Source organism: Leucoraja erinacea, chromosome 9 (assembly GCF_028641065.1).
Source record: "Leucoraja erinacea ecotype New England chromosome 9, Leri_hhj_1, whole genome shotgun sequence".
In the NCBI taxonomy this organism is placed as follows: domain Eukaryota; kingdom Metazoa; phylum Chordata; class Chondrichthyes; order Rajiformes; family Rajidae; genus Leucoraja; species Leucoraja erinaceus.
Window position 1 is genome coordinate 66855883 of NC_073385.1, and position 144179 is coordinate 67000061.

Here is a 144179-nt window from a genome sequence, read left to right on the forward strand (position 1 = left end):
TAATCCTACTTCACTCAAAGAAGATCACAACATGCTGGAGTAATGGATGATCAGCCATGATCACAATGAATGGCGTTGCTGGCTTGAAGGGCTGAATGGCCTCCTCCTGCACCTATTGTCTATTGCCTATTGTCTATAACTCAGCGGGTCAGGTAGCACCTCTGGAAACATTGAAAATAGGTGCAGGAGGAGGCCATTCAGCCCTTCGAGCCAGCACCGCCATTCATTGTGATCATGGCTGATCGTCCCCAATCAATAACCCGTGCCTGCCTTCTCCCCACATCCCTTGACTCCACTAGCCCCTAGAGCTCTATCTAACTCTCTCTTAAATCCATCCAGTGAATTGGCCTCCACTGCCCTCTGTGGCAGGGAATTCCACCAATTCACAACTCTCTGGGTGAAAACGTTTTTTCTCACTTCAGTCTTAAATGACCTCCCCTTTATTCTAAGACTGTGGCCCCTGGTTCTGGACTCGCCCAACATTGGGAACATTTTTCCTGCATCCAGCTTGTCCAGTCCTTTTATAATTTTATTGTAAAATAAAACAAATAAAAGGAGAACAAGGATAGGTGACGTTTCGGGTTGCGAACCTTCCTCACACTGCAATCTATTTCCGTTTCCAATATTGATGATTTCCAGGTCTATTATCCTGAGATTGTGCCTCCACAGTTCTCGATTTTCCCGCTGGAGACTATTTGCCTGTCAATACCTTTAGACGCTCCTCCCAAACAGTTCACTCCCCATCTTTGCGAACTCAGGTATGTACAGGCCAATCTCACTCGATCCATAATATCAGGATACACTTTACTGAATCTATTCTCTGATGCTGTCAGATTATCACAGAGTTTAGAATCATGGTGATTTACAACACAAAGCAGGCTCAACACCCCATGCTGACCTAGATGCCCCCATCTACAGTAATTTAGTTCCATTCACCCACGTTTGACCCATATCCCTCTACGTATCTAAGTCATTCGTATCCATGTAACTGTCCAAGTGTCTTTTAAATGTTTAGGAAGGAACTGCAGATGCCGGTTTAAACTGAAGATAGACACAAAATGGTGGAGTCCAGAACAAGTCCAGAACAAGGCAGCCCTCAGTGGGATAGGTAGCATCTCAAGAGTCAAGAGTCAATTTAATTGTCATTTGGACCCCTAGAGGTCCAAACGAAATGCCGTTTCTGCAGCCATACATTACACACAAATAGACCCAGACACAACATAATTACATTTTACATAAACATCCATCACATAGCTGTGATGGAAGGCCAAAAAAACTTATCTCTCCACTGCACTCTCTCCCCCCCGATGTCAGAGTCAAAGTCAAAGCCCCCGGCTGGCGATGGCGATTGTCCCGCGGCCATTAAAGCCACGCCGGGTGGTGCGAGGTCGCACACCGGGTCTTGGTGTTGGAGCCTCCGGTGTGCGCTCGTAAAGTCCCGCGGCCGTTCCAGCCGCGCGGGGCAATGGTGTTAGGCCCCGCTCCAGGAGCTCTTCGACCCCGCAACTCGGGCGGGAGAATTCGCCGTTGCAGGAGCCCCGAAAAGCGGTCTCTCTCTAGGGATCCGCGGGCTCCCGGCGCCGCTGTCCGCAGACCCGCAGCAGCAGCCTCCGACTCAGCAGCAGCCTCCGACTCAGCAGAAGCAGCAGCAGCAGCGGCAGCAGCAGCAGCAGCAGCAGCAGCAGCAGCAGCGCTCCTCCACCCGCTCCAACCGCTCCGGACTCGGCCAGCCCCGCGACGGCGACGGTGAGTAGCACCTGAGTCCCCGGCTTCCCCCTGTTGGAGGCCGCTCCTCGTTGCGGCCTCAACGACAACGGAAACCCGACGAGAGAAGGTCGGGTCTCCAGTGCAGGGAGAGATTTAAAAAGTTTCCCCCCCCCTCCCACCCCACACACACACCCCAACAAAAAAAATAACAAAAACTACATTAAAACACAGACAGAAAATAATAAAAACGCGGACAGACTGCAGAGGCCGCTGCTGGCCAGAGCCGCGCCGCCTACCGGAACGGAATGGTTGGGAAGTCCGGGAAGGGCCTCAACCCAAAACATCACCCATTCCATCTCTCCAGAGATGCTGCCTGTCCCGATGATTTGCTCCAGCATTGTGTGTCTATCTTCTTAAGTCAAGTCAAGTCACTTTTATTTCTATAGCACATTTAAAAATCAACTCTCGTTGGCCAAAGTGCTTTGCATTGGTGGAGATACTAACATTATACAACATTGGTTCATAGGTTAAGTACATACATAACTACATACATATAACCCTCCCTCAGAGGACGTCAAGAAAGGCCTGAGAGTAAAGATGAGTTTTAAGTCTCAACTTAAAGGAGTCGATGGAGGGGGCAGTTCTGATGGGAAGGGGGTGATGCTGCTGTTCCACAGTCTAGGAGCTGCAACCGCAAAGGTGCGGTCGCCCCTGAGCTTAAGCCTAGACCGCGGGATGTTCAGTAACCTTGCGGGATGTTCTGTCATTTAAATCATCACTTCCGGCTCTCTGCCCTCCACAGCCTCCAACCTTATCGTTCCCCAGCCCCGCATAGCCCCGTTTTATCTTCTCCCCAAACTGCACAAACGGAACTGTTTCTGCTTGTTGCTAGCCCACTGAATTTGTTTCCACGTGCCTCAACTCCATCCTATCCCCCCTGGTCCAATCCCTCCCCTACCCACGTCCAAGACACCTCACGTGTCCTTTGTCTCTTCAATTACTTCCGTTTTCTAGGCCCCCACTACCTGATCTTTACTGTGGATGTTCAGTCACTCTACACCTCCATCCCTCACCAGGAAGGTCTTAAAGGTTCTTCCTCAAGCTCCGAACCAGCCAATTTCCCTCTAGCAACACTCTCCTCCGCCTAGCAGAGCTGGTCCTTACCCTCAACAACTCCTTTGAATCTCCCCACTTCCCCCAAATCCAAGTCGTAGCTATGGGCACTCGCAAGGCCCTGCCTCTTTGTAGGGTACGTCGAAAAATCCCTGTTCCAGGCATACACTGGTCCTATCCCCGAACTCTACCTCCGCTACATTGACAACTGCATTGGTGCCACCTCCTGCACCCATGCAGAACTGACTGACTTCATCATCATCACTACTAATTTCCATCCTGCACTCAAATTCACCCGGACCATCTCCGACATCTCCCTGCCGTTTCTAGATCTCACCGTCTTCATCCCAGGAGACGGGCTATTGACCGACATCTACTGCAAACCTACTGACTCCCATAGCTATCTAGACTACACTTCTTCCCAGCCTGCTTCCTGTAAAGACTCTATCCCCTGCTCCCAATTCCTCCATCTACGCCGCATCTGCGCCCAGGATGAAGTTTTCTCTACCAGTATATCCGAGATGTCCTCATTCTTTGGGGAACGGGAGTTCCCCTCTTCCATCATAGATGAGGCCCTCACTAGGGTCTCCTCGATATCCTGCAGCTCCACTCTTGCTCCCTATCCCCCCAGTGGTAACAGGGACAGAGTCCCCCTTGTCCTCACCTTCCACCCCATCAGCTATCGCATACAGCACATAATCCTCCAACATTTTCGCTACCTCCAACGGGATCCCACCACTAGCCACGTCTTCCCATCTCCACCCTTTTCCGCAGAGACCATTCCCTCCGCAACTCCAAGGTCAACTCGTCCCTTTCCACCCAAACCACCCCCTACCCAGGTACTTTCCCCAGCAACCGCAGAAGATGCAACACCTGTCACTATACCTCCTCCCTCGGCTCCTTTAGTCTTTTCAGGCGAGGCAGAGCTTCACATGCACCTCCTCTAACCTCATCTACTGTATCCGCTTGTTCCAGGCGTGGACTCATGTATATCAGCGAGACCAAGCGTAGGCTCGGCGATCGTTTTGCTGAACATCTCCGCTCAGTCCGCCTGAACCTGCCTGATCTCCCGGTTGCTGGACACTTTAATAACTCCCCCTCCTAATTCCACACTGACTTTTCTGTCCTGGGCCTCCTCCATTGTCAGAGAGAGGCCCAGCGCAAATTGGAAGAACAGCACCTCATATTTCGCTTGGGCAGCTTACACCCCAGCGGTATGAACATGGACTTATCTAACTTCAAGTATCCCTTGCTTTCCCTCTCTCTCCATCCCTCCCCCTTCCCAGTTCTCCGACCAGTCTTACTTTCCCCGTCTACATTTCATCTCCGTTAGCTTTGTTGTTACCTTCTCCCAGCTAACAATGATCTAGTCTAAATTTTACTTGGATCTCCATTCTCTTTGCCCTGTTTTCACACTTCACTTATCTCTCTATCTCCCTCCCCCCTGACATCAATCTGAAGAAGGGTCTCTACCCAAAACGTTACCCATTTCTTCTCTCCAGAGATGCTGCCTGTCCCTCCGAGTTACTCCAGCATTTTGTGTCAATCTTCGGGTTAAACCAGCATCTGCAGTTCCTTCCGACACATTCTGTCTTTTAAATGTTGTTGTGGTGCCTGCCTCAGCTACCTCCTCCGGCAGCTCATTCCATATACCCACCTCGGATAAAGAGTCCAAAAGTCTACAAAATATATATATTTATATCTATTACTTGATTATAGTATAATAACTGGGAAAAAATTAATATTAAAATTTTGGAAAAGTCCACCAACCCCCACAATTAAAGTGGATTATGGAGATGTCGGAGACCTTACATCAGGAAAGAACTAGACTTGTGTTAACTGACAAACAAGAATTATTTGCTGGAATATGGTCTCCATTTATTGACTTTCTGAAAGGGTAAATTGATCCGGCACAGAAGCCTGACTGGAACCCAGGATTAGATGAATAGTTACGTATTATAATCTACGGACCTATCTCCAAAATTGTATTATTGGTAATTTATTCTTTTTTTTTTAATCGTTTATTTTTTTCCTATCTATTAAAAAAAAAAAAACAAATAGAAGCAATTAATAAATGAGGATCCCAACTATATTGATAGCTGGGATCCCAACTATTAACAATATGTAATTGATATGTATATGTTTCTAATAAAAATATTAAAAAATGTATATATATTTTGTGTGGTCTTACCAAAATTCTAACAGCAGTGAGAATTGCCTATTCCAGCACTGGATACGGTTGCAATAAAGGCCAACAAAACGAACAAAGTAACTCCCAAGAATCGCAACATCATTCCATTCGATACATTGTAGTCATTGAGAATTAATTACGGTTACACAAAAAAGCTGGAGAAACTCAGCGGGTGCAGCAGCATCTATGGAGCGAAGGAAATAGGCGACGTTTCGGGCCGAAACCCTTCTTCACACTGATCGGGGGCGGGGGTGGGCGGGGACAAGAAAGGGAAAAGGAGGAGGAGCCCGAAGGTTGGGGGATGGGAGGAGACAGCAGGGGGGCTGAGGAAGGGGAGGAGACAGCAAGGACTAACAAAATTGGGAGAATTCGATGTTCATGCCCCCAGGATGCAGACTCTCCAAACGGAATGTGAGGTGCTGTTCCTCCAATTTCCAGTGCTGCTCGCTGTGGCCATGGAGGAGACCCAGGACAGAGAGGTCGGAGACGGAGTGGGAGGGGGAGAATTAATTACGTTTAGTTTAGTTTAGAGCCGGGCCTTCGGCCCATCGAGTCTGCGATGGCTGGCGATCCCCGCACACTTACACTACCCTGCACACGAGGGACAATTTACATTTATATAAAGCTACTTAACCTACAAACCTGTACGCCTTTGGAATGTGGGAGGAAATCAGAGATCCCGGAGAAACTCCACGCAGGTCACGGGGAGAACATACAAACTCTGCACAGGCACTGGTTGTCAGTATCGAACCTGGGTCTCTGGCGCTCACTGTAAAGCAGCAACTCTACCGCTGCACCACCATGCCGCACATTCAATCATTTAGACAACCTGCCCATGCTACTCGTGTCAGATCTGGCTACATGGAGCTGAACAGCACGGAAACAGGACTTGCCGCCTATCCTGTCCATGTCAACCAGGTTGGCAATACTGGGCGAGTCCCACTTGCCTGCATCTGGTCCATATCCCTCTTCAACCTTCCTATCCACATCTCTGTGCAAATGTATTTTAATTGTATCCAATTCTATAGCATCCTCTGGCACTCGTTCCAGACACGGACTATCCTCTGATTGAAAACAAAGAAAGAAGTCTCAGTGTATCCAATATCTCCCTGTAACTCAAGCCCATAGGCCATGGTTTAGTTTAGAAATACAGCGCGGAAACAGGCCCTTCGGCCCACCGGGTCCGTGCCGACCAGCGATCCCCGCACATTAATACCACCCTACACACACTAGGGACAATGTTTACATTTACCAAGCCAGTACACATACAAACCATTGGAGTGTGGGAGGAAGCCGAAGATCTCGGAGAAAGCACACGCAGGTCACGGGGAGAACGTACAAATTCCATACAGACAGCACCCGTAGTCGGGATCGAATCCGGGTCTCCGGCACTGCATTCGCTGTAAGGCAGCAACTCTACCGCTGCGCCACCATGGCAGCCCTAGGTAACATCCTGGAGAATCTCTTCCGCACTCTTTCCAACTTAATGCCATCCTTCCCGTTGCTGGGCACCAGTTTCCCTCTCTCCACAGATGCTGTGATCTGTAGAAGCTGGAAATTTCCCCCTTGCTTCACATTTCAGTAAATTCCATGTCTGGTGCCTTACACTCCCAGCATGTTTTTTTAAAGTTTTCCGTGAACTGCCTTCACTCATGTATGCTCAAATTGACCCCAGAAACATTCCATCAGCTGGCCCTCAATGGACATTTTTCTCCCCACATCTCTGGCGTAGAACACACAAAAGGACACAAAGTGCTGGAGTAACTCAGCGGGTCCGGCAGCATCTCTGAAGAACATGAATAGGCGACGTTTCAGGTCGGGAGCCTTCTTCAGACATTTGACTCAGTCCGCCTGGCTGGACCTACCCGATCTCCCGGTTGCTAAACACTTTAAACTCCCTCTCCCATTCCCACACTGACCTTTCTGTCCTGGGCCTCCACCACTGTCAGAGTAACCAGTCAGAGTAAACACCCAGCGCAAATTGGAGGATGGGCACCTCATGTTTTGCATGGTGGTATGAATATTAATTTCTTTAACTTCAAGTAACCCTTGCACCCGTCTCTTCTACCCCTCCCCCACCCAAATCATACCAGCTTCAAAGAAGTCTTGTTGAGTCTCATTGTCTGTCTCATATTTTCACCTGACAAACAGCTAACAATGTTTTGTTCATCATCGTTACTTTTTTTGCACATCTTTTATTCATTTGTTCTATATCTCTCTACATCATCGTCTATATCTCTCGAATCTCAGCTTGAAGAAGAGTCTCGACCCGAAACGTCACCTATTCCTTTTCTCCAGAGATGCTGCCTGTCCCGCTGAGTTACTCCAGTATTTTGTGTCTATCTTCTGACTTTCCCACTTCTATTGGAGAGATATTTGATTTGAGATGATTGTGCATCATTTCACCTGCTCAGGAGAATTTATCCTGTGCCTTTTATCACACGATACAGCAATCCAACACTGTAACACAAGGCACCAACCTGACCCGACCATCCAACATAGTGCTATCATAAATGCCGCTGTTTCCGTGCTGCAGCCTGTGGTGCAACTAAATAAAGTCATAAAGAGTTACACAGCACAAAAACAGGCCCTTCAGCCCAAATCATCCAAGCTGCCCCATCTACACCAGTCCCACCTGCCCATATCCCTCCAAACATATCCAATCCATGTACCTGTTACAGTACCTGCCTCAACTACCTCCTCTGTTCTATATGCCCACCACCCCCTGGCGTGAAGATGTTGCCCCTTAGGTTCCTATTAAATCTTTCCACTCTCACCTTAAAACTGTGTTGCCCTAAATAACCATCCTCACCCCCTACAATACCACCCACATTGGAGTCATCTGCAAATGTACCAATCATGCCTGCCTGGTACATTCTCATCCAAGTCTTTGAGATAAACAAGGATGTGGTTGCACACCCTTAGACACAGCTTGTCCCCTGGGTGGGGGGCTCTGTGTGTACACACCCCTGGACACAGCTTGTCCCCTGGGTGGGGGGCTCTGCGTGTACACACCCTTAGACACAGCTTGTCCCCTGGGTGGGGGGCTCTGTGTGTACACACCCCTAGACACAGCTTGTCCCCTGGGTGGGGGGCTCTGTGTGTACACACCCCTAGACACAGCTTGTCCCCTGGGTGGGGGGCTCTGTGTGTACACACACCTAGGACACAGCTTGTCCCCTGGGTGGGGGGCTCTGTGTGTACACACACCCGGACACAGCTTGTCCCCTGGGTGGGTCCCCTGACACAGCTTGTCCCCTGGGTGGGGGCTCTGTGTGTGTGTGTACACACCCCTAGGCACACAGCTTGTCCCCTGGGTGGGGTCTGTGTACACACCCCCCTGGACACAGCTTGTCCCCTGGGTGGGAGGCTCTGTGTGTGTGTGTACACACCCCTAGACACAGCTTGTCCCCTGGGTGGGGTCTGTCTGTGTACACACACCTGTGACACAGCTTGTCCCCTGGGTGGGGGATCTGTGTGTGTGTGTACACACCCCTGGACAACAGCTTGTCCCCTGGGTGGGGGTCTGTCCGTGTACACACACCCTTGACACAGCTTGTCCCCTGGATGGGGTCTGTATACACACCCCCCCCCCCCCCCCCGGACAATGCCCGCCCCCCCCTCTGTCACCCTTTGTGTCACTGTCGCTGCCGGGGCCAATCCTGGGCCGGACGCGTGCGCGCTCCCGACAAGTCCCGGGCCTGACGTGTGCGCGCCCGCCAGTGTCGGGAGCGAGTGCGCGCCCCCGCCGCTGACAGCCAGCCGGGCGGGTCTCGGTGTCGGTGTCGGGCCCCGGGAAGGCGGAGACAAGCTGCGGCCACCCGTCACCCGCGCCCGGGACAGGGACCAGGGGCAGTCCCACTGCCCGCACCCCCCCGCGTCAGCCCCCCAGACCCAGACCCAGCTCCAGCTCCAGCTCCAGTGCTGCCGCACAATGGCCCCAGACCCGGCCCGCCAGCAACATGAGCGACAGGAACAGTTGGGGTGAGTGCGGGCGGGCGGGGGGCTGACAAAGGATGAGGGTCCCCTCTCCTCCCGGGGACAGGGAGATGGAGAGCGGGGGATGGAGGGAGGGAGAGAGGAGATGAGGGAGGGAGGGAGGGAGGAGGGTAGGAGGTGGGATGAAGGAGAGAGGTGTGGGATGAAGGAAAGGGAGGGTGGGATGAATGGGAGAGGGGGAGGGAGAGGAGAGGGAGGGAGGGAGAGAGAGGGAGGGAGAGAGGGGAGAGGGAGGTTCTTTGGGGACTTGGTCCTCCAAAAATCCAATATTCCAAACGGAATTTAAGGGCTGGAGTGTGGAGGGAGGGACTTAAACCAGAAAGGGTTAGGTGAGAGAGGAGAGAAGGGGGGGGAGTGGGAGGGGGAGGATGAGAGAGGGAGAGGTGAGGGAGATGGTATGGGGGGGAAGGAAAGAGGGGTGGGATGGAGGGAAAAGTACGGGGGAGGTCTTGGAGGAGCCAGGGAGGGAGGGAGAGATGCAGGAGCGGGGGGAAAGGTTATACATTAGAGGGAGCAGAGGAGAGGAGAGGGCAGAAGAGGAGGGGAGGGTGGGATGAGGGAGAGGGACAATGAGAGTGGGAGTGATTTTGAGAATATTCCAAACGGAATTTAGGGGGGGGTGGTGGAGAGGCAGGAGGACTTAAACCCGGTAGGGAAGGAAGGGGGGAGGCGTGCCTTAAAGCGGCGGAGGTGGTGGAGATGGGGGGAGGGGTTGAGGAGAGTGGGGGGGCCCGGGGCAGAAGGGAGGCGGGAGGGGGAAGGGAGAGGGATAGGGTGAGTTTACCTCTCAAAGATACAGGGCGTCCAACACAGCTGGGGACGGACGTGGGGATCGGCCCTCCGGGGGGAGTTGAAGCACCGGGAGCCGACCGAGCTCGAGCTCGGCAGAGATGCAATCCCCTCTCCCCACCCCACCGCCCCTCTCCGGACCTCGACCTCACTCCCCAAAGAGCTAGAGGAGGAGCGGGCAGGGGCCCCCCTCCCTTGGAACGGATGAAGGGGGCGCATAGGGACAGACCTCCCCCCCGTGCGCCCTGAAGTGACGGAAACCCCCCGCCCCGCTCCCTCTCCCCACCCTTCCACCCCCCCAATCGCGGGGGAGGGGTGTGGCGGGGGGAGGGGTCTCCCCGAGGGCGATCTCCACCCTGCTGAGGCTGGGAATTGAGCCCTCAGGCTCTGAAAGCCTCCTCCCTCGAGGGCCCCCGCCCGACTCCTCCCCCCTCCCCTGCGGCCCCCTCCCCGTCTCCCTCCGGGGACGGGGGATGGCCCTCCCCTCGGACCCTCGCGGTCACCACCCCATCGTGCGGCACCCCGCCTCGTCCCCCCCACCCCTCCGGACACTGGCCAACGCCAAGGCGGATCGAGCGAACCCCCGCTCTCCCCACACCGGTACCTCCACTCTAGACGACGAACCTGCAGGCACACCTCTCAACCCCCCTCGCCCAGCACCAGTGCTCCCCAAAACTTGTAGGGACCCTCCAAAACCCCAACGCAGCCGGTGACCCGGACCCTCCCCCTGGGGGGCCTCACCCCCCCCACCGCCCCCCCTCCACCCACGTCCCTCTCTCCCCAACCCACACCGCCACCCAGGCCCCCCTCCACCCCACTCCCCACTGCTCCCCTCACCCGGCCCCCTCACCCCACCCAAGATTAAGCCTCCAAGAGGGAGGGGGGAAAATTACATTGCCTCCTCCCCCCCCCCAAAAAGGGGGCTCATATGCTTGTTCCAACGTGATGCCACCCCCATTGTAAGATCCCTTCCATTCCCATCTACACCTCTTAAAGGTGGGGGGTACTCCCCTCCCACCTCCCCAAAACCTCCCTGCTCTCACCCCCTCTTCCCCTCCCTCTCCCCTCCCAGAATGCAAGCCTGTCCTCGATTACTCCTGCACGCCGATCCCATCACCCCACCCGGACCCACGAGGGGAAGACTCCCGGCCCTCACCTCCACCCCACCAAGTCCCCCCATGCACTATGGTTTCCCCTCTCCGCTTCCCCAGTTCCCTACCGGACATCCGACCCCATCCTCCCTCGCTTTCCCTCCCTCACCTCTCTGCCTCATGGACCTCCTCCCTCTCCTCTCCCTCCCTCTCAACACCCAGTCCTCCCTCCCGCCCAAATTCCCAGTCCCACCTCCAGATGCCTCATTTCCCGCCCCCTCCCTCTCCTCACCCCCAACACATCCCATCTCCCCACTTCCCCCACCCCCTCCCCTCTCCACGCCCTCCCCCCTCCCTCTCCCCTCCCTCTCACCCCCTCACCTGACATCTTGCCCTCACCTCACCCCGTCGCTCCCCTCCTCCCTCTCACCCACGACTCTCATCCCCCCTCTAAGGAACAAGATCCCCCCCTTCCTCCCTCTCTCCTCCTCCCTCCTCCCCCCACTCCTCAGCCCCCTCTGCTTGCCACCGCCCCCTCTCCCCCCATCTCCCCCCTCCAGGACTCTCCCCCCCTCCCCCTCTCTCCCCCCCTCTCCCCTATCTCCCCCCTCTCCCCTCACCCCCCACCCCTCTCCACCCCTCCTCTCTCTCCCCTCCCTCTCTCTCCCCCCCTCTCCTCACCCCTCTCTCAAGTCCAGGGTCACCTCTCTCAACACCCCTCCTCACCCTCCCATCCCCTCTCTCACCCCCCCCCTCACCTGCCCCCTCTCTCCCCACTGCCCTCTCTCCCCCCCCCTCACCTGCCCTCCTCTCCCCCGGCTGCCCACAAAAACACACCAGGCCAGGCTCGCAGCCGTGAACCCCACCAATAGTGTAGTTCTCCCAACCAAGCCAGTTAATGGAAGGCCATCATTGCACTATTTATTTTGTAATTGACATTGCTAAATTATTATGGGAGCATCATCCAGAGTGACCCATAGATCATAGGATAGCACGGGATGTCTGTGCCAAACGTGATGCCAAGTTAAACTGATCTTATCTGCTTGTACATGATCCATATCCCTCCATTCTCCGCACTTCCACATGCCTATCTAAAAGCCTCTTAAACACCACTATGGTATCTGCCTCCACCACCACCCCTGGCGGTGCATTCTAGACCCCCACCACCCTCCGTGTAAAAAAACCTGCCCCGCACGTCTCCTTTACCCTTTGCCCTCTCACCAATCCCATCACCTCTCTCCAGAGATGCTGCCTGTCCTGCTGAGTTACTCCAGCATTTTGTGTCTATCTTCGATGTAAACCAGCATCTGCAGTTTCTTCCGACACAATCCAAGGAAGGGGCCCGACTCAAAACGTCACCTTTCCATGTACTTCAGAGCTGCTGCCCAACCCACTTAAGTTCGTTTCTCCAGCACTTTGTGTTTCGCTCAATATACCAGCATCTGCAGTCCCTTCTGTCTCAGCCAACTAGCTGGCTGCTTCATGGTCATGTTGCAGTTACTGTCTATTTATTCCAGATTATTTAATGAATTTTAATCTCCCCATTGCTCAGTGGGAGCAGAGTCCTGATGTGCATGAATGAACGGTACTTTATTATCAGATCATTAGGTTGGGCCTTGTATACTAATCCAGTGGAACAAATTCCCATGTGTAAGAAAGAACTGCAGATGCCGGTTTAAACCGAAGACAGACACAAAATGCTGGAGTAACTCAGCGGGACAGGCAGCATCTCTGGAGGGAAGGAATGGGTGACGTTTCCGGTCGAGACCCTTCTTCAGACTGTAAAGGTGGGCAGGGAGAGGAAAGCTGGAAAAAGGGAAGGGACAGGACATAGAATGGCAGAGTCATTAATAAAGTCAACAAGAGGCGAGGGAGTTTCTCATCGGCAGATTCTTGCAGCAAAGTACAGAGATAAGAACAGAAGGTGTGCGTCAGGTTTGCAGAGGTGTGGATTGTGAATGGGAGTGGGAGGGAAGTAGCAGGTGGGGGTTGGAGGGGGAGATTCTCATGCTAGCTTATGCCCCTGTCCCACTTAAGAAACCTGAACGGAAACCTCTGGAGACTTTGCGCCCCACCCAAGGTTTCCGTGCGGTTCCCGGAGGTTGCAGGTGGTTGCCGGAGGTTGCAGGTGGTTGCCGGAGGTTGCAGGTAGTGGAAGTAGGTAGGGAGACTGACAAAAACCTCCGGGATACCGCACGGAAACCTTGGGTGGGGCGCAAAGTCTCCAGAGGTTTCTGTTCAGGTTTCCTAAGTGGGACAGGGGCATTAGACATAGAAGACATAGACATAGAAAATAGGTGCAGGAGGAGGCCATTCGGCCCTTCGAGCCAGCACCGCCATTCATTGTGATCATGGCTGATCATCCACAATCAGTAACCCGTGCCTGCCTTCTCCCCTATATCCCTTGATTCCACTAGCCCCTAGACCTCTATCTAACTCTCTCTTAAATTCACCCACTGAATTGGCCTCCACTGCCCTCTGAGGCAGGGAATTCCACAAATTCACAACTCTCTGGGTGAAAAAGTTATTTCTCATCTCAGTTCGAAATGGCCTCCCCTTTATTCTTAGACAATGGCCCCTGGTTCTGGACCCCCCCCCCATCAATGGGAACATTTTTTCTGCCCAGTCCTTTTATAATTTTATACGTTTTTATGGTCTTTTTATAATTTTATACGTTCCCATGCTAGCTTCTGACCTACGTTTCTTGTACAGAAAGACCGTGTGTTTATGTGCACAGATTCTCTGGGCTAACTCTCCAGCGATGCACACTCATTAAGTACAATGCTGAGGTCACGTCCATTGGAGGTTAAAGGTCACGTTCACCTCCGATAATGCAGGAGGTTGCCGTGGTAACTAGGATAGAATGCTCCTTCTCTGTATGCACTAAAAACACATTAGGTTTGTGGAACCTGCTTGTGCAGAACACCAGCCAATTATGCCTCAGCTACAGTCTTTGAACTTCAAAATACTTTGAAGCATTAGTTAAGTTGGGACGGGTGCAATAGGGATTCACCAGGATGTTACCTGGGCCTGGGTTCTAACATCAAGAACCGTAGCAGGGCCTTACATCGCCCGGCGCGGACTTTAATGGCCGCGGGACTTGCCATCGCCCACCGGGGGCTTTAACTTTGACTTTGACATTGGGAGAAGAATGGAGAGCAGGGGAGAGACATGACTTTGCCTTCCATCGCAGTGAGGTGGAGATTCACTGTGATGGATGTTTGTGTGAATTATGTTGGTGTGTGTCTTGGTTCTTTTCTTGTTGTATGACTGCAGAAACCAAATTTCGTTTTGAACTTCATTTGAGGTTCAAATGACAAATAAACGGTATTGTATTGTTACAGGGAGAGGTTGGATAGGCTGGGACTTGCTTTGGAATGGAGGAGGCCGAGGGGTGACCTTATTCCTCTGCCAGAGAACGTGGTTGAGGCAGGGAGAATATCAACATTTAAAAGACATTCGGACGGGTTACAGGATTGAGGAGAGGTTTGGAGGGGATGGGCCCCCATGCAGGCAAATGGAACTGGTTTAGATGGGGCACCTTGGTCAGCACGGATGAGTTGGGCTGAAGGGCCTGTGTCGGTGCTGTGTGACTAAATGGCAATATTGCTTTGGGATGGATCAACCTGGTTAGCATGCAACAAAATCTTTTCACTGTCCCCACCGAAGGTACAATAAACTAAACTGAAAGATTGTAAATATTTTCTCCTGAAGTATATGTAGTAGGTCAGCAGTTTAAAAATGTTAAAGCATTTGACATCAGTCTCAAGAAGGGTCACCTGTCCATTTTCTCCACTGATCCGCTGAGTTACTCCAGTACTTTGTGTCTTTTTTTTGTTAGCCAGCATCTACAGTTCCTTGTGTCTACATTTCCACCCCCTTTTGTGTTGATGATAATTCAATAAGGACCGTTGGAAAACATTAGGAAATGCTGGTTAGAACAAGTCAATAAACCTGTGGGTGTGGACCTTTCCTCTCTGGGAAGTGTTCGTACCAGAGATGTATTCCCAGTGAAGGTCCCAGCCACTGGATCCCAGCGATGGCCCCAGACACTGGATCCCAGAGATGGTCCAAGTCATCTGATCCCAGCTGCTGTTGTGAGCTGCTTCTGGGTAGCTTTTAACAAGTCACCGATGGAAGCCATTGAAGATTCAAAACGTAAATATATTTCTCTTTTGAAATTAACGCTTTTATATTCCACGCCAACTTTGAATTATTTGTGCAGGCGGGTGATATTACTTTAACTTGGCATCATGTTGGGCACAGACATTGTGGGCCGAAGGGCCTGTTCCTGTGCTGTACTGTTCTATGCTCTGAATGCCATAGAGGGAGTACAGAGAAGGTTCACCAGACTGATTCCTGGGATGTCAGGACTTTCACATGAAGGAAGACTGGATAGACTCGGCTTGTACTCGCTAGAATTTAGAAGATTGAGGGGGGATCTTATAGAAACCTTCTTAAGGGGTTGGACAGGCTAGATGCAAGAAGATTGTTCCCGATGTTTGGGAAGTCCAGAACAAGGGGTCACAGTTTAAGGCTAAGGTTGAAATCTTTTAGGACTGAGATGAGAACATTTTTTTTCACACAGAGAGTGGTGAATCTGTGGAATTCTCTGCCACAGAAGGTAGTCGAGGCCAGTTCATTGGCTGTATTTAGAGGGAGTTAGATGTGGCCCTTGTGGCTAAAGGGATCGGGGGTATGGAGAGAAGGCAGATACAGGATACTGAGTTGGATGATCAGCCATGATCATATTGAATGGCGGTGCAGGCTCGAAGGGCCGAATGGCCGACTCCTGCACCTATTGTTTATGTTTCTATGTTTCGTTCAGATAGGAGGGCACTTGCAGGTCAGAGCAGATTATCCACCCAAACATCAGCTGGAGGTCGTTGGCCATGGTGGCCTCAGTTGTTTGAACTGCTGTTCTCCATGGGTGATGAAAGGCCGGTCCTTAGCTCTCTCATCTACTGGGCAATGTGCCCCCCTTGTCCCATCTCCAAATCGTCAGTCTGGTTCCCCCCCCTCCCCAATAGATGGCCATCTTACCTTCCCTGCTTCATCATCTTCTGTCCAAAGACTCCTCCAACTTCGAGCCTCTCTCCCTCTCAGTCCCCACAACGGCTGGCGATCCGAGGAAAGACAATAGACAATGGGTGCAGGAGTAGGTCATTCGGCCCTTCGAGCCAGCACCGCCATTCAATGTGATCGTGGCTGATCATCCCCAATCAGTTCCCCGTTCCTGCCTTCTCCCCATATCCCCTAACTCTGCTATCTTTAAGAGCCCTATCCAGCTCAAGACAAAACGCTGGAGTGACTCAGCGGGACGGGCAGCATCTGTGGAGAGAAGGAATGGGTGATGTTTTTCGGGTCGAGACCCTTCTTCAGACTGAGAGTCAGGGGAGAGGGAGATATAGAGATATGGAAGGGTCTGGTGTGAAAACGAGAGATCAAAGCAGAAAATGGTCAAAGAAGTGTAGATGGTTTATTGTTGGCTGAGGGGAAGGTGACAACGAGGCACACAAACAGTAAAATTAATTAGGAGGACAGTGGGGGAGGGATGGAGAGAGAGGGAAAGCAAGGGATACTTGAAGTTAGAGAAGTCAATGTTCATACCGCTGGGGTGTAAGCTGCCCAAGTGAAATATGAGGTGTTGTTCTTCCAATTTGCGCTGGGCCTCTCTCTGACAATGGAGGAGGCCCAGGACAGAAAAGTCAGTGTGGAAATAGGAGGGGGAGAGTTAAAGTGTCCAGCAACCGGGAGATCGGGTAGGTTCAGGCGGACTGAGCGGAGATGTTCAGTAAAACGATCGCCGAGCCTACGCTTGGTCTCGCTGATATACACGAGTCCACGCCTGGAACAAGCGGATACAGTAGATGAGGTTGGAGGAGGTGCATGTGATGAGGGGAAAGGCTGGGTTGATGTATTGAGGTGTGGCTCACTCTGACTGCTGCCACACAAACCTGCGCATTAACCTTGGGGTAATGTTTGGACAGCTTTGTTTTAATATAAATATCTGGAGTTAGGGCACAGACTTGCCTTCAAAAGGCAGGATCACATTGTAAGGCATTAGGAAACTGGGGAAGAGGTGGTCAGGCAGCTAATGAAGAACGTTCCAGCAGATCTCCCTGCCTCATCTCTGTAACACAAGGTCTATAAGATTTCCGACAATCTTAAAAACAACAATCAGTGTTTAAGAAGGAACTGCAGTCTGAAGAAGGGTTTCGTTACCCGAAACGTTGCCTATTTCCTTCGCTCCATAGATGCTGCTGCACCCGCTGAGTTTCTCCAACATTTTTGTCTACCAATAACTATTCAGTGATGGTTCTCCTCTTAGTGAAGACGTTACTCTGACCTCCAAATGTCCCACCAGTCTGACTGTGCTCCCTAAGTCCTGGACTATTAGTGTCATTGGGTCACACAGTACAGCAACAGGCCCTTCGGCCCCACTCGTCCATGCTACCTAGATTCCCCATCTACACTCGTCCCACCTGCCTGCGTTTGGCCTCTATCCCTCTCCAAACCTTTTCTATGCGTGTTTAGTTTAGTTAATGTCAGTGAAAAGCTTTTGTTGCGTGCTATCCAGTCAGCGGAAAGACAAAAAAACACATGGTTACAAGCGTGCAGATAGATACCTGTACATGATAAGGGAATAACGTTTAGTGCAAGATAAAGCCAGTAAACTCTGATGAAAGATAGTCCGAGGGACTCCAATGAGGTAGATAGTAGTTCAGGACTGTTCTCTATCTGCAGTAGGATGGTTCAGTTGCCTGATATAAGCTGGGAAGAAACTGTCCCTGAATCTGGAGGTGTGCGTTTTCACACTTCTGTACCTTTTGTCCGATGGGAGAGGGGAGAAGAGGGAGTGGCCGGGGTGCGACTGGTCCTTGATTAGGCTGCTGGCCTTGCCGAGGCAGCGTGAGGTGTAGATAGAAGGGAGGTTGGTTTGTGTGATGGTCTGGGCTGCGTCCACAATTTGCTGCAATTTCATGCGGTCTTGGATGGAGCCGTTCCCAAACCCAGCTGTGATGCATCCTGATAAAATGCTTTCTACGGTGCATCTGTAGAGGTTGGTGAGAGTTGTTGCGGACATGCCGAACTTCCTAAGCCTTCGAAGGAAGTCGAGGCGTGGTGTGCTAATACAATGAACCCACGCAGGTCACGGGGAGAACGTACAAACTCCGTACAGACAGCACCCGTAGTCGGGATCAAACCCGGGTCTCTGGTGCTGTAAGGCAGCAACTCTACTGCTGCGCCACCCTGTCTTAATATCATTTAAATGTAATTTTCGAGTTTATTCTGGGTCTAGCTCCCATCATAAGTCTGTAACTTGATCAAATATGCTGCGTTGCTGGGTGTATGGAATGAGCTGCCAGAGGAGGTAGTTGAGACGGGTACCACAGCAGTACTTAAAAGTCACTTGGACAGGTACATGAATAGAAACACAGAAAATAGGTGCAGGGAGAGGCCATTCGGCCCTTCGAGTCAGCACCACCATTCATTGTGATGATGGCTGATCATCCCCAATCAATAACCCGTGCCTGCCTTCTCCCCATATCCCTTGATTCCACTAGCTCCTAGAGCTCTATTCAACTCTCTCTTAAATCCATCCAGTGGTTAGACCTCCACAGCCCTCTGTGGCAGGGAATTCCACAAATTCACAAGTCTCTGGGTGAAAAAGGTTTTTCTCACCTCAGTCTTCAATGGCCTCCCCTTTATTCTAAGACTGTGGCCCCTGGTTCTGGACTCGCCCAGCATTGGGAACATTTTTCCTGCATCTGGCTTGTCCAGTCCTTTTATAATTTTATATGTTTCTATACGATATCCCCTCATCCTTCTAAACTCCAGTGAATACAAGCCTAGTCTTTTCAATCTTTCCTCATATGACAGTCCCGCCATCCCAGGGATCAATCTCATGAACCTACGCTGCACTGCCTCAATCACACGGATGTCCTTCCTCAAATTTTAAACGGAAACATTTAGAGGGCTATGGACCAAACGCAGGCAAGTGGGACTGGTGTAGATGGGAAATGTTGGTCGGTGTGGGCATGTTGAGCCAAAGGGCCCATTTCCGTGACTATATCTTAATTGAGAAAATGGAATACAGGAACTTTAATCTGCAGAAATAGTAAAGAGAAAGTTTTAAATCCCATTTAATTTGGGGCCAGAGCTGACTCTGTGTGGAGTTGAGGTACAGCACACAACGCATGGTCCTGACTGTACAGAGCCACCACAACCAGAGAGCTCTCCTGAACTACCATCTACCTCATGGGAGACCATCAGACTATCCTTGATCTGACTTTACCTTGCACTAAACGTTATTCCCTTATCATGTATCTATCTATACGCTGCAAATGGGTTAATTGTGATCATGTATTGTCTTTCTGCTGACTGGTTAGCACGCAACAATAGCTTTTCACTGTACCTCGGTACACGTGACAATAAACTGAACTGGAACTGAGAACCAGCAGTCCGCTTTGGCCCATAGCTCGCTGATCAGTCTGGAGAGCTGTTGGCACCCGGCAGGGGGAAAAGGGGGTCACAGTACGGAATCTTCTAGAAGCATCCCAGCCAAAGTGACCAGCGTAGAACATGCGTCCCAGCATAGCAGAACGAGCCTTACCAATGTCTGCAAATTGGTAATCCGACCTAATGTCATTCCTTCTCATTGCAAAAGCATAAAAGAAGTCAAAACTGTAATTTTTGAACCCAAACATCTACAATTAGGGAGAAATCATCGGTGTGTTCAAAGATGTTTCTGCAATAGGTTCTGACATACAGAAATGGAGTCCAAGAGCTGTACAGCATGGCAACAGGTCCTTTGGCCCATCATGTCCATACTGACCAGAATGCCTGCATTTAGCCCATATCCCCCTAATCCCTTCCTATCCATATATTCTTCCAAATATCTTTTACATTTGCAGTTGTATCCACTTCTATATCTTCCTCTGGCAGCTTGTTCCAGATACAGACTAATCTGAATAAAAAAAAAGTTGCTCCTGAGATCCCTCTTAAATCTCTCTGCTCTCATCTTCTCTTCTCTCATCAGGAGCAGGGAGGTTCTACTGCAGTTGTACAGGGTCTTGGTGGGACCACACCTGGAGTATTGCGTACAGTTTTGGTCTCCAAATCTGAGGAAGGACATTATTGCCATAGAGGGAGTGCAGAAGAAGGTTCACCAGACTGATTCCTGGGATGTCAGGACTGTCTTATGAAGAAAGACTGGATAGACTTGGTTTATACTCTATAGAATTTAGGAGATTGAGAGGGGATCTTATAGAAACTTACAAAATTCTTAAGGGGTTGGACAGGCTAGATGCAGGAAGATTGTTCCCGATGTTGGGGAAGTCCAGGACAAGGGGTCACAGCTTAAGGATAAGGGGGAAATCCTTTAAAACCGAGATGAGAAGAAATTTTTTCACACAGAGAGTGGTGAATCTCTGGAACTCTCTGCCACAGAGGGTAGTTGAGGCCAGTTCATTGGCTATATTTAAGAGGGAATTAGATGTGGCCCTTGTGGCTAAGGTGATCAGGGGGTATGGAGAGAAGGTAGGTCCGGGATACTGAGTTGGATGATCAGCCATGATCATACTGAATGGCAGTGCAGGCTCGAAGGGCCGAATGGCCTACTCCTGCACCTAATTTCTATGTTTCTATGTTTCTATCTTAAGATTCAAGAGAGTTTATTGTCATGTGTCCCTGATAGGACAATGAAATTCTTGCTTTGCTTCAGCACAACAGAACATAGTAGGCATCAACTACAAAACAGATCAGTGTGTCCATATACCATGATATAAATATATACACACATTAATTTATTTATTCATGTGTGTATATATATTTATATAATGGTATACACTGATAAAGTGCAAATAACAGATAATGGGCTATTAATGTTCAGAGTATTTATACACTGTTTTAAGCCCTCTAGTTGTAGTATACCCTTCCCCACTAAATGCAGAGAAAGACAAATTAACTTACTAAATGCATTAACTCCTCAACCAATTCCTTGACTAACGATATAGTCATAAATTTATAAATGCGGTTTGGTGTGGTAGACGCTGTAATTGTCTCCCAGAAATAACGGTGAGTTTTCAATAGACAATAGATGCAGGAGTGGGCCATTCGGCCCTTTGAGCCGCTCATTGTGATCATGGTACTGACTGTTTTGCGTCTGTTAACCGGGTGAGCCCGTGACTGATGTATGGCATGGTTGGTCCCAGGGGGATTGTCGGAGGGCAGCTTCAGCTGGACGCCGGAAGACGAGACTGACCAGCGGCCCAGGCCGGTGCAGATCCTCCTCATCAACGACGACCACACCTTCCAGCTGGACGAAGAGGCTCTGAACAGAATCCTGCTCTCCGAGGAGGTGCGGGACCGAGAGGTGGTGGCCCTGTCTGTGGCCGGGGCCTTCCGCAAAGGGAAATCATTTCTCATGGACTTCATGCTGAGATACATGTACAGCAAGGTAACGCAAGCGGGGCGGAGGTCTCATTAATCTGTTGTTCATGCTGTAGAGCTGCATAGCACGGGAACAGGCCCTTCGGCCCACCTTGCCCATGCTGACCAAGTTGTCACACTAGGGTGGTCCCACCTGCCTGCATTTGGCCCATATCCCTCTAAACCAGGGGGTGGGGAACCTTTCCATGTTGGAATGCCGCATTAAGTTAGCTGTAATCTAATAAGGCCGCATCCAAGAAACTTCAATTAGATATACTTTACCACATTTATCTTGAAAGTTGTTGAAGAAATCTATTCCTCTTGTTCTACCCGTAAGAGTGCCCAAAGCGAGTAGATCTTCATGGCAATAAAACCGCCCTCAGAACTTACTAATGTTTTAATTGTGGTTGTCAGTCGGGGAGGATTATTTAGTTGAATCTTCTTTTACTCTTTGGTATTTTAAATACGTTCATTTTAAGATTAAAGTAAAAAATAATGAAAGACGAACAAAAACATATTAATAAAAATAAAAAGATTTGTTCGACAGAATTTGGATCCATTCAAAAGGCCGCACTTCATGGCCTAGAAGGCCGCATGAGGCCTTAAGGCCGCAGGTTCCCCAGCCCTGGTCTAAACCATCCTATCCATATATTTATCCAAATGCCTTTTGAAAGTCATAATCTTATCTCCTTCCTCAGCGGCTCATTCCAGATACAGTCTACCCTCTGAGTGGAAAAGGTTGCCCCTGAGGTCCCTCTAAATCTCTCCTCTTCCCACCTTAAGTCTGTGTCCTCAGAATCCTCTACCCCGGGGTAAAGACTGTGAGCGTTCACTTTATCCATGTCCCTCAAGATCTTGTGCACCTCAATAAGGCCAGCCCTCGGCCTCCTACACTCTAAAGGAAACAGTCCCAGCCTACCTACCCTCTCCCTGTAACTCAAGCCTGCAAGCCCAGGTAGCATCCTGGTGAATCCCTTCTGCACCGCTCCCAACGTGCTTGGGGTGAGTTGCTGCCTTTGAGGCGAGTGTGATACCCTGCACGCGTTTGTGTAAGTTCTCCACTGCCGATCGCAGGGCACACGTTCCCCAGTTGATCCGTAACCCTCTGAGTTTGGGAGGATTCCATCTGAGGAAGTAAAGCTGACCTCCCGATGTTTAGTTTAGTTTAGAGACACACACACACACACACACACACACACACACACACACACACACACACACACACACACACACACACACACACACACACACACACACACACACACACACACACACACACACACACACACACACACACACACACACACACACACACACACACACACACACACCCCGATTTTTACATTTACCAAGCCAATTAGCCGACAAACCTGTATGTCTTTGGAGTGTGGGAGGAAACTGTACCGCTGTGCCACCGTGACCGCCCATGACACTGCCGATTATTCCTGCAGTGACCAGGGGTTCAGCAGAGCAGGGCGTCACGGTGGCTCAGCGGTAGAGTTGCTGTCTTGCAGCGCCAGAGACCCAGGTTTGATCCTGACTACGGGTGCTGTCTGTATGGAGCTTGTACGTTCTCCCCGTGACCTGTGTGGGTTTTCTCCGAATTCTTCGCTTTCCTCCCACACTCCAAAGGCGTATAGGTTTGCAGGTTAATTGACTTGATGTAAATGTAAAATTGTCCCGAGTGTGTGTGGGATAGTGTCAGTGTGCGGGGATCGCTGGTCGGCACGGACTCGGTGGGCCGAAGGGCCTGTTTCCGCGCTGTATCTCGAAAACTAAACTGAGGACTAAAAACTGAACACAGAGGAAAGATGAATGTAAGAAATGTAATCAAACATTTCAAAAACATTCCGCAAGAGTTCTAGCAATGCAAGGCATGTACTTTGAACGCAGAACAAAGAGAAGTGAGCAGCACAGTGCCTCTTAATTTTTTTATGATCCAAGACCAAGAATCTTAACTATGAAAAAAATGCAAACCATTTTACCAACAAGTTGCTGAGTGCAGTCTGTGCCTGAACCACAGACTTTGTCCCTTTGAAATGTACTTTGGATCATCAGGGTGACATCATGTCTACTAATTCCTTCCCCTCCATTTACGGAGTTATTTTTGTCAAGTCATGTCTCAGATTCTGGTCTTTACGGCCAAGGTGATGTACTGATTTTGCTTGAATTATTCAACAAATCAAACGTGGACTTTTATCCAGAACCGACGGCTCTTGCTGGGATGAGCTTCTAGGGTTTTTATTCTCACACAGGTAGAGTCGCTGCCGTACAGTGCCAGAGACCCGGGTTCCACCCTGACTGTGGGGGGTGCTGTCTGTACGGAGTTTGTACGTTCTCCCCGTGACCTGCGTCGGTTTATCTCCGGATGCTCCGGTTTCCTCCCACATTCCAAAGACGTACAGATTTCTGGGTTAATTGGCTTCAGTAAAATGATATATTGTCGCAAGTGTTTAGGATATTGGTGGTGTAGCAAATGATCGGTGGTTGGCTGAAGGGCCTCTTTCCCCTGCTGTATCCAAAGTAAAGTCTAAAGTGTACCGAACTGAAGTGCAAAGCTTTTTTATGGCATACTCCCCAAACAGACCAGATATACTCTGCACAGATACAATCAGTTCAAACTCAAGTACAATAGATGGAGCAAAGGGGGAACATAGAAACATAGGTGCAGGGGTAGGCCATTCGGCCCTTCCAGCCAGCACTGCCATCCAATATGATCATGGCTGATCATCTAAAATCATACCCCGTTCCTGCTTTTTCCCCATATCCCCTGATTCCGTTAGCCCAAAGCTAAATCGAACTCTCTCTTGAAAACATCCAGTGAATCGGCCTCCACTGCCTTCTGTGGCAGAGAATTCCACAGATTCACAACTCTCTGGGTGAAGAAGTTTTTCTTCATCTCAGTCCTAAATGGCCTAATCCTTATTCTTAAACTGTGACCCCTGGTTCTGGACTTCCCCAACATCGGGAACATTGTTCCTGCATCTAGCCTGTCCAATAGTTTCGTTTAGTTTGGTTTAGAGATACAGCGTGGAAACAGGCCCTTCGGCCCATCGGATCCGTGCCTTCCAGCGATCCCCGCACATTAACACCATCCTACACCCACTAGGGACAATTTTTACTTTTACCAAGCCAATTAACCTACAAACCTGTACGTCTTTGGAGTGTGGGAGGAAACTGAAGATCCCGGAGAAAACCCACACAGGTCACGGGGAGAACGTACAAACTCCGTACAGACAGCGCCCGTGGCTGGGATCGAACCCGGGTCTCCGGCGCTGCACTCACTGTAAGGCAGCAACTCTACCGCTGCACCACCGTGACTTTAAGAATTTTATATGTTTCTATAAGATCCCCTCTCATCCATCTAAATTCCAGTGAATACAAGGTCAGTTGACCCATTCTTTCATCATATGACAGTCCTGCCATCCCGGGAATTAACCTGGTGAACCTAAGCTGCACTCCCTCAATAGCAAGAATGTCCTTCCTCAAATTAGGAGAGCAAAATTGCACACAATACTCCAGGTCTCCTTCTTCTTGCGTATGGCGTGCACAGCCTAAAGTTGTAGGACAACTTGTTCTATTTGATCTTATTTGATTGTGCACACCAGGTTGATTGCATTCGTCGAAACAGGGCGGACCACGTGAAGGTTGCAATCTCCCACACAATACTCCAGGTGCGGTCTCACCAGGGCCCTGTACAATTGCAGTAGGACCTCCTTGCTCCTAAACTCAAATCCTCTCGCAATGAAGGCCAACATGCCATTAGCTTTCTTCAATGCCTGCTGTACCTGCATGTTTACCTTCACTGATCACTGATATACATACGGCGGCACAGCGGTAGAGTTGCTGCCTTACAGTTCGCAGCGCCGGAGACCCGGGTTTGATCCTGACTACGGGTGCTGTCTGTACAGAGTTTGTACGTTCTCCCCGTGACCTGAGTGGGTTTTCTCCGAGATCTTCGCTTTCCTCCCACACTCCAAAGACGGGCAGGTTTTGTACGTTAATTGGCTTGGTAAAAGTAAAAATTGTACCTAGTGGGTGTAGGGTAGTGTTAATGTGTGGGGATCGCTGGTCGGCGCGGACCCGGTGGGCCGAAGGGCCTGTTTCTGTGCTGAATCTCTAAACTAAACTAAAACCTAGGTCTCGTTGCACCTCCCCTTTTCCTAATCTGACAACATTCGGATACAGAGTGCAGAATGTAGTTCTCAGCATTGTAGAGTATCAGTTCCACAAAGTCCAATATCCGCAGTGGGGTAGAAGTGAATCGGACATGTACTCTAGCTTATAGAAGAACCGCTCAGAAGCCTGATAACAGAGGGGAAGAAGTTGCTCCTGCGTCTGGTGGTGCGAGCTTTCAAGCTTCTGCACCTCCCGCCTGATGGAAATGGGGAGAAGCAGGAATGACCGGGGTGGGACAAGGCTTTGATTGTGTCGGCTGCTTTCCTGAGGCAGTGTGAAGTGTAGATGGAGGGGATGGTGGGAGGAGAGTGTGCGGTGGACTGGGCTACATCTACAACTCTCTGTGATCTCTGGTGCTGGTGAGCAGCTGTGGGCATCTTGCCCAATTCTGATCCCCTGCGTCTGTCTTGTTACCGTGCTGCTGCAGGGAGACCCACTGGGCCGTGGACAGATGCACTTGCTGTTGGAGGCTCCGGACAGCAGTCACATAGTAGTGTCTGTGCACTGACCAGACTAGGGACGTGGAACCTATCCCCACGCCAGTCGCTCCCTACCCTCTCACTGCACGGGTTATAATAAAATTAATTATTTCTAGATGGATTTGTACGAGAAAATAGTTTCTTTGGAGCAAGAGGCCTTGGCGGCAGGTTCAACACAAGGCAATGAGCAGGGTTGTGTAATCTTGGTATTTGCAGCTTTGTTTACCTCCACGTTCCATTCGTGGAGCCACTTGGAAGATAGTTCCTGAACCAGTAAACTAGGGGGTGTCAGAGTCACAGAACTGGACAGCATGGAAACAGGCCCTTCGGCCCACCTTGTCTGTGCCGTCCACGTTGACAAACTGGACTGATCCCACCAGCCTGCATTTGGCCCATCTACCTCTAAATCAGGGGTTGGCAACATTGTTCTGCATAGGGGCCAGGACCAGGACCCACGTCTGTGAGTGGATGGCGGGCCACATCTATCGCCATCGTTAATAAATGGAATGACCAAACAAATGAAATCTCTCCCCTCTCACCTTAGACTGTGCCCTCTAGTTTTAGACACCTCTACCCTAAGGAAAAGACTGTGAGCGTTGACTTTATCCATTTCCCTTGTGATCTTGCACACCTTAATAAGGTCACCCCTCGGCTTCCTACACTCCAAAGAAGAAAGTCCCAACCTGTCCAACCTCTCCCTGTAACTCAAGTCCGCAAACCCGGGTAACACCCTGGTGAATCTCTTCAGAACCCGTCCCAATTTAATGATGATCCACAGTGGGATGTGGTTGTTTGGGCTTTAGAGATACAGCACGGAAACAGGCCCTTTGGCCCGCCGAGTCTGCGCCGATCAGCGATCAGCCCGTACACTAGCGTTATCCTACACACTAGGGACAATTTACGACTTTTAACTGAAATTAATTCAGAAACATAGAAACATAGAAATTGGATGCAGGAGTAGGCCATTCGACCCTACGAGCATGCACCGCCATTCAATATGATCATGGCTGATCATCAACTCAGGGAGAGGTACAGGCCCGTACCCCTTCTCTCCATAGAGTGTGTCCCTTAGCCACAAGGCTGTAATCTAACTCCCTCTTACAAAATCACACAATTGTAACTTGACTTGAGATTAGACGTGGGTGCAATTTGTGTGTAAATTGCTGGACACCGTCATGTCAAGTTGATACTGTGTGAAGGTTTGACATTTTGTGTACAACATCTCTGAACAAAACAAAACAAGATCGTGATAAGAAAGTAAAAATCAATGATTTGGATCCCTTTAATACGTCAGCTCATTCACTACACTTGTAACTCTGCTTTAAGAAAAGCTCCATGCTTTTTGCCTACATGAGTTTTGGCCTCGTTGGGGCAAAGGGCCGGTCTGCTGTATGACTATTGTCCCCCAACTAATGAATACAAAACCCTGCGGTCTATGGGAGAAGGCACTTTTTAGGCAATTGACATTTCTGCGAAGAGTGATCTCACATTTATGAGCTGTAATTTTAGGCATAAAAATCTAACAAAATTCATTTATTTGTAGGAAGGACATCCTTGTGAATTTGAGTGTAGTGCAGCGTAGGTGTCACGAGATTGATCCCTGGGATGGCGGGACTGTCATATGAGGAAAGATTGAAAAGACTAGGCTTGTATTCACTGGAGGTTAGAAGGATGAGGGGATATCTTACAGAAACATATAAATTTATAAAAGGACTGGACAAGCTAAATGCAGGAAAAATGTTCCCAATGTTGGGCGAGTCCAGAACGAGGGGGCCACAGTCTTAGAATGAAGGGGAGGGCAACTAAGACTGAGGTGAGAAAAAACTTTTTCACCCAGAGAGTTGTGAATTTGTGGAATTCCCTGCCACAGAGGGCAGTGGATGGATTTAAGAGAGAGTTAGATAGAGCTCTAGGGGCTAGTGGAGTCAAGGGATATGGGGAGAAGGCAGGCATGGGTTATTGATTGGGGACGATCAGTCATGATCACAATGAATGGCGGTGCTGGCTCGAAGGGCCGAATGGCCTCCTCCTGCACCTATTTTCTATTTTTCTATTTAATTGTTTCATCGATGTTGATGAAACCCTTGGTGGTGGCAACATTCTCCTAGATCTTCCCTGACCAAAACTGATCTTCCCTGGCCTCACTGTTGCCTTGTAAACGTGCATGTTGCTTTGCAAATTGCCTAGTTTTACTTCTTTTACTTTTAGGTCATGTTTGTCAAAACATTCTCTGCGCAGTTTCCTAAATTATCAGAAGCACATTGGGGATTCAGCTCCAAATTAACCTTGCGTTGTGTCATCTGCCGCACTAAATCTGGTCTCTATGTGAGGGAGCCCAGGTAGGAATCCACATCATCTGTTTTGACCTAGAATTATCCAGTGTCAGTCGTAGAGAGTCGTACAGCACGGAAACAGCTCCTTCGGCCTACTCATTATTTATGAGGATGTTTCCAGGAATCGAGGGTCTGAGCTATGTGAAGGCACGGGTTTATGGCATGTTGACGATCATTCAAAAGGATTTGAGTATAGGAGCAGGGCTGGTTCTACTGCAGTTGTAAGGGTCTCCTCCTGACCACCTAGTATTGCGTACAGTTTCTGGTTCCTAATTGAGGATCGACATTATTGCCATAGAAGTACCCTTGGGTGGTCACAGACATTCTTCCTAGTCAGGACTGTCCCTGACCAAAGACTGATCTTCCTTGGTTTATACTCTGTTGAATTTAGCAAACGTGAGAGGGGGCTTTGCAAATTGTACAAAACTTCTTAAGGGGTTGGTCAGGTTAGTCAGGAAGATTCTCTCCGCGATTTGGGGAATTATCAGGACAGGGGTCACAGCTTGGGGATTCAGCTCCAAATTTTACCTTGCGTTGTGAAGAACTGCCGCACACAAATCTGGTGAATCTCTGGAACTCTCTGCCCAGGGGTAGTCGAGGCCACATCATCTATATTTGACCTAGAGATTATCCAGTGTGGCTAAAGGGATCAGGGGGTAGAGAGAAGTACAGCACGGGGATACTGAGCTCCTTCAGCCCACTCATTATTTATGAGGGTGTTTCCAGGAATCGAGGGTCTGAGCTATAGGGAGAGGTTGAGCAGGCTGGGACTCCATTCCTTGGAGCACAGCAGAATGAGGGGTGATCTTATAGAGATGTATAATGGAAAGGGATGAAAGGAATAGATCGGGTAGACGCACAGAGTAGGGGAATCTTGCCCAGAGTAGGGGAATCGAGAACCAGAGGACATATGTTTAAGTTAGGGGTAACTTTTTAAAACAAAGGGTAGTAGGTGAATGGAACAAGCTGCAAGAGGAGGTAGTTGAGGCAAGGACTATCCTGACATTTAAGAAACATTTAGACAGGTACATGGATAGGTCAGGTTTGGAGGGATATGGACCAAGCGCAGGCAGGTGGGACTAGTGTAGCTGGGACACGTTGGCTGGTGTGGGCGAGTTGGGCTGAAGGGCCTGTTTTCCACACTGTGTCACTCTAAAGGGCCTGTCCCACCAGCGGCGAGCGCGACCAAACGTGGTGGCTCGCGGGGCCGGTCCCACTTCCAACCGCGGAGCCGTCTGGAGCTGGTCCCGACATCATACTCACCAATCAGCTGGGCAGGAGGTGGGCCGACTGAATTTGGACGCCGCACAGCGTCAGGCGGTTATGTCATCACTCAACGGCGCGCCGGGCGGTGACGTCATCGCGCAACGCCACACACCAGGCGTACGCCGTCAAGACGCTGCTTACGGCGTCCAAACGCTGCGTACGGCCTCAATGCGGCTTCGGGTCGGCAGGCCGTTGCTGCGTGGAATTTTTGGACAGTGTCAGTTTTTCGGAGCCCCGCGCAATGTCGGGACCAGCCCCGCACAACTCCATACGGCTCCGGCGATCGAAGTGGGAACGGCCCCGCGAGGCCGTACGGCTCAAGCGACCACGTTAGGTCGCGCTTGCCTCATGCAGTCGCATGCTGGTGGGACAGGCCCTTAAGACTCATCCTTGCCGACCAAGATGCCCCACTTACACACGTCTGCTTCTTCTTGCATATGGCGTGCACAGCCTAAAGTTGTAGGACAACTTGTTCTATTTGATCTTGTTTGATTGTGCATGCTGGGTTGATTGCATTCATTGAAACAGGATGGACCACGTGAAGGTTGCAATCTCCCACCCCTAGAGCCTGCTAGTTGCTGGGAAGAAGCTGCTGCTGAACCTGGATGTCACAGTTTTCAGACTTGGGTACCTTGCCATGCAAACTATTCGAAGAATTGAGGGATGAATTAGGAACTATGAACTCTTAGTTAAAACAACATTTTAAGACACTGTCGACATACATTTCAAGAATAATGGATTTACCAGATCAATTCACTACATTACAATATCATAATACTTTATTAGCCAAGTATGTTTTGCAACATACAAGGAATTTCATTTGCCAAGTCAGTCATACAAATAAAAATCCAGAGAACACACAAAACACATTTTTAACATAAACATCCACCACATTGACTCCTCCACATTCCTCACTTGTTTCCTTTGAAGGGAAAATGATTGGAATGTTATCTTGTCCAGAGTCCTCCTGCTTATAATATTGTTCCAGTTAATTTGTGTTAGACTACACTGGCCGATGTTGGCTGCTGCTTGTGTGGAGAAAATATTTCTCCAATCTTTTGGGCGGCACAGTGGTGCAGCGGTAGAGTTGCTGCCTCACAGCACCAGAGACCGTGGTTGCATCCTGACTATGGGTGATGCCTGTACGGAGTTTGCACGTTCTCCCTGCGACCGTGTGGGTTTTCTCTCGGTGTTCATGAGTAAGTTCAGAAGTCATAGGAGCAGAAGTGGGCCATTCGCCCCATTGCGTCTACCCTGCCATTCAACCATGCCTGATTTACCTTTCCCAGGTGCTCCGGGTTCCTCCCACATCCCAAAGACGTACGGGTTTGTCGGCTAAGTGGTTTTTGTAAATTGCCCCTGGAGTGTGTAGGGCAGAGCTAATGTACGGGTGATTGCTGGTCTGTGCAGACTCGGTGGGCTGAAGGGCCTATTTCCATACTGTATCTCTAAACTAAACAAAACTAAACGGTGCTTCCTTCCTTCTCTCCTGTTGGTCTGACCATCCATTGATGCAGTACAAGTTGTTTCGGATCGATTCTTTTTCTCCAGAGATACTGCCTGACCTGCTGAGTTACTCCAGCATTATGTGCCCATCTTCAGTTTAAACCAAAGATCCTCTAGCGGAGCAAGATAGACCACTCCTTCTAAATGCAATGGGCTGACGTGTAGTACGCAACGGAGCGCAATGTGGGCCTTTTTTTCATCCATTTCAGTAACCCGACCCGACCCGACTTGCAGTGTAATCAACGTTGCGGGGGAACAGTTTGTGTTAATAAATTATGATTCTGAAAATGAGGAGAAGATTTTTACCAAAGAACTTTTATTTTTACGAGGATGTTTCCGTAACCGGCTTCCGTCTCCGCACTAGTATCTTTGCTCCGCTACGGGATCTTTGGTGCGGAGACGGAAGCCGGTTACGGAAATGGGGCCGAAAATTACCCATGAATCTGCCCATGACCGTACTACGTCTATTTCGTCGAGTGATCTATCTTGCTCCCTATAGGATCTTTGGTTTAAGCCAGCATCTGCAGTTCCTTCCTACACATTTCTCACCCTGTTGATGAGCTGGGTTTCCAGATGAGGTCGGTGTTTGGTTAGCGGAGGCAGGACCTGACGTTTTACACACGGCCCCCCCCCCCCCCCCGACAACTGTGAACCAAACAAACCTGTTTGTGCAGCAGGATCCCCAGGAAGGTCCACATTTCTCACAAGCCCTTTGGCAAATTATTCATCGTATTCAATCTCTCACTTGAAGTCATGCATCAAAAACAAAGGCAATGATGTGAAGCACTTACCTGTCAGGGAAGAGGTCGTGGTCAGGAGGCCATTCTCTCGTGACGAGCCTACCCCCTTGCCCCTGCCCCGTCCCCAAACACGGGAAACCGCACTGCAAGATTTGTCGCCATGGGCAACAGTTTATAGTGCGTCATTCCTTGGAGGGCAGGAGGCTGAGGGGTGATCTTATAGAGGTGTATAAAATCATGAGGGGAATAGACAGGGTGGATGCACAGTCTCTTGCCCAGAGTAGGGGAATCGAGAACCAGAGGACACAGGTTTAAGCTGAGAGGGGAACCTGAGGAACAACTTTTTCACACAAAGGTATTAAACTCGACTTGTACTCGCTAGAATTTAGGAGATTGAGGGGGGATCTTATAGAAACTTACAAAATTCTTAAGGGGTTGGACAGGCTAGATGCAGGAAGATTGTTCCCGATGTTGGGCAAGTCCAGAACAAGGGGGTCACAGTTTAAGGATAAGGGGGAAATCCTTTAGGACCGAGATGAGAAAAACATTTTGCACACAGAGAGTGGTGAATCTCTGGAACTCTCTGCCACAGAAGGTAGTTGAGGCCAGTTCATTTGGCTATATTTAAGAGGGAGTTAGATGTGGCCCTTGTGGCTAAAGGGATCTGGGGGTATGGAGAGAAGGCAGATACAGGATACTGAGTTGGATGATCAGCCATGATCATATTGAATGGCGGTGCAGGCTCGAAGGGCCGAATGGCCTACTCCTGCACCTATTTTCTATGTTTCTATACAAGCTAACAGAGGAGGTAGTTGAGGCAGGGTCTATCCCAACGTTTTAGAAACATTTGTGCAGGTACATGGATAGGACAGGTTTAGAGGGATATGGGCCAAACACCAGCAGGTGGGACTAGTATAGATGGGGCAAGAGGGACCAAAGGGCCTATTACAGTATTATATGATTCTAGTGGTAACAGTTAATGAATTTTTTAATTGTTTGTAATATTATCCATTACCAGCGTGTTATTGCATTTACTGGCGTTGAGCTGTAAGAATTAAGAACTCCGTGTGGGTACATATGACAATTAAACGCTCGTGACGATAATAACGCTGACAATGTCTTTGAAGGAAAGGAATTACTCATCAGGCAGCTTAGTGTTTACGACTTTTTGCTGTCGTGCCTTTTCATTCATTGCGTGTATCTTAGATTTATGAACCTATTAATATAATGATGATCTGTGGACGCCCAGCACCCAGGTGAATACACTGCACCTACTCACTCCGCCTTTAAAACCTACTGCATTTTACAAAACACCTTTGTAAATTGTGGACTTTTAATTTAGTTTAGAGATACAGCGCGGAAACAGGCCCTTCGGCCCACCGAGTCCGCACCGACCAGCGATCCACGCACACTTTAACTCTATCCTACACACACTTGGGACAATTTACACCTACACCAAGCCAATTGACCTACAAACCTGTACGTCTTTGGAGTGTGGGAGGAAACCGAAGATCCCGGAGAAAACCCACGCAGGTCACGGGGACAACGTCCAATTCTCTCTGAAGATAGACTCCAAATGCTGGAGTAACTCAGCGGGACAGGCAGCATCTCAGGATAGCTGGAATGGGTGACGTTTCGGGTCGAGACCCTTCTTCACCCTTTCTTACAGAGAGTTGTGAGTGTGTGGAATTCTCTGCCTCAGAGGGTGGTGGAGGCAGGTTCCCTGGATGGGTTTAAGAGAGAGCTAGATAGGGCTCTTAAAGATAGCGGAGTCAGGGGATATTGGGGAGAAGGCAGGAACGGGGTACTGATTGGGGATGATCAGCCATGATCACATTGAATGGCGGTGCTGGCTCGAAGGCCCGAATGGCCTACTCCTGCACCTATTGTCTATTCAGACTAATTGTCACTGGCACGACCAATTCTAGAACATTCCTGCTCTTACTGTGTTGTCTAAGTCATTAATAATTCTGTCATTCATCATTCAAACATGAGTGTTGGCTTCAGAGTTGTTACATTAATGTTAGATTAAAACTCCAGGATCAAAATGGCAGGCAGGCAAAATTGGGAGAATAATTTAGCCACAGTTGTTCACACATAGTGCCGTGGTGAAAGGGAAGTTAGTTTATCGTCCCGTCTACCGAGATACAGTGAAAAGTTTTTAAACCTGTTTTAGCTAGAACATTTTCTCCTGTATTTATTTCTCAGCAGAAACTCATTCTCGTCCTCATTCTTTTGGACTACAGACTACCAAGTTTTGGGGGACAGAGGGAGATGTTTTGATAAATAAATGGTTTAATTGCCTGATTGGTTTGATTAGTTCTTTGACTAATTAAGAGCAGGTGCAAAAAACAGTGCCACATCATGTTTTGTTCAAACAACCTCTACAGGTCACAACATGCAAGAGTGTAGTGGTTACACCAGCCTGACGCTGGTTATAATGGGGTTGTTAAAGTGTCGCCCAAAGCCTTCCCCTGTGTATTGTTTAGTGATCCAGGCCCACCGAGTCCGCACCGACCAGCGATCCCCGCACACGAACACTGTCCTACACACACCAGGGACAATTTACATTTATACCAAGCCAATTAACCTACAAACCTGTACGTCTTTAGAGTGTGGGAGGAAACCTTCTTCTTCTTATCGAGTCCACACAATAGATTAGAAGGTAGACAAAAGAGCTGGAGAAACTCGGCGGGTGCAGCAGCATCTATGGAGCGAAGGAAAGAGGCAACGTTTCGGGCCGAAGTCCCTCTTCAGACGCTGCTGCACCCGCTGAGTTTCTCCAGCATTTTTGTCTACGTTCGATTTTCCAGCATCTGTAGTTCCTTCTTAAACACTAGATTAGAAGTTGTTCAGCCCGGAGTTGAACACACTTCTCGGCATCTGCATACAATGCTGTCTGTCTTGTTGCTTCTTGTGCTACTTGTGGGGGAAAGATTGGTGGAAACGGGGCCCCGCGACGTGACCCCTGGGAGGAAACCGAAGATCTTGGCGATCGCATTGTACTGAATTCTATCTCCCATACTAATCCCGGCAATCCCTTCAAATTAACCCGTTCACACTAGTTCTATGTTATCCTACATTTCCATTCACTCCCCTACACATGAGGATGCAATTTTCTGCCGCCGATTAGCCTACAAACACGCACATCTTTATTTAGTTGAGTTTATGATTGTCATGTGTACTGAGGTACAATGAAAAAAACTATTATTTGCGTGCTATCCAGTCAAAGAAAAGACAGTACATTGTTTGGGATGTGGAAGGAACCGGGTCACCCGGAGGAAACCCACGTGGTCCCACAGGGAGAAAGTGCAACAGTCCTCAGACAGCACACAGACAGCGCCCGAGGTTAGGATCGAACCAGGGTTTCTGGCGCTGTGAGGCAGCAGCTCTACCAGTGCAATATTGTACCACCCTGAATGACTTGGTGATAGGCCGTTCAGAAGCCTGAAAACAGGTGGGAAGAAGCTGTTCTTGAGTCTGGTGGTGCGCGCTTTCAAGCAGGAATGACAGGGGTAGGACAGGACTTTGATTATGTTGGCTCCTTTTCCGAGGCAGGTCAAGACGTCAACAAATAAATGAGGGCGACTGGAGGTCACAAAATGTTCTCACTGAACAAATGCTGGAGAAACTCAGCGGGTGAGGCAGCATCTATGGAGGGAAGGAATTGACGACGTTTCGGGTCGAGACCCTTCTTCAGACCATTTGGGTTTCTCCAGCATTTTTTTGCCTACCTTCGATTTTTCCAGCATTTGCAGTTCTTTCGTACACATTCTCACTGAGACTGATTGTGCTCTTGCCAACTAAATACCGAACAAGGTTATTTGTAATTTACCTGGTATGTCAGCAACGCCATTACTCTACCTAGGTTCCTGCACTAGAAATAAAGGTCACACACTGTTTGTGGTGGGTGAGGTTGTCCCGTGTTATAAGGTCATAAGTGATAGGAGAAGAATTAGGCCATTCAGCCCATCAAATGTACTCCGCCATTCAATCGTGGCTGATCTGTCTCCCTCCTAACCCCATTCTCCTGCCTTCTCCCCGCAGCCCCTGACACCCGTAATAATCAAGAATCTATCTATCTCTATCCATTGACGTGGTCTCCACTGCCTTCTGTGGCAAAGAATTCCACAGATTCACCACCTCCTGACTAAAGAAATTCCTCCTCATCTCCTTCCTAAAGGAACATCATTGAATTCTGAAGCTATGGCCTCTAGTCCCAGACTCTCCCACTAGTGGAAACATCCTCTCCACATCCACTCTATCCAAGCCATTCACTATTCGATAAACGTTTCAATGAGGTCCCCACTTATCTTTCTAAACTGCAGCGAGTACGGGCCCAGTGGAGACAAACGTTCATCATATGTTAACCCACTCATTCCTGGAATCATTCCTGTAAACCTCCTCTGGACCCTCTCCAGAGCCGGCACATCCTTCCTCAGATATGGTGCCCAAAATTGTTCACAATATTCCAAATGCGGCCTGACCAGTGCCTTATAGAGCCTCAACATTACATCCCTGTTTTTGTATTCTAGTCCTCTTGAAATAAATGCTAGGCATTGTGTTTGCCTTCCTTACTACCGATTCGACTTGTGGATTAACTTTTTGGGAATCCTGCACCAGCACTCCCAAGTCCCTTTGCCCATCTGATTTCTGAATTCTCTCCTCATTTAGAAAACAGTCTAAGTGCATAGTCTAAATGGTTTGAGTTGTTTGGAATGGTTGTGGTGCCCATGGTGACCGACCCTCTTTGTCTCCTCCCTGCCCAGGATCGCAGTGAGTGGCTGGGCCACACTGAAGAGCCGCTGACGGGATTTTCCTGGCGTGGTGGGTCGGAGCGGGAGACGACCGGGATCCAGATCTGGAGCGAGGTGTTCCTGGTGGACAAGCCGGACGGGCAGAAGGTGAGAAACCACGGGAAGAGGCACCGCACCACGCCACGCCAGGCCTAGTGGCCGAGAATTTGTCCAACTGCACAAGATCGGCACAGTGCTGGAGTAACTCAGCTGGTCAGTCAGCAGCTCTGGAGAACTGGTGACGTTTTGGGTCAGAAACCTTCCTCAGACATGACCAGCATCTGCAGGTCCTTCCTGCACAAGTGAACAAGAGTTTATTTTTTATGAATAGTGGGCGATTGAAAGCTGCTGGTGGTCGGGGGAAACTGGGTACATCAATCCCAGTAAACCATCTTGCAGTCACAGATGAAGGTGAAGCATTTGTTGGCCTGCACGCTAGGAGGATTTGAATGGAAGGTTAAAAGCAGCATTCCTGCGGCTTATGTGGGAAGTGGTGAGATTGTAGCTGGAATATTGCGTTCCGTCTGGTCTCCGGAGCAAAGGAATGGCATAACGGTAAAACCAGGAACTGCAGATGCTGGTTCACATCACAAGATAACTATGGATAGAGAAGTGGTTGTCATGGATAGAGAAGTGGTTGGCAGACAGGAAACAAAGAGTAGGGATTAACGGGTCCCTTTCAGAATGACAGGCAGTGACTAGTGGGGTACCGCAAGGCTCGGTGCTGGGACCGCAGCTATTTATAATATACATCAGTGATTTGGATGAAGGGATTCAAAGTAACATTAGCAAATTTGCAGATGACACAAAGCTGGTTGGCAGTGTGAACTGTGAGGAGGATGTTATGAGAATGCAGGGTGACTTGGACAGACTGGGGGAGTGGGCAGATGCATGGCAGATGAAGTTTAATGCGGATAAATGTGAGGTTATCCACTTTGGTAGCAAAAACAGGAAGGCAGATTACTATCTAAATGGCGTCAAGTTGGGAAAAGGGGAAGTACAACAGGATCTGGGGGTCATTGTACTTCAGTCTATGAAAGTAAGTAGGTACACAAAATTGCTGGAGAAACTCAGCGGGTGCAGCAGCATCTATGGAGCGAAGAAAATAGGCGACGTTTCGGGCCGAAACCCTTGGTACAGCAGGCAGTGAAGAAAGCGAATGGCATGTTGGCCTTTATAACAAGAGGAATCAAATATTGGAGCAAAGAGGTCCTTCTGCAGTTGTACAGAACCCTAGTGAGACCACACCTGGAGTATTGTGTGCAGTTTTGGTCCCCTAATTTGAGGAAGGTCATTCTTGCTATTGAGGGAGTACAGTGTAGGTTTACAAGGTTAATTCCCAGGATGGCGGGACTGTCATATGCTGAGAGAATGGAGCAGCTGGGCTTGTACACTCTGGAGTTTAGAAGGATGAGTGGTGATCTCATTGAACCATATAAGAATGTTAAGGGCTTGGACACGCTAGAGGCAGGAAACATGTTCCCGATGTTGGGGGAGTCCAGAACCAGGGGCCACAGTTTAAGAATAAGGAGTAAGCCATTTAGAACGGAGACGAGGAAACACTTTTTCTCACAGAGAGTTGTGAATCTGTGGAATTCTCTGCCTCAGGAGGTGGGTTCTCTGGATACTTTCAAGAGAGAGCTAGATAGGGCTCTTAAAAATAGTGGAGTCAGAGGATATGTGGAGAAGGCAGGAACGGGGCACTGATTGGGGATGATCAGCCATGATCACATTGAACGGCGGTGCTGGTTTGAAGGGCCGAATGGCCTACTCCTGCACCTATTGTCTATTGTCTATTGTCTAAGACACAATTGGGCAGCCTTGGACCAAGATGCATCACGGCCTGAAACGTTCCTTGTCCCTGTTCTCCTGTGATACGGCCTGACCTTATAGGTCAGGTCGGGGGGAGCCCCCCCCCCCCCCCACCACGGGTACCATGTAATCCCGTGCTACCTGCTCCATGGTGGGATAGTCGGCGACTGGTTTGCCAGGTGAGGAGGGGGCTGTGGACCCCCAGCAGGACCAAAAACAAGAGCAGTCAAAGGGCGGATGAGCTCCTAGCGAGCCAACAGCCATCCACACTTCAGTAGAAGTTGCGATCGCTGTCGTACACAGCATTGTAAGGCACCGTGCCCGTTGATGTTTGCAACAATGATGATGATGATACGGGGTTACTCCAGCACCTTGTGTCCTGTTTTGGAGATGTTTGCCAGATGAATTCTTGGATGTGCTGCAATGATATGTCGATGGAGTTTGGAAGAATGAGCGGGGAGCTCCCTGAACAGCTGATGGAGTCACAGGGATAACCGATAGACAGCTGAATCCTTGCACCCCCTCTCTCTCCATCCTTCCCCCACCCAAGTTGTTGTACTAGTTTTACTGTCGTCCTGGTGAGTCTCATTGTCTGTAACTCATAGAAACATAGAAACATAGAAATTAGGTGCAGGAGTAGGCCATTCGGCCCTTCGAGCCTGCACCGCCATTCAATATGATCATGGCTGATCATCCAACTCAGTATCCCGTACCTGCCTTCTCTCCATACCCCCTGATCCCCTTAGCCACAAGGGCCACATCTAACTCCCTCTTAAATATAGCCAACGAACTGGCCTCAACTACCCTCTGTGGCAGAGAGTTCCAAAGATTCACCACTCTCTGCGTGAAAAAAGTTCTTCTCATCTCGGTTTTAAAGGATTTCCCCTTTATCCTTAAGCTGTGACCCCTTGTCCTGGACTTCCCTAACATCGGGAACAATCTTCCTGCATCTAGCCTGTCCAACCCCTTAAGAATTTTGTAAGTTTCTATAAGATCCCCTCTCAATCTTCTAAATTCTAGAGAGTATAAACCAAGTCTATCCAGTCTTTCTTCATAAGACAGTCCTGACATCCCAGGAATCAGTCTGGTGAACCGTCTCTGCACTCCCTCTATGGCAATAATGTCCTTCCTCAGATTTGGAGACCAAAACTGTACGCAATACTCCAGGTGTGGTCTCACCAAGACCCTGTGCAACTGCAGTAGAACCTCTCTGCTCCTATACTCAAATCCTTTTGCAATGAAAGCTAACATACCATTCGCTTTCCTTACTGCCTGCTGCACCTGCATGCCTACCTTCAATGACTGGTGTACCATGACACCCAGGTCTCGCTGCATCTCCCCCTTTCCCAATCGGCCACCATTTAGATAATACTCATTTTCACCCGGCCCACAGCCAACAATGTTGCCTTTCTCATCGTTACGTTTTTGCATATCCTTCATTCCTTTGTTCTATATCTCTCTACATCACCGTCTATCTCTCTCGTTTCCCTTTCCCTGACTCTCAGTCTGAGGAAGGGTCTCGACCCTCCAGAGATGCTGTCTGACCCACTGAGTTACTCCAGCTTTTTGTGTCTAACTTCAATCATTTTAACACATTGCTACTTGCTCCTGAATCATGCTGGAATCTGGAGCAAAACACAAAGTGCTGGAGGAACTCAGTGGGTTGGGCAGCATCTGTGGAGGGAATGGTCAGACAGCGTTTTTGGTCAGGCCCCTTCCCTAGACTGGGGAAGACTCCCAATCCAAAACGTCGTCTGTCCATTCCCTACATCGATGCTGTCCCGATCCACTGAGTTCCTTCAGATCTGTGGCTTTATCCCTTTGAGACTGACCCGGTCAGTAATGACCAAGGTGCAATGACCCCCTTTGCTGAGTTTTATAATTCAGTCAGTAATGGTCAAGGTCATAGAATCATAGAGTGATACAGTGTGGAAACAGGCCCTTCGGCCCAACTCGCCCACACTGGCCAACAATGTCCCAGCTACTCTAGTCCCACCTGCCTGCGCTTGTTCCGTATCCCTCCAAACCTGCCCTATCCATGTACCTGTCCAACTGTTTCTTAAACAATGGGATAGTCCCAGCCTCAACTACCTCCTCTGGCAGCTTGTTCCATACACCCACCACCCTCTGTGTGAAAAAGTTACCCCTCAGATTCCTATTAAATCTTTTCCCCTTCATCTTGAACCCATGTCCTCTGGTCCTCGATTCCCCAACTCTGTGCAAAAGACTCCACCCGATCTATTCCTCTCATGATTTTGTAAATCATAGAAACATAGAAATTAGGTGCAGGAGTAGGCCATTCGGCCCTTCGAGCCTGCACCGCCATTCAATATGATCATGGCTGATCATCCAACTCAGTATTCCGTACCTGCCTTCTCTCCATACCCCCTGATCCCCTTAGCCACAAGGGCCACATCTAACTCCCTCTTAAATATAGCCAATGAACTGGCCTCAACTCCAGAGATTCACCACCCTCTGCGTGAAAAAAGTTCTTCTCATCTCGGTTTTAAAGGTTTCCCCTTTATCCTTAAGCTGTGACCCCTTGTCCTGGACTTCCCCAACATCGGGAACAATCTTCCTGCATCTAGCCTGTCCAACCCCTTAAGAATTTTGTAAGTTTCTATAAGATCCCCTCTCAATCTTCTAAATTCTAGAGAGTATAAACCAAGTCTATCCAGTCTTTCTTCATAAGACAGTCCTGACATCCCAGGAATCAGTCTGGTGAACCGTCTCTGCACTCCCTCTATGGCAATAATGTCCTTCCTCAGATTTGGAGACCAAAACTGTACGCAATACTCCAGGTGTGGTCTCACCAAGACCCTGTACAACTGCAGTAGAACCTCTCTGCTCCTATACTCAAATCCTTTTGCAATGAAAGCTAACATACCATTCGCTTTCTTTACTGCCTGCTGCACCTGCATGCCTACCTTCAATGATTGGTGTACCATGACACCCAGGTCTCGCTGCATCTCCCCTTTTCCCAATCGGCCACCATTTAGATAATACAGGTGTGAAATCAAGGTGTGATGAGCCTTTCTCTGACTTGGTCTGTAATGGACGATGAGTGACAAGGCTTTGCTAAGTGCTCTATCTTGTTCAGTTATGGTCAAGCAGTAATGAGTCTTTACCCGACTCGGTCAGGAATGGTCAAGGTGTCACGGCCCTTTACTAAGCCGTCTATCTCGGTCAGGAATGGTCAAGGTGTGACGATGACCCCTTTGCTGAGATCTCAGTTTGTCCACAGGTGGCCGTGTTGCTGATGGACACACAGGGAACATTCGACAGCCAGTCAACTCTCCGAGACTCTGCCACCGTGTTTGCCCTCAGCACCATGATCAGCTCCATGCAGGTACCACCCTCCCCTCTTCTCTCCTCCCCTAATCCTCCCCTCCCCTCTCCTCTCCTCTCCACCCCTCCCCTCTCCTCTCCTCTCCTCCCCTCTCCTCTCCTCTCCTCTCCCTCCCCTCCTCACCTCTCCTCTCCTCCCCTCCCCTCTCCTCTCCTCTCCCCTCCCCTCTCCTCTCCTCTCCTCTCCTCTCCTCCCCTCCCCTCCCCTCTCCTCCTCCCTCCCCTCTCCTCCCCTCTCCTCCCCCTCCCCTCTCCTCTCCTCCCCTCTCCTCTCCTCTCCTCTCCTCTCCCCTCTCCTCCCCTCCCCCCCCTCCCCCCCCCTCCCCCCCCTCCCCTCCCCCCCCCCCCCCTCTCCTCTCCTCTCCTCTCCTCTCCTCTCCTCCCCTCTCCTCCCCTCCTCTCCTCTCCTCTCCTCTCCTCCCCTCTCCTCTCTCCTCTCCTCTCCTCCCCTCTCCTCCCCTCCCCTCCCCCCTCTCCTCTCCTCCTCTCTCCTCCTCTCCTCCCCTCTCCTCTCCCCTCTCCTCTCCTCTCTTCTCCCCTCCCCTCCCCTCTCCTCTCCTCTCCTCTCCTCTCCTCTCCCCTCCTCCCCCTCCCCTCCTCCCTATCTCCTCTCCTCTCCTCCCCTCCCCTCCCCCTCCTCCCCTCCCCTCCCCTCCCCTCTCCTCTCCTACCCTCTCCTCCCCTCCCCTCTCCTCTCCTCTCCTCTCCTCCCCTCTCCTCCCCTCTCCTCTCCTCACCTCTCCTCCCCTCCTCCCCTCTCCTCCTCTCCCCCTCCCCTCCCCTCCCCTCTCCTCTCCTCTCAATCCCTCCTCACTCCTCTCCTCCCCCCTCCCCTTCCCCTCCCTCCCCTTCCCCTCCCCAACCCTCCCCTACCCTCCCCACCCCTCCCTTCCCCACCTGCTGCAATCAATTTGAGCGAGTTTCTGTCTAATACCTTCAAAGTTGACCTTGTTCTAATTTATAATTTTAACTCGTGGGCCCAAACTGACTATCCATACCTATCTTAAACCTAATAGTACGGTGGTCACTGGTCCCAAAACACTCATCCATAAGGTCATAAGTGATAGGAGCTGAATTAGGCCATTCGGCCCATTACAGAAATGTTAGGTGTTGCATTTTGGGACGTCTAACAAGGGCAGGACCTACACAGTGAATGGGAGGCTTCTGGGGAATGTTGTAGAGCAGAGGGATCTAGGAGTACAGGTGCGTGGTTCCTTGAAGGTCAAGTCACAGGTAGATAAGGTGGTCAAAAATGCTTTTGGCACATTGACCTTCATCAGTCAGAGTATTGAGTATAGAAGTTGGGAGGTCATGTTGCAGTTGTACAAGATGTTGGTGAGACCACGTTTAGAATATTGTGTTCAGTTCTGGGCACCATGTTATAGGGAATGTGTTGTCAAGCTGGAAAGGGTACAGAGAAGATTTAGGAGGATGTTGCCAGGATTCGAGGGTCTGAGCTGTAGGGGAAGGTTGAGTAGGCTGAGACTATTTCTTGGAGCGCAGGAGGATGTGGGATGGTCTTATAAAGGTGTATAAAATTATGAGAGGAATAGATCGGGTAGATGCACGGTCTTTTGCCCAGACTAAGGGAATTGAAAACCGGAAGACATAGGATTAAGGTGAGGGGGAAAGATTTAATGGGAACTTTAGAGGTAACTATTTCACACAATGGGTGTGGGTGTATGGAACAAGCTGCCAAACAAGGTAGTTGAGGCTGGGACTATTGTAACGTTTAAGAAGCATTTAAACAGAAGCATGGATTGGACAGGTTCGGAGGGATATGGGCCAAACACATGCGGGTAGGATTAGAGTAGATGGTGCATGTTGGTTGGCATGGGCTAGTTGGGCCGAAGGGCCTGTTCCTGTACAGTATGACTCAATCTTGGATCAATTTAGCTGCACATCACTTGACGTGTGAACAAACCTGTTCTTTAACTCTTTAAACCCCAGTAACACTGACATTCTCAGGGTAGAGGAATGTTTTGCATGCTGTCCACACGGATCAGATATATCGTACATGGGTTCCATCAGTTCAAACTGAACCTCAGGGGCAACTTTTTCACTCGGAGGGTTAGTCTATAGCTGGAATGAGCAGCCAGAGGAAGTGGATACAATTACAACTATTAAAGGATATATGGATATGAAGATAGGGTGTGAAGAAGGGTTTCGGCCCGAAACGTTGCCTATTTCCTTCGCTCCATAGATGCTGCTGCACCCGCTGAGTTTCTCCAGCTTTTTTGTGTAACCTCCTCCCCAGAGATGCTGCCTGTCCCGCGGAGTTATCCAGCATTTTGTGTCCGTCTTTTTATGGATAGGAAGGGTTACGATACAGGCAGTTGTGTTTAAGAAGGAACTGCAGATGCTGGAAAATCGAAGGTAGACAAAAGGGCTGGAGAAACTCAGCGGGTGCAGCAGCCTTACGATACAGGCAAATGGGGCTAGCACATTCTGCCAACCTGATCAGCATGGGCAGGATGGGCGGAAGGGCCTGTTTCCGTGCGGTACAGCTCGGTGAGTCTGCCTGACTGACGCTCCGAGTCCCTCCAGCACGATGTTGCGAGGTGGTTGCTCCCAGAGGCCACACAGCTGCTTCCCCCGCTCGCAGGGAGAGAGAGAGCAAACAAGCAGAGTCAATATCCCAGCCTGGCGCTGGCTACAGACAGAGCGAGCGAGCGAGGGGTGACCTTCCCCGCAGCTGTTGGCGCCACGGTGTCCAGTCCAGGGGCCGCAGCGAGGAACGGTGGCTGTGGAGACTGTGGAGCGAGCCAGCGAGCTCACACCCCTTGCAACCTGTAGCTGTCACCTGTCTGACCTACAGTGTCTCCCAGTGTGGGTCAGGCACAGTGCTGACCATGTCAGATGCAGAGCACGGCTGTCACTGTGTGGGACACACTGTATCAGGTCAAGTCAAGTTTATTCGCCACATACACATACGAGATGTGTAGTGAAATGAAAAGTGGCAATGCTCGCAGACTTTGTGCAAAAAGACAAACAAACAAACAAACTACAAACAGAATGGAACAGATATTCTTTTACATATTACCTATTGTGGTAGGAAGGAAAAAGGAAAAAAACAACAATTTAAAAAAAACAGTAGACTGGTCCCTGGTGAGGTAGGAGTTTACAGTCCTAATGGCCTCTGGGAAGAAACTCCTTCTCAACCTTAGGAGATTGAGGGGGGATCTTATAGAAACTTACAAAATTCTTAAGGGGTTGGACAGGCTAGATGCAGGAAGATTGTTCCCGATGTTGGGGAAGTCCAGGACAAGGGGTCACAGCTTAAGGATAAGGGGGAAATCCTTTAAAACCGAGATGAGGAGAACTTTTTTCACACAGAGAGTGGTGAATCTCTGGAACTCTCTGCCACAGAGGGTAGTTGAGGCCAGTTCATTGGCTATATTTAAGAGGGAGTTAGATGTGGCCCTTGTGGCCAAGGGGATCAGAGGGTATGGAGAGAAGGCAGGTACGGGGGTACTGAGTTGGATGATCAGCCATGATCATATTAAATGGCGGTGCAGGCTCGAAGGGCCGAATGGCCTACTCCTGCACCTAATTTCTATGTTTCTATGTTAACCTCTCCGTATCAGTAACAATGCCCACTCCGTGTCCCTGTGTACACTATATCTCAAGTGAACGGCTGGTCATTGATTCACTGCACATGTCTCCGGTGCTGGCACTTAATGTGCCTTCGTCTCATCAACCTTCTTCAATCACTTCCACACAGTCATCATTTTTTATCATGACCGTACACCGTGTGGAGTTGTTACAGTGTGCAGAAGGCCGTTTGGCCCATCGAGTCTGTGCTGGGTTTAGTTTGTGGTCACGTGTACCGAGGTACAGTGAAAAGCTTTTGTTGCGTGCTAACCAGTCAGGGGAAAGACAACACATGATTAAGTGGAGAAATCCTGGCAGCTCGTTCCACAGAGTCCTTTCATTGAACCTCTCTCCATCCAAGTCAAGTTTAGTTTTTAGTTTAGAGATACAGCGCGGAAACAGGCCCTTCGGCCCACCAAGTCCACACCGACCAGCGATCCCCGCACACTAACACTATCCTACACACGCTGGGGACAATTTACATTTATACCAAGCCAATTAACCTACAAACCTGCACGTCTTTGCTGTGTGGGAGGGAACCGAAGATCTCAGAGAAAACCCACGTGGTCACTTGGAGAACGTGCAAACTCCGTACAGACAGCACCCGTGGTCAGGATCGAACCCGGGTCTCTGGCGCTGTGAGGCAGCAGCTCTACTGCTGTGTCACCGTGCTAAAGTCCAATGGAACATGGACCGTGTTTTCCCGCCCCTCCCATATTCTCGCATGTGCATCATTCCCAGTCCTCATGATGTTATTCCTTGCCTTTTCCCAACGAGCTGATCACGGTTTTGCTTTTATCTCAACTGCCTGTCCTCCCTTTTCTGTCCTTTTTCTCAACAGCCAGCGCAACCCCACAAGCCGACGATACTGTGTTATGGCAACCTGCATTAGAAGTAGGGAGAGGAGAGGACACTGTCGAGAGATGTTGGCAATGAGCAGAAGGATGTTTATCAAAGGTCGTTAGTGTACACCAGGGACTGACTTTGAGAAGCTCCGTATATCAGAATATGATGAAGTAACATTGTGGATTGCTACTAATTGGCATTGTGGAAAGATACTGTGTGCTTTTGTAACTTCCACTCTGAAGGGATACCATGAAGTTATGGATTCTGGGCAACAGTTCGATTCACTTCTACCCCATTGCGGACATTAGACTTTGTTTAGTTTAGGTTTAGCTTAGAGATACAGTGTGGAAACGGGCCCTTCGGCCCACCGAGTCCGTACCGTCCATCGCACACTAACCGCACGGACCAGCATTCCCCGCACACTAACCGCACGGACCAGCATTCCCCGCACACTAACGCTACCCTACATGCACTGGGGACACTTTAACATTTATACCAAGACAATGAACCTACAAACCTGCATGTCTTTGGAGTGTGGGGGGAATCCGAAGATCTTGGTGGAAACCCACGCAGGTCACGGGGAGAACATACAAACTCTGTACAGACAGCACCCGTAGTCAGGATCGAACCAGGCTCTCTGGCGCTGTAAGGCAGCAACTCTAACGCTGCGCCATTGTAACGCCCGCCGTATCTCTGGAACTGATGCGCTACAATGCTTAGGACTATATTCTGCATTCTGTATTGTCCCCTTTGCTCTACCTATTGTCCTTGAGTTTGCCGTGATCTGTTTGGATAGCATGCGAATCACTGTACCTCGGTAAACCAGAATGGCAACAAATCCGCATTGTGCAACTTCTAAATGACACCGATTGTAGTGTCTTAAATGTAACAGTCTGCATTCACTTTCCCCAGGTGTACAACTTGTCTCAAAATATTCAGGAAGATGACCTCCAGCATTTACAGGTAAATGGAGCTGTGTTTTATACCCACCAGACCCGCAGTTGGCTGTTTCCAGGGTCGATCAGAGATAGACACAAAATGCTGGAGTAACCCTGGAGTCTGAGGAAGGGTCTCAACTAGGGTCGCCAACATTCTCACTCCCAAATAAGCGACAAAAGGTCAAAATACGGGACAAATTCCCCACGGCAATTCGTTGACCGACTCGGCCGTGTCTGGGTGAATGATGAGTTGTCCCGGGTGCTGGACTGCACACAAAGCCCAGCCGGCGGGCCAGCTGAGGAGTTTTGGCCCGGGGCCCCGTCCAACTCATGAACCGATGATCGGCCGTGAGAAGGAGGGGCGGTGGTGTCGGCGGTAAGCGAAGGTCCGAAGGTCGGACAGCTGGCCGGGCTGCACTACCACGGGCGAGGTGCTGCTGCTGCACTCCATGGGCTGCACTACGTCGGGACGGGTGAGGCGGGGCCAGACACGGCGCTCTGACCCGACAGTCCCCTCGACCCGAGTAGTAGCGGTCAAATACGGGACAAGGGCGGTCCCGTACAGGACAAACCAAGTTAGCCCGATATACGGGATGTCCCGGCTAATACGGGATTGTTGGCAACCCTAGTCTCAACCCGAAACGTCACCCATTCCTTCTCTCCAGAGATGCTGCCAGTCCCGTTGAGTTACTCCAGCATTTTGTGTCTACGGTGTAAACTAGCATCTGCAGTTCCTCCCCACTCAACAGGGCCAATCATTTACACCCTCTCCTTGTTCCATCTGCAGCTTTTCACAGAATATGGACGTCTTGCGATGGAAGAAACGTCTCAGAAACCCTTTCAGGTGAGCAAGGCTCAGTGTCTTACACTGCAACGTGAAAGAATGTTAATTCATTGAATTAGACGGTGATGTGCAGTCTACATTTCAAGTTACGTAATGCATTTGCTGTTGTGCTATTTTGGTATTTTTATTTTCTTGCGCTCTTAACACCAGGCAGCTGCTGCCAGATTGTTTTTGTGTCAGTTTGGTTGAAGCTACAACTGTAGAAGAGTACAGCACAAGAACAGGCCCTTCGGCCCACAGTGTCTGTGCCAAGCATGATGCCGATACCTGCATGTTATCCATACCCCATCATTCCCTGCTATTTTTAAGAGCCCTATCTAGCTCTCTCTTGAAAGCAGGAGAGTTTGTGTGAAGGCCTGGGCTTGAAACATATAAGATTGTTAAGGGTTTGGACACGCTAGAGGCAGGAAACATGTTCCCGATGTTGGGGGAGTCCAGAACCAGGGGCCACAGTTTAAGAATAAGGAGTAAGCCATTTAGAACGGAGACGAGGAAACACTTTATCTCACAGAGAGTGGTGAGTCTGTGGAATTCTCTGCCTCAGGGGGCGGTGGAGGCCGGTTCTCTGGATGCTTTCAAGAGAGAGCTATAACCATATAACCATATAACAATTACAGCACGGAAACAGGCCATCTCGACCCTTCTAGTCCATGCCGAACACATAATCTCCCCTAGTCCCATATACCTGCGTTCAGACCATAACCCTCCATTCCCTTCCCATCCATATAACTATCCAATTTATTTTTAAATGATAAAAACTAACCTGCCTCCACCACCTTCACTGGAAGATAGGGCTCTTAATGATAGCGGAGTCGGAGGATATGGGGAGAAGGCAGGAACGGGGTACTGATTGGGGATGATCAGCCATGATCACATTGAATGGCAGTGCTGGCTCGAAGGGCCGAATGGCCTACTCCTGCACCTATTGTCTATTGTCCACAATTGCCTGCACTTTCAAGTGGTGTCGGATGGAGCTTCCCCCCCAAACCATGCTGTGATGCATCGCAATAAAATGCTTTGGGGACACATCAAACTTCCTAAGCCTTCTACGGAAGTCGAGGGGTTGGTTGGTGTGCTTTCATGGCCATGGCTTCAATGTGGGTGGTCCAGGACAAGTCCTATGAATTTGAAGCTCTCAACCATCTGTGCCGTCAATGCAGACTGGGGTCTGGGCACCACTTTTCCACCAGCTCAGCCCGAAGACCATCCACTGTTGAATCTTCATTTCTCAGCTCCGAGCTGCTCCCTTAGAGGGATATGGATTATGTGGAGACAGATAAGAGATGGTGAAGGGTCCCGACCCCGAAACGTCACTCTATTCCTTTTCTCCAGACACGCTGCCGGACCCGCTGAGTTACTCCACTCTTATCTTTGGTTTAAACCAGCATCTGCAGTTCCTTCCTGCGCAGATGAGAGATGGCCTTGGCATTATGTTTGGCACCAACGTCTGTTCCTGCTCTGTACTGTTGTGTGTTTTATGTACATCAACTACCAGTGTGTTTGCAAGTGAAACCCCTTCTCCCCCAATGTGGCTGGTTGACTAAAGATGCTTTTCTCTTCTTGCAGTCTCTGATATTTCTCGTCCGTGATTGGAGTTTCCCGTATGAGTTCAACTACGGTCTGGACGGAGGTATCAAGTTCCTGGAGAAACGTCTGAAGGTTTGTGTGGATCGGTTCCAGTTAATTGAGAATAACCCCAAGGCTGCTGCAGTTCTGGGTGCACCAGCTAAAAGTAGATACAGAGGCACAAAGATACTGGAGAGTGTCTGAAGAAGGGTCTCGAACCGAAACGTCACCTATTCCTTTTCTCCAGAGATGCTGCCTGGCCTGCTGAGTTATGCCCCTGTCCCACTTAGGAAACCTGAATGGAAACCTCTGGAGACTTTGTGCCCCACCCAAGGTTTCCGTGCGGTTCCTGGAGGTTTTTGTCAGTCTCCCTACCTGCTTCCACTACCTGCAACCTCCGGCAACCACCTGCAACCTCCGGGAAACGCACGGAAACCTTGGGTGGGGCGCAAAGTCTCCAGAGGTTTCCGTTCAGGTTTCCTAAGTGGGACAGGGGCATTACTCCAGCTTTTTGTGTCCACCTGCAGATACTGGATTCTGGGTGCTGGAGGAACTCATGGAGTCGGGCAGCATCTGCGGAGGGAATGGACAGAAGACGTTCCAGGCCCGACAGAGGGAAACATCACCTGTCCATTCCCCCCACGGATGCTGCCTGACCTGTTGAGTTCCTCCAGCACTTTGTGTTTTACCAAAAGCTAATGGCGCCTGGTGCTCAGGTGTGGCCATGATGGTGTTAATGACCACAGGTGAAGTTCTGGTGGCTAATGTTGTGTTATTATTTGACAAGCCAGAGAATTACAGGTAGAATCTGAGAATCAAGGGAGATGGAGACTAGAGATATGTGGAAGGGTAAGGTGTGAAAATGACAAATCAAAGCAGACGATGATCAAGGAAATGTTGAATGGTTGGTAGACAAAAGTGCTGGAGAAACTCAGTGGGTGCAGCAGCATCTATGGAGCGAAGGAAATAGGCAACGTTTCGGGCCGAAACCCTTCTTCAGACTGATGCAGGGTGGGTGGGGAGGGGGGAGGAAGAAAGGGGAAAGGAAGAGGAGGAGCCAGAGGGCTGAGGGAGAGCTGATAATGGGAGGAGACAGCAAAGGCTACCGGAAATTGGAGAATTCAATGTTCATGCCGCTAGGGTGCAGACTGCCCAAACGGAATACGAGGTGCTGCTCCTCCAATTTCCGGTGGTGCTCACTCTGGCCATGGAGGAGGCCCAGGACAGAGAGGTCGGATTCGGAATGGGAGGGGGAATGACAGCCTGGTGAGCCTGATGTCAATGGTGGGAGAGATGTTGGCGGGGGTTCTGAGGGACAAGATCTACCAGTCTGAAGAAGGGTCTCGACCCAAAACTTCGCCTATTCCTTCGTTGCATAGATGCTGCCTCACCCGCTGAGATTCTCCAGCATTTTTGTCTACCAGTATTCGCATCGGCATGGACTGATGAGGATCTTTCAGCATGGCTTTGTGAACCACTTTCGTGTTTAGTTTAGACAAAAATGCTGGAGAAACTCAGCGTTTATCCAGGGTTGCAACCTTTCTCACTCCCAAGTAAGGGACAAGAGGTCAAAATACGGGACAAATTCCCGACGGCAATTCATTGACCGACTGGGCCGTGGCTGGGTGAATGATGAGTTGGCCCGGGTGCTGGACTGCACACAAAGCCCAGCCGGCGGGCCAGCTGAGGAGTTTTGGCCCGGGGGCCAGCGCGACATCGTGCGCAAAGTCCGGTGCCCCGTCCAACTCGTGAACCGATGATCGGCCGTGAGAAGGAGGGGTGGTGGTGTCGGAGGTAAGCGAAGGTCCGAAGGTTGGACAGCTGGCCGGGCTGCCGACCGACGGGGCCACGGGCGAGGCGCTGCTGCTGCTGCTGCTGCACTCCACGGGCTGCACTACGTCGGGACGGGTGAGGCGGGGCCGGACGCGGCACTCCGACCCGACTGTCCCCTCGACCCGAGTAGTAGCAGTCAAATACAGGACAAGGGTGGTCCCGTACGGGACAAACCAATGTAGCCCAATATACGGGATGTCCCGGCTAATACGGGACAGTTGGCAACCCTAGGTTTAATCCACACCCCTTGACAAGGCCCGGGCACTGTGTGGAATTGTTGATGCTGGCAAGGTGCTGTGTGCTACATCTGATTTTCTCTCCCCCACCCCATCCTACCCTTTCCACATGCCTTGCAGATCTCAGAAAACCAGCATGAAGAGCTACAGAACGTCAGGAAGCACATTTATTCCTGTTTCACAGACATATCCTGCTTCCTCATGCCTCACCCGGGCTTGAAAGTGGCCACTAATCCCAACTTCGATGGACGGCTGAAAGGTAACGATTCGGCAGCAACTGCAACAGTTCAGGGGTTTTCAAATAGAGTTATTCAACTATTTACAATGCGATTTACAATACTAAACTATTCAAAACAAACGCACCATCATAATACAACTAAAACAAATATTCTTCAATAACTATTTCCCCATCCTTATGAAGGATGCATTCCACGCCCCGCGGTGCCCAGCGGTCCCCGAAATCCCCCATGGTGCCCGTGGACAGCGCGTAGTCCCGCGCTAGTGTCATCCGGGTGCGGACGTAACCCCAGAAAAGGGGCAGGCAGCCGGCCCGGGCAGAGCCCTCTTCAGCCTGGCGCCGTGACCCACGGTGGCCAGCTTGGCCAGGCCCAGGCAACAATGCAGGGGCGTGTTTCTGCAACAGTGCAGGGATGTGTTTCAGCAACAGTGCAGGGATGTGTTTCAGCAACAGTGCATGGATGTGTTTCAACAACAGTGCAGGGATGTGTTTCAGCAACAGTGCAGGGATGTGTTTCAGCAACAGTGCTGGGATGTGTTTCAGCAACAGTGCATGGGTGTGTTTCAGCAACAGTGCAGGGATGTGTTTCTGCAACAGTGCATGGCCGTGTTTCAGCAACAGTGCTGGGATGTGTTTCAGCAACAGTGCATGGGTGTGCTTCAACAACAGTGCAGGGATGTGTTTCAGCAACAGTGCATGGGTGTGTTTCAACAACAGTGCAGGGATGTGTTTCAGCAACAGTGCTGGGATGTGTTTCAGCAACAGTGCATGGGTGTGTTTCAACAACCGTGCAAGGATGTGTTTCAGCAACAGTGCAGGGATGTGTTTCAGCAACAGTGCAGGGATGTGTTTCAGCAACAGTGCTGGGATGTGTTTCAGCAACAGTGGATGGGTGTGTTTCAGCAACAGTGCAGGGATGTGTTTCTGCAACAGTGCATGGCCGTGTTTCAGCAACAGTGCATGGCCGTGTTTCAGCAACAGTGCAAGGATGTGTTTCAGCAACAGTGCAGGGATGTGTTTCAGCAACAGTGCAGGGATGTGTTTCTGCAACAGTGCATGGATGTGTTTCTGCAACAGTGCATAGATGTGTTTCTGCAACAGTGCATGGATGTGTTTCAGATACTTGGACTTCACTGATGTTTAAACAATCTGTAAATGTTTTAGTCGACTGGATTACACATCAGTGGAAATGTACTTTGTTGAAGCAGGAAACTATAAACTGAAATCTATGTTGTGTGTTGCCAGAGATCGATGACGAGTTTGTAAAATACCTGAAGGTTCTGGTCTGCTGGCTTCTCAGCCCCGAAAACCTGGAGTTGAAAGAAATTAATGGAAATAACATCACTGGTCGTGGACTTGTGGAATATTTCAAGGTAACGATATCCTGTCTTAAGCTGGTAACACTATGAAAATGCTCATGTTGTCTGAATCATAGTTCTCTCAAACTCCCATCAATAATGATTTATTTTAGTTTAGCTTAGAGATACAGCGCGGAAACAGGCCCTTCAGCCCACCGAGTCCGTGCCGACCAGCGATCCCCGCATATTAACACTACCCTACACGCTCAAGGAACAGTTTACATTTATACCAAGTATACAGACCCAAGCCAATTCACCTACAAGCCCGTACGTCTTTGGAGTGTGACAGGAAACTGACGATCCTGGAGAAAACCCACGCAGGTCACGAGGAGAACGTGCAAACTCCGTACAGACAGCACCCGTAGTCAGGATCGAACCCCGGTCTCTGGTGCTGGATGGCAGCAACTCTACCGCTGTGCCACCCATCATCTTTACATTTTTGCATGACTTTCATTCATATATGTTCATAGATGTTCTACATCTCTCTACGTCTATATCTCTCGTTTCCCACTCCCCTGACACTCAGTCTGAAGAAGGGTCTCGACCGAAACGTCACCCATTCCTTCTCTCCACAGATGCTGCCTGTCCCACTGAGTTACTCCAGCATTTAGTGTTTGTCTTTGTTGTAAACCAGCATCTGCAGTTCCCTCGTTCACCTCCCGTCCATATATCTGTCCAAACAGCTTTATAAAAATGGTGATTGTATCCGTTTCCAAAGCTTCCTCTGGCTTCTCTCTGAAGGTGGTGCCTGCTCATGTTTTGTTGTTATTCATTGAGTTGTGAAGTATCCCCACTTGTGAATGTCGTGCGGGGACACTGGAGATGTTCTAAGTTATATGTGGCATGCCAAGTGAGGGCCACGGTGGCGCAGCGGTAGAGTTGCTGCCTTACAGCGCCAGAGACCCGGGTTCCATCCTGATTACGGGTGCTGTCTGTACGGCGTTTGTACGTTCTCCCCGTGACCTGCGTGGGTTTTCTCCGAGATCTTTGGTTTCCCACACACTCCAAAGACGTACAGGTTTGTTGTAAATGTAAAATTGTCCCTAGTGGGTGTAGGATAGTGTTAGTGTGCGGGGATCGCTGGTCGGCACGGACTCGGTGGGCCGAAGGGCCTGTTTCCGCGCTGTATCTCTAAGCTCGTGGGACTTGTGTCTATTATGTTAAGGAAATTGTGCATCTATTATGGATCTATTCCAGGGCTATTGTGCAACCCCGGAAGTGGCGGCACTGTTAACAGCTGCGGCTCGCCTGCAGTCCGTCTGTCTTTACTTTTTACTGGTGTTTTTTTTGTCTTGTTTTGGTTAAGTTTTAGTTTGTTGGGTTGTGATAGAGGGGTGAAACATGTTCTCTGTCTCTTCCTTCGGGGGAATGCGACTTTTTCGTGTCGTATCCCCCTTCTCTGCCTCTGTCTGCGCTGAGGCCTAATGGCGGAGCTGGTGGCCTCCAGCCTGCGACTGACCCCGAGGCTCCGGAGGCAGAGCCAGCCAGGACTCACCAACGAGAGGCTGGCCGTCTTCGGGGCTGAGGCAGCGGTGGCCCGACTTGCTGGTGCGGCGTTCTGGCTTTCGGCGGCTGCCTGGAGCTGATGCAGCGGGGCTCGGAGCTGATGCAGCGGGGCTCGGAGCTGATGCAGCGGGGCTCGGAGCTGAGACTGCAGGACCCGGAGCGGAGACTGTGGGACCTGGAGCTGGGGCGGTGGCCCGGAGCTGATGCTGTGGTGGGCTGTCTCGGAGCGGAGACGGCGTTCCGGCTTTCGGCGGCGGCGACATCACCACGGCGGTCCGCTGGACTGGAGGGCGGCATCTTCGGCCTGGATCGCCTCAGCACAGAGGGAGAACAAGGAGGGAAGAGACGGAGACTAAGACTTTGCCTTCATCACAGTGAGGATGTGCTTGGTGAACTCACTGTGGTGGATGTTTAATTTGTGTTTATTGTATATGTTTTGTTATTATTGATTCTGTGTTTGACTGCAGGCAACATAATTTCGTTCAGACCGAAAGGTCTGAATGACAATAAAGGAATCTAATTCTAATTCTAATTCTAATGTTTGAATAGATTTGCTTACAATTAAAACACAAAGTATACACTTGTGCTATAAGACTAGGATCAGCGTACAACCAAGCAAACCAAGCCCAAAGCCAAAGTCGTATCTGAACTGTGTAGGAAGGAACTGCAGATGCTGGTTTACACTGAAGATAGACACAGAATGCTGGAGTAACTCAGCGGGTCAGGCAGCATCTCTAGAGGGAAGGAATGGGTGACGTTTCGGGTCAAGATCATCTCAACCCGAAACGTCTCCCATTCCTTCTCCAGAGATGCTGTCTGTCTCGCTGAGTTACTCCAGCATTCTGTGTAGTATCTAAACTCTTTATACCAACTTATGCTAAGGACAATAACTGACTCCATATGCAATAGTAAACTATCTACATATTAACAAGCATGTAAAAACTGATGGTGTAGATGCAAGTATATCATTGAGGTTTACTGGGGCCCTTCTGCAGTTGTACAGAGCCCTAGTGAGGCCACACCTGGAGTATTGTGTGCAGTTTTGGTCCCCTAATTTGAGGAAGGACATTCTTGCTATTGAGGTAGTGCAGCATAGGTTTACAAGGTTAATTCCCGGGATGGCGGGACTGTCATATGCTGAGAGAATGGAGCGGCTGGGCTTGTACACTCTGGAGTTTAGAAGGATGAGAGGGTATCTCATTAAAACATATAATATTGTTAAGGGCTTGGACACGCTAGAGGCAGGAAACATGTTCCCGATGTTGGGGGAAGCCCAGAACCAGGGGCCACACAGTTTAAGAATAAGGAGTAAGCCATTTAGAACGGAGACGAGGAAACACTTTTTCTCACAGAGAGTGGTGAGTCTGTGGAATTCTCTGCCTCAGGTGGAAGCAGGTTCTCTGGATACTTTCAAGAGAGAGCTAGATAGGGCTCTTAAAAGTAGCGGAGTCAGGGGATATGGGGAGAAGGCAGGAACGGGGTACTGATTGGGGATGATCAGCCATGATCACATTGAGTGGCGGTGCTGGCTCGAAGGGCCGAATGACCTCCTCCTGTACCTATTGTCTATTGTTTATTGTTATCAAGTGGGCACCTCCCTTCACTGGTGTTTCGTTGTTAGGCCCACAACACCTCGGGAAGACTCAACAGTTAATTCTGGTGCCCCAGAACCAACCCCCTCACTACCTGCTCTCACCACCTATGCTGCCAATATCTACTAAATAAAGGAAACTACAGGTGATTAATTCACTCAAACAAAGGCCACACACTCGCATCCTGTTTTACACTTGTCCTAACCCATCATTAAACAGTCGTAGCAGCACAAATATCACCCTCACATTGTTGGCTGCTGTAAGAGGCAACAGTGCTGGGTGGGATGGTTACTTGGAGACGCTCCCAAGATCACAGGCGTTCAGCGTGATCACTCACTTGTCTCTGCATCGCATCCGTGGAAATTAGTCATAAGATCATAAGTGATAGGAGCAGAATTAGGCCGTTCGGCCCATCGAGTCTACTCCACCATTCAATCATGGCTGATCTACTATTTATTTCATTCCCCTTACATGTTTTTCCTCTACCTGCTAAATTTTTGTAAGGTGTCCTTGAGACTCTTGAAAGGCACCCATAAATAAAAAAAATTATTATTATTATTATTATTATCTATCTCGCCCTCCTAACCCCATTCTCCTGCCTTCTCCCCATAACCCCTGACACCCGTACTAATCAAGAATCTATCTTCTCCGCCTTAGAAATTTCTACTGACTTGTGGCCTCCACAGCCTCCTGTGGCAAAGAATTCCCCAGATTCACCACCCTCTGACTAAAGAAATTCCTCCTCATCTCCTTCTTAAAGGAACATCCTTTAATCCTGAGGCTATGACCTCTAGTCCTAGACTCTCCCACGAGTGGAAACATCCTCCCCACATCCACTCTATCCAGGCTTTTCATTATTCGATACGTTTCAGTGAGGTCCCCCCTCAACCTTCTAAACTCCAGCGAGTAAAGGCCCAGTGCTGTCAAACACTCATCATATGCTAACCCACTCATTCCTGGGATCATTCTTGTAAACCTCCTCTGGACCCTCTCCAGAGCAAGCACATCCTTCCTCAGATTTGGGGCCCAAAATTACTTGCACTACTCCAAATGCGGCCTGATAGAGCCACAACCCTATTGGTACTCGTGAAAACGTCATTCGGCAAGCTGGGCCGAAGGGCCAGTGCCATGTGACTCAACGTCATTATCCTTGTGTCAGAGTGATACAGCGTGGAAACAGGCCCTTCAGCCCAACTTGCCCAGACCGGCCAACATGTCCCAGCTACACTAGTCCCACCTTGGTCCTTATCCCTCCAAACTGTCCTATCCATGTACCTGTCTAACTGTTTCTTAAACCTTGGGATAGTCCCAGCCTCAACTACCTCCTCTGGCAGCTTGTTCCATACACTCACTAACCTTTGTGTGAAAAAGTTACCCCTCAGATTCCTATTAAATCTTTTCCGCTTCACCTTAAACCTATGTCCTCTGGTTCTCGATTCCCCTACTCTGGGCACGAAACTCTGTGCAATTCCCCGATCTATTCCTCTCATGATTTTATACACCTCTATCAGAGCAGAGTCATAACACTTAGTTTGGAACAGACGTGTACTCATGCTGAACTTGACATTTTGTTTGCTTGTTATCACAGGCCTACATTAAGATCTACCAAGGGGAGGAGCTGCCACATCCCAAGTCAATGTTGCAGGTAGAGTAACTTGTTACTGCCATTCTCACTCACTCCACATTATCCGTGCCTGAGACTCTGCCCTTCTGCATACCGACGGCCGACAGCTCCAGAATACATTCAGATGCCTTGTAGCCCTTGAATAAGGAACTGACTCTTCATGGAGCTGAGGTCTGTGTGGCCGAGATGCGAGTTACGACATTCCCACTGGTTGCAAAGGTGCAGTTTCAATCACGGGACCCAGTACTCCAGAGAGTACCAGAGGGAAGGGCCAGCATTGCGTAGTCAGAGGGGCAGAACGGTCTCTGAGATCAGTTGGCCCAGAGACCCAGACTCCACCTCCACTGCAGCTGGGATTATGTCCTGGACTAGAACGAGGAGAGGTTTGCCTTGTACATGTGATTTCAGTGCAGACTGCTGGGCGCCAGAGACCTGGGTTCGATCCTGTCATCGGTTCATGAGTTGGACGGGGCGCCGGGCTTTACGGCAACGTCGTGCCCCCCCCCCCGGGGCCAAAACTCCTCATCTGGCCCCGCCGGCTGGGCTTTGTGTGCAGTCCAGCACCCGGGACAACTCATCATTCACCCAGCCACGGCCCAGTCGGTCAACGAATTGCCGTCGGGAATTTGTCCCGTAGTTTGACCGTTTGTCCCTTATCTGGGAGAGAGAAAGTTGGCAACCCTACTAGTGTGTGTCGGACAGTGTTAGTGTGCAGGGATCACTGGCCGGTACGGACTCGGTGGGCCGAAGGGCCTGTTTCCATGCTGTATATCTAAAGTCTAATGTTTGAACAAATTAATAGAATTTGAGACATTCAACGAACTGACGAAAGGAGGTATTTTTCCTGTTGGTTTGGGGAAGGGCTGCAGTGTCCTGTGGTCACTGGTTTAGTCCACGCTGTGTATCTCCCAGACTCGGACACCATCAGTGGCCGTGAAGCGTGGCTTGAATCTGGACCCTGCCCTCACTTACACAGTATCACAACAAGTGGTTGTTTGATGTATCCTTATATTATTCAATGTTGAATTGCATTACATTGGCTGCAACTGTAGAAAACAAATGTGTAGATATCGCAATTATAAATTTAGTGATACAGCGTGGAAACAGGCCCTTCGGCCCGCATAGTCCACACCAACCCCCGCACGTTAACCCTGTCCAACGCACACAAGGGAACAATTTTACATTTATAACCAAGCCAATTAAGCTACAAACCTGTACATCTTCGGAGTGTGGGAGGAAAACAAAGATCCCGGAGAAAACCCACGGGGAGAATGTACAAACGCCGTACAGACAAGTACCCATAGTCGGGATCGAACCCGGGTCTCTGGCGCTGTGAGGCAGCAACTCCACCGCTGCGCCACCGTGTGGCCCAAAAGTGAACTGTTTGTTAGACCAACAGGTTTAGCGAAAGGCACGGCAGCCATGTTGGCGGATCAAAGATGGTCCTTTGGATAGCTGTGAGGTTCTGTGCAGTTGATGGTGGATCTGGGGATGAGGGGACGGGTAACTCCCGCTGATTGTACTCTCACATGTACAGTGGATCCCACCCACTCTGCCACTGATCCACGACTAGTCCTCCACCGGGAGTTTAACGACACAAGCGGTCCAGCCTCACAGTGTCCATCATCCTCTCACTCTCCGGCATTGTGATGGGCTGACATAGCAAAACTGAGGAGATTCACACTTTTTTTTTTAAACAAATACTTTATTCCAAAAACAAAATCAACATACAAAGTAGTATAGCGTTCGTATCAAAAGCTGCCTGTACCGGCAGTTTACAGACAAAACAAAACGTCAAATTAAAATCCCGCCATCTTTGTCTATAATACAATCGACCTCCCGTGGCGACCAGCGTTGACGGAAGGCCTCCAGAGTCCCCTTGGACACCGCGTGTGTGCCCCCTCTCTAGGGACTCGCGGGCACGGTAGAGTTGCTGCCTTATTATGCCCCTGTCCCACTTAGGAGGTTTTTATCAGTCTTCCTACCTGCTTCCACTACCTGCAACCTCCGGGAACCGCACGGAAACCTTGGGTGGGGCGCAAAGTCTCCAGAGGTTTCCGTTCAGGTTTCCTAAGTGGGACAGGGGCATTTACAGTGAATGCAGCGCCGGAGACCCGGGTTCAATCCCGACTACGGGTGCTGTCTGCACTGAGTTTGTACGTTTTCCCCGTGACCTGTGTGGGTTTTCTCCGAGATCTTCGGTTTCCTCCCACACTCCAAAGACGTACAGGTTTGTAGGTTAATTGGCTTGGTAAATGTTTAAAAAAATTGTTCCCAGTGTGTGTAGGATAGTGTTAATGTGCGGGGATCGCTGGTCGGCGCGGACCCAGTGGGCCGAAGGGCCTGTTTCCGCGCTGTATCTCTAAACTAAACTACAGTAACATCATCGAGGCAGCAAAACAGAAAAACCCCAATTTCAGTTATTGCACTGGTTTATCATAGCCGATCTTGTTCACAGGGCATGTGTATGTTATCCCAAGGGATTTCAACCAATTCTTGATTTCATTAGACATTTATTCATCCATGCCATCTATAGTCCGGTACACATTGTCAAACCTTTGTTATTTGATCTAACCAGTCTTTCTCTCTTTTCATACTGTTAAGGCCACAGCCGAGGCCAACAACTTAGCAGCGGTGGCAGCAGCCAAGGATCTGTACAGCAGAAAGATGGAGGAGGTGAGGAAGCTATGTTACTCTCATGGGACTGCAGTCTATTTGTGTCCTTCAAACGCTGAAACTGGAGTCAACAGGTGCAGGAGTAGGCCATTCGGCCCTTCGAGCCAGCACCACCATTCAATGTGATCATGGCTGATCATCCCCAATCAGTAGCCCGTTCCTGCCTTCTCCCCATATCCCCCGCTATCTCCAACACCCCTGCCTCTAGCGTGTCCAAACCCTTAACCATCTTATATGTTTCAATGGTGGGGCTGTCATCAGCTGGGCTTGTATACTCTGGAGTTTAGAAGGATGAGAGGATATCTTATTGAAACATATAAGATTATTAAGGGTTTGGACACGCTAGAGGCAGGAAACATGTTCCCGATGTTGGGGGAGTCCAGAACCAGGGGCCACAGTTTAAGAATAAGTGGTAGGCCATTTAGCAAGGAGATGAGGAAAAACCTTTTCACCCAGAGAGTTGTGATTCTGTGGAATTCTCTGCCTCAGAGGGCGGTGGAGGCAGGTTCTCTGGATGCTTTCAAGAGAGAGTTAGACAGAGGTCTTAAAGATAGCGGAGTCAGGGGATTTGAGGGAGAAGGCAGGAACGGGGTACTGATTGGGGATGATCAGCCATGATCACATTGAATGGCGGTGCTGGCTCGAAGGGCCGAATGGCCTATTGTCTATTGTCGATTGACATGCTGGTCTTATCTTGAGATGAACACGGGTGAGGTTGTGGGAATGGGAGAGAGCATTCCTTGTCCACTGCTCCTGTCGTACCCACAGAAGGGCCTCCCCTGGCCCACGTTTATCTGGAGGGTCTCCTCCTGGGCCACTGTGGTCTCTGATCTCTACTTCCCTTGGGCAAGGCCATGAAGAAACATCATCTGTCTCCACAGTGCAGCAAGGGTACCCTGCCGCTGCTCACCGGCGCCACCTCTCGCCGACACTCCGCCACTGCAGACCAGCACAGCAGCCGCAGAAATCTGTCACTCAGCCCACCTAGACCTACCTGATCTCCCGGTTGCTGGACACTTTAACTCCCCCTCCCATTCCCACACTGGCCTTTCTGCCCTGGGCCTCCTCCATTGTCAGAGAGAGGCCCAGCACAAATTGGAGGAACAGCACCTCATATTTCGCTTGGGCAGCTTACACCCCAGCGGTATGAACATTGACTTCTCTAACTTCAAGTAGCCCTTGCTGTCCTCTCTCTCCATCCCTCCCCCTTGCTACTTTTCCGACCAGTCTGACTTTCTTCTTAATTATATTTTATCTCTGTTTGCTTTGTTGTCACCTTCCCTTAGCGAACAATGATCTATTCTACATTGTCCTTGTTCCTTCATCTCCTTTGATGTGTTCTTTTCACACCTTACCCTTCCATATTTCTGTGTCTCCCTCTCCCCTGATTCTCAGTCTGAAGGCGGGTCTCGACCTGAAACGTCACCCATTCCTTCTCTCCAGAGATGCTGCCCGTCCCGCTGAGTTACTCCAGCATTTTGTGTCTGTCTTCGATGTTACAAGCAAGCCAGCAGCTCTAGCCCTCGTCGCCAGCTAATCCCACGCTATCAATGCCAGTGTTCTCCTTCACAGCTGCACAGCTGGTGGAGTCAAGGGATATGGGGAGAAGGCAGGCACGGGTTATTGATTGGGGACGATCAGCCATGATCACGGTGCTGGCTCGAAGGGCCGAGTGGCCCCCTCCTGCACCTATTATCTATGTTTCTATGATTCTAATACTCCACCAGATCCTGCTATTTCTCACACCAGGCTGGGTTTTAAATGAACTCGAGGTATGGGGAAAGATTTGATCTGAGATAGACACAAGGAACTGTGCAGATGCTGGAATCTTGAGCAGAACGCTGATCTGTGGAGGGGGAAATCTGTCCACTCCCTCCACAGATGCTGCCTGACTTGCTGAGTTCCTCGAACACTTTGAATTTTGCTGATGTTTAATAGGGAGCTGAGGGGAGGCATTTTCACACAGAGGGTGGTGGGTATATGGAGCAGGTTGCCAGAGAAGATAGGTGAGGCAGGGAACTATAACTGCATTGGCCAAGTCCATGGATAGGAAAGGTCTAGACCAGGGATGGGGAACCTGCGACCTTAAGGCCTCATGTGGTCTTTTAGGCCATAAAGTGCGGCCTTTAGAATGAATCCCAAAATGTTTAATTTTTTAAAAATAATTGTATTTATTAGAAGTACAGTACATTACAATAGTACAAGACAAATATATCTTATTACATTTATTGTACCACTTCATTTTTTAAACTTTAAAAAGAGAGAGAAATAAAGAAAGTAAAGAAAGTGTCAGAAGGTCGTGATATTGTGAAAGAGTGATCAAAAAGAAAGACCCATTAAGCAAAGAGTTAGGGAAAAGAGTTAAGAAATAGGCCATAGAAAAGAAAAAAAGAAAAAGAAACAAACGCTCAATTTGAAGACCGCGCAAAAAGGGATATACCAACTTCGTATTTTTCATCCCCTCCTTACCAGAACCTGACACCATTTATTTTTAAAGTCCTGTTGCACCTTATACTTGTAGTAGGTCGACAAAATGGTGGCATGAATCCAAATTTTGTAGAACAAATCCTTTTATTTTTATTCATATGTTTTTATTCATCTTTTGTTATTTTCATTTTAATCTTTCAATGAATGTATTTAAAATACCCAAGAGTAAAAGAAGATTCTACGAAATAGTCTTATATCTAATTGAAGTTTCTTGGATGCGGCCTTATTAGATTACAGCTAACTTAATGCGGCCTTCCAACATGAAAAGGTTCCCCATCCCCTGGTCTAGAGGAATATTTAGAGGGCCAAATGCATCAGGTGGGACTAGTGTAGATGGGACCAGTGTAGATGGGACCGTGGATGGTGTGGGTATGTTGGTTCTGCAGGGCCTGTCTCTGTGCTGTATGACTGAGGAAATACATTCTTGCCACAGAGGGAGTACAGAGAAGGTTCACCAGACTGATTCCTGGGATGGCAGTACAGTACTTTCATATGAAGAAAGACTGGATAGACTCGGCTTGTACTCGCTAGAATTTAGAAGATTGAGGGGGGATCTTTTAGAAACTTACAAAATTCTTAAGGGGTTGGACAGGCTAGATGCAGGAAGATAGTTTCTGATGTTGGGGAAGTCCAGAACAAGGGTCACAGTTTAAGGATAAGGGGGAAGTCTTTTAGGACCGAGATGAGAAAAACATTTTTCACACAGAGAGTGGTGAATCTCTGTAATTTTCTGCCTCAGAAGGTAGTTGAGGCCAGTTCATTGGCTATATTTAAGAGGGAGTTAAATGTGGCCCTTGTGGCTAAAGGGATCAGGGGGTATGGAGAGAAGGCAGGTACGGGATACTGAGTTGGATGATCAGCCATGATCATATTGAATGGCGGTGCAGGCTGGAAGGGCCGAATGGCCTACTCCTGCACCTATTGTCTATGTTTCTATGTCTCACTCCCCGGGTCTCTGCTCCCGCTGCTATTTCATTCTCGTGCCCATCTGCGCTGCAGGTTTGTGGAGGAGACAAGCCATTTCTGGCCCCCAATGACCTCCAGAACAAACACTCTGTGCTGCGCGAGGAATCGGTCAAGCTGTTCCGCGGGGTGAAGAAGATGGGCGGCGAGGAGTTCAGTCGCCGCTACCTGCAGCAGCTGGAGGGCGAGGTGGACGAGTTGTACGTCAACTACATCAAACACAACGACAGTAAAAACATCTTCCACGCAGCGCGCACCCCGGCCACCCTGTTTGTGGTGATATTTATCATGTACGTGACTGCCGGAGTGACGGGCTTTATCGGTGTGGACATCGTGGCTAGTCTGTGCAACATGATCATGGGCTTGTCCCTGATCACCCTGTGCACGTGGGCGTACATCCGCTACACCGGGGAGTACAGGGAGCTCGGAGCCGTCATTGACCAGGTGGCCGGAGCCTTGTGGGACCAGGTAGGTGCGATGGCCTCACTCCCCCCTCCCTCCCTCTCCCTACAGCCTGTAGCACGGACACAGGCCCTTCAGCCCACCGAGTCCATGCCGACCGACCGATCTGTGTCACCGCACTTTCACATTCACGCCCTACACACTGGCGAGGAGCAATGAACCTACAAACGCTGGCCTGGACTCGCTTACAACGACGAGGGCACTCTGGTTCTTAACCTTTTTTGGCATACGTACACAAACAAAATACTCTGGTGTGTATCTTTGTTAGATTCCTAAAAATGGGCTCAGCAAATGGATATGCTATTTATGACCCCTTCATGTCCCCTGGTAAAGCCCCAAACGCACCCCCCCCCCCCCCCCCCCATGGGGGTCCCGACCCCCAGGTTAAGAACCACTGGATTAGGGGGACCTCAATGAAACTTACCGAATAGTGAAAGGCCTGGATAGAGTGGATGTGGAGAGGATGTTTCCACTAGTGGGAGAGTCACCAGAGGCCACACATAGCCTTAGAATGAAAGGACGTACCTCTAGAAAGGAGATGAGGAGGAATTTATTTCGTCAGAGGGTGGTGAATCTGTGGAATTCATTGCCACAGACGGCTGTGGAGGCCACGTCAATGGAAATTGTAAGGCAGAGATAGATAGATTCTTGGATTAGTACGGGTGTCAAAGGTTATGGGGAGAATGTGGGAGAATGGGGTTAGGGGGGAGAGATAGATCAGCCATGATTGAATGGCAGAGGGAACTCGATGGGCCGAATGGCCTAATTCTGCTCCTAGAACCTATAAACCCGCATGTCTTGGGAGGTGGGAGGAAACCCGCGCGGTCACAGGGAGAACGTGCAAACTCCACACTGAAAGCACCCGAGGTCAGAATCGAACCCTGGTCTCTGTGAACTTACAAAAGTTAGGAACACTAGTGCCAGCTCAGCCAGTGCAGTGTCCCACACTCCCACCACCACTGTGACTGTGCGTTTACCACATGCAACAGGACATGATGTTCTGGGGCCTCTAGGGTTCTTGCCTGGGACACAAAGTGCTGGAGTAACTCAGCGGGTCAGGCAGCGTCTGTGGAGGACACAGACAAGCGACATTTCTTCAGTTGCTTGGTTTAGTTTATTGTCCCGTGTATCGAGGTACGGTGAAAAGAATGTGTTGCGTGCTAACCAGTCAGCGGGAAAAACAATTGAAGATTCGAATCCTCATTGGTTTCCACTCATGGGGGATAAACCCAACACCCAGTCTGTTACTGGGGATGAACATCTCATTACAGACAACACACTTGCTTCAAACCGATACATAACCCCCTCGGCAACTGCAATAGCTGCCACGTTTTCTGTTCTTCCTCGAGCTGTTTTTAACGTTGTTCTTGGATTAGCCGTGTCTTTACAACATTTTTCTTTCCTTTCCGCTTTTGCATAGGGAAGTACTAATGAGGTAAGATCTTGTGTTCCCGCAGGTTGCTATGTATTGTGTGGCTCCACTCTCCCTGTACTGTTCCCATATGGTCATCTGATTACTATCTAAATGGCATCAAGTTGGGAAAGGGGGAAGTACAACGGGATCTGGGGGTCCTTGTTCATCAGTCTATGAAAGTAAGCATGCAGGTACAGCAGGCAGTGAAGAAAGCGAATGGCATGTTGGCCTTTATAACAAGAGGAATCGAATATAGGAGCAAAGAGGTCCTTCTGCAGTTGTACAGGGCCCTAGTGAGACCACACCTGGAGTATTGTGTGCAGTTTTGGTCCCCTAATTTGAGGAAGGGCATTCTTGCTATTGAGGGAGTGCAGCGTAGGTTTACAAGGTTAATTCCCGGGATGGCGGGGCAGTCATATGCTGAGAGAATGGAGCAGCTGGGCTCTGGAGTTTAGAAGGTTATCTCATTGAAACATATAAGATTGTTAAGGGTTTGGACACGCTGGAGGCAGGAAACATGTTCCCGATGTTGGGGGAGTCCAGAACCAGGGGCCACAGTTTAAGAATAAGGAGGAAGCCATTTAGATCGGAGACGAGGAAACACTTTTTCTCATAGAGAGTGGTGAGTCTGTGGAATTCTCTGCCTCAGAGGACGGTGGAGGCAGGTTCTCTGGATGCTTTCAAGAGAGAGCTAGATAGGGCTCTTAAAAATAGCGGAGTCAGGGGATATGGGGAGAAGGCAGGAATGGGGTACTGATTGTGGATGATCAGCCATGATCACATTGAATAGCGGTGCTGGCTAAAAGGGCCGAATGGCCTCCTCCTGCAACTATTGTCTATTGTCTATCTTCACATAATGTGCTTTAGCAGATTTTCTTCAGGCCAATAACTTATTATGTAAAACATTGACCAAAACGCACATTATTGAAGGAACTCAGCAGGTCAAGCAGCATCTGTGGAGGGAATGGACAGGTGATGTTTCAGCTCAGGGCCCTTACGTTTAGTTTAGTTCAGAGATACTGCGCGGAAACAGGCCCTTCGGCCCACCGGGTCCGTGCCAACCAGTGATCCCCGCACATTAACACTATCCTACACAAACACACACAAACAATTTACAACTTTACCAAGCCAATTAACCTATAAACCTATACGTCCTTGTAGTGTGGGAGGAAACCTAAGATCTCGGAGAAAACCCACGCAGGTCACGGGGAGACAATAGACAATAGGTGCAGGAGTAGGCCATTCGGCCCTTCGAGCCAGCACCGCCATTAAATGTGATCAAGGCTGATCATCACCAATCAGTACCCCGTTCCTGCCTTGTCCCCATATCCCCTGACTCCACTATTTTTAAGAGCCCTATCTAGCTCTCTCTTGAAAGCATCCAGAGAACTGGCCTCCACCGCCCTCTGAGGCAGAGAATTCCACAGACTCACCATTCTCCGTGTGAAAAAGTGTTTCCTCATCTCCGTTCTAAATGGCTTACTCCTTATTCTTAAACTGTGGCCCCTGGTTCTGGACACCCCCAACATCGGAAATATGTTTCCTGCCTCTAGCGTGTCCAAACCCTTAATAATCTTATATGTTTCAATAATATATCCTCTCATCCTTCTAAATTCCCAAGCATGCAAGCCCAGAGAACGAACAAACTCCGTACAGACAGCACCCGTAGTCGGGATCGAACCCGGGTCTCCGGCGCTGCATTCGCTGTAAGGCAGCAACTCTACCGCTGCGCCACCGTGACCGCCCTTCTTCGAACTTTTTTGGGTCAAGAAGGATCCCGGCCCAAAACATCACCAAAGATAGACAAAATGCTGGAGTAACTCAGCGGGACAGGCAGCATCTCTGGAGAGAAGGGACGGGTGACGTTTCAGGTCAAGACCCTACTTCAGACTGAGTCAGGGGAGAGGGAGACAAGGAGATGTGCAAGGTGTGAAACCAAGAGATTAAAGGGAGCGAAGTTGAAGGAAAATGTAGAATTGTTAGCTTGGGGAAGGTGACAACGAAGCAAACAGAGATATAAATTACTCAGGAGGTCAGTCTGACTGGTCAAAGAACTAGGATGGGGGTTGGATGGAGAGAGGGGGAAAGCAAGGGCTACTTGACGTTAGAGAAGTCAATATTCATACCGCTGGGGGTTGTAAGCTGCCCAAGCGAAATATGAGGTGGTGTTCCTGAACCGTCAGCTGTCCATTCCCTCCACAGATGCTGCCTGACCCCCTGAGTTCCTCCAGCACTGTGTGCTTTGCTCAAGATTCCAGCATCTGCAGTCTCTATTTTGTCTCTATTGTAAAAGTTAGGTCATTTTTTGAATTTTTAAGCAGCATTGAAATTGAATTTTCATCTTTTACTAATTACTTTTGCAAACAATTTGTAAAATATTCACTCTGAAAATGTCCTGAGCGCCTGGGGCAATGCAGCAAACAGCCCTTATTGATTACATTCTGGATTTCACGGTCGTTTGGCAGGGAAGCAGGCCATTCGGCCCAACTCGTCCAAACCCACCAAGATGCCCCATCTAAGCCTGTCGCATTTTTCCCTTATCCCTCTAAAGCTTTTCTACCCATGTACCTGTCCGATTGTCTTTTAAATGTTATAACACTTGCCTCAACGACCTCCTCTAGCAGCTCATTCCATGCACCCTCCACCCACTGTCCGAAAAAGTTGCTCCTCTGGTTCCTATTAAATAGAATAAAAGGATGTTCCTTTGGGAAGGAGATGAGGAGGAATTTCTTTAGTCAGAGGGAGGTGAATCTGTGGAATTCATTTCCACAGAAGACTGTGGAGGCCCATCATTGGTGATATAGATTCTTGATTAGTGCGGGTGTCAGGGGTTATGAGAAGAAGGCAGGAGAATAGAAACATAGAAAATAGGTGCAGGAGTAGGCCATTCGGCCCTTCGAGCCTGCACCGCCATTCAATATGATCATGGCTGATCATCCAGCTCAGTATCCTGTTCCTGCCTTCTCTCCATACCCCCTGATCCCTTTAGCCACAAGGGCCACATCTAATAGGGTTAGGAGGGTGACATAGATCAGCCATGATTGAATGGCGGAGTAGACTTGATGGGCAGAAAAGCCTAATGCCCCTGTCCCACTTAGGAAACCTGAGCGGAAACCTCTGGAGACTTTGCGCCCCCCCACCCAAGGTTTCCGTGCGGTTCCCGGAGGTTTTTGTCAGTCTCCCTACCTGCTTCCACTACCTGCAACCTCCGGCAACCACCTGCAACCTCCGGCAACCACCTGCAACCTCCAGGAACCGCACGGAAACCTTGGGTGGGGCGCAAAGTCTCCAGAGGTTTCCGTTCAGGTTTCCTAAGTGGGACAGGGGCATTACTCTGCTCCAATCACTTATGAGAAATCTTTCCCCTCTCACCTTAAACCTCTCTAGTTCTTGATTCTCCAACTCTGGGTAAAAGACTCTGTGCATCCACCCTATCTATACATCTCATGATTTTGTACACCTCTGTAAGATCACCCCTTATCCAAGGAAAGTCCAACTTTCCCAACCTCTCCCTATAGCTCAGGCCCACATCCTTGTAAATTCCTCAATTTTACGTAAAAACAATCACTTGCCCAGATGGTTCAGACATTCTATTATTCCTCCTTCTTTCAAAGTTTATCTCTTACTGCCAATCATCGCTTGGGAGTCTTGGAGTAAATTTGATTCTAAACTAACACTGTATTTCAATAGTGGTAATTTTAATCACTAAATCAGGGCAATTAAATTTAAACGCACCCGATGAAAGAATTGCACAATTAAAGGCATTTAAAAATGTTATTTCAACTTGCGAAAGTTCCACGAAGGCACTGCAGTGATGCAGATACCTCATGAGAAGCAGCATTGCCGTGATTAGGCTTTAGTGATACAGACTTTAGTGTAGTCCTTCAGCCTACACTATCATTGATCATGTGTACACCATCAGTTTACCGTATCTCTACAAGTTAAAGCAGGCAGTTTGCACAAAAGCCCAAGACTGCATAAATGTTAGAGTCACAGAGTGATACAGTGTGGAAACAGGCCCTTCGGCCCAACTTGCCCAAACCGGCCAACAATGTCCCAATTGCCAGCACTAGTCCCACTTGCCTGCACTTGGTCCATAACCCTCCAAACCTGTCCTATCCATGTACCTGTCCAACTGTTTCTTAAACGATGGGATTGTCCCAGCCTCAACTACCTCCTCTGGCAGCTTGTTCCATACACCCACCATCCTCTGTGTGAAAAAAGTTACCCCTCGATTCCTATTAAATCTTTTCCCCTTCACCTTGAACCTGTGTCCTCTGGTCCTCGATTCCCCTACTCTGGGCAAAAGACTGTGCATCTACCCGATCTATTCCTCTCATGATTTTGTAAACATCTTTTCCCCATAGTGTTGCCCCTTTTCATTCTGCCATTCCTAAACGTGAATTCCAGAATGCTTGAAGCTCCCATCTTGTTGAGCTGATCACTGCCTGGTGATTTCATTAACATTGATTTCATCAGTTAAGGCTTTTCGTGGGTCAGTAAAATACTGCAGTTATTGTTTTAAACATTTGTTCCAATTAATATATTCTTATCTATTAATAAACTGTCATGCCCTTAAAAACAGTGTTTAATTTACAGTAGATCACGTGTCTATCGTCCAGTTGGCTGTACCAAACAACTTAGAACATAAGTAACAGGAATGGGTAACAGGAATGGATTTAGCTAAAGCCACATACTAATTTTTTTAAACATTTTTTTCCAAGTGTATGTTTGAGCAATGGAACAATACTGAAGCCTAACAGCTCCCTAAACACAATAACACACAAATAAATAGAAAAGAATCAGTAATACATTAAATTAACAGTTTTCACACCTTACCCTTCCATATCTCTGTGTCTCCCTCTCCCCGGAAGAAGGGTCTCGACCTGAAACGTCACCCATTCCTTCTCTCCCGAGATGCTGCCTGTCCCGCTGAGTTACTCCAGCATGTTACGATACGATAGATCTTTTCCCAGGAGGGAAACTGATCCACCAACAGTGTAAAAACACAAGACACATGAAATATGGAATGAAAGTGACGAGTGGAAAGGATTGGGGATGTGCAAAGATCCGGGAACGGAGTCAGTCTCAGTCTACCCCACGACAGAACGGGGAGGAGTTGTACAGTTTAATAGCCACAGGGAAGAAGGATCTCCTGTGGCGTTCTGTGCTGCAGTTAAACCAGTCTGTTGCTGAAGGTGCTCCTCAGGTTGACCAGTGTGTTATGGAGGGGGTGAGCTGTATTGTTCCGCAGTTTTGAGGAGCATCCTCCCCTCCAAGACCACCTCCCATGAATCCAACTCCGCTCCCAGGATGGAGCCAGCCTTCCTGTCCGCGGCCTTTGCCCTGTTGCCCCAGCACACGGCAGCGACGAAGATGGCACTGGCTACCACCGATTGGTAGAACATCTGCAGCATCTCACTGCAGATGTTGAAGGAGCGGAGCCTTCTCAAAGTCAAGTCAAGAGAGTTTATTGTCATGTGTCCCAGATAGGACAATGAAATTCTTGCTTTGCTTCAGCACAACACAATATAGTAGTCATAAATAAATACAGATCAGATCAGTGTGTCCATATACCATTGAATAAATAAATACACACATCCGTAAACAGATGTGCAATAGTGCAATAGGCTGTTATAGTTCAGCGTTTGTTTGAAGTTGGGTTTAATAAGTCTGATGGCTGTGGGGAAGTAGCTATTCCTGAACCTGGATGTTGCAGATTTCAGGCTCCTGTACCTTCTACCTGAAGGTAGCAGGGAGATGAGTGTGTGGCCAGGATGGTGTGGGTCTTTGATGATGCTGCCAGCCTTTTTGAGGCAGCGACTGCGATAAATCCCCTCGATGGAAGGGAGGTCAGAGCCGATGATGGACTGGGCAGTGTTTACTACTTATTGCAGCCTTTTCCTCTCCATGGCGCTCAAATTGCCGAACCAAACCACAATGCAACCGGTCAGCATGCTCTCTACTGTGCACCTGTAGAAGTTAGAGAGAGTCTTCCTTGACAAACCCACTCTCCGTAATCTTCACAGGAAGTAGAGGTGCTGATGTGCTTTCTTTATAATAGCATCAGTGTTCTGGGACCAGGAGAGATCTTCAGAGATGTGCACGGCCAGGAATTTGAAGCTCTTGACCCTTTCTACCATCGACCCGTTGATATAAACGGGGCTGTTGGTCCCTCTCCTACTCCTTCCGAAGTCCACAATCGGTTCCTTGGTTTTGCTGGTGTTGAGGCCAGATTATTGCGCTGGCACCATATGGACAGTTGCTCGATCTCTCTTCTATACTCTGACTCATCCCCATCAGTGATACGCCCCACAACAGTGGTGTCGTCAGCGAACTTGATGATGGAGTTTGCACTGTGACCGGCTACGCAGTCATGAGCATAGAGTGTGTACAGCAGGGGGCTGAGCACGCAGCCTTGAGGTGCTCCCGTGCTGATTGTTATCGAGGATGAGGCATTTCCACCAATACGGACAGACTGTGGTCTGTGAATGAGGAAGTTGAGGATCCAATTGCAGAGGGATGCGCAGAGACCCAGTTCTGCGAGTTTGGTAACCAGCTTCTCAAAAAGTACAGGCGGTTCTGTCCCTTCTTGTACACGGCCTTAGCGTTCCTGGACCAGTCCAGTTTACTATCCAGGCACACTTCCATGTATGTGTACTCCCAGGTACACTGCGCATCCACACCATTGATGGTGACAGGGGACAGGGGTGTTCCTCTCCTCCTAAAGCCCACCACTAACTCCTTAGTCTTGTCGATGTTGAGCTGCGGGTGATTCAGCCCACACCACTCAATGGTTGCTGTCTACACCTCTGTAGTCAGCTCCCCTCCCCTCACTGATGCAGCCCACAATTGCAGAGTCATCTGAAGACTTCTGCAGGTGGCAGAAGTCCGAGTTATATCTGGAGTCCGAGTTATATCTGAGGAGGTGTAGATGGTGAACAGGAAGGGAGAGAGGACCATCCCCTGGAGGGGCCCCTGTGTTGCTCACCACCATGTCAGAGACACAGTTCTGTAGCCTGACATATTGTGGTCATCCAGTCAGGTAGTTGGTGATCCAGGACACCAATGGAGCATCCACCTGCATCTTCATCAGTTTGCTCCCTAGCAGTGCAGGCCGGGTGGTGTTCAAAGCACTGGAGAAGTAAAATAAAACCACGACTCTCACAGTGCTCCCCGGCTTATCCAGGTGAGCATAGGAATGATGGAGCAGGTGGATGATGGTGTTCTCAACCCCCATCTTTGTTTGGTAAGCGAACTGCAGGGGGTCCAGGTAGGGTTTAAACAAGGGTCGCAGGTGAGTGAACACCAGCCTCTCCAGGGATTTCATGATGTGTGAAGTCATTGGAGGAGCTGGGACTTGTCCTCTTTGGTACAGGAACCAGGCAGGATGTCTTCCACATCACAGGAATCCTCTCCAGGCTCAGGCTGAAGAGATGCTGGAGTACTCTGCACAACTGGCTGGCACACACACACACACACGCCTTGAGGGCTGGCACCATCAGGACACGTGGCTCTGCCTGGGCCAAGCCTGCTCAGCTCCCTCCTCATCTGCTCCGTCTGAAGAAGGGTCTCCACCCGAAACGTCACCTATTTCCTTCGCTCCATAGATGCTGCCTCACCCGCTGAGTTTCTCCAGCATTTTTGTCTACCTTCGATTTTTCCAGCATCTGTGCAGTTCTTTCTTGCACTGCTCAGCCTTGATGGGCGGGCGAGACAAAGAAAGGGCAGAGGAAGTGGACCAGGGGGATTGAGGGGGAGAGTCTGGTTGCTTTCCCTCCCCAGGCCACTGGTCACCTTGTAGCCTGTAATACTCCACACCCCCTTCATGTTGTTCTGCTGACGTTTCCTTGTTGTCGACCTTGCCCTGTCTCAGTCTCGCCTTCAGCTCTTCCTGCACCCGTTTCACCTCCTCGCTGTCACCCTTCCTGAAGGCCCTCTCGTCTGGTCGAGCAGGGCCTTGCTCTTCCACTGGTGACCCCGGGCTTGTTGTTGGGGAATCAGTCTCCTCACGGACAGCGTTATCCACACAGAACGTTATGTAGCTGGGAAGTCCATCAATGTCCCTCTCCATGGAGTGGACATCCCAGACTGTGACCTTAAAACAGCCCCACAGAGTGTCACAGGCCTCACTGACCTGGTGGCCACAGGCAGCCCCTGGACCGGCGGCTTATACCTGGCTAGGAGGTGAACCAGGTTGTGGTTGGATCTTCCCAGTGGCGGAAGGGCTATGGAGCTGTACCCCTCTTTAACATTGACATACAGCAGTACCAGTGTTTCATATCCCTGGTGGGACAGACAACATACTGAGTGAAGGTGGGTAAGGTAGTGTCCACGTCACGTGGTTGAAGTCCCCGGGGACCTGGGTGTTGCGTCTGGAGTCTCACGGTGACTGTGTGGATGAAGTCACACGCACATGGACAGAGGAATGTAAACAGCCACCACGATGGCGTGTGAGAGTTCCCTGGGCATATAGTATGTACAGAGAGTCCGGGCTACACACACACGCTCCTTAACCGTGATGTGACCAGGGTTGTACCATTTGTTGTTAGTGAGAATAGCAAGGCCCCCACCTTTACACTTGCCACTCCCTCTGCAGTCCTTGTCCCTCCCCCCAAACAGTCCGAAAGCCGTCCGTACTGGCATTGGACTCAGGGATATCCTGGTGGAGCCATGTCTCCGTGAAACAAGTCAAGTCAAGTCAAGTTTATTTGTCACATACACATACGAGATGTGCAGTGAAATGAAAGTGGCAATGCTCGCGGAACAACAAAACAACCAAACAAATTATAAACACAATCATAACACACATATTATTTTACATAATAAATAATAGAAGGAAAAACGTTCTGTACAGTTAGTCCCTGGTGAGAAAGGCGTTTACAGTCCGAATTGCCTCTGGGAAGAAACTCCTTCTCAACCTCTCCGTTCTCACTGCATGGCAACGGAGGCGTTTGCCTGACCGTAGCAGCTGGAACAGTCCGTTGCTGGGGTGGAAGAGGTCTCCCATGATTTTGTTTGCTCTGGAGTTGCACCTCCTGTTGTATAGTTCCTGCAGGGGGGCGAGTGAAGTTCCCATAGTGCGTTTGTTCGGCCGAACGCACTACTCTCTGCAGAGCCTTCTTGTCCTTGGCAGAGCAATTCCCAAACCAGATGGTAATGTTCCCGGACAAGATGCTTTCCACCGCCGCTGCGTAGAAGCACTGGAGGATCCTCGGAGACACTCTGAATTTCCTCAATTGCCTGAGGTGGTAAAGGCGCTGCCTTGCCTTACTCACCAGTGCTGAGGCGTGTGATGACCATGTCATATCCTCAGAGATGTGAACACATCACACTGCTATGACGGTACTCCCTCTGGGGCCCCACGAGTGCAGCTAACTCGTCCATGTTGGTAGCCAGTGATCTCACCTTGCCGTTGTGCTGGAAGGCAAGTCTGGCTCGAACTGCCTTTTCTCCGCACGTAGTTGCTCCTCAGTTCCTTGGGGATTTCTGGTGTAGTACGGGAGATGCCAGCCGGTCGGGACGGTCGGATCTCCAGCAGCTGATCCCTGGTGTGGACAACAAAGAGACCGGCACCTAATTGTCGCAGCCACAGCGCAGAGACAACGATACGGTGAAAAACTATTTCCCCGACAAGGAACGAGATGAAAAGCTTCCCCCACCACAACATGGTGCGAAAAACTAACCAACTAACCAACTAGGCTAGACAGAAACTCACCATCTATGGAGCGAAGGAAATAGGCGACATTTCGGGCTGAAACCCTGTTTAAGACTGATGTAACCAGATCTAACTATCCAAACAACTAACTAACCAAAGGTAGACACAAAATGCTGGAGTAACTCAGCGGGACAGGCAGCATCTCTGGAGAGAAGGAATGGGTGACGTTTCGGGTCGAGACCCTTCTTCAGACCTGTCTATTTTCGGTATGAGACTAGGTAGCCAGACTATAAGTGCAAATCTGCAGCCTGTAGATTCAAGGAAATATCTACAGGTACTTATGTTAGTTTACATTTGTCAGCAGTCTTCGTGTTAAAGTATCATTAAAGTATATTATATACACCTGCAAATGAATCGCCCTATGCACCACAGTCTCCTAAAAACAATGTGTTTACATAGAAACATAGACAATAGGCGCAGGAGGAGGCCATTCGGCCCTTCGAGCCAGCACCGCCATTCAATGTGATCGTGGCTGATCGTCCCCTATCAATAACCCGTGCCTGCCTTCTCCCCATATCCCTTGATTCCACCAGCCCCTAGAGTATCTAACTCTCTCTTAAATCCATCCATTGATTTGGCCTCCACTGCCCTCTGTGGCAGGGAATTCCACAAATTCACAACTCTCTGGGTGAAAAAGGTTTTTCTCACCTCAGTCTCCCCTTTATTCTAAAACTGTGGCCCCTGGTTCTGGACTCGCCCAACATTGGGAACATTTTTCCTGCATCTAGCTTGTCCAACCCTTTTATAATTTTATATGTTTCTATACGAACCTCCCTCATCCTTCTAAACTCCAATGAATACAAGCCTAGTCTTTTCAATCTTTTGGTTCAATGTGTTTGACAGCTTGTGGTGGGATCAATCCACAGATATCAGTGAATGGCCGCGTGGTATCCAGCCACAGCACAGGATTGTTGAATGAATGGGTTTAATAAATAACTAAAAGATAGACACAAAAAGCTGGAGTTTCTCTGCGGGACAGGCAGCATCTCCGGAGAGAGACGGATTGGGTAACGTTTCGGGTCGAGACCCTTCTTCAGACCGAGAGTCAGGGGAGAGGGAAATAATAGGCAATAGGTGCAGGAGTAGGCCATTCAGCCCTTCGAGCCAGCACTGCCATTCAATGTGATCATGGCTGATCATCCCCAATCAGTACCCCGTTCCTGCCTGCTAAATGCATTTCGTTGTCTCTGTACTGTACACTGACAATGACAATTAAAATTGAATCTGTTCTCCCCATATCCCCTGACTCTGCTATCTTTAAGAGCCCTATCTAGCTCTCTCTTGAATGTATCCAGAAAACCTGCCTCCACCGCCCTCTGAGGCAGAGAATTCCACAGACTCACCAATCTCTGTGAGAAAAAGTGTTTCCTCGTCTCCGTTCTAAATGGCTTACTCCTTATTCTTAAACTGTGGCCACTGGTTCTGGACTCCCCCAACATCGGGAACATGTTTCCTGCCTCTAGCGTGTCCAAACCCTTAACAATATTATATGTTTCAATGAGATTCCCTCTCATCCTTCTAAACTCCAGAGTGTACAAGCCCAGCTGCTCCATTCTCTCAGCATATGACAGTATTAACCTTGTAAACCTTAAGGAGTTGGACAGGCTAGATGCAGGAAGATTGTTCCAGATGTTTAAGAAGGAACTGCAGATGCTGGAGAATCGAAGGTACACATAAAAGCTGGAGAAACTCAGCGGGTGCAGCAGCATCTATGGAGCGAAGGAAATAGGCAACGTTTCGGGCCGAAACCCTTCTTCAGACTGTTCCAGATGTTGGGGAAGTCCAGAACAAGGAGTCACAGTTTAAGGATAAGGGGGAAATCTTTTAGGACCGAAATGGGAAAAACATTTTTCACACAGAGAGTGGTGAATCTCTGGAATTCTCTGCCACAGAAGGTAGTTGAGGCCAGTTCATTGGCTATATTTAAGAGGGAGTTAGATGAGGCCCTTGTGGCTAAAGGGATCAGGGGGTATGGAGAGAAGGCAGGTACGGGATACTGAGTTGGGTGATCAGCCATGATCATATTGAATGGCGGTGCAGGCTCGAAGGGCCGAATGGCCTACTCCTGCACCTAATTTCTATGTTTCTATGTAAACCTACTCCCTCAATAGCAAGAATTTTAAATCTTTTGGTTCAATGGCGTTGGCAGCTTGTGGTGGGATCAATCCACAGATATCTGTGAATTTAAATGGCCACATGGTATCCAGCCACAGCACAGGATTATTGAATGAATGGGTTTAATAAATAACTAAAAGATAGACACAAAAAGCTGGAGTTTCTCTGGGGGACCGGCAGCATCTCCGGAGAGACGGATTGGGTGACCCTTCTTCAGACTGAGAGTCAGGGGAGAGGGAAACACAGGACAAATGAAATGAACGATGTGCTGCAGTTCCTTCCGACAGATTCAGTTTCTAATCAGTGGTTCCCCAAGTAATGTAGGTTTGACCCATGTGGTGTAATAGTCACAGAGTCATACAGCCCCTTGGTCCAACTCATCCGATCATGCCCTGTCTAGGCTTGCCCCACCTGCCTGTGTTTGTCCCGTGTCCTTCTAAACGGAGTTCACTTTTTAAATGATAAGAATTATATATCACCACATGGGGGGGGGCATCAGGATTTTAGAGGTGATTAGGTGGGGCATGGCCAAAAAAAGGTTGGGAACCACTGTACTAGTACCTGTCCAATTGTCTTTTCGATGTTATCGTACCTGCCTCAACTCCCCTGTCTGGCAGTTCGTTCCATGCAGTCACCACCCTCTGTGGAACAGGTAACACTGCTGTCAAGGTCTCTCTGAGCATAACGGGGGCTATTTTTGTGTTTATACAGGCACTATTCAGGCTGTACGACGCGGCTACAAGCCACAGGCACATATACCACCACACCTTCCCTGCAGCACAACCAGAAAGCAGTGCCGACACCAGGAAGAAAAAATGACTTGCCCAGATCCCTCAGCGTACAATCACAAGGGAGAAACGTTGTTGTTATTGTGCATTCACATGCCACTAATCCGAGAAGTGCTACATAAACGGAAAGCCAACTATAGCTTAAATCTAAATGAAATGGCACTTCAACACTTGGACACTGTGCAGGCTGTCACTTAGTTCCATTTGCAAATTGTTCTGTGGGGATATGTGTTTGCATGATCGTGTTAACTGTCGATGAATCTAATGTTCTTCCATTAAGAATAATCAATAATTTTTAAAACATCTCAAAAGAACAATCTACATTTTCAGGATATTTGTCTTCCGTAATTCCTTTTCTAATTCAGCATTGCACATTTATTGAATGTTTGTCCAAACACAATTTAAAATTGCTTGTTTCCTTTACAGTCTTAACAGAGTGTGCAATGTATTAAAACAAAGATATCATTTCTGTTTACGGAGACAAGCATTTGAACAAATGTATGATGAATTTGTTTCGTTCTTTTAGGATAGCTGTGGATGTCACAATATATAAAAAGATGTTATTTGCAAATACATGTGCTTCGATTTACAGCCATCGCTGGCGGTCAACATATTGATAACGATAAGCTAGTGCTGCATTGGAGCAGAGCACAAATACACTATGTATCAAAATCACCTGAAGTAGCTGCACCCTTCTGAACAGTCACACAGCACGGAAACAGGCCCTTCGTCCCAACTTGTCCCTGCTGACCAAGATACCCAATCCTATTTGTCCACATTTGGCCCATATCCCTCCAAGTCTTTCCTCTCCAGTTTGTCCAAGTGTCTTATAAATGTTGTTATAGTCCCTGCCCCACTGGCAGCTCATTCCATGCACCCACCACCCTCTGTGTGAAAAGGTTGCCCCTCAGGTTCCTATTAAATCTTGCCCCTCAGCTTGAGGATACGCCCTCTGGTTCTTGATTCCCGGTCCCTGAGAGAACGGCTCTGTGCATTAATACTTTGATTCTGCAGTGTAGCGGCCATCATTGCGTAAAGGAAGCCCTGAGCTGACAGAGAGAACAGTACAAAATCATCGTATCGTCTGCAGTCAAAGGAAAACGGTTTCATAAAAATGGTTGTAAATGATGTAGTAACGCTGTCTCAACTACTTGTTGCTGTTATAACGTCCACACCCAGGGCCATTTTAACAGACAAACTTATAGGTTCGGCACAAACACACTATCAAAATTAAAGAACATACTCCAGGTAAAACATTCTGTAGCCCTGCGCTGTTTATATGCTGGTCTGTCCGTTGATACCAAAAATCTTTGTGGACTTTAACTTATTCCATTTTTTTAAAAACTGCTGGAGGAACTCAGCAGGTCAGGCTGCATCTGCGGAGGGAATGGACAGATCAGGGTCTCTCACTCAATCTGAAGTAGAGTCCTCGTGTCCTTTCCCCACCACAGAGGCTGGCTGACCCGCTGGGTTCCTCCGACACTTTGTGTTTTGCTCAAGATTCCAGCATTGGCAGAAACCACATTCATAATGAAGTGATTTCTAGTGATAGTTATTGCAGTTACATAGAAACATAGAAAATAGGTGCAGGAGTAGGCCATTCGGCCCTTCGAGCCTGCACCGCCATTCAATATGATCATGGCTGATCATCCAACTCAGTATCCTGTACCTGCCTTCTCTCCCTTTAGCCACAAGGGCCACATCTAACTCCCTCTTAAATATAGCCAACAAACTGGCCTCAACTACCTTCTGTGGCAGAGAATTCCAGAGATTCACCACTCTCTGTCTGAAATTTTTTTTCTCATCTCGGTCCTAAAAGACTTCCCCTTATCCTTAAACTGTGACCCCTTGTTCTGGACTTCCCCAACATCGGGAACAATCTTCTTGCATCTAGCCTGTCCAACCCCTTAAGAATTTTGTAAGTTTCTATAAGATCCCCCCTCAATCTTCTAAATTCTAGCGACACTCAAAACTAACATCTCCACTTACCCATCCAAAGCACAAATAAGGAGGAAGTATTTTTATAACGCAAAGAACTATTCACCATTAAAAGTTTTTTTCCCATCTTGTTTGTGCAATGCTTCCTTTATGAGATGTTAAACTGAGCTCGGCTGCATGTTTGACGGGGGAATAACATGGTCGACGTAAGTCCAATTCTTCCCTTTGAAACTTTTATATTAAATATGCAGAAATTACATGCATAACAATTGATAAACCCAACTTGAAAAGATGATCAATTCACAGTCCGGACACGAGCAAGTTGACATACAGGACTAGTCCCACTTGCCTGGATATAACCCACATCCCTCTAAACCCTTCCTATTCTGCTCCCCCATTACTTGTCCACTTTCTGGGTGATCATCATAGCAGCTACAACCTGCTCAATGAAGTAAAGCCCCTGTCCCACTGCTCGAGGTAATTCAAGAGTTCTCCCGAGTTTTCCCCTGATTCGAACTCGTAGCGGGGTCCGTAGGAGTTCGTGGATGTCTCGCAGCGGCTCGTACGAGTAAAAAGCAACAATTGTTTTCATCGCGAGTATTTTTTTTTACTCGTGGACATTTTTTGTAGGGATGAAAAAACGTCACGAGTTTCCCGGATTTCCCAAGTACCTACCGTTAGCATTACACGACATCCACGAACTCCTACGGACCCGCGACGGACATTCTCCGAGTTCGAATCGGGGGGGGGGGGGGGGAAACCTCGGGAGAACTCTTGAATTACCTCGTACAGTGGGACAGGCGTTTAAGTTGCACAAGAGGCCACAGGGAGGTGGAGGCAGCTGGTGTTTTATTCAGAATCAGAGTAGATGTGCTGGAAATGTGTCGTGTTCTGTGCGATTTTCACTGTTTATTGAATGTGAAAACTCATTTTAAGTGTTAAACACTGACTTACCAGTTAAAAATTAGCGTTTTGTCCCAGCTTCATAGATTTAAACTATTTGACATTATATATAATACCCGTTTAAAATTACTGTGCTGTTCATTTTATCTATTATGTTACATTACTTTATGGTTACAGGCCCGACTCTGAATACCACATCAGTTATTTTTAGTCTTTTATACAAATATAAACAGTGGCGCAGCGGTAGAGCTACTGCCTCACAGCGCCAGAGACCTCGGTTCGATCCTGGCTACAGGTGCTGTCTGTAGGGAGTTTGCACGTTCTCCCCGTGACTGCGTGGGTTTTTTCCGAGCTCCGGTTTTCTCCCACACCCTCAAATACGTACAGGTTTGTGGGTTAATTGGCTTGGTATCAATGTAAATTGTCCCTAGTGTGTGTAGGGTAGTGTTAGTGTGCGGGGATCGCTGGTCAGTACGGGCTCGGTGGGCCGAAGGGCCTGTTTCTGTGCTGTATCTCTTTAAAAAAATGGATTCAAACTTGGAAATAATTGTGCCCGATCATTGATAAAATAGATTTATAACAAATATGAATCCATTCTGATTATGACAACTTTTACACAGCAGAAAGTGATCAAAACCCAAAGTGATGATGGAAGTTGCACCTCGCCCTTCTCCAGTCAGGTGTCAGCCAGGTATCGAGGGCTCCAGAAAAAACAAATGTGTCACGAAGCCTCGTAGCTCAGAGACAAGGGCCCAACACAGCTCCACTCATGCAACTTCAAGGATCATCCCACAGCTCCAGTGCCCTACTTCAAGGCTGTTCAGTAAAATAAACCAGCACAGGCTTCTGTGCTTGGAGCTATCCAAGTGGCATTTAAATTTTGTATCCGTTTTTAGCGTGTAATGTCATTCTTTGCACTTTTTAAAAATTCCGTTTAAAATAAAGCTGAAGTGCGTTTAAATATTGTTATATTACAGAAAAACAGCAATTTGTTCTTGCCTTATTGTAATTGCTTAAACCCTTTGATAAATAAATAGAGCTACAGTGATCATTCTTGCTTCACCAGATGGTTTAACACAAATATACATTTTACATCAATTTTCTAATGTAATCATGGCGAGTTGCTGCCTCACAGCGCCAGAGACCCCGGTTCAATCCCGACTACAGGTGCTGTCTATACGGAGTTTGTATGTTCACCCCGTGACCTGCGTGGGTTTTCTCCGCAGTCTTCGGTTTCCTCCCACACTCCAAAGACGTACAGGTTTGTAGGTTAATTAGTTTGGTATAAATGTAAATTGTCCCTAGTGTGTGTAGGATAGTGTTAGTGTGCGGGGATCGCTGGTCGGTACGGACTCGGTGGGCCGAAGGGCCTGTTTCTGCGCTGAATCTCTAAACTAAACTAAACATGCGTAGCCACTCCCTGCCTCAACAACCTACTTCAGTCCCTCTGGTAGAAGCAGTTATTGTCGTTTCGTCAAATAAACTGATCATTCATATCATTTGGTAGACAAAAATGCTGGAGAAACTCGGCGGGTGAGGCAGCATCTATGGAGCGAAGGAAATAGGTGATGTTTCGGGTCGAGACCCTTCTTCAGACAATTTCATATCATTTGCAACTCGATGCAGGAAATAAGCAATGGACCAGAACGTTTTAACATTGATAACATTATGAGAGGCATAGATAGGGCAGACAGTCAGAACCTTTTTCCCAGAATGGAAAAAAAAGAAATACTCGAAGGGGTTGCTTTAAGGTGAGAGGGGCAAAGGTTAAGGGAGATGTGTTAGGCAAGTTTTCTTTCACAGAGGGTGGTTGAGGCCTGGATCACGCTGGCTGGCAGGGGTGGTGGTGGAGGCAGTTATGATAGTGGTGTTTAAGAGGCTTTTGGATAGGCAGCTGGATATTGAGGGTTATGGATTATCTGCAGCAGATAAATATTAGAGTTGGCATCATGTTCAGCATGGACATTCTGGGCCGAAGGGCCTGTTCCTGAGATGCACATGATTTTCCTTGATTGGACAGAATGCTGTAAACTTGCCGAGAGGTTGCCTGGATCTGGTGAGCTGTTGTGTACAGTGTGACCAGGTCACCCACAGGTTGGTGAACATGCTTCCCCCCCTTACACTGGATGGCAGCCCCCTCACATGTTGCATTCATTTGGAACACACATGGACCCAACTCCACAGCACAGCTGAAAAACATCAGCCAACCAGTTTGAGACTTGTTCATAGGGATAGGATCAGAATTCGGCCATTTGGCTCTGCCATTCAATCATGGCTGATGTATCTCCCCCCTCTTCAACCCCATCCCCATTCTTTCTCCCCATAACCCCTGACACCCGCACTAATCAAGAATCTGTCAATTTACACCTTAAAAATATCCATTGACTTGGCCTCCTCAGCCATCTGTGGCAAAGAAGTCCACAGATTCACCACACTTCCTCCTCATCTCGTTTCTAAAGGTATGTTCTTTAATTTTGAGGCTGTGTGTGGCCTCTGGTCCTAGACTCTCCCACTAGTGGAAACATCCTCTCCACATCCACTCGATCCAAGCCTTTCACTATTCGGTAAATTTCAGTGCGGTTCCACCCACATCCTTCAAAACGTACTTCAGCGAGTACAGGCCCAGAGCCTTCAAACACTCATCATGTGTTAACATAATAATTCTCGTAAATCTCCTCTGGACCCTCTCCAGAGCCGGCACATCCTTCCTCAGATGCGGGGCCCAAAACTGCTTGTGCTTTGTGTGGGTTGCTGACACAAACTAGATGAAATGCCAACAGTTAGTCATAGAATCGGAAACAGCTCTTGGGCATAATTTGTCCACCACATCCAAGATCTCCCATCTATACTAGCCCCATTTCCACACATTTTCCCATAATCCTCCAAACCTTTCCCGTCCACGTATATCTGTCCAAATTCACAAATAAGCTAAATTATTCAGCATTTTCAGTTTTGAACCAATTCTGCCTCAGAATAAGTGGGGTTTAGTTTAGTTTAGAGATTCAGTGGCAAAACAGGCCCTTCGGCCCACCAGGTCCGCGCCGACCAGCGATCCCCGCACACTAACACTATCCTACACACATTAGGGACAATTTACATTTGTACCAAGCCAATTAACCTAGAAACCAGAACGTCTTTGGAGTGTGGGAGGAAACCGAAGATCTCAGAGAAAACCCACAGGTCACGGGGGGAACGTACAAACTCCGTACAGGCAGCACCCGTGGTCGGGATCGAACCTGGGTCTCTGGTGCTGTAAGGTAGTAGCTCTACCACCGTGCCACCCACAACTTCTTGCCAAACATGCTGCCTCTCCCGCTGAGTTACTCCAGCATTTTGTGTCTGCAAATACTGTCCGATTGTACCTTCTCCCCATGACCTGCGTGGGTTTTCTCCGAGATCTTCAGTTTCCTCCCACACTCCAAAGACGTACAGGCGTGTAGGTTAACTGGCTTGGTGTAAGTGTAAAATTGTCCCTAGTGTTAATGTGCGGGGATCGCTGGTCGGTGTGGACTCGGCCTGCTTCCGCGCTGTATCTCTAAATTAAACTAAATAAGACTGACCTCCAACCTCATCTACTGCATCCGCTGTTCCAGGTGTCGACATCCCTACATCGGCAAGACCAAGCACAGGCACGCCGATCGTTTCGCTGAACACCTCCGCTCAGTCCATCGTAACCAACCTGATCTCCCGGTGGCTCAGCACTTCAACTCTCCCTCCCATTTCCAATCTAGCCTTTCTGTCCTGGGCCTCCTCCATTGTCAGAGTGAGGCCCAGCGCAAATTGGTGGAACAGCGCCTCATATTTCGCTTGGGGTAGTTTACACCCCAGTGGTATGAACATGGACTTCTCTAACTTCAGATAGCCCTTCCTTTCTCTCTCCATCCCCTTCCTCTTCCCAGTTCTCCCACTAGTCTCACTGTCTCCGACTACATTCTATCTTTGTCCCGCCCCCTCCCCTAACATCAGTCTGAAGAAGGGTCTCGACCCGAAACGTCACCCATTCCTTCTCTCCAGAGATACTGCCTGCCCCGCTGAGTTACTCCAGCATTTTGTGTCTACCTTCGATTTATACCAGCTTCTGCAGTTCTTTCTTACATAAATAAGACCACTATTGCCTTCATAGCTTTTCAATCATAAGGCTAATAATGAACAGCATTTTATCAAAAGTAGAATTGGCTAAAAAAAAAACGTACTTGCCTTGAACTTGGCGTGGACACAAAATGCTGGAGTAACTCAGCGGGACAGGCAGCATCGCTGGAGACAAGGAATGGGTGACGTTTCCGGTCGAGACCCTTCTTCACCAATGCGTCCACAGTTTCCAGAGCCACTTCCTTAAGTACCCTGGGATGCAGTCCATCAGGCCCTGGGGATTTATCAGCCTTCAGTCTATCCAACGCCATTTCCTGCCTAATGTGGATTTCCTTCAGTTCCTCCATCACCTCTGACACCACTGTGCTTGGACGAATCACAGATGGGGACGAGTCAGAGTGTAGAAGTGAGATCGACCGACTGACCAAATGGTGCCAGCACAACAACCTGGCTCTCAACATCAGTAAGACCAAGGAACTGATTGTGGGCTTTGGTAGGGGAAGGATGAGGACCCACAATCCTGTTTATATCAATGGTGGAGAGGATCAATAACTTCAAATTCCTGGGCGTGCATATTTCCGAAGATCTTTCCTGGACCCAACACACCGATGCAATTGTAAGGAAGGCACATCAGCGACTCTACTTCCTGAGAAGATTACGGAGATTCGGTATGTCGAAGAGGATTCTCCTAAACTTCTACAGGTGCACAGTAGAGAGCATTCTGACTGGTTGCATCGTGGCCTGGTTCGGCAACTGCCCAGTCCATCACCGGCTTTGACCTCCCCACCGTCGAAGGGATCTATCGTAGTCGCTGCCTCAAAAAGGCAGCCAAAATCATCAAGGACCCACACCATCCTGGCCACACACTCATCTCACCATTGCCATCAGGAAGACGGTACAGGAGCCTGAAGACTGTAATGTCCAGGTTCAGGAACTGATTCTTCCCCACAGCCATCAAACTATTAAACACAACGAATAAGCTATGAGCTCTGAACTGCAAAAGACTATATTACTATTTGTTATTTGCACTACATTTGTTATTTATTGAACTTTTTCTTTTTTTCCCCGTTATATACAATGTTTACATATTCTGTTGTGCTGCAGCAAGTAAGAATTTCATTGTCCCATCCTGAACATATGACGATAAAATACTCGACCCTAGATCCTCTGGCCACTAGTACATCAGGAAGATTGTTTGTGTCCTCCTTAGTGAAGACAGATCCAAAGTACCTGTTCTGCCATTTCCTTGTTCCCCATAATAGATTTGCCCTTTTCAGTCTTCAAGGGTCCAATTTTGGTCTTAACTAATTTTTTCCTCTTCACATACCTAAAGAAGCTTTTACGATCCTCCTTTATATTCTTGGCTAGCTTACCTTCGTACCTCATCTTTTCTCCCCGTATTGTCCTTTTTAGTAATCTTCTGATGCTCTTTAAACATTACCCAATCCTCTGGCTTCCCGCTCATCTTTGCTACGTTGTGCTACTCTTTTATTTTTATACTGTCCCTGACTTCCCTTGTCAGCCATGGTCGCCCCTTACTCCCCTTGGAATCTTTCTTCCTCCTTGGAATGAACTGATCCTGCACCTTCTGTATTATTCCCAGAAATACCCGCCATTGTTGTTCCACTGTCATCCCTGCTAGGTTATCTTTCCAGTCAACTTTGGCCAGCTCCTCCCTCATGCCTCCATAGTCCCCTTTGTTCAACTGTAACACTGACACCTCCGATCTACCCTTCTTCCTCTCGAATTGTAGATTAAAACATCATATTATGGTCACTATCTCCTAATGGCTCCTTTACCTCGAGTTCCCTTCTCAAATCCGGTTCATTACACAACACTAAATGCAAAATTGCCTTCTCCCAGGTAGGCTCCAATACAAGCTGCTATAAGAATCCATCATGGTGGCATTCCACAAACTCCCTTTCTTGGGGTCCAGTACCAACCTGATTTTCCCAGTCTCCCTGCATGTTGAAATCTCCCATCACAACCGTAGCATTACCTTTAGGACATGCCAATTTGAACTCCTGATTCAACTTGCACCTTATATCCAGGCTACTGTTTAGGGTAAAGCAGACGCAATGGGCTGAAGGGCCTAATTCTACTCCTGGAACTTGTGAGTCGGGATCCTTCTTCAGACCAGACCAGATCCCAGATTCTTTTACGAATTCCTACAGCAACAATCAGAGATAGTTCGGTACTTAGATTGAACTTAGGAGCAGTCTTCGCCAAAGAAAACACTGGAACTTGGAATTACAGTAAAACTGCAAGAATAACACAATTTTTAATAAAAAGAATTTACAACTCCATTCGCCACAAAGTATTACAGTAACAGAAATATATATTTTTTCCCTTGGTTTTGCATAAGACAATAAGCAAGTCTAATAATCAAAAAAATGATGGAAAAATTCTCAATTACGAGGAATGAACCGATGAATAATATTGAATCATTTATAACGTTTATTGGAATTTATGCAAGTTTATACATATTATTGCACTAAAATAATTAATAAATAGCAATCTTTATACTGCTGAAATGCTGAACCATATATACAGTGTGAAGTTTCAATGTTGTATGAAAAGCCTGGCATCTATGAAGATTCAGACTTGCTAACCAGTCTGTAATTGTACAAAACGTTACAACTTGTACAAAAATGCTTCAGCTCGTGAGTAAAAAGAGTTCAAATAACCTCCGTCGTTTCCCTGATTTACTTGCAAGAGAATGGTGAAGTAATGTGTGTCTAGTCAGTTAAATAAACCACCTGCTAAACCAGCCGAATGAAAGTGCCACATAACACCCGGGCTACAAAGTGTTCTCACTGGATGCAATCTGTGGAGCTAAAGTAAGAAGGAAAAAAAGCCCATGGGAGCACAGTGTAATGTCAAACTTGTAGTGTTAAAAATGTGGCAATGACCATTAAAATCGGCATATAACCATGCCATGAGATCAAATGTTCACCACAAAACCCTCGAGAGTTTGGCTTCATCTGTAAACATGTTAGTGTACTCGTTTGGAGTTATAGTGTTGGATGCTTTAGCTTATTTAACCAAACTCTCCACGTTTAAAGCTATGCGGGCGCTCCTGGATGCCTGCCGCAGTGTGTACGTGTCTAAAACCGGGAGAGAGAAAGTCCAACATATACAGAAACATGTAGAGGCCATCATCTCCAAGCGAATGGCATCTTCACCGCAAACACAGTAAGTGTCAGGAAGGTCAAGTCACAGTCACACACAGTCAGGCGTTTGGGGGGAAGTTCTTGCTGTGATGCTGTGCGTACCACTGCTGTCTCTGCTTGCGGTTGTCAAGCTCAGTCAGGAGAGCTTGTCTGTACGCCTCGTAGGACTTGACAATCCTTTCCAGTTCCTTCATGAACAGCAGTTTGAGCAAGCCTTGGTAAGTGTCCAGGTCTGCCAGTTGGAAGAGCTCCCACTTCAGAATGTGATCATATCTGCAGCGGCGGCACCAAACGCCAATGGAGTTAGACTTGATCAAATCACACTTCCAAAAGGAACACTCACACGATTCGAGCCAGAACACACATACGTACATACACGTTCTATATCTAAACACAACTTGCATTGCAGATGCATGAGGTTACTGGGTGGAGTATAACTGGACAGGTAGGAGGAGGATTGAAGAATAGTCTCTGGAGAAAAGGAATAGGCGACGTTGCACGTTGTGACCCCTCTTCAGACAGAGTCAGGGGAAAGGGAAACAAGAGACCTTTGATTCCACCCTCTCCCTTGAGCCTCACATCCGCCATGTCATTAAAACCTCCTTCTTTCATCTCCGCAACATCGCCAAACTCAGACCCTCTCTCACACCGCCCGCTGCTGAAAGACTCATCCATGCCTTCATCTCCTCCCGACTGGACTACTGCAACTCACTTCCCCTTGGCATCAGCCCCACCTACATCAACCGACTCCAACTGGTCCAGAACGCAGCCGCCCGACTCATCACCCACACCAAATCCTGGCATCACATCACTCCAGTCCTCAAACAACTTCACTGGCTTCCCATCTCCCACCGGATCACCTACAAAATCCTTATCCTCACCTACAAAGCCCTCCACTATCTAGCCCCCCCATATCTCACTGACCTCCTCTCCCCCTACCAACCCTCACGGTCCCTCAGATCCACATCAGCCGGTCTCCTCTCCATCCACAAATCCAACCTCCGCAGTTTTGGGGACAGAGCCTTCTCCAGGGCAGCCCCCAGGCTCTGGAACTCCCTCCCCCAACTGATCCGCAATTCCTTGTCCCTCACCATCTTCCAGTCCCGCCTCAAGACCCATCTCTTCACCTCTGCCTATCCTTAGCCCCACGTCCCCCTCCCTTTTCATCTGTGCATTAATTGCCTCATATTGTGTTTTGTATTGAATTCTGTCTTTACTTTGTGTACTAGTCATGTCTCTACTATTTATTTCCTTCCGCATACATGTTTTTCCTCTACCTGCTAAATTCTGTCTCTTGAAAGGCCCCCATAAATAAAATGTATTATTATTATTATTAAGAGATATTGACGGCGACATAGAGAGATAGAATATAATATAGAGAGATATATGAATGTAACTCTATGTAAAAAAGTAAGACAATGCCTCAACAAGACGACTTTGAAGCTAGGACAACGAGACTCACCAATTGCCTGTGTCTTTTATCATCGCATCTATATTTTTTGCATATCTTTCATTCATTTGTTCTATATCTCTCTCTACATCACTATCTATATCTCTCGTTTCCCTTTCCCCTGACTCAGTGTGAGGAAGGGTCTCGACCTGAAATGTCACCCATTCCTATTCTCCAGAGATGCTTCCTGTCCTGCTGAGTTACTCCAGCTTTTTGTGTCTGTCTTTGTGTGCCCAGCATGTCTGGTACAGTGAACAGGGTGAGTGAGAGTGCATCATATCTGATGGGTGATGGAATGTAGGGCACACAAGGAACTGCAGATGCTGGAATCTTGAGAAAAACACAAAGTGCTGGAGGAACTCAGTGGGTCAGGCAGCATCTGTGGAGGGAATGGACAGGTGGCGTTTCGGGTCGGGACCGTTCTTCCAGCATCTGTAGTTCCTTTTATCTCCACTTTACTGTTCCACTGCGACATCTCAAGGTATGTCTGCCTTGCAGAAGTTCTCCACTCACTGCTGTGAGTTCTGTGAGACCCTCTCTCACTGCACACCTTCTGTGATTCCTGCTGCTCTTTGACTATGACCTGATGCAGACTCGCGACCACAGATGGTTTATAGATGAACAGACACTGCCGAATGACTTGAAACATACAAGATTGTTAAGGGCTTGGACACACTCGAGGCAGGAAACATGTTCCCGATGTTGGGGGAGTCCAGAACCAGGGGCCACAGTTTAAGAATACGGAGTAAGCCATTTAGAACGGAGACGAGGAAACACTTTTTCTCACAGAGAGTGGCGAGTCTGTGGAATTCTCTGCCTCAGAGGGCGGTGGAGGCAGGTTCTCTGGTTGCTTTCAAGAGAGAGCTAGAGAGGGCTCTTAAAAATAGCGGAGTCAGGGGATATGAGGAGAAGGCAGGAACGGGGTACTGATTGGGGATGGATGATAAGCCATGATCATATTGAATGGCGGTGCTGGCTCGAAGGGCCAAATGGCCTCCTCCTGCACCTATTGCCTATTGACTTCCAGAACATAGTGCATTTGAAACAAGGAGGTGGGGGAGGCTACCCAGACTGGATAAAACTAATTTCATTCAGGTCACTTACTTTATCAATAACAAAATATTGAACAAGGGTTACACAAAAAAGCTGGAGAAACTCAGCGGGTGCAGCAGCATCTATGGAGCGAAGGAAATAGGCAACGTTTCGGGCCGAAACCCTTCTTCAGTCTGATCGGGGGCGGGGGTGGGTGGGGACAAGATAGGGAAAAGGAGGAGTAGCCCGAAGGCTGGGGGATGGGAGGAGACAGCAGGGGGACTGAGGAAGGGGAGGAGACAGCAAGGACTAACAAAATTGGGAGAATTCGATGTTCATGCCCCCGGGATGCAGACTCCCCAAACGGAATATGAGGTGCTGTTCCTCCAATTTCCGGTGCTGCTCGCTGTGGCCATGGAGGAGACCCAGGACAGAGAGGTCGGAGACGGAGTGGGAGGGGCCACGTTTTTTTGGCCTTCCATCACAGCTATGTGATGGATGTTTATGTAAAATGTAATTATGTTGTGTCTGGGGTCTATTTGTGTGTAATGTATGGCTGCAGAAACGGCATTTCGTTTGGACCTCCAGGTGTCCAAATGACAATTAAATTGACTCTTGACTCTTATCTCTTGAGGGGGAGTTGAAGTGCTGAGCCACCGGGAGGTCAGCTTGGTTATTGCGGACCGAGCGGAGGTGTTCGGCGAAACGATCGCCCAACCTCCGCTTGGTCTCACCGATATAGATCTGCTGACATCTAGAGCAGCGGACGCAATAGATGAGGTTGGAAGAGATGCAGGTAAACCTCTGTCGCACCTGGAACGATTGCTTGGGTCCTTGAACGGAGTCGAGGGGGGAGGTAAAGGGACAAGTGTTGCATCTCTTGCGGTTTGCAAGGGAAAGTGCCCGGGGAGGGGGTGGACCGAGAGGGAAGGGAAGAATTGACAAGGGAGTTATGGAGGGAGCGGTCTTTGCGGAAGGCAGATATGGGGGAGATGGGAAGATGTGGCGAGTGGTGGGGTCACGTTGGAGGTGGCGAAACTGACGGAGGATTACTTTTTGTATGTGACGGCTGGTGGGGTGACAGGTGAGGACTAGGGGGACTCGGCCCTTGTTGCGAGTGCGGGGATGGGGAGAGAGAGCAGTGTTGCGGGGTATGGAAGAGACCCTGGTGCGAGCCTCATTTATGGTGGAGGAGGGGAACCCCCGTTCCCTGAATAGTGAGGACATTTCAGATGTCCTGGTGTGGAACGCCTCATCCGTGGAGCAGGTGCGGCGTAGACGGAGGAATTGGGAGTAGGGGATGGAGTCCTTACAGGAAGCAGGGTGGGAAGAAGTGTAGTCCAGATAGCCATGGGAGTCAGTGGGTTTATAGTGTATGTCGGTCAGAAGTCTATCACCTGCAATGGAGATAGTGAGGTCAAGGAATGGTAGGGAAGTGTCGGAAATGGTCCAGGTGTATTTGAGTGCCGGATGGAAGTTAGTGGTGAAGTGGATGAAGTCAGTCAGTTGTGTGCGGGTGCAGGAGGTGGCACCAAAGCAGTCGTCGATGTAGCGGAGGTAGAGGTTGGGGATGGGGCCCTGGTATGTATTGAACAAGGATTGCTCGACGTAACCTACAAATAGGCAGGCATAGCTGGGGCCCATGCGTGTGCCCATAGCTACGCCTTGTATTTGGAGGAAATGGGAGGAGTCGAACGTGAAGTTATTGAGGGTAAGGACCAGCTCCGCTAGGCGGAGGAGAGTGTCAGTGGCTGGGTATAGGTTGCTTCTCTGGTCGAGGAAGAACCGGAGGGCTATGAGACCATCGTGGTGGGGGATGGAGGTGTAGAGTGATTGGACGTCCATGGTGAAGATGAGGGGGTGAGAGCCTAGAGAATTGAATCCGCGGAGACGACGGAGAGTGTCTGAGGTGTCTTGAACATAGGTAGGGAGGGATTTAACCAAGGGTGATAGGATGGAGTCAAGGTATTTGGAAATGAGTTCGGTGGGGCACGAACAGGCGGAGACAAGGGCTTCTGTGTGAACTCAGGATTTCTCTCCATTTAATATCCAACTCAATGACAGAGTTTTGCCTCCACCAAAGGAGGTATTTTCATGTGAATTAGAGTCATACAACACAACGCAGGGGACTTGTCCCACCCTGTCCAGACTGACGACCAAGAACCCATTCACACTCACTCATCCCATTCCCTTCCCCTCGTGTTTCCCTCAACCTCCCCCAGATTCCCACATTTACCGCCACACTTGCAGTGCTTTCATGGCTAATTAATCAGCCAGCCGGCTGGAGAGAGTGCAGATAAGTTTTACGAGGAGGTTGCCACTATTCGAGGGGCAGGGAGAGGTTGAGCAAGGTGGGACTTGAATCGTTGGAGTGCAGGAGGCTGGAGGGTGATCTTATAAAGGGGTGTATAAAATCATGAAGGGAATGCACAGAATCTTTTACCCAGAGTCGGAGGAATCAAGAACCAGAGGACTTAGGTTCAGGATGAGGGGGAAAGATTTAATAGGAACCCGAGGGGTGACCTATTCCACACAGAGGGTGGTGGGTGTATGGAACAAGCTGCCAGAGGTGGTTGAGGCAGGGACTATAACAACATTTAAAAGACATTAGGACGGGTAATTCATAAGTTGTAGGAGTAGAACTAGGCCATTCTGCCCATCAATTCTACTCCGCCATTCAATCGTGGCTGATCTATTTTTCCCTCTCAACCTCAGTCTCCTGCTTCTTCCCATATCCCTGACACATACCATGGATATTACGAGTTGGAGGGAAATGGGACAAACGCGGGATAATGGGACTAGCTAAGATGGGTCGTCTTGGTGGGCATGGATAAGTTGGGCTGTTTCTGTGCTGTGTGACTATGATCTATATTCATGGGGAAAACATGCAAACTCCACACAGAGAGCAGGAGTGATCCTGGGCCACTGGGGCTGAGGGAGCATTGCCGCCCACTGTGGAGCCGCTCACAGTGTTGAAGGTGCGGCCTCACACAGGTACTATAGAGCTACACCTAGTCCGCCCTGCACTTGTCCTCTGTGCCCTGGTTATTGAAGGCAAACATGCCTTCTCCATCACCCCCTATCTTATCTACCAGTGCTGCCACATCTACAGATCTGTGCACTTGGACAGAAATACCCTTCATTCCCCAAAGACCCGAGGAGGTGTAAAGGGACTTGGGAGTGCTGGTGCAGGATTCCCAAAAAGTTAATCTTCAAGTCTAAATCGGTAGCAAGGAAGGCAAACGCAATGCTGGCATATTTCAAGAGGGCTAGAATAGAAAAACAGGGGTGTAATGCTGGGGAATTTGGAGCATTGTGAGCAATTTTGGGTCCCATATCCGAGGAAGTATGTCCGAGGATCCAGAGGAGGTTGACGAGAATGATCCCGGGAATGAGTGGGTTAACATATGATGAGCATTTGAAGGCACTGGGCCTGTACTCGCTGGAGTTTAGAAGGATGATGGGGGACCTCATTGAAATGTACTGAATTATTGCAAGGTCTGGATAAAATGCATGCAAAGAGGATGCTTCAATGTCTCAGTTGGCGTGAGGGCATCGTCTCAGAATTAAAGGACGATCCTTTAGGAAGGAGATGAGGAGGAATTTCTGTGATCAGAGGGTGGTGAATCTGTGGAATTCTTTGCCACAGACGACTGTGGAGGCCAAGTCAATGGATATTTTGAAGGCGTAGGTAGATAAGAATTTTGATTGGTATGGGGTGTCAGGGGAGAAGGGGGTTGAGAGGGTGGGATAGATCAGCCATGATTGAATGGGCTGAATGGACTAATTCTGCTCCTAGCACTTATGAAGGTGGACAAAAGTGCTGGAGAAACTCAGCGGGTGCAGCAGCGTCTATGGAGCGAAGGAAATAGGTAACGTTTCGGGCCGAAACCGAAAGGTTTCGGCCCGAAACGTTACCTATTTCCTTCGCTCCATAGATGCTGCTGCACCCGCCGAGTTTCTCCAGCACATTTATCTACCTTCGATTTTCCAGCATCTGCAGTTCCTTCTTAAACACCTGGCACTTATGACCCTGCCATTCATGTCCAGTGCTGGTTGGCAGTGAAAGTTGAAACATTCAAGTATGCTGAGGATGTGACACCATATGTTCACCACATTGTACAGGGATTCAAGGATGTCATCCAATCTTTTCACGCATAAAGGAATAAAGCCTCTGCATGGTTAAAACTGACGACGATCAGAAATCGGTACAGGAAATGTCGCTTTCCGATTAAACTAGACCAAGTGCAGACCCGTTGGGTCTGCTCCCCCAACGCACCCGTTCCCTACCCGTGGCCCCCACGGTCCTCCAACTCAAGCCGTTCCCGAACATAAGATTCCAGCACTCAGCAGTGCGGCTGTTTTTAAATGGCGTCTTTGGGGCGAGAGGCGGGCGCCAGCAGCCGTTATGGTCGGTGGCCAGCAGGAGGCGACAAAATTAGTGAGTGGGAGGAGGGGGGGGAGAAAGATTTTATTAAAGATGTGTACATAAACAGGACGAAATTTAATCAGGAGTGGATATTTGGAATGAAAAGTGAAATCTCTACCGAAATTGAAAAAATCTTGGTGTTTCTGCGTCTGGTGTTGGCGTAGCATCGAATCAAAGGTTGGCACCCACAGGCTGGCTACCACAAGACAGGCAGAAACACACACACACACACACACACACACACAGAGAGTTTTAAATATAGATAGATGTTAGAGCAGAGACGGCCGTTTCTCATGTATACTCACTTGACCGGAGCCCTGGCGTAGACCTTCAGCCAGTCTGGGATTTCTGCCGTGTGGTAGGGGTTGGCGGGCACCAGCTGGTTGCGTTGGGTCTGCCGTGGCTGGTAGGTGACGGGTGGGAGGAGGGCTGGAGGCTGATCGTACCGGGGGACGCTGCAACAAGAGGGTTCAGCACCATCAATGTGTGGACACAACAGAGGCATCGGGTAACGTAGAAACAGAAAATAGATGCAGGAGGAGGCCATTCGGCCCTTCTAGCCAACACCGCCATTCATTGCGATCGTCCCCTATCAATAACCCGTGTCTGCCTTCTCCCCATATCTCCTTGATACCACTAGTCCCTAGAGCTCTATCTAACTCTTTCTTAAATCCATCCAGTGACTTGGCCTCCACTGCCCTCTGTGGCAGGGAATTCCACAAATTCACAACTCTCTGGGTGAAAACTATTTTTCTCACCTCAGTCTTAAATGGCTTCCCCTTTATTCTAAGACTGTGGCCCCTGGTTCTGGACTCGCCCAACATTGGGAACATTTTTCCTGCATCTAGCTTGTCCAGTCCTTTTATAATTTTATATGTCTCTATAAGACCCCCTTCCCCTCATCCTTCTAAACTCCAGTGAATACAAGCCTATTGGTCCCAGGGATCAATTTCGTGAGCCTCAATCACAAGGATGTCCTTCCTCAAATTAGGAGACTAGGGTAGAGGGAGAGGTGGCAGCGTCTGCCTCATGGCCAACATGTGGTGGTGCTCACATGCAGTGGGGTCCCTGTTCATCTCTTGCTCTCTGCACCTGGCAGCATCAACCCTTGGCCACAACTATTCCCCTATCAAAGATGCCTATTGCTCCATCCCTCGCCCTCACTTTGGGAAATCCAACTGCCTGGCTATGCCCCTTCTTCCTATGTATAGGCAGCGACTGAAGAGCACAGGTCCAGTGGTGAGGACTGCACAGAGCTGGTCAGGGGGGGCAGAGGAACGACTCTGGGATTGTTGGGAGTTAGTAGATAGAGTGATGTTCAAAGAAATTGCAACGGACCCGAACCAATATGCCATGGTTGTTACTGATTTCATAAGGAAATGTGTGGAGGAGTGTGTTCCCACCAAAACCTAACCCAGCACATTGATGCAATCGTAGAGAAAGCCATCAACACCTCTACTTCCTTAGAAGAATGCGGAGATTTAGTATGTCGACCAATAGTTTCTTGAACTTCCACAGATGTACAATAGAGGGCATATCGACTGGTTGCAATCATGGCCTGGCTTGGCAACTCGAATGCCCAAAGGGCGAAGAAGACTGTAGAAAGTGGTGAACACCAAAGATCCTATAGCGAGCAAGATAGATCACTCGACGAAAAAGACGTAGTACAGTCATGGGCAGATTCGTGGGTAATTTTCGGCCCCATTTCCGTAACCGGCTTCCGTCTCTGCACCAAAGATCCCGTAGCGGAGCAAAGATACTAGTGCGGAGACGGAAGCCGGTTACGGAAACATCCTCGTAAAGATAAAAGTTCTTTGATTCTGTAGGATCTTTGGTGAACATTGCCCAGTCCAGCTGACCTCCCCACCACTGAAGGCACCTACAAGAGTCGCTGCCTCAAGAAGGCAGCTGGCATCAGAGACCCACACCACCCTGGCCATGCTCTCTTTTCACTTCTGTTATCGGGAAGAAGGTACAGAAGACTAGAAAGTGTAATGTCCAGGTACAGGAGCAGCTTCTTCTCTACAACCACCAGCGCAACCTCCAAATAGGCTCCGAAATCTGTAGACTTGTGGACATTGTTATAATTATTAAAAACGTTGTTTTTGTTGTTTATTTTGGGTATTGCGGAGTGCTATGTGTTACATATGTGTTGTGCTGCTGCAAGTAGTCCTATTTGGGGACCTATGACGATAAAACACTCGTGACTGTACCTGGGAGCACAGGGATGCCGGTACTGGGCCCGTTTGTTGATATGATCCACATAGTAAACACCAAACTCTGGTGATTCCACGCGTTCCCAGCCAGGCGGCAATCCCTCCCGTTCCAGCGGGTGGCTCCAGTGCGTGGTGTTGGTGTTGTGGTCGATGTAGTATTTCCTGCCGCGGATGGTCCAGTCGGCCGACCAGCCCAGGGGGAGCGGCAGCTCGTCCGCAGCGTGGCTCGTCACGTTCCCCGCCGATGTCGACGCAACTCGCCCGATACCTGAAACGCACACGACATTCACGTCATCACACTGATGCATGTAACCATATAACCATATAACAATTACAGCACGGAAACAGGCCATCTCGGCCCTTCTAGTCCGTGCCGAACACTTACTCTCACCTAGTCCCATCTACCTGCACTCAGACCGTAACCCTCCATTCCTTTCCCGTCCATATACCTATCCAATTTATTTTTAAAAGATAAAATCGAACCTGCCTCCACCACTTCCACTGGAAGCTCATTCCACACAGCTACCACTCTCTGAGTAAAGAAGTTCCCCCTCATGTTGCCCATAAACTTCTGTCCCTTAATTCTCAAATCATGTCCTCTTGTTTGAATCTTCCCTACTCTCAATGGAAAAAGCTTATCCACGTCAACTGTCTATTCCTCTCATCATTTTAAAGACCTCTATCAAGTCCCCCCCTTAAACCTTCTGCGCTCCAAAGAATAAAGACCTATCTTGTTCAACCTTTCTCTGTAACTTAGTTGCTGAAACCCAGGCAACATTCTAGTAAATCTCCTCTGTACTCTCTATATTTTGTTGACATCTTTGATGCAGAAATGGATCTTTCCAAAACTGAATCTTCTTGGAGGTTTATTCTGCAGGAAATCCTGCATTACAACCACAGGTAATGAAATGTGAAGAAGGGTCACCACCCGAAACGCCACCTATTCCTTTTCTTCAGAGATGCTGTCTGACCCGCTGAGTTACTCCAGCTTTGTGTGTCTGTTTTCGTAATGAAATCAAACACTCTTTATGTTAAGAGCAAAGTCCAGGCAACATCCCAGCGAACCTCTTCCACACCCTCTCCAAAGCCTCCTTGTCCTTCCTGAAAGGATCTGAAATCAAGTCCAGGTTGGATTTAGGCAAAAGTGCTGGAGAAACTCAGCGGATACAGCAGCATCTATGGAGCGAAGGAAACAGGCAACGTTTCGGGTCATCTGAAGAAGGGTTTTGGCCCGAAACGTTGCCTATTTCCTTTGCTCCATAGATGCTGCTGCACCCGCTGAGTTTCTCCAGCACTGTTGTCTACCTTCGATTTTCCAGCATCTGCAGTTCCTTCTTAAACTCCAGGTTGGATTTGTCCTGCTTTTAGTAGACACAGTGCAAGTGAATCATTTTCTCCATCGGCAGTAGTTGCTGGCATGTTAACACTACTTGGTCTGCTTCACTGTAGAAGGTTCTGCTAGTTTTGATTGAGACAGCGTGGAAACAGGCCCTTCGGCCCACCAAGTCTGTTCCATCCATCGATCACCCTTTCAAACTTGTTCTATGTTAGCCCACTTTCATGTTCACTCTCTACACTAGGGGCAATTTACAGAGGCCAATGAACCTACACATAAACCTGCACGTCTTTGGGATGTGGGAAGCAACAGGAACACCCGGAAGGAACCCACGCGATCGCAGGGAGATTGTACAAACTTCACGCAGCAGCAGCCGAGGTCAGGACGGAACCCGGGTCTCTGGAGCTGGGAGGCAGTGACTTCACCTAAATTCCCCAAGTGAAACAGAGGACAAAGCACGAAGTTGGAGGAACTCAGCGGGTCAGGCAACATCGGTGGAGGGAATGGAGAGGCGACAATATTGGGTCTGGTGTACAGGGTATGTCGGTTATTAAGACTCTTGATATTGCCCTGAGGGTGGAGGGAATGCATTTGAAAGTGGGACAACATAGAACTAGTATGAATGAGTGATTGACGGTTGCCATGGACTTGGTGGGCCGAAGGGCCTGTTTCCATGCTGTATCCGTCACCCCAGATCAGTTCCTGTGACTTCCTGCAGTTCCTGGTATTATGTGGACTGAATCCAATCGACAGTAAAATAGACTAACGCTGGGTATAACTGGAACTTGCCAAAGTGAGGACACTGCTGGGTAAATGGATTCTACTTTCTCCACACAGTTACTGCAGAGTTTAGCAGATGCCTTAAGGGATGGCCTCATGGAAAGGCAAGGCCCAGAGGTTTTCATTCGACAAAAGCTGAACAGGTCAGACAACATTTGTGCAAAGAGAAGGTCGAAATACCCCCTCGACCCGAAAAGTCACCTAGTCCTTTGCTCCATTCATAGCAAAAGGATTTGAGTATAGGAGCAGGGAGGTTCTACTGCAGTTGTACAGGGCCTTGATGAGACCACACCTGGAGTATTGCGTACAGTTTTGGCCTCCTAATCTGTGGAAAGACATTCTTACCATAGAGGGAGTACAGAGAAGGTTCACCAGACTGATTCCTGGGATGTCAGGACTTTCACATGAAGATAGACTGGATAGACTCGGCTTGTACTCACTGGAATTTAGAAATTTGAGGGGGGGTTTTATAGAAACTTACAAAATTCATAAGGGGTTGAACAGGCTAGATACAGGAAGATTGTTCCCGATGTTGGGGAAGTCCAGAACCAGGGGTCACAGTTTAAGGATAAGGGGGAAGTATTTTAGGACCGAGATGAGAAAAACATTTTTCACACAGAGAGTGGTGAATCTGTGGAATTCTCTGCCAAAGAAGGTCGTTGAGGCCAGTTCATTGGCTATATTTAAGAGGGAGTTAGATGTGGCCCTTGTGGCTAAGGGGACCAGGGGTATGGAGAGAAGGCAGGGGGGTACAGGATACTGTGTTGGATGATCAGCCATGATCATATTGAATGGCGGTGCAGGCTCAAAGGGCCGAATGGCCTACTCCTGCACCTATTTTCTATGTTTCTGTTTCCAAAGATGCTGCCTCACCCGCTGAGTTTCTCCAGCATTTTTGTCTACCTTCGATTTTGCCAGCATCTTCAGTTTTTTCTTAAACATTTGTGCAAAGTGGAATGCTTGCTGCTTCAGGTTGAAGAGCTTGTCAAAGTTGCTCTGCAGAGCTGCTTCCACTAGCATGGAAGTCGAGAACTAGGGAGAAGTCACAGGATAGAGACTGACTGTTTCAAGACTGGAATAGTTAAACAATGCATTGAAAACAAACACAATTCCCTGCTGTCTGGGGCAGTGCGGGGGGAGGAGCTAGTAAAAGCTTATTCAAATTGGAGGAACAGCACCTCATATTTCGCTTGGGCAGCTTACAACCCAGCGGTATGAATATTGATTACTCTAACTTCAAGTGACCCTTGCATCCCCCCCTCTCTCCTTTCCTCCCCCATCCAAATTGTACCAGCTTCAAAGTCATCATGTTCAGTCTCATGCTCAAGAAGGCACTGCAGATGCTGGAAAATCGAAGGTAGACAAAAATGCTGGAGAAACTCAGCAGGTGAGGCAGTATCTATGGAGCAAAGGAAATAGGCAACGTTTCATGCCGAAACCCTTCTTCACTGATGTAGGGTGGGGCGGGGGGGGGAAGAAGAAAGGAAGAGGAGGAGCCAGAGGGCTGAGGGAGAGCAGAGAAGGGGAGGAGACAGCAAGGGCTACCGGAAATTGGAGAAGTCAATGTTTATGCCGCTGGGGTGCAGACTGCCCAAGCGGAATATGAGGTTTCTGGTGGTCCTCACTCTGGCCATGGAGGAGGCCCAGGACAGAAAGGTCGGATTCGGAAAGGGGGGTGGGAGTTGAAGTGCTGAGCCACCGGGAGATCAGGTTGGTTAATGCGGACCGAGCGGAGGTGTTGGGCGAAACGATCACCAAGCCTACGCTTGGTCTCGCCGATGCAGATCAGCTGACATCTAGAGCAGCGGATGCAATAGATGTGGTACAGGTGAACCTCTGTCGCATATCTTCCATTCATTTGTTCTATATCTCTCTACATCACCGTCTATCTGTCGTTCCCGACTCTCAGTTTGAAGAAGACTCTCACCTATTTATTCTGTCCAGAGGTGCTGTCTGACCCACTGAGTAACCCCAGCTTTTTGTGTCTATCGGATTTTATTCAAAGCTGAGATTGATTCAGAGAGATTGATAGAGAGGGAGAGGGAGGAGAGAGGGGGGAGAGGGGGGAGAGTATGTGACTTGGGAAGGGAAGCTTGCAAATTGTGGCAGGCACACACCTGATTAGTATGGGTATCAGGCGTTATGGGGACATGGCAGGAGAATGGGGGTGTGAGGGAGAGGGAGATCAGCCATGATTAAATGGCGGAGTAAACTTGATGGGCCAAATGGCCTCATTCTGCTCCTATCACTTATGAACACCTACTGCCTCATTGTTACGGTAAACATGAGGTTTGAGATGGTGATCTGGGCAAGTTCTCGCGGTGTACTCTGCATTTTGCAGCTGTAGTGCACTTGTTACTGAAACAGTACACATTTACAGTGGCAGACAGTACACCAATCCTGCAGAATACTGTGGCCTAGAGCGGAGGGAGTTTCTCAAATCACCTACACTCATCCAAATCAGCCGAGTGCGGGTGGGGGCGGGACGGACTGTAGAATCACCAGGGGAACTTGCCATAAATCATCCAGCCCCTGACTCCCTCTTGTGGAAAGACGATATGCGTTACTGTCAAACTACGGGTCAGATTACAATGTAGAAACAAGGAACTGCAGATGCTGGGTTTAAACCAAAGATAGACACAAAGTGCTGGAGTGACTCAGCGGGTCAGACAGTCTCTCTCTCTCTCTCTCGAAAAAGGGTCGGGACCCATCGTTTTGTGTCGGGACTCTGAAAAGGGACACGGAAGAAGGGTCTCGAAACGAAACGCCACCCATCATTTCTATCCAGTGAGGCTGCCTGTCCTGCTGTGTTACTCCAGCATTTTGTGTCTACTCCCGACCGGGAAATGTCACACGTCCATTTTCTCCAGAGATGCTGCGTGACCCACAAGTCAGATCAAGGCTGATGGGCCAGAGGATGTGGTGCCACTGATCAGACTCCCGTACTTGGCTTCAAGGTGGGTGGGGAGGATGGTCCCGTTCTGTCGGTACTGTTCTATGTGATTGCTACTGGCCTCGTTAAGATATAGATAGTAACTTCACCAGCACAGTTGGACACACTATACATCAATAACTCTGTTATTTGGCAAATAAATAGGAGAAACTGTACTAGTAGCTGCATTGCACTGTGTGCTCAGCCCTCTCCTCTACTCCCTCTTCACCCATGACTGCATCCCTAAGAATGGCTCCAACGCCATCATCAAATTTGCCGACGACACCATTGTAGTAGAACTGATCAGTGACAACAACGAGTCAGCCTACAGGGAGGAGGTCCAGCACCTGGCAGCCTGGTGTGCCAACAATAACCTTGTCCTCAACTCCAAGAAGACAAAGGAAATTATTGTTGACTTCAGGAAGAACAGAGGGGGCAGACATACCCCCATCCATATAAACGGGACTGAGGTGGAGCGCGTCTCCAACTACAAATTCCTCGGGGTACACATCTCGGAGGATCTGTCCTGGTCCCTCAATACCACCAAACTGATCAAAAAGGCGCACCAGCGCCTTTACTTCCTGAGGAGGCTCAAGAAAGCTCACCTGTCCCCCCAGATCCTGACCAACTTTTACCGCTGTACCATAGAGAGTATCCTGACCACCTGCTTCACGGTATGGTACAGCAGTTGCACCGTAGTGGACAGGAAGGCACTACAACGGGTGGTGAAAACCGCTCAGTACATCATCGGTGCCCCGCGCCCTGCCATTGATGCCCTCCACCGAAAACGGTGTCTGAGACGGGCCGGGAAGATCATCAAGGACCCCTCTCACCCTAACCATGGACTGTTTGCCCTCCTCCCATCAGGGAGGCGGTACAGGAGCCTCAGGTCTTGTACTAGAAGGTTGAGGAACAGCTTTTTCAACAACACACTTACATTGCTGAACTCGGAGTCCCGTCGCTAGATATCTTTGGTCTCTCCATCCACATTGTTAACCAGTACTCCTCTTACTCTAATGTATGCTTGTTCTGTATTTTTTTTTAATTCCTATCTTGCACTATGACTATGACCAGACGCTAAACTGCATTTCGTTGTACCTATACTTGTATCTGTGCAATGACAATAAAGTTGAATTGAGTTGAATTGAATGAGAGCAGTGCTGAACCATTATCTACCTCAATGGTGTCCCTCCTACCTCCCTTACAGGGTTACAGGGTTTCCTTTATTGTCGTTCAGTCTGAACGAAATTTCGTGCCTGCAGTCATACATACATACAATAAAAAAACAACAATAAACACATATTAACATCCACCACAGTGAGTCCGCCCAGCACCTCCTCACTGTGATGGAGGCAAAAGTCTTAGGGTCTGCAGTCTCTTCCCTCCTCTTCTCTGCGGCGATACCCCACCGGGCGATGTTAAAACAGTCCCGCGGCGCAATCACCGCGGCCTGGGGTGGTCGAAGCTGCGTCCACCAGTCCTGCTGACGCAGCCGCTGGCCCGCGGCCGAACCCCGGACTCAAGTCACCGCCGCCAGAATGCCGTCCCAGCCACCGGACCACCGTTCCAGCCCCGAGCCGGATCGCCCTCACGTAAGTACCGTTCAGCCTCGCGCCAGGCCGCCCCGACATGGGCGCCGCTGCTCCCTCGGGCAGGGCCACCCCGACATGGGTGTTCAGAGTTCAGAGTTCCGAGTTTGCTGGCTTTATCTTGCACGAAACGTTATTCCCTTATCATGTATTGATACACTGTAAACGGCTCGATTGTGGTCATGTATTGTCCTTCTGCTGACTGGATAGCACGCAACAAAAAGCTTTTCACTGTACCTCGGTACACGTGACAATAAACTAAACTGAACATGATGTCACTGACCAAAATAGTTAAAACAAGTCCAAAGAGAGCTAAAAATGTGTTCAAATTATAGCATTTCAAAAATCGCACAAAGGACTGCCGAAGGCTTGGCCAGGGGTGGACTGAACTGCATAATGACACTAGTTTTCAGAGTCTGCATCACAGGAAGGGCTCTCCAATCTCCCTGAACCTATATGGCAGTGCACACTTCAAGCGACACCACATCTGGCTCCACCTCACATCAAGGTCACCAACTTCTACACATGCGCCATTTTATCGAGATGCATCACAGCTTGGTTTGGGAAGACTGCAGGAAATTGTAGAGGTTCAAGTCTTGGCATCCTACGGAATGGTCACGAGGGGTGTGGCAATTACATTTAATTAAACTTACATAGAAACATAGAAATTAGGTGCAGGAGTAGGCCATTCGGCCCTTCGAGCCTGCACTGCCATTCAATATGATCATGGCTGATCATCCAACTCAGTACCCCGTACCTGCCTTCTCTCCATACCCGCTGATCCCCTTAGCCACAAGGGCCACATCTAACTCCCTCTTAAATATAGCCAATGAACTGGCCTCGACTACCCTCTGTGGCAGAGAGTTCCAGAGATTCACCACTCTCTGTGTGAAAAAAGTTCTTCTCATCTCGGTTTTAAAGGATTTCCCCCTTATCCTTAAGCTGTGACCCCTTGTCCTGGACTTCGCCAACATCGGGAGCAATCTTCCTGCATCTAGCCTGTCCAACCCCTTAAGAATTTTGTAATTTTCTATAAGATCCCCTCTCAATCTCCTAAATTCTAGAGAGTATAAACCAAGTCTATCCAGTCTTTCTTCATAAGACAGTCCTGACATCCCAGGAATCAGTCTGGTGAACCTTCTCTGCACTCCCTCTATGGCAATAATGTCCTTCCTCAGATTGGAGACCAAAACTGTATGCAATACTCCAAGTGTGGTCTCACCAAGACCCTGTACAACTGCAGTAGAACCTCCCTGCTCCTATACTCAAATCCTTTTGCTATGAAAGCTAACATACCATTCGCTTTCTTCACGAGGTTTAAGGCTGCAATGCCCAAAAGTTCACAAAATTAAATTTATTTTGTATGAAGTAATGAGAGATACACCATATTATAGGACCTGAAATGGTTGAGAGATTCTAGACCCTCGGCATTAACATTACCAATGATCTGTTGTAAACCTACCACAGCCAAGGTAACGCACCAACACCTCCACTTCCTGAGGAGACTGAGGAAATTCAGCATGCCTCGAGTTGCACAACAAACCTCCACAGTGTCACGATGGAAAGCATACTTTAGTTAGTTTAGGTTAGAGAGACAGCACGGACAGCATGGTCCGCGCCGACCAGCGATCCCCGCACATTAACACCATCCTACACCCACTAGGGACAATTTTTACATTTACCAAGCCAATTAACCTACAAACCTGTACGTCTTTGAAGTGTGGGAGGAAACCGAAAATCTCGGAGAAAACCCACGATAGTCACGGGGAGAACGTACAAACTCCGTACAGACAGCACCCGTAGTCGGGATCGAACCTGGGCCTCTGGCGCTGCATTCGTTGTAAGGCAGCAACTCTACCGCTGCGCCACTTGGTTTGGGTACAGCTCTGCCCAAGACTGCAAGAAATTAGAGTTATGGAAGTAACCCAGTCCATCGCTCAGTCCTCCAGTGCTTCTACGCAGCGGAGGTGGAAAGCATCTTGTCCGGAAATATTACCATCTGGTTTGGGAATTGCTCTGCCAAGGACAAGAAGGCTCTGCAGAGAGTAGTGCGCTCGGCCGAACGCACTATGGGAACTTCACTCACCCCCCTGCAGGAACTATACAACAGGAGGTGCAACTCCAGAGCAAATAAAATCATGGGAGACCCCTTCCACCCCTGCAACGGACTGTTCCAGCTGCTACGGTCAGGCAAACGCCTCCGTTGCCATGCGGTGAGAACGGAGAGGTTGAGAAGGAGTTTCTTCCCAGAGGCCATTCGGACTGTAAACGCCTATCTCACCAGGGACTAACTCTACTGAACGTTTTTCTTTCCATTATTTATTATGTAAAAGAATATGCGTGTTATGATTGTGTTTATAATTTGTTTGGTTGTTTGGCTTTTGCACAAAAGTCCACGAGCATTGCCACTTTCATTTCACTGCACATCTCGTATGTGTATGTGACAAATAAACTTGACTTGACTTGACATCCCACCATCTACTCCATCAACACTTCACACTGGCTCAGAAAAGCAGCCAACATAATCAAAGACTTGTCCCACCCTGGTCATCCTTTCTTCTCCTTGCTCCGGTCCAGCAGAAGATACAGAAGCTTGAAAGTGTGGACCACCAGACTCTGGAACAGCTTCCCTCCTCCTCTATTATCAGGCTTCTATACGGTCTTTTCATGCGTTCCTGTCCGATACACCTCTACCCCATTGGACTTTGCCAATGGAATTGATGTTCTACAATGCTACAATTTTGCACTCTGTATCTTCTCCTTTGCTCTATCGTAGTTTCTTAGTGTTAGTTTTTGAGATACAGCGTAGAAACAGGCTCTTCGGTCTAACGAGTTCGCTCCGACCAGCAATCCCCGCACATTAACACTACCCTACACATACTGTGGACAATTTACAATCATACCAAGCCAATTAACCCACAAACTTGAATGTCTTTGGAGTGTGGGAGGAAACCGAAGATCTTGGAGAAAACCCACACGGGTCACGGGGAGAACATACAAACTCCGTACAGACAGCACCCGCAGTCAGGATGGAACCCGGATCTCTGGCGCTGTCAGGCAGCAACTCTACCATGCTGCCTATGTACTGGAGTTTGCATTGACTGTATCTATGAATGGTATATCTGATTGGATGGCATTCAAGCCATGCTTTTCACTGTACCTATACGTGATGATAATAACCCTAAGGCAAAGAAGTCTTCATCTGCGTGGAGAATCTACCCGCACTCGCTCAGAAGAAGGCTTACCTGCTGGAAATCTCCCTTGCCCCTGTGGTATCCGCGCAAAAGGATCAGGTGTGTGGTCGTAGTATCTATAGTCATCGCGGAAGCGCTCAGCTAAATGCCGCCGCCTCTGCCCATCTTCGTAATATGGGTCAGGGTAGTAGTATTGAGCCGGCTGGCTGGCATCGCCGTTTTCAGAGGTGGCTTCAGCTAGGAAGGTCTGTGTCGAGACGCCATACTCTCGAGGCACCTCAGATATGTTGCGTGGGACGTAGGACGGTCCCGGAGGTCGGTTACTCTCACGTCGGACGATCTCGCGTGCCGGCCTTTGGACGGGACCTCGCAGGAAGCTTTGGTTTCGGGAAACCACATCAGCCGAGGCATAGGCAGATGTTCCCGACTCAACTAAAACATCAGTCCGCCTTGGAATAGTTGGCCCGTGACGAATAAACGAAGGTATTAAATCTGTAATTACAGAGAGCAGCATTACAATTATAACTTTAAAAAGCAAGAATACTAAAGGTTTTAGACAATAGACAATAGGTGCAGGAGGAGACCATTCGGCCCTTCAAGCCAGCACCGCCATTCAATGTGATCATGGCTGATCATCCCCAATCAGTACCCCGTTCCTGCCTTCACCCCATAACCCCTGACTCCGCTATTTTTAAGAGCCCTATCTAGCTCTCTCTTGAAAGCATCCAGAGAACCGGCCTCCACCCGAGGCAGAGAATTCCACAGACTCACAACTCCCTGTGAGATAAAGTGTTTCCTCGTCTCCGTTCTAAATGGCTTACTCCTTATTCTTAAACTGTGGCCCCTGGTTCTGGACTCCCCCAACATCGGGAACATGTTTCCTGCCTCTAGCATGTCCAAACCCTTACCAATCTTATATGTTTCAATAAGATTCCCTCTCATCCTTCTAAACCTTCAAACTCCAGAGTGTACAAGCCCAGCCGCTCCATTCTCTCAGCATATGACAGCCCCGCCATCCCGGGAATGTTTTGTGCAACATTCAACACGATTCAGCTGTTTACAGCCAGTTCAAAAATGATTTGGGGACAAGTTGAACTTGATCCAGTCAGGGCAAGACTCCAATAATCAGAATGCTGGATAGTTCACTAGAGTCTGGTTTCCACGCTCCCCTTAATGCCACCCGGTTCTATGGCACAAGTAAACTTGCCAATGTTTACTGGAAAATCTTCCCCAAGAGTTCAGGGGAAGTTTGTCAGGGTACTAATAGGAACAACGTCTGATGTTGACCAATAGGCCAAGTGTGTTGAATTATGTTCACTCGATTTCTTCAAAGTGTCAACATGTTCTAGAGGCCGGGCAAGATAAATAATTAGATTTTTCAATTTCTCTTCTTAAACAAATGGCATAGATATTTACTTTAGATGGTAATCATTCCTATCAAAGAATGATTATTCACCATTACACAAACACAATTGCATAAAACATAGAATACAACACAGAAACAGGGCCCTGGGCACACAATGTCGGTGCCGACAAGATGCATGTTAAACTAATCTCCTCTGCCTCCGTGTCATTCACATCCCTCATTGGCTGCATATCCATGTGCCTAACAAATAGCCACTTAAATGCCACTATCGTATCTGCCTCCACCACCAACCCTAACATTGGTTTACAGGCACCCACCCGCACTCCTTTAAACTGGGTCCCTCTCACCTTAAGGCTATGCCCTCTATTTGTCATTTCCATCCTGGAAAAAGAGGTTCTGACTGTCCTATCTATGCCTCTCATTATTTTAGTTTTATTTTAATTGAGAGATACGGTGCAGAAACAGGCCCTTCGGCCCACCGAGTCCACACCAACCAGCGATCCCCATACATTAACACTATCTTTCACACACTAGGGACAGTTTTACATTCATACCGAGCTAATTATCCTACAAACTAATTTTGGTTTGTGAGTGTAGGATGTGGAATGCAAACTCGGGTGATGATGTAGCATGCAAACTGCAAGACGTTTCGAGTCGAGATCCTTCTTCAGACTGAGAATCAGGGGAGAGGGACACTAGAGATATAGAAACATAGAAAATAGGTGCAGGAGTAGGCCATTCGGCCCTTCGAGCCTGCACCGCCATTCAATATGATCATGACTGATCATCCAACTCAGTATCCTGTACCTGCCTTCTCTCCATACCCCCTGATCCCTTTAGCCACAAGGGCCACATCTAACTCCCTCTTAAATACAGCCAATGAACTGGCCTCAACTACCTTCTGTGGCAGAGAATTCCAGAGATTCACCACTCTCTGTGTGAGGAGTTAGGTGTGAAAACGACAGATCAAAGCAGACAATGTTCAAGGAAATGTAGAATGGTTCATTGTTGGAAGAGGGGAATGTTACCATGAGCTGAGCTACAGGGAGAGATTGGGCAGGCTATGACTTTATTCTTTGGAATGCAGGAGGCTGAGGGGTGATCTTATAGACGTGTATAAAATCACGAGGAGAATAGAGAAGATGAATGCAGAGTCTTTTACCCAGAGTAGGGGAATAAAAAAACATGAGGACATATGTTTAAGGTGAAAGGAGCAAGATTTAATAGGAACCTAAAAGGTGATCTTTTCACTCAGAGAGTGGAGGGTGTATGGAACGAGCTGCCAGAGGAGATAGAGGAAGAGGCAGGTACTATAACACCATTTAAAAAACATATGGATAGGTGCATGGATAGGAAAGGTTTAGAGGGATATAATCCAAATGCAGGCAAATGGCACTATTAGATGGGGCATCTTGGTAAGCAGATAAGAATGGTGAGAATGTCAGTAATATATTTTTTAGCCACATTTGTTTACCAAACCTAATTTAGATTTGTGAGCGTAGAATGTGGAATGCAGCTTGGGGTTGGGATTTGAAGATTACTACATCCACTCGTCTTGTTACAACTTATTACATCAGAAGTGGGGGTGGGAGATTGCAACCTTCACGTGGTCCGCCCTGTTTCGGCGGATGCAATCAACCCGGCATGCACAATCAAATAAGATCAAATAGAACAAGTTGTCCTGCAACTTTAGGCTGTGCACACCATACGCAAGAAGAAGACATCAGAAGTAATATGGATCAAGAAAGGCTGGAGATTGACTTTGGTCTTGGCATTGTTTGCTCAAACAAGAGGAAACGTTATTGATCAATGAACAATCTGGTGCTGTATGGATTAGGGCAGCACGGTGGCGTTGTGGTAGAGTTGCTGCCTTACAGCACCAGAGACCCGGGTTTCATCCTAACTACGGGTGCTGTCTGTACAGAGGTTGTACGTTCTCCCCGTAAACTGGGTGGGGTTTTTTCCAAGAACTTCGGTTTCATCATAGTCCAAAGACATATAGGTTAATCGATTGTATTGGTACATGTGTAAAAAATTGTCCCCAGTGTCGGATAATGTGCGGGGATCACTGATCGGTGTGGATTCGATGGGTCGAACGGGCTTTTTCCGCGCTGTACCTCTAAAACTAAAATAAAATAGGGGCACAACTGGCTTATGTGACTGCAGACACAAGGGAGTGCGGATGCTGGGATTGTGAGCAATGATGACTGTAGTTTTCCACAGAACATCATGCTTGCACAAGCTCCATGGGGAGGAGCGAATGCCACCTGAACACAAGTCGTGGTCTGATCAACCATGGCTGGGTGGTCTGGGCGAGGGTGTCTGATGTTGAAAGACCCAAAACACTCAATGACCCCAGGTTACATCACTGATGATGTGTTCAGGAGCATCAATATTTTTTATCAATGCCTTCCTGGCCATTAAAGAGCCTCTGCTCTGCCACATGGGTGGCAGTGGGGAGGCCGAACAGAAACCGAGGAATGGTATGTTGATCCTTGAAATGTGCAATTTATACAGAATTATTGTTTCCGCAAGATTAGCAGCAAACTTTGGAACCAATAATTTAGACAGGTCAAATTCAGTTTCCTTTGGAATCTAATTTGAGACATCAAAACACTGAGAAGTGCTCAAACCTTGCAACTCATTCCTCTTGGACAGCTGTGATCTAAAAACTTCAGCAGACATTAATGAGTAGCAGTGTAATAAAGGCACTGACTATATTTCATTTCAAATTGAAAAGGGACAAAATTGAGCAGCATTGATAATAAACACCAGGACAGTGACTGCAATCAAACCTCTAATCCAGCATCCTGTAATTTGCCAGTTTCACATTAAAACATATGTCACTAATCAGTTTAGTTTTAGTTTGGCGACACAGCACGGAACAGGCCCTTCGGCCCACCGAGTCCGTACCAACCTACGATTCCCGCGCATTAACACTATCCCTCACACACACTCTGGACAATTTACAATTTTACCAAGCCAATTAACCTACAAACTTGTACGTCTTTGGAGTGTGGGGATAAACCAAAATTCTCGGAGAGAACCCAGGTAGGTCACAGGGAGAACGTACAAACACAAAAGATAGACACAAAAAGCTGGAGTAACTCAGCAGAACAGGCAACATCGCTGGAGAGAAGAAATGGGTGACGTTTCGGGTCGAGACCCATCTTCAGGCAAACTGCGTACAGACATGCTCCCGTGGTCAGGTTCAAACCCGGGTCTATGGCGATGTAAGGTAATAAATCTACCGTTATGCCACTGTGCCACCTTAGATGACCCTGAATTCATGTCCTGAACTATCTACTTCATTGGTGACCCTCGGACAATCTTTGATTGGAGTTTCCTGGATTTACCTTGCACTAAACGTTATTCCCTCATTGTGTTTCGGTGGATGGCTCAATTGAAATCATGTATTGTCTTTCTGTTGACTGGTTAGCACACAACAAAAGCTTTTCACTGTACCGTGACAATAAACTAAACTCAAGCATATGGACAACAATAGAGCAAGTGCCAACCTTTTCAAACAAAAACAGATAAATGCCACACGAACTTCCTACAATAAAGTTACATTCTAAACACAACATTTAAGAGGCACCTAAATTAGAATTTGGAAACTTGATCAAAAATCGTGAAATTGTAGAAACAGCAAAAAAAGGTGCAGGAAGAGAACTTACTCATCAGATCAATATCATCATGGATAATCTAGTTTAGTTTAGACATACCCTGTGGAAACAGGCCCTCGGGCAGCAGAGTCCACGCCAACCAACGATCGTCCGTTTACACTAGTACTATCACACACACTAGGGGCAATTTAGAGAAGCCATTCAACCTACAAACTCGCATATCTTTGGATGGTGGGAGGAAACCCGAGTGCCCAGAGTAAACCCACGTGGTCACAGGGAGAGGGTACAAACTCCGTATGGACAGCACCTGAGGTCAGGATTGAACCTGGGTCTTTGGCACTGTAAGGCAGCAGCTCTACCGTTGCACCACCCTGCTACCCAGGGTACACTGATCACCCAGGGCTTGTCCCCTGCTCCTGATTTCTCACATACCCCATTATGTCAATTGGCAAGGAGTGCAGGAATCACAAACAGACTCAATAATGGTGCAGTGTACAGACACAAAACGCTGGGGAAACTCAGCGGGTGAGGAGGCAGCATCTATGGAGAGAAGGAATTGGCGACGTTTCGGGTCGAGACCCTTCTTCAGACTGAAGGGTTTACTTTTACCGGCTCACAAACAGTTGTGACAAAGCACATAAGCTTTCTCTAAAAATAGTGCACATTCACTAAGCCTTACTTCTAATAAGAGCAGAATTAGGTCATTCGGCCCATCAAGTCTACTCTGCCATTCAATCATGGCTGATCTAGCTTTCCTTCTTCACCCCATCTTCCTGCCTTCTCCCCATAACCCCTGACACCCGTACTAATCAAGAATCTATCTATCTCTGCCTTAAAAATACCCACTGACAACACCTCCAAACTGATCAAAAAGGCGCAGCAGCGCCTTTACTTCCTGAGGAGGCTCGAGAAAGCTCACCTGTCCCCCCAGATCCTGACCAACTTTTACCGCTGTACCATAGAAAGCATCCTGACCACCTGCTTCACGGTATGGTACAGCAGTTGCACCGTAGCGGACAGGAAGGCACTACAACGAGTGGTGAAAACCGCGCAGTATATCATCGGTGCCCCGCTCCCTGCCATGGATGCCCTCCACCGAAAACGGTGTCCGAGACGGGCCGGGAAGATCATTAAAGACCCCTCCCACCCCAACCATGGACTGTTTGCCCTCCTCCCATCAGGGAGGCGGTACAGGAGCCTCAGGTCTCGTACCAGTAGGATGAGGAACAGCTTCTACAATAATACCATCACATTGCTGAACTCGGGGTCCCGCCGATAGACTTCTCCAGTCTCTCCGTCCAAAATATTCGATTATTGTTTGATTATTCTGTATTTTTATTTTTATTTCTATATTGCACTATACTACGGACTGACGCTAAACCCATACTCGTATTTGTGCAATGACATTAAAGTTGAATTGAATTGAATTGGCCTCCACAGCCTTCTGTGGCAATGGATTCCACAGGTCAGTTCTGACCATATACTACTCTGACAGATTTACACCACTCAGTTGACCAGTCCACAATAAGGAGCACCACCAAGTGTCATATAAAGTTCGGCAATGTTGCATCAACATGCCTTGCTTACAATATAAACGTTACCAATTATTCAAGTAAGATTTGACGAAGTGTAAAATTAGGAATACTGTTTTAGTGCAAGGCCTGGTGAGATGGGCTGACAGAAGTGTCCACAGGGTTCCATCGAACAGTACAGCACAGGAACAGGCCCTTTGTCCGGGGCAGCTGGAATAATGAAGGACCTCTGGCTCTGGAAGACTGTAGTAAATTCAGAAGTTTGTCAAGACAAGGAGTGCTGGAGGCACTCAGCGGCTCAGACAGCATCTGTGGAAGGAGTGGACAGGCGATGTTTCGGGTCGGGACCCTTCCTCAAACCAGCGTCTGCAGTTCCTTCTGTTGGAGAAGGGTCACAGCCAGAAATGTCACCTGTCCATTTCCTCCACCGACACTGCCTGCCAGGCTGAGTTACTCCAGCACTTTGTGTGTTTTCCTTGATTCCGGCACCTACAGTTTCTTGCGTCCCTAGCTTTACGGCGCCCAGTCCCTGCGTCCACTACTGGATATCAAACTGGATGCGAACTGAACTGGTTTCTGCAATTGTGGCGATCTCGAGAAAAGGCAAGGCAGATCATAAACGAGGCACAACTACAAATGCTTCACCACATATCTGGCATAATCATCCTCCCCCCCCGCACCCCAAACCTGAAGAGCAATTTCCCTCTACTGAAAATAACCTGCCACATTGCTGCTGGTATCAATAACGATTCAAATGTAACCCTGTTTGGCACACTTTCAACAAAGCACATACACAAGAATGTTCTCTCTGAAAAACATCCGGGATTAAGCATCTGCATCACATCTGCTGCCCGACCCAGTCCTGCTCACCCTGCATCAAACAGCGTACTGAGGGACATCAGTCCTTGCTCACTTAGGGGTCAGTCAATAGTGAGTGCCCCACCGGTGGAACTGTAAACACTCTGGTCCCCAGCTTGCTCTGGTCTTGCCCGCCACCCTCTCCAGCATGGCCAAGCCCCCTCTCCCACCCAGCTGGCCATGACCCCACAGATCCTCTCCAAGCCTTGACCCTCACCCCTCCCCAACACCACTCTCTTCCCTCCCCCAACCCCCACCCCTGGGCTGGATTAACACTGCACCCCCTCCCACTGCCCCAAAATCCTGTGCCCCCCCTCCCCCTTACCCCTCACCCCACTCCCATCCCATACCCACAGTCTCCCACCCTTATCCCTCACCCCCCTACCAAAACCATCCTCCCCTTTCCCCTCAACCCCCCTACCCACACCCACCCCCCCCCCTTACTTCCACTACCCACACCCACTCCCCGCACCCCTGGGCTAGATTAACACTGCACCCCCTCCCACTGCCCCCACACCTGTGCCCCCCTCCCTTTACCCCTCATACACCCCCCTCCCCCCCACACTCTCCCCCCCTACCCACACCCCACAAACACCATCCTCCCCCCCCCCCCCCCACACCTTCCGGCACTCACCGCCCTCCCAGCGGCGACGTCCTCCTTCTTTTACCCCTTACCCCTCCTCCCCACCCACCACCCCCCCTTAGCGGCTTCGACGCCTCCGCTTTGCTCTTCTTCCGCGCGCAGCATCTCACGGCGCCGCACCCCCTCCCCTGCCCCGGCCTACCGGCTCCCCTCATAGCCCCTCCCCCCCGCTCCCGGCTCCCCGGCTCCCCGGCCTCGTGCCCGGGCCGGCACTCACCAGGCCCCGCTCGTGTCCGCGCCCAGCACCAGGCCCCGCCGCTCGTGCCCCGCCCAGCACCAGGCCCCGCTCGTGCCCTTCTTCCCCGCCGCATCTCAGTGCCCGCGCCCCGCCCCGACCCCGGCCCCGCCGCTCGTGCAGCCCCGCCCCCCGCCCCGCTCGTGCCCGCGCCCAGCACCAGGCCCCGCTCCCGGCTCCCCGGCCTCGTGCCCGCGCCCAGCACCAGGCCCCGCTCGTGCCCGCGCCCAGCACCAGGCCCCGCCGCCGCCGACGTGCCCGCGCCCAGGACCAGCCCCCGCCGCCGCCGACGTGCCCGCATGCGCAGTGAGAGGCTGCCGGCCGGCCGGGTCCCGGGTCCCGGCACTTCTCTCTTCTCTCTCTCTGTCGGCAAAACAAAACCAGAATTAACACAGCGGGGAATTTAACAGCGGCCGCATATTCAATGTAGGGTATTTTATTGTCGGGCTGGATAAGATAATAATTTATGTAAAGATTCAACCTTCTTTAACTTCTCATATTATCTAAAAACTAAACAGGATTTGTATTGGTCCACGAACCACGTGTGAGGATATCAGCGAGTTCGGTATTCCGACTGCGCATGAGCAGGTCATAGGTCATTTGTTATAAACAGTCTCGGCCAAAGATCCTAGAGGAGCAAGATAGACCACTCCTTCGAAATCCAATGGACTGGCGTGTAGTACATGACGGAACGTCACGGCCGCCATTTTTTAATGCGACACGCGACTTCCGGTATGCCACCCGCTGTGATCCAAAGCAAAGATTATAGAGCTCCGCTATAATCTTTGATCCAAAGCAAAGATCCTCGAGTATCTTGTAGCGGGAACAGCCCCCTCCTTTGCGTAGTTTCCCTTGCATTGTATTGCTTTAACACACACTGCACAAAATTAAATTTAACGTATACATATATATATTTATATGAATGTGTGTCTGTGTGTGAGAGGCAAGTTAGAGATAATTAAGTTTATTCTCATGGATCAGAAGCAACTTTGATTTAAATAATCACTATTAATTTATTTGTCTTGTAAGATGATACACATAAACCATAAAGGCAATTATATATATAATTATATAGTAACACACATATATATACACATACATATATACACACATACATATATACACATACATACATACGTATACACATACATATGCACATACAAATACACACATACATATGGATACATTTATATGCATACATACACACATATAAACATATATATACATACATATATACACACATATACACATACATGCATATATACACATACATATATATTTATACATATGATTAACATGTAGAGGAACCAACGAGAGAGCAGGCTATTTTAGACTGGGTATTGAGTAATGAGGAAGGGTTAGTTAGAAATCTTGTTGTACGTGCCCCCTTGGGCAAGAGTGACCATAATATTGTTGAGTTCTTCATTAGGCAGGCAGTGACTAGTGGGGTACCGCAAGGCTCAGTGCTGGGACCCCAGCTATTTACAATATATATTAATGATCTGGATGAGGGAATTGAAGGCAATATCTCCAAGTTTGCGGATGACACTAAGCTGGGGGGCAGTGTTAGCTGTGAGGAGGATGCTAGGAGACTGCAAGGTGACTTGGATAGGCTGGGTGAGTGGGCAAATGTTTGGCAGATGCAGTATAATGTGGATAAATGTGAGGTTATCCATTTTGGTGGCAAAAACAGGAAAGTAGACTATTATCTAAATGGCGGCCGACTAGGAAAAGGGGAGATGCAGCGAGACCTGGGTGTCATGGTACACCAGTCATTGAAAGTAGGCATGCAGGTGCAGCAGGCAGTGAAGAAAGCGAATGGTATGTTAGCTTTCATAGCGAAAGGATTTGAGTATAGGAGCAGGGAGGTTCTACTGCAGTTGTACAGGGTCTTGGTGAGACCACACCTGGAGTATTGCGTACAGTTTTGGTCTCCAAATCTGAGGAAGGATATTATTGCCATAGAGGGAGTGCAGAGAAGGTTCACCAGACTGATTCCTGGGATATCAGGACTGTCTTCTGATGAAAGACTGGATAGACTTGGTTTATACTCTCTAGAATTTAGGAGATTGAGAGGGGATCTTATAGAAACTTACAAAATTCTTAAGGGATTGGACAGGCTAGATGCAGGAAGATTGCTCCCGATGTTGGGGAAGTCCAGGACAAGGGGTCACAGCTTAAGGATAAGGGGGAAATCCTTTAAAACCGAGATGAGAAGAACCTTTTTTCACACAGAGAGTGGTGAATCTCTGGAACTCTCTGCCGCAGAGGGTAGTCGAGGCCAGTTCATTGGCTATATTTAAGGGGGAGTTAGATGTGGCCCTTGTGGCTAAGAGGATCAGAGGGTATGGAGAGAAGGCAGGTACGGGATACTGAGTTGGATGATCAGCCATGATCATATTGAATGGCGGTGCAGGCTCGAAGGGCCGAACGGCCTACTCCTGCACCTAATTTCTATATTTCTATTATTTTCCAACGATCAATAGATTTACGATCAGTTCCTGTGGATTGGAGGATAGCTAATGCTATCCCACTTTTCAAGAAAGGAGCGAGAGAGAAAACGGGGAATTACAGACCAATTAGCCTGACTTTGGTGGTGTGAAAGATGCTGGAGTCAATTATTAAAGATGTAATAATGGGGCATTTGGATAGCAGTAAAAGGATTAGTCCAAGTCAACATGGATTTATGATTTTACAATGCATTTAAGCCTCTCCCATTTTTATGAGATGCATTCCTGGAATATGTAGGAAGTTTATTGTAACCCAGTGCTACTTGCCTGAACAATGGATGATATATCACTTAAATGCAATTGTTTTCAGTTGTGTGGAGAGATCTGTATATTGAAAATGCGTTTTGCCTCTAATATGTCAATTTAGCTTAAATGTAGAAGAGCTTATTAAAATCTTCTTACAAAGACCGTTAAGTATTTTCTTTCTATCCTCTTTTGGACCCAAGGCATAGCAGAACTGCCAACTCTCACGAAGAGGTAAGGGAGGGAGAGATGGAAGGGAGGGAGAGAGGGAAGGGAGGGAGATCGCGAAGAGAGGGGGAGAGAGAGAGAGAGATCGCGAGAGATGAGAGGGGAGCGAGAGATCGAGAGGAGGGGAGAGAGAGATCGAGAGAAGAGAGGGAGAAGGGGGGGAGGGAGAGAGGGAGAAGGGGGGAGGGAGAAGGGGGACAGGGAGAAGGGGGAGAGGGAGAGTGGAACGATAGCACATTATAACGCGCAGCCGTCCCATTCCGACCAAAGATTATAGAGCAGAGCTCCACTAGTATCTTTGATTGCGGCCGCCGCCACCGAACCCCCCGACCCACCATTGCACCCAAAGATGATAGAGCAGAGTTGTATAATATTTGATTGCACCCTTCTTCACGGCGGGCTTGTGATCTTTGCTTGTGATGTCTTGACAATTCGAGGGATATAATGGGTAACAGCCGCCCATTCTCGGACTTGAATCTGAGCTCGAAAAATCTCCTGGTCACTGGACCTGATGTGTCCGCGGGCCATATTGTGGAGACCAATCCCTTACAAGAACAAAACCAAAAACGTACAGAAGTGTTAAAATTGTCTTTATTATTATGGTAAGAAAAGATCTATTAAAAATAAGTCTAATAACTTTCTAATGTACCGACAAACCCAGTTTTCCAATGGCCGTTGATGGGAGAACGGAAAATAACATTTTCATGACAGAATATCGACTGAAAATAATAAAAATATTTTCTCACCTTTCTTTTTTATTGGGGAACCTAAAGAATGAGGTCGGGTCGTTTAGATTTACGATTAGAATACTTGATAGCAGAGCAGTGAGATGAAATTTAGATAAGGACGCCATGACAGTGTGGGGGAAGCCCAATAAATGCCTCGAAAAATGGCGTCGCCGATCACACGTTTTTCGAGGAGTGGTCTATCTTGCTCCTCTAGGATCTTTCCTGCTAACCATTCAGCGGAAAGACAATACATGATTTACAATCGCGCCATTTACAGTGTATGGATACATGATGAGGGAATAACGTTTAGTGCAAGGTAACGTCAGTAAAGTCCAATCAAAGATGGTCCGAGGGTGGTCTGTTTCAATGCTCCTGCTCTGCATCTGCTTTCCCTGGTTCAGCTCTAACTAAATTATTCTGGGCAGGTTCTGATGGAAAGATCTTTACTTGGGACAATAACATGGTTTATCTTTAGTGCATCTCCACAGTCGAAGTTGACCAACGATTCCTGGTTGTACTAATTAGTACCAGTTTGACATCATGAGCTCTTTATCTGAATTGATAACAGACATGCCTTGGAGGCAAGAGGGACAGAGACAGACATCTGGGACCACACAGATGGTTGGGATTAGATCTGTCCACATGAATCAACAGAGGTACTTTGTTTAAGACGCTCTGTGGATGGTGAACTCACTCTGGGATTTAACCTCCAAAAGCATTGACGGGATTATATCCTTCCAGATTGGGGACACAAGAGACTGTAGATGCTGGAATATGGAACAACAAACAAAGTGTGGGGTGAACTTGGGTGAGGGATGGATCAGATAGACGCACAGTCTCTTGCCCTGAGTAGGTGAATTGTGGACCAGAGTACATAGGTTTAATTCCTGGGCCCCCATCACCTCATCTTTTCCATGGATGGCAAGTACCTTTGCATCTCAATCCCTACTCCTCAAGGCTCTCTGGTTCTTCCTTGAACAGTGACCGTTCAGTTCTCCTCGACCAATTCTCTCCTCCGCCTGACGGAACTTAGCCTCACCCGTTACAACTTCTCTTTCGACTTCACTCATTTTCTCCACGTCAAAGCAGTAGTCACCAGCACGGAGCTATGCCTGTCATTTTGTTGCTTACGTTGAACAGCCCTTGTTCCAAATATACCCCAAAACCAGAGCCCAACTCGTTCTCCACTCAGTTGATGGCTGCATCAGAGCTGTCTACTGCACCCGTGCAGGACTTGTTGATTTCATTGACTTTAATTTTCATCGGTCTGAATAAAGGTATTCCAAAGACATACATGTATGTAGGTTAATTGGCTTGGTATAATTGTTAATAGTCACTAGTGTGTGTAGTAGAGTGTTAGTGTGCGGGGATCGCTGGTCGGCGTTCAACTTCAAGTTCAAGTTTATTGTCATGTGTCCCTGATAGGACAATGAAATTCTTGCTTTGCTTCAGCACACATAACATAATAGGCATTTACTACAAAACACATGAATAAATAAACTGATAAAGTGCAAATAACAAATAATGGGTTATTAATGTTCAGAGTTTGGCTGAGCCAGGTTTAATAGCCTGATGGCTGTGGGGAAGTAGCTATTCCTGAACCTGGTTGTTGCAGTCTTCAGTCTCCTGTACCTTCTACCTGAAGGTAGCAGGAAGATGAGTCTCTAATGAGGTGGATGGTAGCTCAGGACAGCTATCTAGTTGTTGATATTGTCTTTGTATTGTCTTTCTGCTGACTGGTTCTGATGCAACAAATAGCTTTTTACTGTACCTCGGTACACATGACAATAGACTAAATTGAACTGATAGGATGGTTCAGTTGCCTGATAACCTTAAGAACAGCTCTCTATTATATCATCCTGCAACAATATAGTACTCTGTGAAGAGCTTTGTGCACTTTATATGGAATTAAAGTCTTTGGGACATTGGTTCCGTCAAATGTGGTGATCATCTGCCCCCTACTGGAGACTGCATCAACTTCCAACCTCTAGAATTCTATTCCTGTTTGGGAACTCCTGCAAATATTGAAGGACCTTTGAAAATTCTGTGAATGTCAACATATTCCTGGGCTCAACACTAAGTGCTGGAGGAACCGGATAGGTCAGGCAGCATCTGTGGAGGGAATGCACATGGGTCATTTTGGGTCGGGACCTTCTTCAGACTGATGGAATTTAGTTTCATTCAGTTTAGACTGGTTTAGTTTAGAGATACAGCGCGGAAACAGGCCCTTCAGCCCACTGAGTCCGCACCGACCACCGATCCCCACGCATTTGCACTATTCTACACAAACTGGGGACAATTATACATTTATACCAAGCCAATTAACCTACAAACCGGTACAGCTTTGGAGTGCGGGGAAAAAAACGGAGATCTCGGAGAAAACCCACGCGGGTCAGAAATCCTGTAAGGCAGCAACTCTACCGCTGTGCCAGGTGCCGCTCCTGGTGGTGAGAATGGTGGAGAGAAACTGGGACAAAGAGTTTTTTTCTAACTGGAGACACGAAGAACTGCAGATGCTGGAATCTTGAGCAAAACAAAAAAGTGCTGGAATGAACTGAGCAGGTCAGGCAGCATCTGTGGAGGGAATGGGCAGGGGATGTTTCGGTTTGGGACTCTTCTTTGGACTGATGGAATAAGGGAGGCAAAAACTGGTAAAGAGAGGTTGGAATGGGGGGCAGAGCCTATACCTCCTACATCGACTCCATCAAGGAATCCGGACAGCCCTTTCAGGTGAGGCAGAAGTTCACTTGCACTTCCTCCCACCTCATCTACTGTATCTGTTATTCTCGGTGTAGACTTATATATATCAGCAAGACCAAGCACAGGCTTGGCGATTGTTTTGCTGAACACCTATCCCGCTGAGACAATCCCGCTGAGACAATAGACAATAGGTGCAGGAGTAGATCCTTCGGCCCTTCGAGCCAGCACTGCTCAATGTGATCAAGGCTGATCATCCCCAATCAGTACCCCATTCCTGCCTTCTCCCCATATCACCTGACTCTGCTATCTTTAAGAGCCCTATCTAGCTCCCTCTTGAAAGTATCCAGAGAACCGTCTCCATCGTCCTATGAGGCAGAGAATTCCACAGACTCACAACTCTCTGTGTGAAGAAGTGTTTCCTCGTCCGCATTCTAAATGGCTCGCCCCTTATTCTTAAACTGTGGGCTCTGGTTCTGGACTCCCCCAACATCGGGAACATGTTTCCTGCCTCTAGCGTGTCCAAACCTTTAATAATCTTATATGTTTCAATAAGATTCCCACTCATCCTTCTAAACTACAGAGTGTACAAGCCCAGCCGCTCCATTCTCTTAGCATATGACAGTCCCTCCATCCCGGGAATTAACCTTGTAAATCTATGCTACACTCCCTCAATAGCAAGAATGTCCTTCCTCAAATTAGGGGACCAAAACTGTACACAGTAATTCCAGGTGTGGTTACACTAGGGCTCTGTACCACTGCAGAAGGACCTCTTTCTTTTGCTTTCTTCACTGCCTGTTGTACCTGCATGCTTACTTTCATTGACGAACAAGGACCCTCAGATGTCGTTGTATTTCCCCTTTTCACAACTTGACACCATTTAGATAATAATCTGCCTTCCTGTTTTGCTACCAAAGTAGATAACCTCACATTTAACCACATTAAAATGCATCTGCCATGTATATGCCCACTCACCCACCCTGCATTCTCATAGTATCCTCACAGTTCACACTTCCACCCAGCATTGTGTCATCTGCACATTTGCTAATGTTACTTTGAATCCCTTCACCTAAATCATTGATGTATATTGTAAATAGCTGCGGTCCCAGCACCGAGCCTTGCAGTACCCCACTAGTCACTGCCTGCCATTCTGACAGGGACCTGTTAATCCCTACTCTTTGTTTCCTGTCTGCCAACCAATTTTCTATCTCTCACTCTCACTCTCTCTCTCTCTGTCTCCCTGTCTCCACACACACGCGCGCACACAAACACACACACATATATACATTTGCATATGTACACAAACATAAAATTAGCCAACAAACAATAATAGTGCAAAAAAAACAAAACCGCTGCTCTGAAGTCGATGTAGTTCAGATCTTATTTGGAGGTTGTATTGTTTAATAGCCTGATGGCTGCAGAGAAGCAGAAAATGTTGGAGCTACTCACTTTCATTTGTGGCGAGAGGAACATAGTTCACATCTCAGGTCAACAACTTTTCATGAGAACTGGGAAAAAGTGAGAAATATAAGCTTGTTTTATAGCTTCCAGTTCTGATGAAATGTAATTGAAAACAAAAATAAGTCTCTTAGTTAGAAACCCTGGTTGGAAACAAATAAATTGCAGAATAATTAAACGCTATTCAGTTCTATCTCTACAATGGAGGGCACAATTAAAGCCCTGTCCCACGGTACGAGTTCATTCCAAGAGTTCTCCCGAGTTTGCCCTGATTGGAACTCGGAGATTTACGATACTGGCCACTCGTCAGTACTCGGGGCTCTCGTGGACATTTTTCATCATGTTGAAAAATCTTCACGAGTCTTCCCGTGCTTTCCTGCCGTTAGCGAGTCTTCCCGAGTACCTGCCATTAGCGCTAAGACAAGTCCCCGAGCTCCGACGTACCCGCTACGTTCATTCTCCGTGCTTACCATGAGTTTGATTTTTTTTTAAAGTCGGGAGAGCTCTTGGAATGAACTCGCACCGTGGGACAGGGCTATTAGGTTTCTATATGTGTGGAAGGTAGGAATTGAAAGAAATCGATGTTAGGATTAATGACATAGTGCTTGGAGATTATGGCGATAGAAGCAGGAAATCTCTGAAGTTTGGTGATCTACTTCCAGTGGACTAAAGGAATTTGATGTGATAAATTATTTGGATGCAGGAACAAACTGAAACACCTCCAATAATCTATATTCTATCCTATGGGGAGAAGGCAGGAAGGGGATACTGATTGTGGATGATCAACTATGATCACAGTGAATGGTGGTGCAGGCTCAAAGGGCCAAATGACCTGCTCCTGCACCATTCAGGTAATTGTCATATGACATTGTCTATTGTCTATAAAATGGAATTCAGAAAATGAAACAATGCATTGTTGCCAAGAGATGGTCTGTAATGTTCCGTTGCTGTGGTAGCATTAGGTCAGTTAAAGAACCTGATGGGACAGTAGCTTTTTTTGAACTGGGAGTGTGGGACATTTACACTTCTGCGTCTACTGTGATAACAGTGAGAATAGAGCACAGCTTATCACATTTCAGTTATCAGTTGAACAAACTTGGTATTCTTAACATCTTGGTATTCTTAACATTCTTAACATCTTTATATTCTGAGACCTTTCCTGTAAAAGATCTTTCAGGGAAAGTGTTGTGACTATCCGCAGAAACTGCGTGCCTTTTGTATTCAATTCCCCTCGCAGTAGACAATAGCCTTCTTTGTGTCATCAGAAGGCTAAATTCAATCTGGAAATTGTCCTCTTGGGGAAAGATCATCAATTTTTTTTAATTTATTGCGACATTTGGATCGATACAGGTATTGTAATTTTCATTTCCACTTAACTTGTGTAGTGCTGATTTACATAAGATGTTCACTCCTGGTTCAAGAGTGTTTTATTGTCAAGCGTGTTTTATTGTCTTATGTCCCAAAACAGGCTATTTTGGCGAGACAGAGATGGTAAGTTTGAATTATTTTATTTTAACGAAACAACGAGCCAACGAGAGTGGAACCAAATTTAAAATGTGGCAGTTACTGACAGTTACAGCAAAAAAACTGCCAATAGAACACCCGCGTTCAGTGACTCCTCCCTCCCGCCCGTCAATCACGCGGGTTCTATTACCCAGAGCCACCACCGGGTGTCGCTACACTATGTTTTTCCCCTTTTTCAAACACTCCCTACACATTAGTGGCAATTTTATGGAGGCCATTTATGGTAATCTAAAAAGCTGCATGTGTTTGGGATGTGGGAGGAAACTGGAACACCCAGAGGAAACCCACACAGTCACTCAAACTCCACAGTACCCAATGTCCGTATCGAACCTAGGTCTCTGGTGCTGTGAGGTAGTAGCTCTACCGGATGCGCCATTGTGCTGCTCATTTTATGAGTGCAAATTCCATTGTTTTCTTTGTTTTGAGTTTTAGTTACTTTGAGAATAGAGCAGGATTTGCTTTTGAGTCAGTTTATAGTCACATAACCTGCGAGAATTGCCAATCCAGTGATAAGCAAGTGCTACACTGGTCCCATTTGCCAGTTCTGGATGAACTAGAGGCCTAATCTGTCGTCTTACGTTCAGTGGCACTGTTTGATAATAACGGGGATTTTTGATGCCTAATACTTAAATAGGAACCAACTTCACCAGAATATTTTATCTGGTTATTGGGGGAACTTTGCCATGTCCAAATCAGCTGGTTTGTTTTCCTGTATCCTAGCAGTGACAATAATTCAAAATTATTGGAATGCTGAAAAATGGAAAGTGCTCATGGAAAAAGCAATTTGTTTGTGTCCTTGCACATGGAAATGGAAATGGGATGAAATACAGATAAGTCCAATATCACAAAGGAAATCTATATAGAACTTTGGCCATACTTGTAGAATTAAATAACAGCTGATAGGAGGTGCTGTAAGGCACGTTTGCAATTGGATCCTAATTTGTTCATTATAGCAACTCCCCAATATTGAGCATTATTGGGGCATCTTTGAGCCCTTAATCCTGCTCTGCTTATTGGTTGTAAGGAATTTAGATGTATGATCATTTAACACATTGGAACTACCTGAATTTTAGAGCCCAGCTGCCTTCATACTTGTTGCCTTCTCCCCCATAACGTCTGACACCCGCACTAATCAAGAATCTATCAATCTCCGCCATAAAATATCCATTGACTTGGCCTCCACATCCTTCAGTGGCAATGAATTAGACAGATTCACCACCCTCTGATTAAAGAAATTCCTCCTCTCCATTCACTTTAATGTCTCTTTATTATCTGCCACTGATCTGCTTTGCATTGTGTGTCACTTTCTTCAATTGGACCCCTCTGCCATCTGCTAATCTCATCATTCGCATCATTAGTACTGAACTATTATCTACCTCTTTGATGACCCTTGGACTATCCTTGATCAGACTTTGCTGGGGTTACCTTGCGCTGTAAATGGGTCGATTGCAAACGTGTATTGTCCTTCAGCTGACTGGTCAGCATGCAACACAAGCTTTACACTGTACCTCGGTACACGTGACAACAAACTAAACGTAAATTCAAGCGCATAGACCATAGAACAGTACAGCACAGGAACAGGCCCTTTGGCCCACTATGTCCGTGCCACGGACGGTTAAACTAATCTCTGCTCTGTACCAATTCTATTTAATTATTATTTTGGTTATTTTGCAGCCACATTAAAATAAGATCATGTGGAGGTGCATTTGTGGAAATGAAAAGCCTCGTGCATCGGAGGGGGTAAGTATATTTGTAATTTCCTGTTGTTGCATTAATGCATTTACAAAATTTGTATTTGTATTCATGGTATATTTTGGAATTTAGTTTTCCTTGTATAAAATAATGTGTGGACTACAATCACTTGCTTATGATTTCAATTGCAAAAATATTTCATGAAAATGCTTTTCCTTTGCTTCACTTAATTTGTCTGTTATATTTTGCCTCTGATAAATGTTAGCCGTTTAAAATTTCTCATGTTTTATTATTTGTTATTGGCATGACATTTTTATTAGATGGGTTGTGCATATTGAGGCAGAGAAATGTTGATTTGTGTAATGTGACTGGTTCACTACTTGAAAAAATACATCCTCCTCTAAGTAAACGTGGGACGTTTATGACATTCATGATTTTCTTCCTGTCCTGTGCAGTGATGAGCAATGGTGGGCCACTAATGTAAAAGCAACCCTGGAAAAGATGGGCATCCTGTTTGTTCCAATATAAAGGGGATTGGGCTGAACAGGACCCAAGCTCTTGGTACTAGGAGTCAGCTGCTCATCATAACACCTTACCTTGTGGGCAGCATTGACCACCAATTCTAAACTCATCTGCTCCAACGTATCACTACTCACCCACAGTCATCAGAGAGCTATTGGCCCTCACAAGAGGCCTGATTTGATCCTTGGTTTTCACTTACGATACAATACAATAAAACTTTCTTCATCCCCGGAGGGAAATTGGTTTGCCAACAGTCACAACACACAAGGTGCACGAAAACTTGAAATTAAAAGTGAAAATAAAAAGAAACAGAAATGCGAATGTTGGCTGGCTGCCGTGTGCACAACGCCTTAAACGGAACGAACAAACAAACAAACGCATGCTTATTCCCTGGGTAGAGAATTATAAAAGTAGAGTATTTCCTGCTGGTTTATATCAAAAATGGACACACTGCTAGAGTAATGGTGGTGCAACAGTAGAGTTGCTGCCTTACAGTGACAGGGAACCAGGTTCAATCCTGACACAAGTGCTTGTCTGTACAGAGTTTGTACCTTCTCCCCATGACCTGCGTAGATTTTCTCCGGCATCTCAGGTGTCCGCCCACACTCCAAATACACACTGGTTTGTAGGTTAATTGGTTAGGTATAATTGTAAAGTGTCCCTTGTGTGTAGGATAGTGTTAATGCACAGGGATTGCTGGTTGGGCCAAAGTGGCTTGGGTGAAAAAGGATGGGTGAAGTTTCAGGTTGGGACCCTTCTTTAGACTGATTGTAGGGGGTGGATCTGGAAGCAAGAAAAGACCATGACAAATTTGAAAATGGGTCCTGACCCGAAACATCAACCATCCTTTTATTCCAGAGATACCACCTGACCTGCTGAGTTAATCCAACACATTGTGTCTGTCTATCCTATTTTTTTCCCCCCTCAATATGAGAATTCATTGTGGGAAAGCCTTTGAGCATGTTAAAATACACGAGGCCAATTACGTAGGGTCTCCAGAGTGACTGATTTTGCAGCAGTGGCCTTGCAATAAAAAAAATGCATTGGCTTCCATGCATTCCTCATTAATGCACTTCTCAAGTCACTAATAATTCACTACTGTTTTCTCTGAAGTCTGATTCACAATGATGCAGTTATTAATAGTGACCAATTATTCTGCAGGCACTGTGCTGCCAGAGTTCTAAAGGTAAGTATTTGGTGGCAGATTTAACTGAGCAGCTGGCTCAGTATGAACAACTGGCAGTGCAGCTGCAAAATGACATCCAGGACAAAGAGGCCCAGCTACACGTGAGAGATGAGCAGCTTAAGGTAACATCAATTCCAGTTGAATATTTGTTACCCTTACTGAGTGAGCTATTACAGTGATCTGTGTACTTTGTGTTTGCATTTCTGCAGTTGGATTTCACTTTAAAGCCTGAAAATTCAGTCCAAAATATTGCAAGTTTTATTTTTAACAATAACAATTAACAATGCCTCTTATTTTCTAAAGCAAAGACTATTGTTAAACCGTTTCACGTCATATGTCGGATCTTTTCAAGGAAATTGAAACACTTGGTTAAGAAGGTTGTACTTCAAAATAGACGACAAAATGTTATTTAAAAGTCCTACCCAAATGATTTAAGCAGAAAGTCTCGCCTGATGCTTCCAGTACAATACTGAGAGAATGCTGCACCTGAAGTGCCAACTTTCAAATGAAATGTTGAATAAAATCGTGTTTGGTGTCTCAGGTGGATGTGAACTATTTTATTTTGGCATATTTTAGAGAAAGAAATGTGTTTTCCAGGGTCCCTTATAAGCAACGTTGGCTGCAAACAAATTTTAGACACTCGGAGGAAGTCATTGTTTTCTGTTTAAATCCAGTGATGATTCTTCGGATCTTGACCATGCGAGAGTTTGTTTTGCCACTGAATAATTTTGGGGCTTGATTCCAAATACAGGCTGTGAGGTTTGCTAAATTTGCAGTGCAATTGCAGCCATGTCTGGATTACTGCATTAATTTAGTGAAGTTGGCATCTCCGAAGGTGGACAGATCAGCAGGTCCGGCAGAAATGTTTCCCAGCCAGTTAAAAGAAGCAAGGGTGGGAACAGCTGAGGTTCTGACTAAATGTTTTCAGTCTTCCCTTGCCAAAGGAATGGTGCCAGAAAATTGCTCAAATTGTCGAGGAGTGCTTCCTGTTAGTATATAATAGCAAAGATGAAATTGTACAGGAGAAGATGCAGATGGATTTAGTTTAGTTAATTGTCACATGTATCGAGTAAACTATTAAAGAATACACGTTTCTGACAAATTTTGTGAGGTTGGGTGAGGAGGCACTGTGTTGGGTGGCACGCTGGCGCAGCGGTAGAGTTGTTGCCTTGCAGACTTTCAGTGCCAGTGGAGCTGGAGGTAGCTTTGTTAGGGATCAACGTCGGGAGCTCCAGCTGCAGGAGCTTTGATCGCCGACTGCGGGAGCTTCGATCGCCCCGACTGCGGGTGTTTCGATTGCCCCGACCGTGGGAGAAAAAGAGGAAGATGGTAAAAGTTATTTGCCTTCCAACACAGTGGGGAATATGTGTCGCCGAAAAACACGATGGACGAGCTGCCTACCCGGGTGGGGAGTCGGTGGGGGGGGGTTGCCGTGAGTGCAGTGATCCTGGAGTCTGGTGCGAGTGTGGACGGCTTTCTGACTTTGGGCGGACAGGGACTGCAGAGAGAGTACAGCGGTCGGTGAAGGAGCGCGTGTGTGGCACGGACATTGAACTGATGGCTATGGGTCTCCGCTTATCCTGTGTGCCCTAGGGATTCTCACATGGCGCTGTGGTGGCTGTTTATATTTAATCTTTATGTAGTTTTGTATCATGTTGCTTTTTTGGTATGACTGTGTGGTAAATCAAATTTCACTGTACCTCGGTACACCTGACAATAAAGGACCATTAAAACCATTGAATGCAAATGAATGATTTCATCCCGTGATTTCATTAATGATAATTTTAATTTTAATGTCTTAATACCAAGGCGGAATTGAAGACCTAACTATTGGTGCACTTGAATTACAAATGTTGCGTGTGTGATTTCCATTCTATGTTGCCCAGTTTTTATCACTGTTTAGAGGTATTAATCTCTTGTTAACTTCCTTAGGTGCTGGAAGACGTCGAGGAGAAACTTCGTGGAAAGGACGAGGCACTGCTGGAAACAACGCAGCATGTGGACGTACTGCAGAGAAAGCTCGACGAGAAGAATCGGGAGCTAGCAGTAAGGAAATCATTGTTTGCTGCTGTGTGAATCTCTATTACAGGGAAAGATCTCTGCAACCAGCTAAGGGATTCTGTTGTAACTGGCAGTGAAATAAAAATAGCAGGGAGCCTCTTGGAAATATATCTGCAAATATGAAAAAATTAGAAGATTTTCTTTTATATGAATCTCCATTCTTTTTTTCTAAATCAGTTCATTAACCCTTTTATGATCTGTTATAGTGTAGAATCACAGTTTATGTGGAGCCTTGCAGCATTGTCATTCTGGTTATGACAGGTTGTTGGCATTGCGGATCTGTGCCACCAATTTTTTTCAGCCGTGACCAAGATCAGAAGAGATCGGATATTTAAGATGCCAACAACACATGAACTCTTGATTATAATGCAACAGTGTCACTATTGACTATATCGTTCTTCATTTTCCCATCCACTAGTGGGAGAGTCTAGGACTAGAGGTCATAGCCTCAGAATTAAAGGATGTTCCTTTGGGAAGAAGATGAGGGGGAGATTCTTTAGTCAGAGGATGGTGAATCTGTGCTTTAGCCTTCTTAATTACAGCGCCAACCTTCCTGTTAATCGCAGTGTGAGTCTATCACCTTGGCTTTGCATCATGTGAATTTCACTCAGACAGTGCCTCCCCCGTTTGCCCTGTCTCACGCCTGCATAATGGGCTGGTGAAGGAAGCGATGTGTGTGTGTGTGTGTGTTCCACTCTGACAGTCGCCGTTCCAGTTGCCGGTTTTTCAGGTGACTGCCGGCAACTTGACAGACGCCTGACAAATCGCCTAAGTGGAACAGGCTCCCGAAAGTCTTTTTAGTTTAATTTGGCTACTTTTTAATTTTTTTAGGAGATGGTTGAAGATTTGAGGAAGCTCGAGGACCTGAATGAAAATCTAAACAAGAAGCTTCTGGCTGAAAACTACGCCAGCCACACCAAGGTCCGGGATTTGAAAGAATGTCACCTGGCAGATTTAACAAATCTCAAAGGTAAACGCAGCACTCAGCTCCGTAAAATCAGGGAGAAACATGCACAAGAAACATCACAGAAAGATCAGTGCTGTTTACAACTTCACAAAGATCTCCAACTTTTAGGACCTCACGCCAAGTTCTGTGCACCCCTTGCAGAACAGGCAACTGGTTCTTTAAATAATTTCACCGAATGGAAGATTAACGAACTGGAAGGTAATTACTCAAAGTTGACCTGTTAATATTTTTGGCCATAAATGGTCCTACCGCAGATTTGTACATCTGTCGTCTCGTGGTAGGGAGTAGGTTTACCCTAAAATATTCTAGCATTAGGGGAATGGAGTGGATTTTATAACAAAACATCACTTCATTTTTGTTTTGCCATGTAATTATCTCGTCCCTGTAACCTCGTGAGATTTTGTGTATGCAAATTGGTTGCTGTAATTCCCATATTTTATCACTGATCACACTTAAAAATATACTTCATTGGTTGGTAAATGGGTTGGTACATTCAGTGATCAGGAAAAGTAGCCTGTAATCTAAGTTTTTTTCATTCAGGTATTCTGGTCAGATTCCTTGATGTTTAACTTTATACCTTAATTTCCAAAATGTTGAGGAGACACATTTTCTGTGGAGCTTTATTCAAGCTTCTAATCTTTTCTCACTGGTGATAATCAAGGAATTTATCATTGGATAAATATGTAAATGGAATTACCATTTTGCCTGAGCAATCTTCAAGCTTAATGAATCGTAGCATTTCAAGGATATTTTATGATTTGAAATGCCAGTAATTAGTAGAACATATGATTTTCACTGATTGCCATTAACTGCAGTGGAAACAATTGCAAACTGTGGAGGTATTGCTTTTTTTGCAACAAATATCAGATCATTATGGGTGTTTTTTCCTTTCTCTTTCTTCAAGAACAAGTGAGGCTTCTGAGCCAAGAGGCGGAAGGATCGGAGGACAGGTCCTTGTCAATTGAAGCTTCGTTCCAGACCAAAATCGAGCAGATCCAAGAGGAGCTGGACAATGTACAGGTACCCCAAATATAATGTACATAATATGGTGACGATTAACTGAATATTGATCTGTTTGCCATTTACCTGGAATGAAATTACTTCATCTTTCAAAAAAGGAAAATTGATGGTATGATATACCGTGAGTTGTTGAAGCATTATAGGAAACAATTTAAAACATTTTTTTTACATAGTTAGTTATGTACATTGTATATTTTTAATCTGGGCTCAACTGTATGAAGGAGTGCTTCCCTACATTTCACTGCTCACTCCATTCCGTGTAGAACCCCTTTCTGAAGAATAAGTGACATGGGATAGATGTGAGCCTGCAGGAAAATTAAATCATAAAATAGTTGTGGAAGAATGGAGCTGTCGGCAGTGGCACATTAAAAGTATAATGCATGCTAAAATTATTTCGAGTCGTACTGCTCAGAAACAGGCCCTTCAGCCCAACTTGCCCACACTGACCAACATGCCCCATCTACACTAGTCTTACTTGCCTGCAGAGTCATAAAGCAAAATATTTAATCTAGAATTTGAATGGTGGCTATTTCACAGACCACTAGAAATCCCTTGGCTTTAATTGACACTAAACTTATTTCTACCCAGCTTGTTTCTGCTCAGAAGCTGCTGCTGGAACACAAAGATGTGGAGATTGACAATGAAGAGGAGGACGACCAGTTACACCTAAGATGTGAACTGGCCACAATGCGTCGAGGCACAAAATGGTGTGTGTATAGTATGACTTTAATTGGGTAAGAAGGAACTGGGGATGCTGGTTTACACCGAAGATAGACACAAAATGCAGGTCAGGCAGCATCTCTGAAGAAAAGAATAGGTGATGTTTCAGATCAAGACCCTTCATCAGACTGAGAGTCAGGGAGGGGGAAATTAGAGGTATGGGGAGGTACAGAATAAAGCAGAGCCTGCATCGATGACTCAGGTAGGTTGGAGCTGACAATGGTCCATTGTTGGCTGGGGATGAGGTGATAATGAAGGAATATAAATGGTGAAATTAGCAAGAGGACTAGGGTGGGGGAGAGAGAGAGAGAGAGAATGGAAGGGTTATTTGGTTAGAGATCCTTCATTCTCTTGTGTAAGAAGGAACTGCAGTTGCTGGTTTAAACCGAAGATAGACACATAAACCTGGAATAAGTCAGCGGGACAGGCAGCATCTGTGTAGAGAAAGAATGGGTGATGTTTCAGGTCAGGGACCCTTCCTCGTTCTCTTTATTTAAATGGAGATACGTGTTTTCTTACAGAGAAGCCTCAAACAATATTAGAAGAATATGAAGATCAATACCAGTTCATGCAAGTAGGTTTAGAACAAGTTACCAAGGGAGCAACCAATGATGCATTTAATTCCCCCACGTACAGTAATCTTAATTCCAAGTGTGCGCATTCTGCACAGATTCAAGAGTCTCAAGTATCCTGCTAATTAATATATTGCATTTTACAAATATTTTATGTGTTGCTTATTCAGATTTTTTTTTTTAAATGGGTCATTTAAGTAAATTTTTGTTTTGCTCTTTTCTATCATCATCCTTACTTTTTGGCTTGATGCTTGCATCTGAGGGGTGCTATTTGCTTCCACACCAGATGGTTTCTGTATGCATTACCACACGCCTTGGACAAGGAGAAAGTCTACTGAATTAGCTAGTTTGGTTGGGGACCCAACAGAGTATTTCCAGACTTTTTAATATGGTTGGGGAATTTTACCTATTAATATTATACGGTCATAAGGAATAGTAGAATTAGGTCATTCGGCCCATCAAGTCTACCCCACCATTCAATCATGGCTGATCAATTACTCCCTCCTAACCCCATTCTCCTACCTTCCCCTCATAATCTCAGACGCCTGTACTAATCAAGAATCTATCTATGCCTTAAAAATATCCACTAACTTGGCCTCCACTGCCATCTGTGGCAAAGAATTCCACAGATTCACCACCCTCTGGGTAAAGAAATCTCCCTCATCTCCTTCCAAAAATAACGTCCTTTAGTCTAGACCTAAAGGGCGTAGCCTCGGGATAAGGATTGGCGTCAAAGCTGCAATAGACAATAGGCAATAGGTGCAGGAGTGGGCCATTCGGTAATCCCTACTCTTTGTTGCCTGTCTGCCAACCAATGTCTGCCCAACCAATTTTCTATCCATGTCAGCACTCTAGCCCTAATACCATGTGCCCTAATTTTGCTAATCCATGCTAACTTGGGCCGAGCCTGTTACTGCTATCCAAACGTGCCGCTATTTCATCTTTTATAATTGGCTCCAGCATCTTCCGATGTCAGGCTAACTGGTGTATAATTCCCTGTTTTGTCTCTCCGCCTTTCTCAAAAAGTGGGATAACATTAGTTACCCTCCAATCCACGGGAACTGATCCTGAATCTATAAAACATAGGAAAATTAACCCCAATGAAACCCTGATTTCTAGAGCCACTTTCTTAAGAATCCTGGGATGCAGACCATCAGGCCCTGGGGATCTACCCAACTTTATTTCCTGCCTAATGTGGATTTCCTTCAGTTCCTCCGTCACCACAGATCCTCTGGCCACTAGTACATCAGGAAGATTGTTTGTATCCTCCTCAGTGAAGATGGATCCAAAGTACTTGACATTTCTCCTCTGAGGGTTGAGAATCTTTTGAGTTCTTTACCCTCCGGAGCTGTGGGTGGAGAACCATTCAGTATATTCAAGGGTTAGCCAGCTAGAATTTTACACTGCGGGAAGTTGAGGGTTATGGGGATTAGGTAAATGTTTAGATCACAGATCAAATCAGCCATGATCATGTGATAGAATGAATAAGGCTCAAGGGCTGATTTTTTAACGTAATAAAAGTTTCCAATTCTACAACTTGCAATTCTAATGACATGTAACAATATGTCTTGAAAGTGTTCATTAAAAGGAACAAGTCAGTGCTACATTGCCCATAGGTCCATTTATCTTAAAGACAATTAAAATAATTTTACTTATATCTGAAAATCACTGAAATCATCAAATCATTTCCCGCAGAGAATAAAAAATGGTAAACTTTTAAAAACTATATTTTTCACCATGAAGTTCCGTTTTTAATGCTTATCCCACCTCTGGTCGTCTTGCTGAATACCTCTGAACTTCAAATCAGCTTGCTATTTTGTTAATCAAATATGTCCGGGAGGCAAACATAGAATCATTACTCTTGTATCACGCCAAAGCGTTTCTGTTTCTTATGGCATCAAGCATCTAATTGGCCAGTTAGATGAGTGGATGATGTTGCTTTGTGTGTAATGTGTCTGTAGATAGGTGAATCTGAATCTGCAGAGGAACTGATGAATTGGCGAGAAACGGTTTATCAGCCAACACCGAGCCATGACAACGATGAGAGGACTGTGGTGGAATTAAGGATGAAGCATGTTGAGGAAAAAAGAGAAGGTAAATTGTGGTACTCTCTGATTCTCACTTGGAACGAATCATACAGTTTACTTTGTTTTAATTTTAAATATTTAAGAAGTGAATGACTTGATTTGATCTTGATGACTTGAAAGTCGAGTGCACCTCTATTTAGGGATCTGTTTGTTGTCCATATTTCAGTCGAGACAAAGGCACTTCACTAGCTAAATTGTGCTGTGACTGAATTGTTATTCACAGAACATACCCTGCTCAAAAGTGTCGATGCGCAATTCCTGTGGAATATGATTTGCCATCGATCATTCCCACCTTCCTATGCAACCTTTACCATTGCACAATAGTGAATGTTTGGCCTACTTTGCATGAGGCCATAAATTACTGTCTTGAAACGTTCTTTGGTGCTTTGTATGTTGAGTCAAATTTCATTTGAATATAACATCCTTTGCAAATCACAAAACTCCAAATCACAAAACAGACGGGAAAATTATTTTTGCCATAATCATTTCACTTTTAATATTTGCTAATGTGTTAGTTGGCAAATGCATTAGCATATAGTTTACATCCCACCCTCCCCAGAATTGATATTTGGTTTATTTTTACGCCCAAGTATTCCTGTCCCTCGTTGAAGTAAAAAATTATCTTGCCATTGACAAGCTAATGATTGCTGTGTGTCTTGCCTGTTTGTGTCTATAAGCCAATGACATTTCTTCTGAGTGGTTTCCCCAAGGTAGATTAATTGTAGAGACAGAATATTTATGAAGATAGTTGTGCTGATATGAATACCTCAGATTTTGAGGTTGTTGTAATGTTTAAATGTTTTTAGTTATTATATTATGAACGTGGGAACTTTGGACTTGACTTTGGAAATCATGAAGTTGTCCCATGGTTTTGAATACTGATACAAACTATGCTGCTTTACAGTCTTCTCCACAACAATCCAGGGAAATCTACTTGAATGGATGAAATTTCCTGGATTTGCAAACTGGTTACATCTGCTATCCATAATCTGATGGCCCCTAAAATTAAAGATTTGGATGATTTCTTGCATAAATATTTCAGAATACAATCCACTTTAAAATAATTTAAATTAAAATATTTCTGTATTACATTGGACATCTTAATTTTGATCTGATACTTATTTAGTTCTAATTAAAATATGTAAATGCTGATTAAACATATTGCACAATGCGAGGCTAATTCGACCAATGAGAGTGTTGTCCGATCGTAAGCTGCAAGGGAGTTGAATGTGTTCTTTGGTGTTTGGAGGAATTAGGGGTGACCTTATTCAAAATTCTAAACATCTCAATGGAGCCTGACTGTGAAGATGTTGACATGTTTCCATTTGTGCCTGAGTCTTGAACATGTGGATAGACACAAAATACTGGAGTAATTCAGCGGATCAGTGCAGCATCTCTGGAGAAAAGGAATAGGGGAACCCTAGATACAAGATAAAGGGACACTGAGATGTGTAGGAATTTCCCATTGCGAAGGGTGGTGAATCTCTGGAATTCTGTAACCTGAAAATTTGTTTGGGCTGAATTTTCTCCCCTTGTTCCATCCATTTGTTCAGAACAAATGTTGCTTGTTAGCTGCGACAAGCTTTCTTTTATTTGTGAGTCGCTTTAGTCCTTGGTTCTTTTACACCCTTAAGCCTCTCATGGCTCTTATATTTACTGACAGCAATGCTGAATTGTTTCCGTAATTAGTTTATGATGATAACAGATGGTTCAAAATATTTTGCCTAGTATGATGATGTAATTAGAATCTGAGTTGTGCAGCACAGGAATGGGCCTTTCATCTCACCACGTCCATGCTGATTTTTGTTTCCCATCTACACTTATCTCATTTGCCTGCATTATATATGTCTCCTTCTATGCTTTGCCTATTACATGTTTGTCTAAAATTACTTTAAAAATGTTGTAATTGCATTTGATTCTGCCTCCTCTGGCAGCTAGTTCCAGATACAAAGACCTCTCGGGGGAGAGAAATAAACTTTCCCTCAGATCGCCTTTACAACTCCGTCTTCTTACCTTAAACTTATGTTCTCTTGTTTTGTAACACCACCATGGAAAAAAGATTTTGGCTATCTACCCTGCCTCACATAATCTTACATACTTCCATCAGTCACTCCTTAACTTTCTCACTCCAGGGAAAAAGAGCCCCATCCATCCAGTTTCTCCCCATAACTAAAATTCTCCAATCCAGGCAACATCCTTGTGAATTTTCTCTCCATTTTCTCCAAATCTATCGCTGATCAGACTGTAGAAGTGTGGCCTAACTCGTGTTTTGTAAAGTTGCAATAAAACATCCCAACTATTATATTCTATACCCACACCTACGACGGCAAACATGCCATATGCTTTCTTCATCAATCTGTTGCCTTGCTAAATTTTGAGAACTTTGGACTTGGACCTCTAAGTCTCTATTCATCAACATTCATCAGTGCCCTGACCTAAGTCCTACAACCATTTTTATTTCCCAAATTCTATCTGCCTGTGCTCCGGCCAACTTTCCATCTCATCTATATCCTACTGTAACCTTGGACAAATCTTCTCGCTCTCCATAAACCACCAATTTTCATGTCATCTGCAAGCTTATATCCTACATTGTGATCCAAGCTGTTATCACCAAACAACGGAAATCTCAGCTGTGATCTCTGTGATACCACAATAATCACATATTTCCCATCAGATAAACATCCTTCCATCACTGCCTCCTATTTAGATCCAATTGGCTAGCCCACCTTGCATTGCATGTGCCCAAATCTTCTGCACTCGCCTACCATGTGATGAAATGAATGCCCGAGTAATGTACTAAAATGATTAGTAGATTCCAGTTAAAGTTACTGCTCATTTTCCAAAATTGTTATAAACCCCAACTAAAATATACTTTCATTGAATTCTTTAGTTAATTCAGTAATCTAATCATTTTATAACATTTAGCTCTGCATTATACATGCAGTTAAATTTCCAATTACATACTTTAGAGTGAGTTTTGATGAATACGCAAGTTTCACTGAAAGACTAGGAGGTTTATTTAACACAGGCAAGTGGGGTTAATATAGATGGCATGATAGTCGGCACAGACACATTGGATGGAAAAGGGCATGTTTCTGTGCTGTACAACTCTTTGGACTATTTAGTAATGAAAGGGAACACTGTTTTAACCCATAGTTTATTCCATCCATTACCTGATGTAAGTAAAATGATCCAAACCAAACTTCCTTATAACTTTTCAATGCGAAAGGATTTATTTTTTCCCCGATATTTACATTGGTAATTGCAAAGGTAGAACACTTACCTTTTTGTCCAAATGGCCATGACACAGGCGTCACTCAGTTTATTAATGGATTTGCAGGTTAAATGACAAATCGGCCTCTCCTGATAAAAAACTGAAATAATATCAATACATAAATCAGTATTGGTATTAGTTGTCTCTGGAATACCAGTGATGTAAATGTAGCTTTGTTACTGCAAGCTTTTAAAATTTAAAGCCAGCCAGCCAGCTGCAAGGTGTTTTAGCCCAGTCAGAAACTAACACCTTAACTTGGGGAAGCCACAAGGTAGCGATGGTCACCAGGGTCCAATCAGTCCATATTGTGTCTGTGTTCATGCTGTCTTTCTGAATGACGTGTCTTCCTGTGACACAAAACTGATTGAGGATGACTGGTTCTTTCTTGGCTGCTCTGATCCAGATTTGATCTCAGAACTGCAGGAGCTGGAGGAGGAACATGGGGGATCTTCAGAGACGAGGACAGGATCAAGGATGGACAAACCAGACCACAGCTGGCCAAAAGCTTATGGTATGTGCTCAGTCTGACACTTTCAATTTAAACTTTGATTTTAAATATCTGTGGAAATTTAATGCTTGAGTTCACTCGACATTTTACGCTGTTATTAATTTTAAGCTTTGCCAAGGTTGAATAAAATATTTTTCTGTTTGGAGTGGGGTGGGGAGCAGCACAGTGGCACAGTGGTAGAGTTGCTGCCTTACAACACCAGACACCCGGGTTCGATCCTGACCACTGGTGCTGTCTGTACCGAGTTTGTACGTTCTCCCCGTGACCACGTGGGTTTTCTCCGGGTGCTACTGATTCCTTCAACACTCCAAAGGCGTACAGGTTTGCAGGTTAATTGGCTTGGGTAAAACTTGTAAATTGTCCCTAGTGTGCAGGATAGTGTCCGGGGGTGATCACTGGTTGGCCTGTACTCATTGGGCCGAAGGGCCTGTTTCCCTGCTGCATCTTGAAAGTCCAAAGCCTTCATTAGTTTTGAGAAGGTAAATATATACTGAGATTTGCTAAACTGAAAAAGCCTTCAACTCAATTTTCAGAGCCATTATAAGTTAGACTGAGATGGCTGGCCTCATACAATGAGAAAGCATTATATCAAGCACATGTTCAATTTCTAATATTAAAAGTAAAATGACAAACAATAGAGACAGAAGTATACTTTGGGAAATCACTGACAAATCTGGAAAGTACAACAATATTTGTCATTTTACCGAATTTACCCCTTTATATATATTAACATTTGAATAGTTCACCATTAATATCAGTTTTGGACATAATGGGCAAAAGGACGGCTTCTGGGGTTGTGACAACCTGATCAATTTTAACTCCCAATTTTTATGTTTGGTGTTAATAGTCATTGGGTTCCATCCAGTGTGCACAGTATCTCCGTCTCTGTTACTACCGATCATTTACGGATCTGTATTTTTCAAGGGAAGTATTTAAAATACATCAAAGCAAATGAGTAGAGCGTTGGTGAATTCATTTTAGCTTGATACCAAGTAACTACATTTGGGAAATTTAAAGGGTTGTTAATACAGCAACTTTGTTGTTCCGTGGTACAAATGTATTGTGAATTCATGTGCAAGGAAGTAAACGTTTCTATTAATATTTAGGATACTATTATTTATGAGGGAATAAAACTTTTAAGTCACAAACAGAAGAACATTCTCGTGTTTTATACCTTCTGGCCAAAGTACAGCAAGTGAAGATGTAAACTGAGCAATAGTTGAGCTGTTTGACTTCTCCAATGCTTCCGATGTCAACAACTACTCCATTGATGGTTGACCTGCCGCCAGTGCACCGATGATCACATTGGCAGCATATCTCCCAACAGCTTCAGATGGATGACCTTAATTCTGACAACGCGTTGCTAAAAGCACAGTTGGTTCAGTACAGGGACCAAGCTAAACCAGATCCTGTCTTTGAAGGATAATCAGTTGAAGGAGTTGTTGCAAAAGCAACAACAGCAAATTAAGCATCTTGAGAATGAGAAATCCATCTTCAAAGAGCAATGGATAGTTGCACAAGGACCGCTTAAACAAAGTCCCTTAAAGATCCCTTAAACAAACTAATCTAAAACAAAGTAATGAAGGCCGAAAGCCCTTGAAGAAACTGAATTTGAAAATCTGGCTCAAGTAAAGGCGGGAGTGAAAATGTCTGAAAGTGCTGATGGAATAGCGCAGGAGAAACCTGAAGAATAGTTGGTGGGATTGTCAGTGATGAAGCAAAGACTTTTGGATGTTATAAACGAGAACAAGGAAGTTGCTTCTCGGGCAGAATCTTTTGAGAAAACGTTGCTGGCAGTACAGACGGACAGAGACAGATGTCTGGAGGATATTGGGAAACTTCAAGTAAGGCAAACATGATCTCAAAGACATGTTTTTTAAGCACAAATCTTAGAAGGGACTTTTTAAAAGAGCACTTTCATTTACTAATGACATGCACGGAAACAAGCCCTTGCATCAATTAATAAATTGAGCAGGATACTAAATCTCAAGGTACTAAAGATGAAGCCATGACATTGCTCATTGGTGAGACTTGTTCCTCAGGATGCATATGATGACTAAATATTTATTTATTTTTTAATTTAAAAGATTCCAAGTTGGACACAGCAAAGATATGTTGTAATCTTGTTTTGCATTCATGTCTGTATAAAGATTGAGCACTATTTTCATTTTGCAGGAAAAGGAAGAACTGGAAACCCTTCAACAATCAACACAGCAGGAGCGCAGAGAGCAAGATCCATCCTGCAAGAATGAATTGGCTGAGCTAAGGTTTGGTTCTACTTGGACTGGGATATCAGTTGCATTTCTATTGTGCCATACGATCAAATGGGATTATCCTTTGATGCTTTGGCCAGCAAACAACGTTTGAAGTGTCGATGATGGTAGCAAACACGGCAGTCAATTTTCGTAGGGTGGTGTCGTAGAGCCACAAATTATTCAACTCCTTGACGAAGGAGATCCGTTTGGTTAAAGGAGGACATTCTGTTGCGAATGGCTGAACGGCTTTCATTTGCTTTGTTTTAGATTAGTTTAGTTTAGAGAGAATCTAAATCCAAGCTGACTATCAACACGCATTTGGGATTGTTTCAGTTCAATAGGCTCCCATTTGGCATATCATCAGCCCCTGGGATTTTTCAAGGGTTTATGACACAAATTCTAGACGGAATTGAAGGTGTGGTGTGTTAGTTAGATGACATCCTCATCTCAGCCCCTGGCAGGCAGGCACATGATGAATGAATGATATCTTTATTTCGAACGATTAAAAAAAAAGAAAAGAAAAGATGAAAATGAATAATTAAAAGGATAATTATATATATACATACATATATACATAAATACATACACACATACACATACATATGCACACATATATACACATACACATATACATAACATATATGTACATACATAAATTAAAAAATCAAAAGCCAATTTCAACATAATACACATTAGACTTGTTGGAAAAGGGATAGGAAGAAGCCTATGCTTGTCAAGTCCTACCCCCATTCTTCACCATTAACAAATGCAAAATTCAATAAAATAAACTAAACAGACAATTCAAATAAAAATACTCCAATCAAGCTATTAAGAAAAAAAGAACAAAAAGAACAAGCACCGTTAACATCTGTGAGATTTACATTCTCCTTCCTCATTATTCTACTTTTCAAAGATATATCTTTTGTACATTTTTTAAAATTGCATTATATTCATTCTTTGTTTAATCGTTTTGTCACGACCATTCCACAAAACCACCCCACAAATGGAAATACACATACTTTTTAAATTCGTCCGAGCATAATGCTATTTCAAGTTTAGTTTCCCTCTAAAGTTATAACCCCCCTCTCTGTCTTTGAACAGGTTTTTGTATGTTTACAGGTAGCAGTTTATTTTTTGCTTTATAAATTATTTGTGCAGTCTTAAATTCTACCAGATCCTTAATCTTTAAGGTGTGTAATTTTAAATACAGTATATTGGTGTGTTCATGATATCCTACATTGATGAAAGGTTGGAAGTGGTACTCACATGCCTTGAGACACACATTATTGTGGGAAGCTTGTGCCATGTCTGTCCACCTGTTTACATCCCTTGAACGAGCTCTTGAGAAAAGATGTACCATGGAAGTGGACACGTGAATGTGACCTAGCTTTCAAATCATGTAAAGCTCAGTTGGTAGAGAGTACAATACTTGTTCATTACGATGTCAATAATCCAATGAAGTTAGCATGTGATGCTTCACCATACGGTGTTGGTGCTGTCTCTCATGTGCTAGTAAATGGAGAGGAGAGGCCTATAGCCTTTGCGTCTAGTACACTCAGTTACAAATAGAACGAGAGGATCTTGCATTAATTTTTGCCGTTAGGAATGTTTCACAAATACTTGTATGGTAGAAGGTTTGTAATCGAGACAGATCACCAGCCGCTGACAGTGATCCTAAATCCAAAAGCACACATACCAACTCTGGCAGCGCATTTGGGAATGAATGATATTGACTGCACACCAGTATCAGCATGCTGACGCCATATCTTTTGGAATCGGAGGTTACCCCAAACAGAGAGAACGTGTTTTATTGTTCTCTCATGTAGATGAGTTACCTATCACGTCAGGGGAAATGCGGAAGGCTACTCTCACTGACAGACTTTTGTCAAGAGTGCAGGAGTATGTTACAAATGGATGGCCAAACAAATTGCCGGATTCAGAGGCAAGAACTGCAACCATTTTTTTTACAGGAATGAAATCTCAGTAGACAAGGGTGTGTCATGTGGGGAGCGAGAGTTGTAATCC

The 144179-nt window shown here is 47.4% G+C and overlaps 2 protein-coding genes across 6 annotated transcripts; one reads left to right on the forward strand and one right to left on the reverse strand.

Moving 5' to 3' along the window:
- Window positions 1-8721: 8721 nt before the first annotated feature.
- On the forward strand, window positions 8722-82471 carry atl1 (atlastin GTPase 1). Of its 5 annotated transcripts, none has more exons than XM_055641105.1 (14): window positions 8722-8995; window positions 21108-21352; window positions 36597-36731; window positions 41680-41784; window positions 47136-47186; window positions 47949-48005; window positions 49572-49664; window positions 51761-51899; window positions 53124-53251; window positions 57923-57979; window positions 60563-60634; window positions 64121-64552; window positions 65967-65981; window positions 78505-81271. In XM_055641105.1, exons 1-14 carry the CDS (start codon window positions 8974-8976, stop codon window positions 78610-78612), a joined length of 1659 nt encoding a protein of 552 aa, XP_055497080.1. In that variant the 5' UTR covers window positions 8722-8973; the 3' UTR covers window positions 78613-81271. The 5 variants fall into 5 exon arrangements, with proteins under 5 accessions (XP_055497080.1, XP_055497084.1, XP_055497081.1 ...); XM_055641109.1 differs by lacking the exon at window positions 8722-8995 and adding an exon at window positions 14807-15048; XM_055641106.1 differs by lacking the exons at window positions 8722-8995; window positions 65967-65981; window positions 78505-81271 and adding exons at window positions 14903-15048; window positions 82043-82471.
- Window positions 82472-87761: 5290 nt separating this feature from the next.
- sav1 (salvador family WW domain containing protein 1) lies at window positions 87762-108171 on the reverse strand. The gene is made up of 4 exons (XM_055641110.1): window positions 107694-108171; window positions 97809-98079; window positions 95901-96050; window positions 87762-88957 (listed from the first exon to the last, which is right to left on the reverse strand). Exons 1-4 carry the CDS (start codon window positions 108154-108156, stop codon window positions 88744-88746), a joined length of 1098 nt encoding a protein of 365 aa, XP_055497085.1. The 5' UTR covers window positions 108157-108171; the 3' UTR covers window positions 87762-88743.
- Window positions 108172-144179: the final 36008 nt, after the last annotated feature.

Excerpts from the sequence above, each read along its gene's own strand:
- atl1 (XM_055641109.1), top strand. The coding sequence starts at position 15,024 with ATGGAAGCCATTGAAGATTCAAAAC. Across the intron at positions 53,252-57,922 it reads GACTTGTGGAATATTTCAAG|GCCTACATTAAGATCTACCA; the intron begins GTAACGATATCC and ends TTGTTATCACAG. Across the intron at positions 57,980-60,562 it reads ATCCCAAGTCAATGTTGCAG|GCCACAGCCGAGGCCAACAA; the intron begins GTAGAGTAACTT and ends CATACTGTTAAG.
- sav1 (XM_055641110.1), bottom strand. The coding sequence starts at position 108,156 with ATGCTGCTCTCTGTAATTACAGATTTAATACCTTCGTTTATTCGTCAC. Across the intron at positions 98,080-107,693 it reads GCAAGGGAGATTTCCAGCAG|GTATCGGGCGAGTTGCGTCG; the intron begins GTAAGCCTTCTT and ends TGTGCGTTTCAG. Across the intron at positions 96,051-97,808 it reads CGGCATCCCTGTGCTCCCAG|CGTCCCCCGGTACGATCAGC; the intron begins GTACAGTCACGA and ends CTCTTGTTGCAG.